The 144,179-nt window shown below is 40.4% G+C and overlaps 1 protein-coding gene across 1 annotated transcript; it reads left to right on the forward strand.

Moving 5' to 3' along the window:
• Positions 1-4,338: 4,338 nt before the first annotated feature.
• Positions 4,339-77,607, forward strand: LOC136883245 (lysozyme 2). The gene is made up of 5 exons (XM_068229764.1): positions 4,339-4,589; positions 46,424-46,600; positions 60,708-60,781; positions 64,423-64,561; positions 77,354-77,607. Exons 1-5 carry the CDS (start codon positions 4,523-4,525, stop codon positions 77,404-77,406), a joined length of 510 nt encoding a protein of 169 aa, XP_068085865.1. The 5' UTR covers positions 4,339-4,522; the 3' UTR covers positions 77,407-77,607.
• The last annotated feature ends 66,572 nt before the right edge of the window (positions 77,608-144,179 follow it).

Below are 144,179 nucleotides of genomic sequence, written 5' to 3' on the forward strand. Positions count from 1 at the left end.
AATACAGTAAGAAAGCAATGTATTCCGCGCTACGAATTTGCTTACTCGGATTGCGTCCTTGCGCATGTGCGAACCGAAAATATTAACTAAAATACGAAAACCTAATTAAAAGTTTCATTCACGAAAGTTAAAGGTATTTTGTTTATCAACATGGTCGAAAAGATAACGAACACGCTATTTAGTTTATTAACAATAAAAAATGTTCATGAATATTGTGGGTGAACAGTGTTTATTACCAAAAGTTAACGAAAATATGTCGGTGTGGACGCACGTTGATACAATATCATCTCTGAGGCCTATTTCTTGAAGATCTTTTCCAACTTCGAGCAGCCAATTTGTTTATTGATAGGGTATGTATGTATGTATGTTTAGTCCTCAGCCCGAAGTCTGGTTGGATCCTCAACACCTCCGCCATCAGTTGTCATAGATGGCCTAGGTATCACTGAAGAGGCGTACTAGGAAAATGAGGAGTGAGTTAGTTGCCCGTTGCTTTCCTCACCGAGCCAGAAGTTGCTATTACATATCAGTCTTCTAAGCCCACTGGAATGCATGCACCAACCGACCCTATGAGCAACATTTTCACACCATTCATAGCAGGAACTGGCTGTATAAGGAATGGCATTACTAAGACATCACTCATACCTCAATCACTTTCATTTCGTCAAAGGCAAGGATAAAGCTGAGACAGATCAATGAAAGTAACAAAATTGCTCTAGCCAATACCAGAAGACATAGTGCAGTAAACACTAGGTTCCGCCAGCAAACACAGATTGATAGGCTAAGATTCATCGTCCTTTTGGCTCAATCTCTGATTACTCATACTATACTGCTAATAATAAGAGTTGGTGTCTGACATTTCTTAGAAGGAGGTCCGTTTACTGCCTGCCGAGGCGGGATAAAGGGAGTGGCTGTGTGGTTGCCATGGAAACGAGGGTGGGGCTACTGCGGTTGCCATGGAGATAAAACTCCAGGGCAGTCGTCTTGCTGGGAGTTGCCAAACCTGTCAGTGTCTCTGATAAGAACCTGATTGTTTGTATAAGAGTGATCGCAAATGGGACGACACCGCCTGGGCAGGTAGTCTACAACAGATCACAGCGGTCAGAATGAAGGAGGGAACAAGTGAGCCGGAAGCGAGGGGTAAGAGCATGTAGAAAGGAATGCTGGAATGTGGCAACATCGTGAAATGGTACGTGCAGTGCTCCTCCCTCCAACCTTACCTGTCATACACCAACTTTAGTTAAGTCTAGTAAAAGAATATGTCAGTAAAATTTCGAACGTCTTTTCCTAAAGGTGCCTGAGATTTTCTTTGACAGTTGGTAGAAGTCATGAGATTTCCTTATCATTCCGATGATGATGATAATGATGATTATTAGTTAAATGTCGGATTATTTTGTGTTCCTCTTTTATTTAACTAAATGTTTTATTTATTTACACATTTTTGTCCATATCACTATTAACTCATTGCGGACCGTGGACGGCGTAAGACTTAAGTACGTAGGCCTATTCTGGCGTATTTATATATGAGAAAATATTTCCTATATTCGGCGTTATGCTGTTCTTATTAGACGTCTTGCCCACATTTTTGATCCTTGTCAATTCTGTTTCGTCAGTGCACCCTTGTCTCTGTATTCTATTTCAAGACAGGAATTCCCCGGTCATTAACAGGACAACAGGGAATCTGACGACTCCAGGTTTTACTATGCATATTTCAATGAGTACACAAACTGCACAAGGTGGTGGTCTATCGCAGCCTGTCGTTACACGTTGCCGGACGCAGAGTGGATCTCGGTCCACGAGTGGCCACGTCTGGTCCGTAGTCCAACAGCTCTGTTCTCCGACCGACCAACCGAGCAGAGAAGGGCGTGGCAACGGCTGTACCGAGGCTCTACGCCTCTGTATTCGGGAGACGGAGAGGGACTCTTCCCCACCGTCGGTTGTCCTGAGAAAGGTTTTCCGTGCTTTTCCATTCTCCTGCCGGGACAGTTCCTAGCATAGGCCATGGCCATGAACCCCGTCACCTTCTCCGTACACCTCCTTCGCCGTATCAAATCTCCCGGCCTGTGAGACGGCGTTACTGTTTAGGAGGCCCGCCGTCCCCTTCAGGGAAAGAATGAAAACATTTCAGTAGGAGGAGAAGTGTCGTTCCATAAAAATGAAGTGTTCGGGATAAACTAGTCATAGTTTGGTTCTGACTCAGAGATAGAACAAAACAGTCAAGTGGAAAACACACAACTACTGGAAGTCCACACTATCAGAAGTGCAGAAGAATATTTTAAAAAATAGGCCTATAGTACAGAAATACATTTTTTTTGCTAGGGGCTTTACGTCGCACCGACACAGATAGGTCTTATGGCGACGATGGGATAGGAAAGGGCTAGGAGTTGGAAGGAAGCGGCCGTGGCCTTAATTAAGGTACAGCCCCAGCATTTGCCTGGTGTGAAAATGGGAAACCACGGAAAACCATCTTCAGGGCTGCCGATAGTGGGATTCGAACCTACAGAAATACAACAAATAAAACAGGAAAAAAATGGATAAACCAGCAGCAGGAAGGAATTAGTGATGATAATGATGATGTAGACAGTCCGACTCGTTGGCTGAATGGTCAGCGTCCTGGCCTTCGGTTCTCAGGGTCCCGGGTTCGATTCCCGGCCGGGTCGGGGATTTTAATCGCTTGTGATTAATTCTTCTGGCTCGGGGACTGGGTGTATGTGTCCGTCCCAACACTCTCGTCATCATATTCAGACAACATACTACACTACCAACCACCACAGAAACACGCAATAGCGATTACATCCCTCCATACAGGGTTGGCGTCAGGAAGAGCATCCGGCCGTAAAACAGGGCGAAATCCACATGTGCGACGCAGTTCGCACCCGCGACCCAACAGGTGTGGGAAAAAGCGGTAGAAAAAGAAGAATGATGATGTAGACACATCTGACGTCAACCAGAGGTGAGGGATGTTGGCCTATTTGTTGCTCACATTAGGTCAGATGTGATTTCTGTGTAAAAACAAACCACACCCCATGGCGTAATAGTCCTGAAGGGCCTTGGCCTACCAAGCGACCGCTGCTCAGCCCGAAGGCCTGCAGATTACGAGATGTCGTGTGGTCGGCCGTTATTCTTGGCTCTTTCCGTGTAATGAAACTGAAAATATTACAGAAAATTCGGTATTTTTTACTCCGTGATATATTTTTTGTGTAGGAATGTTCAAATCGGTCCGCTTTTGTGGTGCAGTGGTTAGTGTGATTAACTGCTACCCCTCGGAGGCTCGGGTTCGATTCCCGGCTCTGACACCAAATTTGAAAAGTGGTATGAGGGCTGGAACGGGGTCCACTCAGCCTCGGAAGGTCAACTGAGTAGAGGTGGGTTCAGTTCCCACCTCAGCCATCCTGGAAGTGGTTTTCCGTGGTTTCCCACTTCCCCTCCAGGCAAATGCCGGGACGGTACCTAACTTAAGGCCAGGGCCGCTTCCTTCTCTCTTCCTTGTCTACCCCTTCCTAACTTCACATCACCCACCCAGATTTTGAAGCTCTAGGACACTGCTCTTGAGGCGGTAGAGGTGGGATCCCTCGCCGAGTCCGAGGAAAAAACCAACCCTGGAGGGTAAGCAGATTAAGAGAAAAAGAAAAATGTTCAAAAAGATTTAATTGTAAGTTCAGAATTATATTTTACTATTTTTAAACTATTTGATAAAAATTGGTTCAAATATTTTTCCCCATAAATTCAAATTATATGATGTTAAATCAGAAGTATCATCTACCTTCAGGGACTACATAACACATGGATTGAGGGTAAAGTGGTTACCACGCAGGCATATAGAGAAATCTTGACGGCAGAAAAGTTGAACTAACATTAAAAGAGGAAGAAAATTTCTTTCAACGAGAAAGCAAAATTTCTATACCAACTGTAGCATTGTTTTCCTTAAGGTGACCAGTCTCCCCTTCGTTCCTCCACCTAGCGTTGGTTCAGGAGCGTAAAATTAAGCTTAATGCACGTCAGTACCTATCGCAGATAGCCAGGGGAAAAGTCGAGAAATAGTTATTATTATTAGTACTAGTGCGGATTTGCCAGCAGGAGACAGCCACCCAGATTGTAGCTATGATATGAGGGTCTTTCGTTTAGCACTACGTCACCGTCTGTCGTTCACCTTGTTGTCACCCATGGTCACTGCACATTGCATGTTAAACAGCATTCCAACGAGGATAGGTCAAGCTCATCCTAGGCTAATCGTCAGTCTTAAATGCTGACCAGGGGTGGTAAAACATTCAGAGTACACGAGAATAGACGCCAGAACAAGTTCCCAAAAAGTACTAACAATACTGCCAATAATACTGACTTCTAGAGGAAAACACAAATTCAGCTAGAATCGGTCATTGCGCTTGGGGCCTGTGTCTGGATGTTGCCTTGGCAGACCAGTCTGAGGAAAAACTCAAGTAGAACTGCTCTTGTCCAGTCCGCGCGCGAGGAGAGAGACCGCAGGCAGCTACTAGTTAACCTTCCTCAGGAGTAAACACTACACGTCATGGAGACGCCCAGAACAATTCTTGCCTCAGCGATCGGCTTGGCATTAGTCGCTGTCATCAGCTCCGGTAAGTGTTGTTTCATAATAATTACAAATTATTATTTCATATTGTTATTTTCTTCTTCGTCGTAAAATTAATGTCCCAGTCTGAGGTTTAACGAACGATTCCAACTGGCCCAGGTTCTATTGTGATTCTATCAGGCCGGATAAGTGGCTCACAAGGGAACTATGTTATTTGAAACTTGATGGGATGATCAATTAAGACATCAGAACATTCGCTATTAACATTTTATATTAATAGAAAGCACGTCTATAAGTTGTAGATACCAATATTACATACTAGTGGGTTAGTGCTTGTATAAGTGCAACAGTAGTCTCATCTACGGAGAAGAGTGGTAGCACACCTCATCTAACAAGAATAGTCTGTTATCGTTGATAAGTATTAGGGACTTAGGACACTGAAGGTCACTTTGTTTCTTCAGCCCGGGCTGAGTGGCACAGACGGTTGAAGCGCTGGCCTTCTGAGCCCAACTTGGCAGGTTCGATCCCGGCTCAGTCCGGTGGTATTTGAAGGTGCTCAAATACGTACGTCTCGCGTCGGTAGATTTTCTGGCACGTAAAAGAATTCCTGCGGGATTAAATTTCGCCACCTCCGAGTCTCCAAAAACCGTCAACAGTAGTTAGTGGAACGTAAAAACAATAAGATTATTATTTGTTTCTTCAGGCCCGGCGACATTAGAGCAGACGAGGTCTAGGCTTCTAACACCCTATTTTATCATTTCGTTTCCCTTCATTCTTTGAGAGATCGTTCGTGTTTCTCTTCTAATTTTGATAGCCATCTTCGTTATCTTCCTCATAATAATAATAATAATAATAATAATAATAATAATAATAATAATAATAATAATAATAATAATAATGTCGTGTGGTCTCTGGATAGGCCTGGTGTAGGTCTTTCGAGTTGACACCCTGTGAAGATGGGGACCTAGCAAAGATGAATTCTAATGATGAGGACGGCACACGCACCCAGCCTGCGAGCCGTCAGAATGAATCAGTGTGAAGTAAAATTCTCGATCTGGGCTGGAATCAAAGCCGGAACCACTTGAACCAAAGTCCAGTATTTAGGCAAGGAGCCGATCTTGCTCATTACTAGTGGCTAATGATCATGTTGATTTGCAGTTTATTATGACAATCACAGCAAGAATCATCACAAGTATTAGCTAATCTATATATATAAAATAAGATCTTTCTGTACCTTGCTCAAATTTTAAAAAAGGATGGTATTTCTGTATCAGTCGTGTCCACAGTAACAAGGAATACACTTTTTAATTTTCCGCAATGTCTGTCTGTATGCATGTACACGCATCACGATAAAACGGCTGAAGAGAATTTAATAAAAATCGGTATACAAAGGTCCCTACAATATAGACTATAAATAATTTTTTCCACGCCGAGTGATTCGGTGAAATGGCGTACGGCTTTAAGTGCCGGGAGTGTCCGAGGACAAGTTCGGCTCGCCAGATGCAGGTCTTTTGATTTGACTCCCGTAGGCGACCTGCGCGTCGTGATGAGGATGAAATGATGATGAAGACGACACATATACCCAGCCCCCGTGTCAGCGAACTTAACCAATTAAGGTTAAAATTCCCGACCCTGCCGGGAATCGAACCCGGGACTCCTGTGACCAAAGGCCAGCACGCTAACCATTTAGCCATGGAGCCGGACAGTGAATCGATAGTTTAGGGGAAAGCTTAAAATTTAATTCTCAAATATTTATTGTTAGTAATCTTATCTTAATGAAAATCGGTATGCAAAGTCGGGCAATAAGTCGCTATAATATAGGCCATAAATAATTGTATTCACGCTGAGTGAAATGGTAGTATAGGGAAAGGCCTAACACTTTATTCACCGGGCGAGTTGGCCATGTGTTTAGGTGTGCGCAGCTGTGAGCTCGCATCCGGGAGACAGTGGGTTCGAACCCCACTGTCGGCAGCCCTGAAGATGGTTTTCCCTGGTTTCCCATTTTCACACCAGGCAAATGCTGGGGATGTACCTTAATTAAGGCCACGGCCGCCTCCTTCCCATTCCTAGGGCTTTCCTGTCCCATCGTCACCATAAAACCTATCAGAGTCGGTGCGACGTAAAGCAACAGTAGCCAAAACAAAAAGAAACTCAAATATTTATGTTATTATTGGTCGTATCTTAATGGAAGTCGGTAGGCAAAGACGGGAAGTAATATACCCGCTCAAAGCCTGAGTCCCAACCAGCATTTATCTCAGGGGGTGTTACGGTCCGAATCTAGCGCAACTAATAAACAATAAAAAAATTATAAAGATATAAGATCTCCAAATAAATGTATGGGCGCCATCCAATTTGTACTACAGGGTTGAACGGGACACTCTAATCACTAACTTTAAGGCTCATCATGAAAAACACACAAAAATATATTAAATCAGATCAAAGGGAAAAATATGAAGGCTCCGTCCTAGGAATGGGGACGGATATTTAAACGGTCACCAAGGGTTTACTATGCTACAAGAACAAGAACCTGGAACTGTTTCCTTGCGAATGCTAAAGGAGCATTTTATTTAAGTTGAAAAATTTTACACGCAACAAAATTCGTCGACCCTTAATTTGCCGGTTATTTGGCAAACCATTCCTGAAAATATTATGTATAATATTTTACACTTTTGACCACCCATCCATTTGGGTGGTGGAACCGTTGATTTCTGAAGGTGTCCGTTCGACCCTTTTTAACACAATGACCATTGATGGTCATGAACCAATTACCTGTTGGCCAAGTGGCACGATCACATGAATCATGTCATCGTCTCCACTTTTATTGAGATGAGACCAACCCGGGATACTACAAAACTCTCCCCGGGTTCCTAACCAAGATATGCTAATCGTTAACTGAAGGAAACGACAAAGCGACTCTAAACTAATGGTCCAGATGTAGGGATTTGTCACCACATTACAAATATCAACTTAACTTATTATTTACAACATCTTGACATTATTACGTTATTTCGCCAGATGACTTCCGTAGTATCATTCAACATAATCATCCGAAATAATAATAAAAAATATTTTAATTTCATTATTATTATTATTATTATTATTATTATTATTATTATTAGTTTGAAACTTCTATATTTCATTTTCAATTACCACGACTATTATTATTATTATTATTATTATTATTATTATTATTATTATTATTATTTCGAAATTTTATATTTTAATTTCAATCTTTAGAACTTAGTCACATATGTTAACTCCCAAACATGAACCACCAAGATCCGATTTCATATCGCTCGGAACATAATAACGGTATTCGAACCCGCAACCTTATTTTCGTACTGTCGTTAATTTATGGGAACACCATGTCCTCCCAAGACAAATCTCAAGTCCCATGGCACCTCGCAGTTCGGCATCCAATCTCTACAAGTGCTAAATTATTCCTTCCATTTCATTTTGAAGTCCATTTATTCCACTGGAACTCTTCAATCATTTAATTCATTCATTAATCTTCGGTGCGTGGACTCCTGCCATTCATGACACCGAATCGGCATATTATATCGACGTAGGCATCGAGATTTATGTATTTCATCATCAGAAACAGTACCGTTCAATTCTCACCTCATGCCGGATTTTCGTCCCGCACGACTTCCATCTCAAAAATGGACTCAAACCACTCTGGCTTTCAACATCGCGTGACCATCATATACAAGTGCCTCTATCGCTTCTAAACAAGTATTTATGATTATTATGGAGTCCAAAAGGTTAAATCAACAATTAAGGTTAAAATCAAATTTACCGCCCTGAATTAAAGTCATCCACACCATATGTTATCTCGACATTGAAATTACTTTAACTTGAAATCATTCCATCAACTTAGGCCCGTGCCCTTATTCACAAAGCATTACTATAAACACGCATTTACACACTACCCATGTTCATTTATCACTCCGATACTTCTACTGATTATTATATTTCTGACCACTGGCGAAACTTCGCGGCACAAATAATCATCGATATTTACAGCCAATTCAATGGACTTCATTCCGTCCCACAACAATTAAAATCACTTGGCAACCCTTTACCTCTGGATAATCTTACAACATGCCTTAATATCTGTAAAGTTTCCGATAACTGAAAACCACATTTGAGCACTTCTAAAATGAATATTAATCTTATATTTACGTGAAACGTGCTCCATATAATTTCTAACAAATCAAGCACTTGAATAAACAAACCAACCCTACTGTACTCTATTAAATAATCAAAATTATGACGAGTGCTTGATCTAATTATGTACATATTAATTTGTCCTTTTGTCTATCTATCTCTGAATTTATACGAACCGGAAACGGGTCGTTTCACAATCAAGTTACCATTATGAAAGAATATGATTTCCTCCCACTAACGATAGCAATCTACAAATATATATTAAGGGGTACTCATCTCAGCCTGTAGTTTGCTAAACCGGACGAGGAGCCTAGCCCCATCCGGGTTTTAGCACTGCATCCTACTGGTATTCATGCCAGATTGAAGAGGTAATCCTTGACACTTTTAATTCTTACACATTTTAAATCTTATAAAAACAAAAGAAATAATCTTTGCACTTGTAATAATTTGCACTCTAACTTTCACATATAAATTTAACACTCTTGGCTTTTTATCTAACCCACTTAATGTAAATATACATTATTCGTTCTGTTCCCGGACACTAGGAACATGTAATACCTCGGCATTACTTTCAGCGGCCCGGCGCGCACTCGAATTTTCCCGTCTCACGTTCGCGTAGTTGACCAGGTATCAGTTATTAATTGACTGTTTACTTGGTGAAATTCCGTCGAACACCCACAACCGTTCTCACGTAACGTACTTCCTATTCTTGATATTGAACCTCACACTCTTATCCGTAGGTTCTGATTTAATGAGTTCTGTATATATTCGAACTCCTGCTGGTATACTGTTCAAGACTGTAATATGGACTACTTCACGTCATGGTTCACCGTGCTACGTAACATTATAACAGCTCAAACAATATTCCACGAGTGACTACACACACGTACTGGCGTAGTAACAGCATGAACAATTTATCACAAGTAAGATCCTTCCGTCTCCACGACCATATATTTATATCCGACTCCCCTCTCCTCCGAGTTCACGAGAGGTCATCTTAGGGCACGCAGTTCCAATATCCTCATACTACTATTTGCGGCCCAGCCAGTGGCTTAAACTTGGGATCCACTGATGTAATTATGTTATATTAGCCTCTATGCCAAGTCTCAAATAATATCGTTCGCTGGTAATTGATATAATCGTGAATTTAGCTCCGGTATCCCAGGCTGGGATTTCGCGCTTTTTTGTAGCGTCTCTTGCCCGCAGCCAATCAACGGATAGCGTCCATGAATTCTCAGAATTACGCCAGTCAATCTCCCTCAATGAATAACTTTTAATAACTTTTATAATATGGTTAGGCTTCTAAATTTCACATTATCTCGAATTTATAAATCACTCCTAGAAATTTAATCCGTGGAGTTAACGCTGATAGTGCCTCTTACAATACGAAGTTGTCGTACCTGGTCTGCGAATTTTACGATTGGTCCAAGCTCACGCGGGACTGAGAAGTTACATATTTTTTCTGTAAGTACCAACTTTACGTTCAGCCCTCGCTAGTACCTTGGAGATCACCTGACGTCATTTATAGGAATTCTGCACCCGACCCCATCCTGTGTGTCGCACTATAATTTTGCCCGCGGGTCTGAAACCTTTCCACTGACTTGGCAATAACTCTTGCCTGTCTCTTCCCCCTCGTCACAATTTCTGAGAATTCTAATTCTGCTGGTCATTGTATTTCTTAATCTTAGAGGCGACAGCAGTCTGTGGCAGGTTTCACAATACTATCTCGGCCTGGCCTGTACTTACAATATATAAAGTAAGATATTCATGCTTCTGAAAATTAAATATATATTCCTCAATAATTAATTACAATTGAATGACGCCTACCACACCCCCACCAGGGCGCAGTAAGTCGCTAGAATCTAGGCCATAAATAATTGTATCCATGCTGAGACAAACGGTAATTTAAGGGAAGGCCTAAACTTGATTATCAAATATTTATGTTATTTGTGGTCGTATCGATAAATACTACATAACTTAAGTTATATATTATTACATTTCCGATCATATATCTCTTATACATTGTTACCATACCGGCTATGATCACAGAGACATTCATGAATTTAGATTTTGGTTACTAAGTCCTAAGCGCCGAGTCACGAGAAAATGGGTAAACAGAATTTAATGGAAATCGGTATGTAAAGTCGGAGAATAAGGAACTGTAGTCTAGGCTATACATAATTTCATAAGACTCCCTAATATCACAGAGTCGAAAGAAAACTAAGTGTGAAGGCCTGTAATATAGAAAGCTCATAAAATTGGTCAACAATAACATTACATTGACCATTGTTTGCTGTGATGTGCTTTGTGTCTTCTGTTGCCACTCATCTCCGATAGATGGGATTCCTGCTGCGTACCGAGTATTTTTAAAATTTGCTTTACGTCGCACCGAAACAGATAGGTCTTATGGCGACAATGGGATAGGTAAGGGCTAGGAGTGTGAAGGAAGCGGCCTTGGCCTTATTTAGGGTAAAATCCTGCATTTGCCTGGCGTGAAAATGGGAAACAACGGAATACCATCTTCAGGACTGCCGACAGTGGGGTTCGAATCCACTATCTCCCGGATGCAAACTCACAGCTGCGCACCCCTAACCACATGGCCAAGTCGCCCGGTCGTACCGAGTGTAACAGCCTGCCTGAATATTGGCGGGAAGTAGCTGGGGAGTTAGGTAACTTTCTTGTTTAGCATGATAATCCTCTGGTTCATAAATTTGCTTATACTATTGGTACGTAACAAACGGGTTCATCATAGCATTCGAGCTATTCAATCCCTACTCTGAGGCAGTGTGCATATTTAACGGAATAATGGCAGAGGAGTATTCACGGCTGTCTACGGCCTGGTCATTCCAGCTCTGTAACTTTGGACTGTTAGATCGGCACTGTAGTACTGTTCGTTAAAAGTGAGAAAACGTGCGGTTTATCATTTGATCAAATATTTTGTATGATAACATTGCATTTAATCGCTACATTCTCACTGACGTTTTTATAGTGAAACATGTTGACTTCAGTTTGGTAAACCACAAGGTCAGTCTTTCTGAGAAGCCCCTAGCGAAGCACGGATACATCAACTAGTTCACTATAAAGCCGACTGAATCCCCATCGGCGATGCTCGCTTTGGTGGAATTAACAATAAAAGCTTTCTTTCTTTAATAAAAATGATATTGCTTTTACATCTTACTAACTACATTTACGGTTTTAGGAGACACCGAGGAGTTCTTTTACGTGCGGGTAAATCTATCCACACAAGGCTGACGTATTTCAGCACCTTCAAATACCACTTGATTGAGCCAGGATCGAACCTGCAAAGTTTGGGTCAGAAGGGCAGGACCTCAACCGTCTGAGCCACCTAGCCCGTTCACACTTCAGGGTGCGTCTTCCCCTCACTCACCTCTACAGCCTCAAGGGCAGTGTCCTGGAGCGTGGGACTTTTGGTCAGGGATACAGCAGGGGAGGAGGACCAGGTCGCCTCAACTTCTACGCTGAACAGGGGCCTTGTAGGAGACGAAGATTAGAAGGAATAGATAAGGAAGAGAGAACGAAGTGGCCGTAGTCTTATGTTAGGGATCATTCCGGCATTTGCTTGCAGGAGAAGTGGAAACCACGGAAAACGACTCGGGAATCCAACCCCGCTACTACTCAGTTGACCTCCCGAGGCCGAGTAGATCCCGTTCCTGTCCTCGTAACACTTATCAAATTTCGTTGTAGAACCGGCAGTCGAACCCGGGCCTCGAGGAGGTGGCAGCTAATCACGCTAACCACTACACTAAAGAGGAGGACCAGTATGATAATTATCATTAATTGATGCCTTACCAAAGTTTCATTGAAATCTATCCGTTCCAACCCAAAACAGTTCTATTGGCAGACAGCAGAAGCACTGACTTTCTGAGCCCAATTTGCCGGGTTTGATCCTGGCTCAGTTCAGTGGTATTGAAACTTTCTCAAAGATATTCGTGTCAGTAGATTTACTGGTAAGTGCAAGAACCCATGCGGCATAAATACAAGACCGTCAGCGTCTCTGAAAACGGTAAAAGTAGTTAGCTTGGACGAAAAATTACACAAGCATACATACATACAGGGCGGTAGCAGCCTTTCGGTAGTTGCAAGGGCGGCAGTCTGCATGATTGACTGATACGGCCTTGTAATAATACTCAACATGGCTTAGCTGTGTTGATACTGCTACACGGCTGAAAGCAACGGGAAACTACAGCCGTAACTAACTCCCGAGGACATGCAGCTCTCTCTGTATGAATGATTTACTGATGATGGCTTCCTCCCGGGTAAAATATTCCGGAGGTAAACTAGTCCCCCATTCGGATCTCCGGCTGGGGACTACACGAGAGGGGGCGATCATCAGGAAGATGGATACTGACATTCTGCGAGTCGGAGCGTGGAATGTTAGAAGTTTGAATCGTTGTGGTAGGTTAGAGAATCTGAAAAGGGAGATGGATAGGCTAAAGTTAGATGTAGTTGGCATAAGTGAAGTACGTTGGCAGGAAGAACAAGATTTTTGGTCAGGCGACTACCGAATTATCAACACAAAATCAAACAGAGGAAATGCAGGAGTTGGTTTAATAATGAATAAGAAAATAGGGCAGCGGGTAAGCTACTACGACCAGCATAGTGAAAGAATTATTGTCGTCAAGATAGACACCAAACCAATGCCCACCACAATAGTGCAGGTCTATATGCCTACTAGTTCAGCGGATGATGAAGAAATCGAAAGAATATATGAGGAGATAGAAGATTTAATACAATATGTAAAAGGTGACGAGAATCTAATTGTGATGGGAGACTGGAATGCAGTGGTAGGCCAAGGAAGAGAAGGTATTACAGTAGGAGAATTTGGATTGGGACAAAGAAACGAAAGAGGAAGTCGTCTGGTTGAATTATGCACTGATCATAATTTAGTCCTTGCCAATACTTGGTTCAAACACCACAAACGACGGCTGTATACGTGGACGAGACCTGGAGACACTGGAAGGTATTAAATAGACTTCATTATGATTAGGCAGAGATTCAGAAACCAGGTGTTGGATTGCAAAACTTTCCCAGGAGCAGACATGGACTCTGACCACAACTTGTTGGTCATGAAATGCCATCTGAAGTTGAAGAAATTGAAGAAAGGAAAGAATGCAAAAAGATGGGATCTAGACAAGTTGAAAGAAAAGAATGTGAGGGATTGTTTCAAGGAACATGTTGCACAAGGACTAAATGAAAAGGCTGAAGGAAACACTATAGAGGAAGAGTGGAGAGTCATGAAAAATGAAGTCAGTAGGGCTGCTGAAGAAATGTTAGGAAGGAAGAAAGGATCAACTAAGAATCAGTGGATAACTCAGGAGATACTAGACCTGATTGATGAACGACGAAAATACAAGAATGCTAGAAATGAAGAGGGCAGAAAAGAATACAGGCGATTAAAGAATGAAGTGGATAGAAAGTGCAAGGTAGCTAAGGAGGAATGGCTGAAAGGAGAAATGCAAGGATGTCGAAGGCTGTATGGTCCTGGGAAAGGTAGATGCTGCATACAGGAAAATCAAGGAAACCTTTGGAGAAAGGAAATCTAGGTGTATGAATATTAAGAGCTCAGATGGAAAACCACTTCTAGGGAAAGAAGACAAGGCAGAAAGATGGCAGGAGCATATCCAACAGTTGTATCAAGGTAAAGATGTAGATAATTTGGTTCTGGAACATGAAGAGGCTGTTGATGCTGATGAAATGGGAGACCCAATTTTGAGGTCAGAATTTGACAGAGCTGTGAGTGACCTCAATAGGAACAAGGCACCTGGAATTGATGACATTCCCTCTGAATTACTGACTGCCTTAGGAGAAACCAGCATGGCAAGGTTATTTCATTTAGTGTGCAAGATGTATGAGACAGGAGAAGTCCCATCCGATTTTCGGAAGAATGTTGTTATACCTATTCCCAAGAAAGCCGGTGCTGACAGGTGTGAAAACTACCGCACCATTAGTTTAGTATCTCATGCCTGCAAAATTTTAACACGTATTATTTACAGAAGAATGGAAAAACAAGTTGAAGCTGAGTTGGGAGAAGATCAATTTGGCTTCAGAAGAAATGTAGGAACACGTGAAGCTATCCTGACTTTACGTCTGATCTTAGAGGATCGAATCAAGAAGGACAAGCCCACGTACATGACATTCGTAGATCTAGAAAAGGCATTCGATAATGTTGATTGGACCAAGCTATTTATGATTCTGAAGATGATAGGGATCAGATACCGAGAACGAAGAATTATCTACAATCTGTATAAAAATCAGTCTGCAGATATAAGAATCGAGGGCTTTGAAAAAGAAGCAGCAATGCAGAAAGGAGTGAGGCAAGGCTGCAGTTTGTCCCCTCTCCTTTTCAATGTTTACATAGAACAGGCAGTAAAGGAAATCAAAGAGAAATTTGGAAAGGGAATCACAGTCCAAGGAGAGGAAATCAAAACCTTGAGATTTGCCGATGATATTGTTATTTTATCTGAGACTGCAGAAGATCTTGAGAAGTTGCTGAATGGTATGGATGAAGTCTTGGTTAAGGAGTACAAGATGAAAATAAATAAGTCCAAAACAAAAGTAATGGAGTGCAGTCGAACGAAGGCAGGTGATGCAGGAAATATTAGATTAGGAAATGAAGTCTTAAAGGAAGTAGATGTATATTGTTACTTGGGTAGTAAAATAACTAACGATGGCAGAAGTAAGGAGGACATAAAATGCAGACTAGCACAAGCAAGGAAGAGCTTTCTTAAGAAAAGAAATTTGCTCACTTCAAACATTGATATCGGAATTAGAAAGATGTTTTTGAAGACTTTCGGGTGGAGCGTGGCATTGTATGGAAGTGAAACATGGACGATAACTAGCTCAGAAAGAAAGAGAATAGAAGCTTTTGAAATGTGGTGTTACAGAAGAATGCTGAAGGTGAGATGGATAGATCGAATCACGAATGAAGAGATCCTGAATCGAATTGGTGAGAGGAGATCGATTTTGATAAATTTGACGAGAAGAAGTGATAGAATGACAGGACACATCTTAAGACACCCAGGACTTGTTCAGTTGATTTTTGAAGGAAGTGTAGGGGGTAAGAACGGTAGGGGTAGACCAAGGTATGAATATGACAAACAGATTAGAGCAGATGTAGGATGCAATAGTTACGTAGAAATGAAAAGGTTAGCACAGGATAGGGTGGCATGGAGAGCTGCATCAAACCAGTCTATGGACTGATGACTCAAACAACAACAACATACATCATCATTATAGACCGTTATGCCCTTCAGCGTTCAGTCTGCAAGCCTCTGTGAATTCACTAAATGTCGCCAAAATCCTTTGCTGTATTTGCAACTAGTGCTGTGGCCTCACTAAGGTCTATACCTCTTATCTTTAAATCGTTAGAAACTGAGTCTAACCATCGTCGTCTTGGTCTCGTCTACTTCTCTTCCCCTCCGTAATAGAGACCATTATTCTCCTATGTAGCCTATCCTCCCCCATTCGCCTCACATGACCCCACCACCGAAGCCGGTTTATATGTACAGATTCACCCATCCAGTTAATTCCTAACTTAGCCTTTATATCCTCATTCCGCGTACCCTCCTGCCATTGTTCACACCTGTTTGTACCAGCAATCATTCGTGCTAATTTCATGTCTATTACTTCTAACTTATGAATAAGGTACGCTGAGTCCACCCAGCTTTCGCTCCCGTAAAGCAAATTTGGGCTGAAAACAGACCGATGTAAAGATACTTTCGTCCGGTAACTGACTTCCTTCTTACAGAATACTGTTGATCGCAACTGCGAACTCAGTGCATTAGCTTTACTACACCTTGATTCAATATCACTAACTATATTACCATCCTAAGAGAACACACATCACGTACATGGCATTTCTACTTTTAGGAGAGGCTTTTGATAATGATGATTGGACGAAACTACATACATACATACATACATACATACATACATACATACATACATACATACATACATACATACATACATACATACATACATACATATCTGTATTGCCCACCCTAGTGTACACCATCGGCTTACAGGCAATAAAGACAGACAGAGCGAAACAAAGGAAAACAAGCAATAATAGCAACTACATCTCTCTTAAAACTACTTAACTACATTTACTACCTCTACATCTACTCAGTATCATCCCACACGTACGCGGATAGCCAGCACACATGCAGGACGATACCGCACTACTAACTACCCAAAGCCCAACCCCTGACTACCACCTAAAAAAATAATATTAAAAAAAATTAATTAGACTGGTCGCTGCAACAGCCCTGGCATGGAACACACGCCCCCCAACCCGTCTACAGCAGCCACCAGCCTTGCCACGTGAGAACTGGTATCGTATCTCACCGACCCTCGCTGACAAACACTGTGTTCCTTTCCTTATCATGTGTTACAAGCCACCCTGGCTGAAACCAGACCCAACAGGTGGCCTGCAACACACTTCCGCTATGTACGTCACACATACTCTTGACCATTGTCAGCACACTACCTTCCCTATCCTTTTCATTTCCGTGCAGACATGCTCAAGTCTAACTTCTTTGGAGTGGGGTCAAGTCCCCACCCCTCCCTCTTCCCTTGATACGACACCCTCACCTCTCACGCACTACTCCCGCTCTCTACATCTCACCTTATAAAACTTAAGACTTAAACATCAGCTAACAACCATTTAAAATCCCTCATCAACGCACCTAAAACAATTAACACTTTTTTTTTACACAGACAAGCTTTTTTCATTCGAAGTCCATTAGTTCACTCAGTCTTCTCCACCTACCGCACCACACTTCATATATCAAACCGACTCACCTTATTAAGCTTCAGACTTAAACATCAACTAACAATCATTTTATATCGCACTTAAAACAATTTGACTTTTTTTTAACATTTCACTTACACACAAACAAACAGTTTCCATTCAAAATCCATTAGTTCACTCCGTCTTCTCAGTCTACAACACCTCAATTACATCAAACTGTTAGATCCCATTTCTTCCATCCTATTAAACTTAATACATAAACATCAAGAATCCCTCAATTTTACACCCCTCATCAAGGCATCTACACCATTTAAATTTTTTAAATTTTTTTTATGACCTACTTTCATAATTTCCATACTGCCAACATTTTCTCCTTAACTACATTCCCACTTAATCTATCACAATTCTATCACATATACCTTCTTTATACTCCCTCCTCACACAAATACACTTAAACAATCCATTTTTTTTTCACTCCTCATTTACATACCAACAGACAGTACTCCATTCCAAGTCCATTAGTTCACTCAGTTAACTCGCTTTTTTTTTTACTTCCACCTAAGCTTTACACTACCCTCAAACCTACTCAACCTCCCCTTTTCTCAACGCTTACCTAATTTTCTCAGGCTTTCCCTTTGCCCCAGGCGGATCACCTTTCCACAGGGCAAGGTGTTCTCCCCCTTTACCCTAACACTACAGCCCCTTCATTTGATATCATGATTACCATGATACCCTTCCCGCATTTGCTCAGGGCGGATATCCATTCCTCTGAGCAGAATGCCTTCCCCCTTTCTCCCTCAGCACGAACCACATTATCTGCACAACCCCTGTCACTCCCTCAATTTCTTTATAAATATAGCTCTGGCCACATTTAAGAATTTCGCTATATTCGTTCCTTTCTCCCACTCTCTACATAACCAAGATGTTATCTTATAGCTTTCCCCTACCATATGCAGCTCCTTCTTACTTAGTAGTTTGATCTTTACCTACCTACCTACCTACCCACCCCCTATTCCTCGGTACACCCAATACCCACCAATACAAACCTCTCTTATCCCTTCTACCCTCAAACTCCGTTTTCGGGTTTATTACTTCCACCAATTTATTTAATACTGATAAAGAGACTCTCTCTCTACATTCCCCTATTAAGCTCTGTCTTTCAATATCTAGTAGTCTTCCCTTTATCCTTTCCCATACCCTACCATCCCCCCAGACCTCTCCATATACCCTAATCCAATCTTTTGTAACCATTTTTTGCACTTATTCACCCAGTAACCTTCATTCGTCATACCTTTCTGAAAATTTAACGTTTCTTGTACTAACGCCCCACCCTTCCCTTCCTCCAATCTAATCCAGTACTTGAACACCCTCTTAGCTATTTCAACCTCTATCGATTGTTTACAGACTAATCTGGCCCCGGCATTGGCTGTACAATTCGGTAGGTCCATCATGATCTTGCTAAATTTCGCCACCGCCTGGTTTAGTTCACTTCTGTCTTCCTCCATTCCCCATACTTCAACCCCAAATAGCATTTTGCCCATTACCAGTGATTTAAACACCGTTTTCTGAATTTTGTATTTAACGTCTGGAAATTTCTTTTCTAATACTCCTACTACCGCAAGCGCTCCTCTTCCTTTAAGTTTTGCCTTCTTACACTGATTTTTCCAAGAAACATTCTTACTAATGATTACACCTAGGTACTCAATTTATCCCCCTGGTTTAATTTCTTCCTGCTCCAGCCTCCAGACTTCCTTATTCTTTCTCCCACCCCTTTTCCTACACACCATTATCTGAGTCTTTCTTACATTTACTCTGAGAGACCATTTCCTAGTATATTCAACTACCTTGTCCAACCCTTTTTGCAACCCATTTTCCGTCAAAGCCAAAATCAATAGGTCATCCGCGAATAGCAACCCCGGAACCTCCATTTTCCCTACCCAAGGGCATTGCCATGCGTCTCCACCATGACCCTCTAAAATATTATTTATAAATAATATAAATAATATTGGGGATAGCTTACATCCCTGTCTCACCCCGCTTTTTGATTCAAAACACTTACTCAACCTTCTATCCTGCAATTTAATCATCACAAACACTTCCTCATAAATAGTTTCAATTGCCACCCTCATTTTTTTCGACATTCCAACCTCCCCTAATCTCAAAAATAGCGCCTCCCTACTGACCGTATCAAAGGCTTTTTCTAAGTCAATCGCTGCTATAAATAATTTACGCCCTGCTATCCTCACATACTTTGTAATCAAAGTGTCCAGAATCCAAACATTATCAACTGTCTTACGTCCTTTCCTAAATCCGTTTTGGAACTCAGATATCCTACCGTACTGTTCCGCCCAATTTGTTATCCTATTCGCCAAAACTCCTGTGTACACCTTTGACAGCGAGTCTAGGAGAGTAATTCCTCTATAGTTGTTTGGATCACTACTAGCTCCTTTATTTTTATAAATAGGGCATAATACCCCCTTCCTCCATTCTCTAGGAAATTTCCCCGTTTCCAGCAACCTATTAAATAATTTCACAATCCCTCTCAACATCGGTTCATTTGCCCCTACCTCTTTCCATACACTATTGGAAATACCATTCACACCTCCTGCAGCCTTGAGTCTAGCATTTTTTAATACTGTAATTACCTCCTGCCTTGTTATCTCCCCATCCAATATTGTAATGCCTACTTCCAGTTCCCTTCCAATTTGTGACTTGTCTATTTCTCTACCCAATTTCCTCTCCCCTTCTAAAAGCCTTTTAAAATGCCTAACCCACTCGTTTTCTCCTATTTTATCCCCCTTCCCCTCCGGTTTCGTTCTTCTGATCTTGTTCATTGACTCCCAAATCCTCTCAAATTTCTTCTCTCTACAATATATATTTATTTTTTCAGCTTCCGCCTCCTTCCATCCCCTTTTCTTCTCATTCAATACCTCCTTATATTCCCTTCTCAATTTACAACATTCCTTCCTTTTTTCTTGCACACCCTCCTTCCTAAACTCCGCTAGGGCTCTCATTACAACCTCACGTTTTCTCCTACAGTCTTCATCAATCCATCCATTCATTTTATTCTTTTTTCCCTCTACCCTTCTCCTCACTTTCTTCTCCACCCTCCATACAGGGAGTTCAATTAATTTTAGCACGTTATCCATATCATTCCCTTCTACCGCCCTTTCAATTCCTACCCTTAATATATCTCCCTCCTCTTTCAAATGCCGTCTTAATTTCTCTTTAGTATTATCATCCCATACATACTTCCATCCTCCATTCCTATACCTCTCCTTACTTTCCTCCATCTTTCCCTTCTCATCAGCGACCAACGTTCTCAATTTTATTTTGATAGGCATATGTTCTGTCAACCCATATTCTAACACCTCAAAACTTATTATTCTCCTTAACGCTATCTCAGAGCTTATTCCTATGTCCACCACACTCCCTCCATTTGTTGTAATATACGTCAAATCTCCCACACTATCCGCCTTCATCCACCCATTTAAAATAAATAAATGTTCTAGAGCACATAACTCTAATACCTTTCTCCATAACTATTTACAACATTATCCTTACTCTTCCTTTGCAGTACCCCGTCTACTTCTACTTCTTTCCCGTATACCGGTACTCTATTGCTCACTCTCGCATTCCAATCCCCCAATAAAATAATCCCATCTTCTACATACATTCCTTTAATTGTGTTTATTTCTTCAATCAGTTCGTCAAAAAAATGTTTATTTGCATACACTGAATCGCTCGGATGGTTATAAAGCAGTGCCAGACAAATTGCTTCCGCTGCCCCCTTCCCCATTTTTACTCTCAACCACACTACCCCTTCTACCCTAGTCTGTAACGTCTCCACCCATTCAGCTATCTCATTTCTTATTAACACTACTATGCCCCCTGGGTTTCGGCCCCTCTTCCCTATTTTTTTCCTTAACACGTTAACTACTCTATAACCGTCCCATGTAATTTCAACCCCCTTCCCTAACCACGTCTCTACTAGAGCAATAATCTCAAAATCTTTCACTAAATCCACAATTTCCTTATTCCCTAACTTCCCCATCAACCCCTCAATATTCAGCATCCCTATCACCATATCTAGTTATTTATTTCCTCCCCCTCCCTCCCTATACTTCTGCATTTCACCACTTCCCCCCTTACTTCTCGTGATTCTTCCTTTTGGCTCCACCCCATCCCTCTCTTTCTTCTCACCCCCATCCTTCCCCTTTTCCGTGCCAGAGCCTTTTTTCCCACCCCATAGATCTTTTAAACTTAAGGATCTCGCCTTATTTAACGCCTGCTTTCTCTCCAGGTTTATTTCTGCATTATTCCTATTCGGGGAGGTTGAGTTACTACCCTGACTCCTTTCCCTTCCCGTCACCTCTTCACTACCTGTATCCACTTCACTCCGGTCTAGTGTCCTACTTGTTGATTCACTCCTTCCTGGGCTGTTCTGACTCACCAAGGACTCTGCTGTCTTCGCTACCTGCCCGCTGACACCGCAGTCCCCTCTTCTCTCTTCCTTCTCCGTACTGATGTCGCCCTGCTCTCGATTTCTGCAACTCATTTCCTCCTCACCTTTTTTCCATCCTCAGCAGTTCCTCCTGTGTCCACGATCGCGACCAATTTCTGCCTGAAGTAACCAGACACCTCCCCACTATCTTGACTCGCAATCCCTGCGCTCTAGCACGCCACATATGCCGCTTATAGACATCCGACCACATCCTGTCTTCTTTCTTTATCTCAGCCTTCAAATAAATGTTCGATCCTTTCAAATTTCCAGCATTCCTCAGAAGTATATCAGCCATCAGGGTTGATATTAATCTTAACTTCACCGGCCTATGTCCCTTGTTCCTTCCCACTCTATATATATCATCTATATCAACTTCAGAAAAGTTTATCTTCATTTTGTTCGAAACTATGTCCACCACTTTCAATACTAATTCCACTTTTGATTCTGTTCCTTCCTCAGGTACACCATACACAAACACATTTTTTCTTGCTGATTCGTTCCTCGCTAACCTCACTTCTCTCTTCATTGCTGTTAATTCCTCTTCCAGTACCACCACCTTCTTTTTCAAGCTCCCTACCTCATCTTCTATCTCCGCTAACTTGTCATTTACACCTCCAATTTCTTCTTTTATAAAACTTTTTAAGTCCTTCACCTCCTTCATTTGAGTTGCCTGGTGTTCTTGCATCATTTCCTTAATTTCTTCTCCTTTGCTTGCTTCCTTCACCACTCTCTTGATCTCTTCAAGCTCCTCCCAGCCGAACGGTCCCTGGTTTGGACCCGGATTTTTTTCTATACCTCCTACCACCAGCAGCGTCGCAATAACCGTCGCACACAACATAATCTCCAACAGTCCTTTATAACCACTAATTTCTCTTCCTCTCTCAACTCCACCTTCCTTCCAACACTGCCTTGCACCATGCCATCTTCCAATTCTTAGCCTGTATTGCTGTATCGTTATTCCCATATTGCGCACCTCAGCTCATTCACACGTCCGCACTTCCCGATGTCTCGCTCGTGACTACGAAACTATATGAGATTGTGAACGTGATCGGGATAACATGCCGAGAAAGAAGGATGATCTACATTTTGTACAAGAATCAGTCTGCAGTGATAAGAATCGAAGGGTATGAAAAAGCAGCAGCAATTCAGAAAGAAGTGAGGCAAGACTACTGTTTGTACCCTCTCCTTTACAATGTTTACATAGAGTAGGAGATAAAGGAAATCAAAGAGGAATTTGGAAAGAGAAGCACAATCCAAGGAGAGGAAATAAAAATTCTGAGATTTGCCAATGATATTGTTATTCTATCTGAGACTATGGAAGATCTGAAAAAAATACTCATTGGTATGGACACAGCTTTGGAGAAGCAGTCCAAGATGAAAAGATACAAATCCAAAAGAAGGGTAATGGAGTGCAGTCGAACGAAGTCAGGTGTTGCAGGAAATATTACATTAGGAAATGAAGTCTTAAAGGAAGTAAATGAATATTGTTGCTTGGGTGGTAAATAACTAGCGATGGCAGAAGTAAGGAGGGCATAACATTCAGACTAGCACATGCAAGAAAGGCCTTTTTAAGGAAATAAATTTGCTCACTTCGAACATTGATATAGGAATTAGAAATATGTTTTTGAAGACTTTCGTCTGGAGCGTTGCATTGTATGGACGTGAAACATGGACGATAACTAGTTCAGCAAGAAAGAGAATGGAAGCTTTTGAAATGTGGTGTTACATAAGAATTCTGAGGGTGAGATCGATAGATCGAACCACGAATGAACAGATACTGAGTCAAACTCTTGAGAGGAGATCGATTTGGCTAAATTTGATCCAAAGAAGAGACACATCTTAAGACACTCAGGATTTATTCAATTGGTTTTTAAGGCCTCTATAGGTGGTAATGGCAGTAGAGGTAGACCAAGGTATGAATATGACAAGCAGATTAGAGAAGATGTAGGATGCAGCAGTTACGTAGAAATGAAAAGGTTAGCACAGGATAGGGTGGCATGGAATGCTGCATCAAACCAATCTATAACCCAAACAACAACACAAGCAAAAGAAAATGAATCTTATCGTACCGTACTGCAGGGATGTATGTTCTGCGTGTCGTATTTGAGCACTCCTACGGTGTACTACATTAAGCCTCATTTTCCTTTACACCGTCACGTAGGTAAATCAACACAACGAAAATAGTTCTGATGGACTGCATGTCCATAAGTGGCTCGGAGGCGTGACCAGTCTTAAGGGAAGTAATGGATAGGAAGGAGTATTGTGACGTACGAGGAATTATTTCTTCACCGAGGACTTCTGCTGCTTCAATGCGGCTCTTCTCCTGTTTCCTTAGTGTCCAGCGTTCATACAAATAAGTAAATAAATAGATAAATATAGCACGAAATTTTTCCTGCTGTTTGACCTAATGTTTCCAGGCTATTTACGAAGTCCTCCTCAAGTTTGATTTCCAACTCTTACAGTAATTCAGTTGTTCGATTCCTTTCCTCTGTGTAATTCACCTTTTCACGTTATTCCTTTTTATAAAATGGTGTTTACTTCTCTCTTTCATGCCGTTACATACTCCCCTGCCTCCCTTATTCCATCAGAATGTCTTTTATTGCAGGCTTCACACACCGTTTTTTAAAATAAAACTTGCTTCTAGGCTAAATCTTATATTGTCTTCCTGTTTGCCATTCATTCTATTCATAGCCTAATTCTCTCGATAACATGAAGATTCATGCAAGACTTTTAGTTAGAGTCACCGTGGGAAAACTGCTCCCTGGCCGTTGAATCTTGCTACTTCCAGTGAAGTACCCAACAATATAACAAATACACATCTGGGAAAAGGCCATAGTTTGTGTTGATATGATTGTAACCTGTGCTTTCCTAGCCAACATGACTTTCCTTTGGAAATGCAGCCTTTGGAATGTTAAATCTTGCTACGACATGTCGCGGCATGGGTATAGTGTAACTTGCTAACATTGTCTATACACGACAGAATTTACTTTGATAGGTCCCCGGTATACTTTTATAAATAAAAATCTGACTAAATAAAGTATATAAGTGAAATGTCCGTGATATGGGTGCTAGAGTTCACCTCGAATTTTAACAGAGCATCATAATCCTGTCTCCCAGGGGGTGTACTTAAGGCTGCGTACTGGTACATCTGCTTCGGGCCTTACCTAACCCTCTGAATAAGACTAACGAGGTAGGAACTGCAATACGTTCTCCAACAACTTGTCCAGTAGTTGAAATTAAACTATTTATATTCTGAACTAACCATAATCTGTAAATTAGCCCTTCATCAACAAATGACAAATACAAAATAGAAACACACTGCTAGAAACTCCCCACATGCATTCAATAATCATTGAATTAAAAAAATTAGAAATGACAGCGAGGACTGTACTACCATTTATAGTGAGTCCGATGTCCATTAGTTACAATATATAGCCTTCACTGGTTCTGTGTATCAACACAAACTGCCGTCACTCACCATCATCACTTTGATACTGTGCCTCTTTAAACAATGACACGAACACTTGGTTTTAGAAAGACATCCACTTGCATAAACACACGCTGTTGGTCTATGCCTTGAAACCGGACCATAGATTACCGAAAGCTTCCATGAGATAAGGAAAACCAAGTCCATGTGCTAGATCAGTACCTCAGCACAAGAAACAAGTAAACAATAATCAACCGTATTCTTGTTAATGTTCACAGTGATGGTCCTTCGTAACTTGTTCGCTTGGCTTGCGTCCTCCTACCGTATAAATAGACTTCCACCTCCCCAGTCCATCTCGATCTCCTCAAGCTTTTGCCGGCCTGTCTATCCAGTCAAGAGCGAGAGATATCCCACGCTACTGTAAGATGTGGCTATCTCACGACGACCTACGGGTTCGTCGCTATTTACGGGGCTGACTTCGGATATCCATGTGTCATGACGTGGACTCACCGTATGACTCACCAAACTTTCCCTTGGATGTTTTTCCAAACTTGGAAATAGCTGTGAATTTCCCAAAGCTTGTACAAACTAAATGACTAATATCTGACATGAAATGCCTTTGCTGGCGAGATGTAATGTTTACAGTGCACTATGTCTTCTGGTATGGGCTATATCAAATTTGTTACTTTCATTGACCTGTCTCAGTCTCATCCTTGGCTTTGACAACATGAAAGTGACTAAGGTATGAGTGATGCTGGTAATACCATTGCTTATGCAGCCAGTCCCTGTTATGAATGGTGTGAAAATATCGCTCATAGGGTCGGTTGGTGCATGCATTTCAGTGGGCTTGGCAGACTGATATGTAATAGCAGCGGCTGGCTCGGCGAGGAAAGCAACGGGAAACTACCTCACTCCTCATTTCTACAGTACGCCTCTTCAGTGACGCCTAGGCTATTTATGACAGCTGTTGGCGGAGTTCCAGAGGATTAAACCAGCCTTCGGGCTGAATACCCAACATCTGACATGAAGACCTTCCAACTTCAAATATTCTTACTTTAATACACCAATGAAATACTACTACTACTACTACTACTACTACTACTACTACTACTACTACTACTACTAATAATAATAATAATAATAATAAAGATAATTATCACAACAATAATATTAAATACAGTACGGGGGTGTGATATATGCACCATCACACTGGTCAAAATCCGTGATAAATATCATGGTTTCTTCTTCTAACAGAACGAATTGGCCGTGCCGTTAGGGGCGCGCAGCTGTGAGCTTGAATCCGGGAGACAATGGGTTTGAACCCCACTTACGGCAGCCCTGAAGGTGGTTTCCAGCGGTTTTCCATTTTCATACCAGAAAAATGCTGGGGATGTAGAGTTGCTATAGTAGCCTCAATTTATAAAGGTAAGGGTGATAGACATAAAGCTGAAAATTACGGGCCAGTCAGTTTGACATGCATTGTATGTAAGCTTTGGGAAGGCATTCTTTCTGATTATATTAGACATGTTTGAGAATTAATAACTGGTTCGATAGAAGGCAGTTCGGTTTTCGGAAAGGTTATTCCACTGAAGCTCAACTTACAGGATTCCAGCAAGGTATAGCAGATATCTTGATTCAGGAGGTCAAATGGACTGTATCGCGATTGATCTATCTAAAGCATTTGATAGGGTGGATCATTGGAGACTACTGGCAAAAATGAGTGCAATTTTAATACTAGACAAAGGAGTGACTGAATGGGTTGCTATATTTCTAGAAAACAGATATCAGAGAATTAGAGTAGGCGAAGCTTTATCTGACCCTGTAATAATTAAGAGGAGAATTACTCAAGCCAGTATTATTGGACCTTTATGTTTTCTTATATCTAAAAATTAAATGAGTAACGATGTGGAATCAGAGATACCGGTAAGGTTTTTTGTGGATGATATTGTTCTGTAAAGAGTAATAAATAAGTTACAAGATTGTGAGCAACTGCAAAATGACCTCGATAATGTTGTGAGGTGGACAGTTGGCAATGGTATGATGATAAACGGGGTTAAAAGTCAGGTTGTGAGTTTCACAAATAGGAAGAGTCCTCTCACTTTTAATTATGCGTTGATGGGGTTAGAGTTCCCTATGGGTATCACTGTATCTATGTGTTAATAAAAGAATGATGTGCCTTGGGATTATGACATAAATGGGTTTGTAAATAAAGGATACAGATCTCTGCACATGGTTAATGAGGGCATTTAGGGGTTGTTGTAAGGATGTAAAGGAAAGAGCACAAAGTCTCTAGTAAGACCCCAACTAGAGTATGGTTCTAGTGTATGGGACGCTCACCAGGATTACTTGATTCAAGAACAGGAAAAAATCCAAGAAAAGCAGCTCGATTTGTTCTGGGTGATTTCCGACAAAAGAGTAGCGTTACAAAAATGTTGCCAAGTTTGGGCCGGGAAGAATTGGGAGAAAGGAGACGAGCTGCTCGACAAAGTGGTATGTTCCGAGCTGTCAGTGGAGAGATGGCGTGGAATGACGTTAGAAGACGAATAAGTTTATATGGTGGCTTTAAAAGTAGAAAGGATCACAATATTGAACCCGAGTGACTTAGGCCCATAGTCAGTCATGATTTGATTGATAAAATAATATATGGTACATTTATTGAAATACAGAAGTATAGTTGAAAATATTTCGTTTATGTAATGTCGAAATAGGAGCGAAGGAAGGACGACAGACTGGAGCCTGACGGATTAGCTCGACACAACAAATTTTAGCTACTTCACAGCAGGGGATCTCATTAGTTGGCGAACAAGGAAATACAGAGTCCACAAATAAGTCTTGGTCAGAAAGAGAAGGGGAGAGTGAACACAAAGGAAGCTCGCTACATGAGTAATACGTTGGGATATTTTTGGCGAACGGAGATTCCGGTGACGTCGTGGAAAATTACAGCGGCTGCCAGTACATTCGCTAGCCTAGGTTCGGGCAGGTGGAGATTTAAATCACGTGACCGCTTGCCGGCCAATCGTAAAAATTTGATGGAAGACTCAGGGATACCATCTTAAGGAATGATGGATGAGATATTCTCGTAACTTCAAAATTAATCAGTAATAAATTATTATGAGTACACGGATCGATGTAATGAATTTATTAGATGTCACGCATGGAAAAATAATCAATAATTATTGGCAAATTAAATAAATTGAAGGCTGGATTTCTTGGAAACCAGACAGCTTGAATGTCATTGGCTGGACGAAGACCACGTTGTGAGGGACGCTTCCAAAGGCGCGAAATGTGAGGAGCTAAATCCACCCGTATCTCCTAAATCTGTGATCACCAGGAGTTCATATTTAATCCAGCAGATATGCTAGCGGAGTGGATTAATTTGATGTAAATTTTAACGTCCAATTCGGAGTGCAAGTACCGATATTAAAAATCCACCCCCTCCCTCAGGGGTATGACGTCAATGAATCCGCGGGAGAAAGCTTCATCCATATATACGGGACAAGGGATCCTCGCCAACACACTTGAACTGAATCTCTGGAGCTGAACTGTCGGTCGCAGCTAACTTCGAATTTTACGGGCATACAGTAACTCAACATTTAATGGCGCGAGCATCCGCCAGTGTTAGTAAAATGTGATCGCGCTCAAGCAACATGAACTGGAAATAGTTAACGTAGGACAGTGTTTGTCAGTTATAAATATCAGTGAAGTAAATTAATTGCACTGCAAGAGAGTAATATAAATTGTACCACAATAAGTACGTACATAACAGACTGTGTGACGAACAGTACTTTAAGGGAATAGTAGCCTGTACTTTGCAATATCGAACCGCTATCATGAACACTTCAAGAGTGCCGTATGAAACGGGCGTATCGCGTCGGACGACATAAATCGCGACGGGCGTAAAAGTTGACACCTCGTCGTACGTGTCCAGGTCCATTGTGCGGTAATTGGACGAAGATTAAAATAGTGTAAATATTAAATTTTTGGGTCTAGGATATTAATTTGTTGTATAAAAGTTAAAGTGTTCAGTGTTAACGTTGTCAATGGTGAAAGTTTTGTGATAATTAAGGTATTAGTGTAAAACGGTAATGTGCCAGGAAATCTTTTGTGAAACTACGCCATCAAGAATGGAGGAGTAAAATGCAGAGAGGGGCCGAAAGGAGCCTCTCATCTGCAAAGCTGTAACGGAATACCGATAACTAAGATGAGTACTAAATTGTAAATAATATTTGGGAAATGTTAGCGTGATGGGAAAAATGGGAATAATTTGATTATACTTGGTTACCTTCTGTAACAAGATGAGTCGCTTAACGACCCCATCCTAAATTTGTAGCACGGACAGTAGTAAATATGACAATGTAAATAATCGGGTCTTTTATGTATTCAGTTTGTTGGAGATGTAAATTTGTATATATAGTGTAGTACGTTAAGTCACGCATGCATTCATATTTCTTTGTAGTCAATAATTGTCTTTCATTTGATTTTGGTTATGATAGTTAAATAAGACCCGATATGTGTTTTTCTGTTTTGTCATTTTAACGAGCTATGTAATGACACTGAAGGAAAATCCAGCTTCGCCATACCAGTTGTGTTTTGTTGTGATTAGTATGTTCATATTTTCAAAGTGAAGTTGTTCAAATTTGTGAGAAGCGATTATAATAATAATATTCCAAGTAAATCATATCTGGAGTTGATTAGTGCCAGAATGAATCGAATTTGTAAAAGGGGTTATGCGTTAAACATATTAAGAGTGGACTACCGTGTAACAAGCGAAAATTAATTTTTTTAAATTAATAATAATAATAATAAAAATAATTAAACTACTTTTTTTGAAGAATTTTTTAAAAATTTAATTTGGAAAAAATAATAATTCATGAGATATTGGAATTTTTAGTGATCAGTGCGTAATAATAAAATTTAAGTGATCAGGTGTTGAGTTTGTCAGAAATCATTTAATGACCGGATGTCGTTTTTAATTCGGAATTAAAGTGTGTGGTAATTTAACTTGATAAATTAATAATATTGAAATGTAGATCGGTGCTAATAATCCGTACATGTTAATGAACGTGTGGTTTAAATTACGGTCCAATATTTTTTTTACGTATAAATGTCGTGTCTTAAAGTTGCAATTCATTAGCCGGAACACGTAGGACTAATATTACGAAACCATGATTGTCAAATTTTGGTAAATATAATTTCAAGATGTTACGATTATTTGTGGAGAATGAACTAAGGCGTAGATCAAAATGAGACAGAAAAATGTTAAAGAATCTGCAGTCAGATAATAAAAGGTCGTACGATGTCAAAAGTGGAATAAATAAGTCAGTTGATAATTCTGTGAGAAATAAATGAATCAAGGAATATTGAGATAGAAAGGAAAATAAATTCCGTACGAGAGACACTTAGGATATTGAAATGAGTGTAAAATGTACGGGCAGTGTCACAGAGAAATACTGAGTTACGTAGCGGGTAGAATTCGAACCCGTGACAGCATGTACGAAATAAATAGACTGCACAGCTATTCGTCGAGATACTACGGATCTAAGGATAATGAGAGTTCAGAGTCCACATAAATGATCGTATATTGTAATCATTGTAATGACGAGCGATGACAATCATGATGTCGTGATAATAATAATAATAAATATTGCAGATAAATGATTGGACCGCCTTAAGTAAATGAGCGTTGATAAAGATGTTAAACGGGAATCTAAATGATAATATGCAACCGATAATAATAATAACAATGTAAGGACGATGTTAAATCATCGCGGTCAGTTTAATAATAATTGTCATAATAATAACAGTAATGATGCCGTTGGTTGATCAGTGAAATAATTATAATTGCGACCGATATCTTAATATATTTGGCGGAAGTGACCGGTTCATTAATAATAATAACCTCTTGAGTGGCGTGAATAATAATAATAAAATCTGGAGTCACCTATTTAATAATAATAATAATAATAATAACCACAAGAGGGATATAATAATAATAATAACATCAATAACCATTTGTGTTTGCATCCCGCATAATAATGACGATATTAATCAAACGTAACAGTGCCAGGAACCGTTGAGTATAATAATAATAATAATAATAATAATAATAATAATAATAATAATAATAATAATAATTTCAAGGATGATAATTAAATGAATTTTCTGACGATAGTGGATTAAATTACTTGGTGACAACATCCCTCGATTCGTATGTTTGAATAATAAGTGTGATAAATATTAGTCATTTGTGACCTCGTTATCGTACGGTTTCCGCACGGTATTTCCCATCGCTTCTCGTTATCTCATCTGTGGCAGTAGTCTACTGAGGCTACTTTGTAACATTTCAGATCATGTGTAAATAAAATGTAAATGCTAATTCATTGGTATGGCATCAGCTGGACATCGTAAGATAGGAACTGTCCGTGGAATCCATTTTTCGTAATTCACGAGAAACATTACCCAGTCCGAGTACCGGTCTCGGAAAAATGTATATAGCCGGAGTACATCATCTTAGTTAAATCGAGAAGCCGACCGTAACATGGGTTATGCTCGGGCTCCCGATAGAAGGAAGCTATATCCTTGAACAACGGTTCGATTCAAATGGAATCGACCCATGAGTTATACTCCACTTGTAATTTCTTTCAGAAGCAACCCAGCAAGATATTGATACCACTTGCGGTATAGCAAGTGATTTGTTTATGTAACATGTGTGGGAATTTAAATATCGTTGCCAAATGTATCAAAGTTTCGTACGTCGGATGGCGTAATAAACTGCTCCTTCTGGCAAATTATTTCAAAGGAAACCATTCTCATAATCTTTTTATTGTAGTTAGATGGTACCCTTTTTAAAGTTAACAGTCACTTCCTAGTCCTATCATGGAGTCCTTAAATTCAAGTTTACAATCGAGTTTTCCCCATTTTAATTTTAAATTGCTCCGTTCATTCCCGTGTTCATTTATGCCGCTATATTTATATTTGATGACTTAAATAATGAACCGACACCCCTGAGATAAATGCTAGTCTGGGACTCGGGAGGTGGACGGGTCCAAAATGGCGCCCAACGTGGGGCTTTAAGAACGGCAGAGAGGGCCTAACAAATGAAGGGAAGAACTACGAGTCATGTTGGTTGACATCAGTAAAATGATGACCAATTGTAGGACATGTTACAGTTGGGCCAGAAGAAATATGGCTGGTTTAAAGTGAGACTTTACTGTGTGCCCACTGGGAAGCTTGAGTGCATTATAAAGAGGCCAATATTATTGCTAATCAATTGTAAATTTTTATACCTTTTTTCAAATTTTATATTTTTAATTTTTGATTTTTATTAATTGATGACCGCATCACGGTCAAGTGTGTGTTCACTTGTAACGTAATATCATGCTAGAGTAAGGTTAGTTTCGAACGGAGCTAGATTTGGCTAGTTTATTAATATAATCCATTGCTAATCTCTTCAAGTTTGGCAATGATTCAAAATTCAATAAGCTCGAAGATTTGATGTTTCTCTTTTTCCCATATGAAATTTAATATTATTTTGGTAATTCAGGACTCCATTTAAATGTCATTGGACATGAGATGAATATTATAAGCAGCTGTGTACTAAGGCTTGAATTGGTAAAAATATTACTGAGCACCAGTTCAAGTTATTATTTAAAAAGTGGTTGAGATGGTATAAATTAAAATTAACGTATTTCAGGGCAGGAGATTTCCAAATTCATCGTTGTTTTTAATGTTGTTGTTGTTGTTGTTATATTGGAGCAGTTTATTGTGAAATCTTAGGCGCAAGCCAGCATTCAAGTTGAATGACCTGCAAATGTAAACAAGTTTAAAAGTCAAAATATTTTTTTCTGTTAAATGAAAGTTAGTGTAGGGGTATAACATCATAGGATAGGGCCTAGACCCAATAGCGTATTCCTTCGTGTGCAGCAAGGTGAGAGGCCGATCGGCCCTTTTGCTTTCTCAAGAAAAGTTATAATGTCTGACGACGGTGGGGAGCGACCCCAGGACATAGTGGTAGATGGACAGGGAGAGGTGAAAGCTCTCACGTTAGAGGACTTAATGCAAGCGTTGGCTGCAAGTATTGGTCCAATTAAACAGGAAATTATTGAACAAATGAAGGCTAATAGTGTTTCAGATAAACAGGAAATTATTTATAAGATAGATCAAGTACAGGCTAATAGTGTTTCACTAGAGAATAAGATAGACCAAGTACAGGCCGCGAGTGTTTCACTAGAGAATAAGATCGACCAAGTACAGGCTGCGTGTGAAGTTAATAAAACAGAACTCAAGGCACAAATAAATGCAGTTCAGGCCGCGGGCGTAGCGATGGGACAAGAACTTAGGGACAAATTAACTCAAGTCCAGGAAGCAGGTCACTTCGCGAAAGATGAATTAAAAGGGCACATGGATTCATACATTACCATCATTAATGAAAGGGTTGACCGCGTTAGAGATGAGGCTCAAATGGAGCGCGCAGAAATTAAGGAGAAATTGAACGCTAGTGTCAAGGAACTCGCCGCTCTACGATTAACTGACAGACAAGACATAGAATCACACATAGAGGAAATTCGGGATGAATGCCGGAAGGAGAATGACATCGTCCGGGGACAAGTAGAAGAAAAGTGCGCGCAGATAGCTGGCACCTTGGACAAGCATGACAAGGGCATGAACGAGATACGTGGGGAAGCTGCACGTACACTTGTAATCGTAGCAGGACTGAAAAACAAAGTCGAGGAGCTAACTGTAAATTTAGAAGACCGTAGCCAGAGAATAACCAAGTGCGAAGACGCAAACTTAGCGTTATTCCAGCGGACGGAAGACCTAATTGAACAGGGCCAATCATTTGCCGACACTGATGTTCGCTTATTAGAACAGTGCAAGGCGTATAATGGGCAAAATTCCGGCACTAAAGAAATGTCAAGTAGTAATCCCGACGGAATGGATGACATCCGAAAAGACTTGGAGATATTGAAGGCTAGGTTGGAACCGTCAGCGTCTAGCCAAGACTTTAACCTCCAATACCGTGAGTACGAACCCCATGATAACCAGGGGATTCATAAGAAAGGGGACCTATCCCAAGCTCACACAAACGGTTTCAAGTTTGAGAACAGAGATGGGTCGTCTACGTCATCGAATGCTATCCCGACATCGGTGGTACACGTCATTAAGATGTCTGATGACAAGCCACCAAGGTTCGATGCCCGTGGGCGTATCACCCCGAAAGGTTTCATCCGGGAAATCGCCGGTTATATAAATGAAAATAAGATACCAGTAGAGCGACAACTGCGAACGGTCGAGAAATTCCTAGACGGAGCACCAGCTGTATGGTTCAGGGCTTTCTTGTATACCTTTGAAGATTTTGAAGGATTTCAGCGGGCTTTTCTCCAAAAGTTCTGGAGCATTCAGGAACAGCAGGAGTTAAGGCTGGAAGTCTACTCCAGACGATATTCAACATCTTCACCCACGAAATTCTCAGATTACTTTGTGGCACAATTTCACAAGCTACGGGAGCTTGATAATCCAATGAGCGAAACAGAATTGATTAGCGCCATTGGAAAACAATTGCCATTCGAGGTCCAACGAATGATGATAGCGTCAAATGTCCAGACGGCTGTCGAAGCGGAGGCTTTGTTACGTCAATTAGACCTCACAACGCATCATTCGAACCCGAGACAAATTAGGAGCAGGGACCAACAGGTGAACAATATCGAACGGACAATCGAACCGAAGACCACTAGTACAAAGAACCAGGGAACTAGTACTGATCCGGAACCTCGTCGAGCATATAATACGGAGTGGAAGCCGCGACAATGGACGAGATCTAGGAATTTTGCGGAAGGCAACCGGCAAACCAACCAAGGTCAATTTCGAGCTGACAGGGGATGCCGTGGATTCCAGAGAAATAATTATAGGCCGTATCCATCTAGAAATCAAGGGAACCCGAGATATTACCAGGGAGGATCTCGTCAGGATAAGGATGACAGATATCAAGAGTCTAGGCGGTACATAGAAGAGCTGAACAAGAGAAAATGGAAGGAGGCGATCCATGGTTGAGGCCGTGATGAGGAAGCGACAGGAGCGGAGAGCTTGCAATTCCAAAGAGCAAGGAAAGGGGGCAGCGACTTGAACCCGAATGCACCGACGTTCGAATCTGAAGAACGGCTCGGGGCGAAAAAAAACGCCGAATTTTAAATGAAGAATGGATCATCGCAGAGGTCGATACATGGGTTGTGACCTCTGATGAATTGATGATCCCGAAATACAAATTTCAAAGGAAATTAAGAGACTACCAGTGATATATACTAGGATCAACCACGTGAGGGTTCGATCACTCATTGATACAGGCGCCAGCGTATCAGTAGTATCCCAAGTTCTGGTAAATGAACTACAATCCAAAGTAAACATCCCGATTATCCCAGTTTCAAATTTGAAGATTCGTGGAATTATCCCGGATAAATCCGTCATATGTAAGAACCAGGCATTATTGGACATCGAAATTGGAAATTCAAAATTTGCTCATACATTTATTATCGTGAATAAAATCAACTATAACTTGATCCTAGGGGCTGATTTTATGACCGAATACCAGGCTGTGATTGATATGGGGGATAACTCTGTCAGATTTAAGCACAGGGAAGGTATCGAGGATACAACCATGAACCCTCAGTCGGAGATAGGAGAGCATGAAGAAATTTGGAATACCGAAGTCATGAATCCGCTTAGGACGGACGAAAGTGTCATGAGTGAGACGGATGATCATGTGACCTCTGATGATTATAAACTATTTTCGGCAGAATTGCAGGAAGGTGAAGTCAACTGTGGGAAAGTTATAGCAGATAAAGTTAATGCAGCTGTAATAGGTCCTGAGGAGAAGGAAAAATTGTTCAAAATTTTAACAAAGCATAGCGACAAGTTTGGCTCAAAACCTGGAAAAATTGAGAACTTTGAATACGAATTAGACGTGAATGATTGGTCCCCGTATAAGAAGAAATTATATTCAATTACCGAGAAATTCTATCCCCAAGTCCGCGAAGCTATTAGAGAAATGGAAGCAAGTGGACTGATATCGAAGTCACCGACGCCATTTTTGAATCCTTTAGTGATAGTAAGGAAACCGGACGGATCAGTACGCATTTGCCTTGATGCACGTGCTATCAACGAGAGTTAGTCCCAGAGTATGAGCAGGCTCCGCCTATTAAAGAGATCCTGAAGAGATTTAAAGATATGGAATATTTTACCACTTTTGACCTGACGTCATCGTTTCATCATATACTGTTGGAAGCTAAATCTAAGTTGTTGACGGGATTCTTATTCGATCAACAGACTTATGTTTTTAAACGTCTCCCGTTCGGTATCAAGAACGCGGGTTCGGTTCTCATTCGGGCTCTTGACCGCAATCTAAGTCCAAAGGTCAAAGAGGCGACTATCATGTATGTGGATGATATCTTGGTAGCTACAAAAACACTTTCGGAACACTTGGAAAATATTGATGAAGTCCTCGCCGATTTAGGAAGGCATAACTTCAAGGTCAACCTATCGAAATCACATTTTTGTCAGAAGGAGGTGTTATTTTTGGGTCACCTTGTAGATGGAGATGGTGTACGACCAAACCCAGTCAAAATTGAGGCCATTAGGATGTTTCCTAAGCCTACTAAAGTAAAACATGTTCGGCAGTTCCTTGGAATGTGTATATTCTTCGCTGATCATTGCCCTGATTACACAACCGTAGTAGCACCATTGCAGGACCTACTTAAGAAAAATAATCGATGGAAGTTGGACCATACTTGTGATGAGGCGTTCGCTCAGACCAAGCAACGATTACTGCATAATGTTAAGCTCGGATACCCTGATTTCAGCCTCAGATTCATAATTCAAACAGACGCCTCAACCATAGGTATAGGAGCCGTATTACTTCAGGAAAACCCCGATGATCCAAGCATAAAGATCTATATTGCCTTAATGAGCCGGAAATTGCGGAAGCATGAGGTAAAGTACACTATCACGGAATTGGAAATGTTGTCTATCGTGAACGCTTTGCAGTATTGGAAGAAGATCGTGTATGGTTTTCAGATTGTTATCCGTACCGATCACAAAGCGCTGACGTTCATTATGAAAACCAATATGGCAAGTGAGAGGGTTAGCCGTTGGGCATTATTTATCCAGCAATTTGATCTAACAGTCGAACATTGCCACGGGAAACTCAATATTTTGGCAGACACATTGAGTCGACATCCAAACCCGAAGGAAGTCGTAATCCACCAAATTGAGTTGATAGAAGAGGATCAGGAGGTCTTAAGGAATCTGAAGGACATAGGAGCGATACAGAAGAGAGATGGGTTCACTAACTTGATGATAGAGTTCGTTAACAAAACATTGCAGCCAGACAATCCACAGTATGACAGAGCTAGTAAATTATCAGCGAGCTACCATTATTTGAATGGGGTTCTTCATAACTTTTTGGATGAGGAACACACGAAACTTCTTATAGTCATACCATCTGAAATGCAAGTACCGGTAGTCAACCATGTACACCGGGTCATTGGACACGGAGGTATAGGGAAGGTTTTGGCAACTATCCAAGAGACATTCGTGTGGGCCAAGATGAACCAAACAGTCCGAAATGTACTACGATCATGCGACGTCTTCCAAAGGATTAAACCTAATCCGTACTTACTTAAGCAATCTCCGCGCCCACTGTTACCTACTGAACCCCGCGAGATATTCGCAATGGACCTGTACGGACCGCTCCCCAATGCCCGTAGGGGAAATCAATTCATCCTTATTAGTTTAGATGTATTCTCTAAATTGGTAGCCTTGTATCCGCTGCAAAAGGCAAATTCTAAAACTGTACTACGAGGAATTACTTCACATATCATTCCACAGATGGGGAAGCCTAAGAAGATCCTTACTGATCATGGTAGTCAGTTCACATCTGCTGCGTTTGCAAATCAATTACGACAACTAGACATTCAGCATGTACTTAGTTCGATTCGCCATCCCGAATCGAATCCATCAGAGAGGATCATGCGAGAGATTGCAAAATTTTGCAGGATCTATTGTTCCGAGGCACATTGGCGGTGGATTGACGTGGTGCCTATTATAACTAAATGTATTAACACCACGATCCACGAAGCAACAGGCCAGATACCGGAAGTGGTTCACTTTAATAGATATCCGGCCAGGCCATGGCATAATGCAGTGGCATGTCCTGCAGATCCACGCGTATCCAGCGAAATTTGTATTAGAAAGACACGCGAACATTTGGAGGCACAAGCAGAACGACGATTGAGAAGGGTAAGGAATAAGCGATTCCACCGTCCGTTGAGGGTTGGCGAGCTCGTTCTAGTGAAGAAGCCTAGTGTATCTAACCCAGAGCAGAAGGTGTACCACAAGTTTTGTAAATTGTTCGTGGGCCCTTTCAAGATTATACAAACTTATGACAACAATGCTTACAAGGTTCAGAGCTTGGATGGAAGTTCAGAGAACATCTATAATGCTGCGAATTTAAAGCTATACCACACGCCAGCAGACCAAAGGGAAGCAGAGGATGAACGAGAGGAAGCAGATGACGAGCCGGAAGAAGATGATGTCGAAGAAGATGATGAAGAAGAAGACGGAAGGGAAGAAGAAGTCCAAGTAATACATACACCAATTGAAGCAAGGCCATGTCCGGAGTGTGGAGAGATAGACAGCGACGTGCAGGAATTTGTCAGTACGATCCATCAAATCGAAAGACAGAACGAGGAGTTAAGGTTCAGGAACCAGATGTTGAGAGATGAAATCAATAGCCGTGGCAGAACAGAGGATCCGATGTCAAATCATGATTGTGATGAGATGGACACCTCATAAAAAATGTCATGATGCTCACTAGATTTTTTTACCTGGGCAAGAGGAAGATGAACCCGAGTGACTTAGGCCCATAGTCAGTCATGATTTGATTGATAAAATAATATATGGTACATTTATTGAAATACAGAAGTATAGTTGAAAATATTTCGTTTATGTAATGTCGAAATAGGAGCGAAGGAAGGACGACAGACTGGAGCCTGACGGATTAGCTCGACACAACAAATTTTAGCTACTTCACAGCAGGGGATCTCATTAGTTGGCGAACAAGGAAATACAGAGTCCACAAATAAGTCTTGGTCAGAAAGAGAAGGGGAGAGTGAACACAAAGGAAGCTCGCTACATGAGTAATACGTTGGGATATTTTTGGCGAACGGAGATTCCGGTGACGTCGTGGAAAATTACAGCGGCTGCCAGTACATTCGCTAGCCTAGGTTCGGGCAGGTGGAGATTTAAATCACGTGACCGCTTGCCGGCCAATCGTAAAAATTTGATGGAAGACTCAGGGATACCATCTTAAGGAATGATGGATGAGATATTCTCGTAACTTCAAAATTAATCAGTAATAAATTATTATGAGTACACGGATCGATGTAATGAATTTATTAGATGTCACGCATGGAAAAATAATCAATAATTATTGGCAAATTAAATAAATTGAAGGCTGGATTTCTTGGAAACCAGACAGCTTGAATGTCATTGGCTGGACGAAGACCACGTTGTGAGGGACGCTTCCAAAGGCGCGAAATGTGAGGAGCTAAATCCACCCGTATCTCCTAAATCTGTGATCACCAGGAGTTCATATTTAATCCAGCAGATATGCTAGCGGAGTGGATTAATTTGATGTAAATTTTAACATCCAATTCGGAGTGCAAGTACCGATATTAAAAATCCACCCCCTCCCTCAGGGGTATGACGTCAATGAATCCGCGGGAGAAAGCTTCATCCATATATACGGGACAAGGGATCCTCGCCAACACACTTGAACTGAATCTCTGGAGCTGAACTGTCGGTCGCAGCTAACTTCGAATTTTACGGGCATACAGTAACTCAACATTTAATGGCGCGAGCATCCGCCAGTGTTAGTAAAATGTGATCGCGCTCAAGCAACATGAACTGGAAATAGTTAACGTAGGACAGTGTTTGTCAGTTATAAATATCAGTGAAGTAAATTAATTGCACTGCAAGAGAGTAATATAAATTGTACCACAATAAGTACGTACATAACAGACTGTGTGACGAACAGTACTTTAAGGGAATAGTAGCCTGTACTTTGCAATATCGAACCGCTATCATGAACACTTCAAGAGTGCCGTATGAAACGGGCGTATCGCGTCGGACGACATAAATCGCGACGGGCGTAAAAGTTGACACCTCGTCGTACGTGTCCAGGTCCATTGTGCGGTAATTGGACGAAGATTAAAATAGTGTAAATATTAAATTTTTGGGTCTAGGATATTAATTTGTTGTATAAAAGTTAAAGTGTTCAGTGTTAACGTTGTCAATGGTGAAAGTTTTGTGATAATTAAGGTATTAGTGTAAAACGGTAATGTGCCAGGAAATCTTTTGTGAAACTACGCCATCAAGAATGGAGGAGTAAAATGCAGAGAGGGGCCGAAAGGAGCCTCTCATCTGCAAAGCTGTAACGGAATACCGATAACTAAGATGAGTACTAAATTGTAAATAATATTTGGGAAATGTTAGCGTGATGGGAAAAATGGGAATAATTTGATTATACTTGGTTACCTTCTGTAACAAGATGAGTCGCTTAACGACCCCATCCTAAATTTGTAGCACGGACAGTAGTAAATATGACAATGTAAATAATCGGGTCTTTTATGTATTCAGTTTGTTGGAGATGTAAATTTGTATATATAGTGTAGTACGTTAAGTCACGCATGCATTCATATTTCTTTGTAGTCAATAATTGTCTTTCATTTGATTTTGGTTATGATAGTTAAATAAGACCCGATATGTGTTTTTCTGTTTTGTCATTTTAACGAGCTATGTAATGACACTGAAGGAAAATCCAGCTTCGCCATACCAGTTGTGTTTTGTTGTGATTAGTATGTTCATATTTTCAAAGTGAAGTTGTTCAAATTTGTGAGAAGCGATTATAATAATAATATTCCAAGTAAATCATATCTGGAGTTGATTAGTGCCAGAATGAATCGAATTTGTAAAAGGGGTTATGCGTTAAACATATTAAGAGTGGACTACCGTGTAACAAGCGAAAATTAATTTTTTTAAATTAATAATAATAATAATAAAAATAATTAAACTACTTTTTTGAAGAATTTTTTTAAAATTTAATTTGGAAAAAATAATAATTCATGAGATATTGGAATTTTTAGTGATCAGTGCGTAATAATAAAATTTAAGTGATCAGGTGTTGAGTTTGTCAGAAATCATTTAATGACGGGATGTCGTTTTTAATTCGGAATTAAAGTGTGTGGTAATTTAACTTGATAAATTAATAATATTGAAATGTAGATCGGTGCTAATAATCCGTACATGTTAATGAACGTGTGGTTTAAATTACGGTCCAATATTTTTTTTACGTATAAATGTCGTGTCTTAAAGTTGCAATTCATTAGCCGGAACACGTAGGACTAATATTACGAAACCATGATTGTCAAATTTTGGTAAATATAATTTCAAGATGTTACGATTATTTGTGGAGAATGAACTAAGGCGTAGATCAAAATGAGATAGAAAAATGTTAAAGAATCTGCAGTCAGATAATAAAAGGTCGTACGATGTCAAAAGTGGAATAAATAAGTCAGTTGATAATTCTGTGAGAAATAAATGAATCAAGGAATATTGAGATAGAAAGGAAAATAAATTCCGTACGAGAGACACTTAGGATATTGAAATGAGTGTAAAATGTACGGGCAGTGTCACAGAGAAATACTGAGTTACGTAGCGGGTAGAATTCGAACCCGTGACAGCATGTACGAAATAAATAGACTGCACAGCTATTCGTCGAGATACTACGGATCTAAGGATAATGAGAGTTCAGAGTCCACATAAATGATCGTATATTGTAATCATTGTAATGACGAGCGATGACAATCATGATGTCGTGATAATAATAATAATAAATATTGCAGATAAATGATTGGACCGCCTTAAGTAAATGAGCGTTGATAAAGATGTTAAACGGGAATCTAAATGATAATATGCAACCGATAATAATAATAACAATGTAAGGACGATGTTAAATCATCGCGGTCAGTTTAATAATAATTGTCATAATAATAACAGTAATGATGCCGTTGGTTGATCAGTGAAATAATTATAATTGCGACCGATATCTTAATATATTTGGCGGAAGTGACCGGTTCATTAATAATAATAACCTCTTGAGTGGCGTGAATAATAATAATAAAATCTGGAGTCACCTATTTAATAATAATAATAATAATAATAACCACAAGAGGGATATAATAATAATAATAACATCAATAACCATTTGTGTTTGCATCCCGCATAATAATGACGATATTAATCAAACGTAACAGTGCCAGGAACCGTTGAGTATAATAATAATAATAATAATAATAATAATAATAATAATAATAATAATAATAATAATAATAATAATAATTTCAAGGATGATAATTAAATGAATTTTCTGACGATAGTGGATTAAATTACTTGGTGACAACATCCCTCGATTCGTATGTTTGAATAATAAGTGTGATAAATATTAGTCATTTGTGACCTCGTTATCGTACGGTTTCCGCACGGTATTTCCCATCGCTTCTCGTTATCTCATCTGTGGCAGTAGTCTACTGAGGCTACTTTGTAACATTTCAGATCATGTGTAAATAAAATGTAAATGCTAATTCATTGGTATGGCATCAGCTGGACATCGTAAGATAGGAACTGTCCGTGGAATCCATTTTTCGTAATTCACGAGAAACATTACCCAGTCCGAGTACCGGTCTCGGAAAAATGTATATAGCCGGAGTACATCATCTTAGTTAAATCGAGAAGCCGACCGTAACATGGGTTATGCTCGGGCTCCCGATAGAAGGAAGCTATATCCTTGAACAACGGTTCGATTCAAATGGAATCGACCCATGAGTTATACTCCACTTGTAATTTCTTTCAGAAGCAACCCAGCAAGATATTGATACCACTTGCGGTATAGCAAGTGATTTGTTTATGTAACATGTGTGGGAATTTAAATATCGTTGCCAAATGTATCAAAGTTTCGTACGTCGGATGGCGTAATAAACTGCTCCTTCTGGCAAATTATTTCAAAGGAAACCATTCTCATAATCTTTTTATTGTAGTTAGATGGTACCCTTTTTAAAGTTAACAGTCACTTCCTAGTCCTATCATGGAGTCCTTAAATTCAAGTTTACAATCGAGTTTTCCCCATTTTAATTTTAAATTGCTCCGTTCATTCCCGTGTTCATTTATGCCGCTATATTTATATTTGATGACTTAAATAATGAACCGACACCCCTGAGATAAATGCTAGTCTGGGACTCGGGAGGTGGACGGGTGCAATATGAATATAAACTTTGTATTCAAGAGGACAAATTGAGGCAAATATTCGTTTATAGGAAGGGGAGTTAGGGATTGGAGCAACTTACCAAGGGAGATGTTCAATTAAATATCCAATTTCTTTGAAGTCATTTAGGAAAAGGCTAGGAAAACAACAGATAGGGAATCTGCCACCTGGGCGACTGCCCTAAATGCATATCAGTGGTGATCGATTTTTTAATTAAGGCCTCGGCCATTTCCTTTCTACTATTGGTCCTTTCCTACGCCAGCGTTGCCATAAGACCTATCTGTGTCAAGTTCTTCAAAAACTAATAAAAGTGGATAACTGTTGACGTATTCATTGTGGTTATTCCAACAACATGGGCCAAGGTGTACCCAACGGAAGGCCGGTTTCTGATACAAGTCTTTAACAAGTTTTATTGTAATAAACTGCATTAGTATATTTCAATGTAAACACCCGGAGCCTGGTTTAGGGTGGGTTTTCATTTGAGATTGACTGGGAGAATAACTTTCGATATCCGCTCTCAGGTGTTTGTCCATTTGAGTGTTAATTTCGGCCCGAATAATTATCGAGAGTACCCGGAGAGTCACTCGCCAAGATAGCTTTCACGAGTTTTCGTTACACTCTGTCCACTTGTGCACCTGCAGAGATTGGAGAGCAATCGAAATGTCATCACACTACTACTGACAAGTCACAGAAGCTGTGATTATTTTCTGTAAAAAAAATCTACTTTGGTAATTGTCATCTGTCCCGCTACCACTCTTTCTGTTTTTCAATTTTTTCAATTCTTGAGATACTTTAAACAATAGAGAGCATCACATTATTAATTAATTTAAATATTGTAAATATGCATTATAGTACATACTTGTTATTATAATAATAATCAGGCTACAATCATTATAATATATTTACTTCCATACAATTTGATGTGATTGTAATAAAATATAAACTAGCAATTTACTTTTAATTAAACTATATTAAATAGACTTACCTGACTCCTTACGTTATGAAGTTTCCTTTGAACTTCAACTCAGGAAACGAAAACTTCACTCCTATTTCCTCTTAAGTGTTATGTTTCTTCACCCTGTCACGGTAATCGGTACCTTTCACATTCCACAAAATCTTTCGACTTTCATACATTTCAAATAACAGTTTTGTTTCCTCCGGTGACCAATTTTTAGTCACCTTTAAATTGAAAATAGAACCAGAAGTCTCGATAGCTTCGCCACAATTCGAGCACAGTTCGCATCTGGAGAGCTAATCTCCGAGAGGGCCGGGGAGCACGTGTCGACTAGCGAGCGAGTTGAGACAAGCTAGCTCTCGGGGAGTTGCGAGGGAATTTCCGTTAGTTGCTCTCGGCACTGTGTCCATTGGCGAGTAACTGCTATCGAGAGGGGCCGGGCATTTTAAGAAAGCCAGAATGAGCTATTGGGAAGGAAGCATTAGACTGGAATCCCCACGGAGCATGAAGACATGGGGGGCGGAGGAAGGCATGGAGGAGATCAGTGGAGGAGGGGAGTGTAGAGGAAGGGAAGAGACTGACAGGCACCATAATGAAATGGAGGAATTTTGCTTCACCCCTGTGCTGCAAAAGGAGTAGCAGGAGATGCGTGAGTGAGTGAGTGAGTGAGTGAGTGAGTGAGTGATATTTCAACGAAACCACCTTGCCGAGATGGTAAAGACGTGCTCGATACTCACCTGTAAGGACGTGGATTCGATTCCCGTCAGAAGTTAGAAACCGGATTTATATGTTCATATTTCGAGGTGCATGATGACATAACCTACAATAAAATTAGTAACAAGGTAGAATGTAGTAATTACCCCTATCCCTGGCCTCTGTGGTCACGATATCAAAAGTCACGTCAAACTACATAGGCTTGCTTACGACTTTACCAATTTCTTGATTTGTAGGAATCTACAAGTAAGTGGAAGCTATATCAGACTTAGGTAGCGCTCTGTGATCGCCAAATCAAGTTATGCATTATGCCTCCCTTGATTTCATCATCCTTCTTCTTTAAAAGTATTCTTTAAGACTCTACTCCCCTTCGGGACTGATAGACTAATAAATTATGCTGTTTTTCCCCTTAAGACAACAATCACCATCCCCACCCGGTTTACTTTATTCAAGAACTGAAAGTCCGAAGAAAAGCAGCTCGATTTGATCTAGGTGATTTCCGACGAAAGAGTAGCGTTACAAAAATGTTGCAAAATTTGGGCTGGGAAGGCTTGAGAGAAATGAGACGAGCTTCTCGTCTAAGTGGTATCTTCAGAGCTTTCAGTGTAGAGATGGCGTGGAATGACATCAGTAGACGAAGGTGGTGTCTTTAAAAGTAGGAAAGATCACAATATGAAGATAAAGCTGGAATTCAGAGGGGCAAATATTCGTTTATAGGAAGAGGAGTTAGGGATTGAAATAACTTACCAAGGGAGATGTTCACTAAATTTCCAATTTCTTTGCATTCATTTAATAAAAGACTATGAAGACAACCGATAGGGAATCTACCACCTGGGCGACTGCCCTGAATGCATATCAGTAGAGATTGTTTACGGCTCTTCTCTTCTGGATCATCCTGGAAGAGGTAGGCTAATATCTTCCCGAATTAATCCTTAATAATTGTCCGTAATATGCTATGTTTCAGTGTATGTATCCAACTTGCACTCAGCCTGCCTGCGATGTCTGTGTGAAGCTGCCTCAGGATGTAACATGACTCTGTACTGCCGCAGCGGCTACTGCGGGCCTTTCTACATCTCTAGAGTGTACTGGGTGTCTGCAGGGAGACCCGTGACTAAGTATGATGATCCAGAACGAGACGCAGGTAAGGTTATTTGATCTGAGACATTAGTGGGCTCAGTGTAATTTAACTACTCTTGAACGTTTTTCAGTTCTAAAATTATTCTTGTACCCACCCGTAAGCGGATTGGTACGCGCTCCGTACTTGTCCGCATCCGTAACCCCATGAAAGTATTGGAAAAGCGGTGGAAAACGGAATTAAAACAAATATGGTTGAGGGCTTACTCTATCTCATATGGCTCCTCTTTATCATCTTTCCTCCTTCTTCTTCTTCTACTTTAGGAAAAACAGTAGAGGAAGTTCTAGAGCAGTTGCTGAGGGCTAACTTGATCAAATATGGTTCATTCTATCCTTCTTATTTTCTTCCTCTTCTTCTTTCCCTTCCTTCCTTCTCCTTTAGGAAAAGTAGTGAAGAAAGAAAGAAAACGAAAATTGCTGATGGCTTAGTCGATCTAATATGGCGTCTTCTTTTCTTCCTTTCATTCTACCTTGTTGTTGTTGTTGTTGTTTTTCTCATTCTTCTTAAGGAAAGCTGTGAAGTAGGAAAAAAATAAAAATAACAGTTGCTGAGGGCTTACTCGATCCTTCCTCCATTCTTCTCCTTTTCCTTCTCTTTTAAGAAAATCGAGGGGAAAGGAAAAGAACAATGGATGAGGGCTTATTGAATGAAATATGAACTATTAGTTTTCCTTGTTCTTCTTCTTCTTCTTCTTCTTCTTTAGGAAGACAGTTTTCTCTTTTTTTTTTTGCTAGTTGCTTTACGTCGCACCGACACAAATAGATCTTATGGCGACGATGGGACAGGAAAGGGCTAGGAGTGGGAAGGGAGCGGCCGTGGCCTTAATTAAGGTACAGCCCCAGCATTTGCCTGTTGTGAAATTAGGAAACCTCGGAAAGCCATTTTCAGGGCTGCCGACAGTGGGGTTCGAACCTACTATCTCCCGAATACTTTATACTGGCCGCACTTAAGCGACTGCAGCTATCGAGCTCTGTAGAAAGACAGAAAGAGAACAGGTGATGAGGACTTACTCGATCAAATATGGCTCCTGTTTTCCTTTCCTTCTTCTTTCTTCTTTAGGAAAAGAAGTGGGAGGAAAGAAAGAAAACAGAAGAGTTATTGAGGGCCAACTCGAACAAATATGGCCCCTTCCTTTTCTTTTCTTCTTTTTTTCATCTTCTGATTACAATACCTCATTCGTTGCAGATAAGGCTATTTCACTTTTGTTCGTGGCATTTCGGAACAGTCCTGTAGAAGGCATTTCGACTCCAGTCTATAACACCAACAGTTGGCGGATTCCTATCAATGTCAGTGAACATGGCAGCTGGGTGTATATGGGTTAAGAAGTTTTAAAGGGAGGAGGAACACTTTTATATATCAAAATATTTTATATTTATTTCTTTTTTTTTTGGAGATGTCACTTCCACTTCGTAGGATATGTTAAATATTTGTCAGTTGGTACGTCCGTCGCACTCAGTTATTTTTCGTATTTTTAAAATTTAAATCAGGACCCGAAAGAGTTGGAAGCTCGCATTGAGGGGAAGAGCACATTAAAGTAATAATTACATCCTAGCATTAATTCTAAGAATGAAATACACTGAATGACAATATTCAGCTATGCAACTGCTAGTAGTAATACAATTTTAACACAAGTTGATAATTTATCAGTAAATAGGTACCCAGTAAATATTCTTTTGTTTTTGTCTTAAAGGCAACCAGAAAGTGGATTTGTACTTAGTCTGATAGATTCTGGTATAAAATTAAAGGTTTAAACATAGGATATGTATTCCGTATTTCGTTGAATTGGATTGTGGGAGTGTCGAGTATCATACTTATGAATCCGTTCGTTAAAATTTACATGAAGATTACAGTGACTTAAGTTAGCTTTTATCTTGTACATGAAAATATTGGATGATTATTTAATGCCGACTTCTAGAGGGCATATGTTTGATACTTTACATATTTTGGAAGTAGGTGTTAATGGATGCACTCAATATATCTGTGGTACTAAGGCAGAACCAGATTATGTCCAAAAACCTGATTTTTCAGGAGACGCATTTTAAAGTTGGCGAGATTATCCAAAATCAGTTTTAATTCCGATTAGCTCGTATTTGTTGTGGCAAGGTCATCAAAGTGTTTTCAACCATTCTGTGTGGGCAGTGTTGTAAAACTTGCAAAGGCAGCGAAGATACTTTCACTCATTGGACATATCGTGTTTTTCCTCCGTAGATTCAATACAAAATGTTTCTTTGTGCTAGCGACATATACATTGTTATCCATACAGAGTTTTGCCATCTTAAGTCTCGTTACTCTATATACATATTGATATTAGAAACACAGATATAAATAATGCGAATGGCTATATTTTGTAAAGTCTGTAATGGTTTCAAACCATATTGTTAGAAATTTTGCATGGCAGTGGATTTTATTTCTATAAGCATCATGCTCCAGGTCCTTTTCTTTGATGCAAGTAATTTAACCAAAATGTATGACCAGTATTGAAAAACAGAAAAACAGGTTCGAAAGGTAGGGATTAAGGTAATATATTTATCGACTGAATATCTTAACGATTCTAGAGCATACACCAATTACTCTGGAGCGCCATTATGTGTAGATTAAGACCAGTTTTACGATCAGATGCGTGTCCTAACGTCAACCCTATGTGAAGAGATGTATTCACTATTCTGTCTTTCTGTGGTTGTTGGTAGTGTGATGTAATGTATACTAAGATGAACAACAACACCCAATCACCGAGTTTGAGGAATTAAACGGACGTGGTTAATTCCTGGCTGGCTCTCTGAACCGGAGGCTACTACGCAAACTATTCACCCAAGGAACCGAGCAATATTTTGTTGATGGATAAATAATTAAATTATTCCAGAAAATATCGCGAAAATATTCTGTGAGTTTTAGCTTTTATAGTGCAGAACATTGTTAACAGCAAATAATTAATATGCGAATTTGTTAAACAATAATAGGAAATTGCTAAACTTCTTAAAAATCTGAACATTATGTCACAAATAGTAATGATGAGCTCTATGGGCGAAACGCTGCAAAGACGCACGGTTTTAATAACCCAAAAGATTATTGCTATGATTTTTAACATGGATATGGTTTTGCGCTCGGGTTTTATCTGGAATTAGCGTAGACAATTAGCGTAAACACCGTAGTAACCAGTGTTCGTCATCTGTCTATACTAAGTTATCGTCTTCTTCGTCTCACGTGTGCGAGAACACTGCCTTCTATACAAATGGCGCAATGTTTCAAGTGAGTTTCCACTTTATTTGACTGGCGTTAGCAAAGCCCCTTACACACGGTTGCGTCACCGAAGGCAGCAGAATTTGTCTCATAAAGTATTGCGAATAATTTTGGCCATAAAATCGTGTGCTAAATTCAGTGGCCATATTCTTGGACGTAGATCACGATGCTACATATTTATCGGAACTCCTTTTATCTACCCTGTGGGTGGAGTGCATGCCGTAAGAGAGGAACGACCAAACAATCTGTACTTGTTCTCTCGACTCCCAAGACCAAAACGCACCCAAGATTCTATACTTTTCCGTGTTGCGGACATATTTACACATATCTTTTCTATCTGTGGCTGTGAAAGTCGTAATTGGCATGGAGAATGCATATTTTGATACTGGAGAAACATTTCTCCTCTAGCAGGTGATGTATTCACAAAGACGCACACAAAATGCTGTCAGTTGTGAACTCTACCTCATTCACAAATTATATGTATATCTTCTACAAGCTGCCATCATAACAAAACACTACACGAAGAATCAGAAGAAGACTGCAACAGATGCAAGTCAACGACCAAGTCAACAAAACCAATTCATATACTGTACCCTGATGAGATAGGCCTAGTTTCATGATTTGGTTTTTTTGAAAATAAATACAGATATATAGGAATATTAAATTGAATACAGTGTCAGTTTTGTGTGGACGGGAGAATTTCAACATAGCCAGCCGTGCGCGCGACAAGCCGTCGCCACAGTTAAGCTTGTCATGATGGGGAGAAGGTTTCCTGGTCAAAAGATAAGGATTAAATCTAGAGCTCACAACAACAGAATAATGACTACGAGGAAGTGAAAGAGTATATATTTCGGACCAAGGGCGAGCAGATGTATCACCAATACCGAGAATATGACGTACCAGTTTTTCCACGCCCCGAGGCATTTGGTGTTGTCACGTTACAAGGAGGAGATTTCAAACTAACCGAAGCGGTGTTGACCAATGGGAAAATTTATCATAGGCCCGCAGATAAACCAACATAAGAAAAACTCAGAGTGAACTCCAGTTAGCTTCTCCGATAACAATAATTAAATTATTCCAACCACATAATTGAATAGAGGGGATTTTTGTGATATCATTCCCGTGTTGATTAATTGTAACCGTAATAAATTAAAGTAATGAATTCGTGGAAATGACCCACGCTATCTCGCCATTGGTCGAGATGAGCACGCCATCAGGGACGCCGAGTTAGCGCGCGAAAGGTGGAGGACAGGAATTAAGTGATATTTCCATGATCACCGAACGATATGAGTTCAGAATACGACACATGAATGTGTATCGCCAGTGTATTAAGTAGGATAAAGCAAGAGATCCAAATCCACCTGCATATGCCGATTTAGTATAACCAACCCCCCTCTCCAGGATATGACCGCGGATGACCCCGGCGGGAAACCATATCGTCCATAAAAGTCCAGTAGTGGGACCTCACATCACCCAGTCGTTTGAAGTCACCAGTTGTGACCGGTCGAACCTCACATCACTTAGTTCTTACCAGTCACCCGTCGTTATCGGTCACCAGTCGTGTCACTCGTATGAAGTAGTTGAGACTCTGACACGATGACTCTGTAAGTCAGTACCTCGGGACACATTCGAAGTCAGTTAGAGCTGAAAGTGCGTGAGTTATTAGGAGAATTAAGACGAACAGTGAGATTATCCATAGTACCGAGTGTAAATAATCAGTACAACTGTATGTTGAATTTAATAAATGTCATGTGATTAAATAATTAACGGAACGCCGATAGTACCTTTGGAAGGCAGTGTGCGGAGCCTGAAGTAAATAGCTCAAGATAGACGGTGAATAACCATCCGAACAGGGAACTATAGGAGTTAGGCGATTATCAAGACGGCTTAGAAATAAACCAGGAAGTGCCGATTGAAGACGCGATACGCGCCGGTTCAAATGAACGACATTTCGTCGTAATGTGTCACGACGTGTGTTTCGGGCGTATATGAAGAGTATATTGTGCGAGTGTCAGGTGTCTAGGAGCACCTATAAGTATTTTCTTGTTATTAGTATTCTTGTATAAAATAGTGTAATAAGGTGGTAATCATGGGTAGTCACCCAGAAGTGTTTTATTGTGTTAAATTTATATTGTGCGGAATGATGGACGAGTAAATCGCCATGGGGCCGTAAGGCCTATATCTCATCCGCTACGAGACAATGGAATTCTACATAGGAATGAGTACACAAATTTGATATTTGGGGGATGTTATCGCGACTAAACGGGGTTCAGTGTAAATTAATTATGGTTACTTAACATGGTCCGCCTCCCGAGTCCATGATTTTATTTTTTTGTTAGACGGACGAACTAATTTATATTAACGTAATAATGGGTTAGATTAATTAATTTGAGTATTTGTTTGTTGTATATAATGTAAATATGGGATATATTTCTTTCAATTAATGCATGCTGTTTGTAATACTTTGACTTAAGTTCATTTCAAGTGTTAAATTTTTTTTTGTGCTAACCCATTTATTTGATTTCATTCACTGCGGTGATCATTTGTATTTTAATTAGGAATAATTTCTATTAGACGGCCAGATTATGAAAGAGCCAGAGTATGCAAAATTTGTGTTGCGTACGGAAGGTCATTAAAATACTAATAATAATAATGTTTGTGAGTTGACAAAGGAAAGTAAATTAATAATAATATTTGTGCGTTTGCGAGTTAAAGTATAATAATAATAATGACAGTGCCTCGTGAGTTAGCCAGTGCAAATATAATAATCAATGTGGAGATGACATGTAGCGTTAAAGACTTTCATTCGCGTAATCAGTTTGATTTTACGTAAATTGTTGATTTCACGTTTTTGGACTTTATTTTAACCATTAAAATTTGTTTAAAAGCGATAGAGGCACGTGAATTAGAATGGTCACGATATGTTAAGAGCCCAGAGTGGTTTGAGCCCATATTTAGAGTTGGAAGTCATGAGGGACGAATATCCGGCGTGAAATAAATTGAGCCGTATTGTTTGTAATGATGAAATAGATGAATCTCAATGCCTAAGATGATATAAAATGCATATGCCGGTGTTATTAGTGGTAGAATCCACGCACCGAGGATTAATTTATGAATTAAATGTTTGAAGAGTTCCGAAAAAAGGAAATGGACTTCAAATTGGAAGGAATAATTTAGCAATCGCCGGCATTGGAGGTATTTGCCCAGCCGCGATGTGCCATAAGTTGTGAGATGTATCTTGGGAGGACGTGTGTCCCCATATAAAATTAACGGCAGTACGAAATTAAAGGTACGGTCCCGAATACCGTGTTGTCCCGACCAATATAAAGCAGATCTCAGTGGTTCATAACGGGATTTAACATATGTGACTAAATTCTAAAGAGTGGAAATTAAAATATCATCTTTCCATTTTTAATAATAATAATAATAATCATACTCCAAGTGAGTCTTGTCGTAAATCAATTGCTTAGTGCCAAAGTAGACTGAAATTGTGAAGGTTTATGCATTTAACCATAAATATCGCTAACGGTAGTGTAAACGTGAAATAATAATAATAATAATAATAATAATAATAAGTTAAATAAATATTTGAAGAAGAAGAATTTACTTTTTATATTTTGGACATAATAATGATGTTGGGAGTAGAAATGAAAAAATTGAGATTTTTAACTAATAATAATAATAAATAAAATATTTGAAGAAGAAGAAGAAGAAGAAGAAGAACCATTGAAGCTACTTTTTTATTTTATTTTTTTGATGAGAATAATAAGAGCGAGAAGTTGAAGTATTATAGCGAGGATGATTCATTGTTACGAATATTATAATAATAATAATAATAATAATAATAATAATAATAATAATAATAATAATAATAATATTTTATGAGGAAGCTGATCATTAAATTGTGCGGATAAATTAGGAGGAAGAACGACCCTTCGTTTGAAACGTCGGCAAGGGTTGGCATACAATCAACCCGGAGACAAATGATTATAATCAAATATAGGATTATAATTGAAATTAATGATAATAATAAATTAATTGATGGTAGTCACAGAATATAATAATGATCAGATAAAGAATGGTAATAATATTATCTAATAATCGTAGGAGGATATGATAGGGACAGTCGTCCTGTGTCGAACTGCTCAGAACCAGATGTTGGGTTTTCCCGGGGAGATTGTTAGCGGTAGATACGAAAATAACCCACGGACGGCACATGTCTTCATTGTCAGAGCATAGTAATGAACCTTTCCGTACGTCTTGTCGTATTGACAAGTGTAAATATTGAAATAGGCTTTGAGTTAATGAGCTCTACCTGGCGTGTTTGTGAATCTGGAAATAATAGGCTAGAATTTGTCCGTACTATAAATTCCCGTTTTTCGAGGCGATAACATTTCCACGGTGGGTGTCCGGCTCACCAGAATGTACATACCGGAAGTGTCTCATGTCCAAACGGAACGAGGAGACGACAGTAAAAAGTTACTGTCGTGCCTTCGTCTCCGAAAGAAGATCTCCAGCGGTGAAACGTCAAATCATACGGATGTGAATTCGATCCCCAGTAACCAATTGGGGCGAATTCACCAAATGTTTTACACTACCAGAGTAGTGAGGTAAAATCCAAGTAGTATGTCATTTATTTTTCAGGATGAAAGTGTCCCAATGTAAAATTGTCATCATGTGTATTTTGCTAAATAAGTGAATAAATTGCTCCTCATTGCAATTTCAATAGGAAACAGTTTCCATATCTTTTCATTGTAGTTAGTCCAGTATGCCCAAGGAATTTAAGTTGTCACTTCCCAGTCCTATTGTGGAGTCAAAAGGTTGTATCCATGAATGAGTCGTTCCCCGTAACCTTAATTTGCATGCCCCGTTCATCCCTGTGTTCATTTGATGCGCCGATATTAATTTGATTTCTTTATATACTAATTTTTTTATCGTTTCCGAACTGATCACCCCTGAGATAAATGCTAGTCTGGGACTCAGGAAGTGAGCGGGTGCAATACTTGACTTCAAACACTCGGTTAACATGACTTCCACACAAGTCTCATTAAAACAACTCCACTCACTCCTCAAGACTGCCTCTTTATATACGTTGCCTGGCCAGGCTTCTAGAAGAATATGACATAACATGCATTGTCGTAAATTCGAGAGTCTCCAATAGCGTATTTAAAATGTGAGGAACTGTGTACATAAATTTAGTCGCGCATTGCTTTGTTCTAGACTTATTCATTGTGTTGCATTAAGTTACATTGGATTGTACATCATATATACAGGTAATAATAAATTTTATAATATTAATTACGTGTTATTACATTAAATAAACTCATATTAATGTATACACACCACATGTTTCATGACATAACCTCACAAATGATACGACGACTATGATTATAAGGTTTGTACACAACTACGTATACATGATACTATGGAGTGGGTATGTGGGAAAATGATAGTGGGATTTCTAGATCCTAATGTGTGGGTAGGAGACAAGGATATGCTCTCAGATGGCCTTCACGTAAACCGCAGTGGTACATATAAGTTAGGAAACCTGTTTAGAAGGGTTATAAGGAGGTACATTCAGGGAAACGGGGTGTTCTAGGGAGCGGTGTTAAGCGAACAGGGGACTGGAAATCAAGTAGGGATGACATAAAAATGTTAGTGCTCAACTGTAGAAGCATTGTAAACAAAGGAATCGATTTAAGTAATTTAATAGATATATACTTACCAGATATTGTAATAGGAGTTGAATCATGGCTGAGAAATGATATAACGGATGCAGAAATATTCTCACGGAAATGGAGTGTGTATCGTAGAGATAGGAATGGTAGGAGGGGCAGTATTCATTGTGGTGAAAGAAGAATTTGCAAGCTAAGAAAAAGTTAAGGACGAAAAACATGACATTCTGGGTGTAAAGTTCATCTCTAAAGATAATAGGCAACTTGATGTCTTTGGAGTGTACAGACCGGGAAAGGGTGGCGCTGACGCTGATTCAGAATTATTTGATAAGACAATCAGCTATGTTGGAAATGATACGGAAAGGAATGTGATAGTAGCAGGTGATCTCAATTCACCAAATGTCAATTGGGAAGGTAATGAGAACGACAGGAAGCATGAACAACAAATGGCAAATAAGTTAATATGGGAAGGACAGCTGATTCAGAAAGTGATGGAACCAACCAGAGGGAAGAATATTTTGGATGTGGTGCTGATAAAACCAGATGAACTCTATAGAGAAACCGAATAGATGGTATTAGTGATCACGAGGCTGTTTTTGTCGTAGTTAAAAAAAATGTGAAAGAAAGGAAGGTATTAAAATTATTACTATTAGGCAGTACCATATGGCTGATAAAACGGGCATGAGGGAGTTTTTAAAAGTATGATCGCTGGAAAATTGTAAAAAAAATATAAACAGACTCTAGGATGAGTTTAAAGCAATTGTTGATGAATGTGAAAATAGGTTTGTTCCTTTAAAAGTGGTAAGGAATGGTAAAGATCCACTATATTATAACAGAGAAGTAAAGAGACTAAGAAGGAGGTGCAGGTTGGAATGAAATAGAGTTAGAAATGGTTATGGAAGTAAGGACAAATTGAAGGAACTTAACTAGGAAATTGAATCTAGCAAAGAAGTCAGCTAAGGATAACATGATGCCAAGCATAATTGGTGGTCATACAAATTTTAGTAAAATATGGAAGGATATGTATAGGAACTTTAAGGCAGAAACAGGTTCAAAGAAGGATATTCCAGGGATCATTAATGAACAAGGGGAGTGTGTATGCGAGGATCTTCAAAAGGCAGAAGTATTCAGTCAGCAGTTTGTAAAGATTGTGGGTTACAAGGATAATGTCCAGATAGGGGAGGTGAGTAATACTAAAGAAGTATTAAAATTTACCTATGATAACAATGCCATTTACAGTAAGATACAAAAGTTGAAAACTAGAAAAGCAGCTGGAATTGATAAGATTTCTGGGGATATACTAAAGGCAATGGGTTGGGATATAGTACCATATCTGAAATACTTATTTGATTATTGTTTGGTTGAAGGAGCTATACCAAATGAATGGAGAGTTGCTATAGTAGCCCCTGTGTATAAAGAAAAGGGCGATAGACATAAAGCTGAAAATTACAGGCCAGTCAGTTTGACATGCATTGCATGTAAGCTTTGGGAAGGCATTCTTTCTGACTATATTAGACATGTTTGCGAAATTAATAACTGGTTTGACAGAAGGCAGTGTGGGTTGAGGAAAGGTTATTCCACTGAATCTTAGCTTGTAGGATTTCAGCAAGATATAGCAGATATCCTGGATTCAGGAGGCCAATTAGACTGTATTGCGATTGACCTATCTAAGGTATTTGATAGGGTAGATCATAGAAGATTACTGGAAAAAATGAGTGCTATTGGACTAGAAAAGAGTGACTGAAAAATATACTAATACTAATAAATTGATGTAAACACTTCATAGCCATACCTCACAAGTAATAATAATAATAATAATAATAATAATAATAATAATAATAATAATAATAATAATAATAATAATAATAATAATAATAATAATAATAATAATAATAATAATAAGTATTTGGATTATTTACCCATGCGTTAAATAATATTGTTTCCAAGTTATGTTTGTCTATTGCACTTGCTATTACACTTGCGTCACAGGTTAGCAATCCTTATTTCCTAACTAGTAGGGAATGTCTAAAAAGTCTGCGTCCGACTCCCTCCCTTATTCCATACCAAGGACCTATGCGACATCTTCCCCCTCCCCAAACTTGACATCTACGTCTCCCTTCCCTTCCCTTCCCTTCCTTTCCCTTCCCTTCCCTTCCCTTCCCTTCCCTTCCCTTCCCTTCCCTTCCCTTCCCTTCCCTTCCAGAGATTCCAACAACCCTGTCACATCCCAATTCCCACATCCACACTACGATCCCCCCTATAGACCCTATCCCCACTTCACTATCACCGCATTCTCACCGAACCCACAGACCGGCCACCTCCACAGGAACAGGCTGCACTGGGATAAAACTTATCCCAAATCCGCCCTCAAGAACACCCTCCCCAACAATGGTCATCAGTGGATAACATTTTTTACTCAGACAACCTGTTGGCTCTCCTCACCGTTGACCTCTCAGTTGTACCATCTGTTATCTCATATTCTCCATATTCAATGTACCTTGTAAACTCAGTTCATCTATCATTGTGTATATATATATATATTGGATATATAATTACGTCCTATTCAAAAGTAGTTTGTAAGCCAGTATTCACGTAAATTCTACCCATCTATTCATTTGTACACATCATTGTTCCAATTCATTCTGTGTTTCTAGCATTGTAAATTTTCTCAAAATTCAGATGCAACTCTTGTTCTATGTTCCACCAGCATAAATATTGTCCAACAGAAAATCCAGTTCACACCCATATCTGTAATAGTGTACTCAAATTCAGATGTAACTAGTAATATGCACTATCGTATATGTATGCGTAAAAAAGGAAGGAAAAAAGAAAGAAAATATGATGACCCCCACCACCAATAGTTAGCAAACAAATAAATAAAATATAGACTACCCTCATATCATGCCCCCTTACCCACAAAACCGATTAAAACAATCTCTAAGGTATCACCATGCCCTTCCAACGCCCTCAGTTACATTTCTCTCCTCCTATAACATGCCCACTCTCCCAACCAGAGGGAGAGTGTTACCCTGTGGTGGCCCGCCTCACCCCTTCACAGTGAGGAATGAAAGCATAAACACATAAAAATAGTTTGTCGGTAGATGCAGAGTGCGTCTCGGCCCTCAACTGGCCACGCCTGGTTCATGGTCCAACAGCTCTGCACTCTGACCGGCCAACCGAGTAGAGGAGGGATGGCCACGGCTCTACCCCTCTGCATTCGCAAGGCGGGATAGGGCTGGACCTCACGATTGGCCCCAACCGTCGGCTGTCTTGAGAATGGTTTTCCGTGGTTTTCTATTCTCCTGCACTAAGACGAATGCCGGGACAGTTCCTAGTATAGGCCACGGCTGCCAAACCCCTCACCTTCACCGAGCATCTCCTTCACCGTAACACATCTCCCGGCCTGAGAGATGGCGTCACCGTCTAAGAGGCCCGCCTTCCCCTTCAGGGGAGGAATGAAAACGTTTTAGTATTAGCAGTAGATAGTTTGCTACTGTTAGGCAGCGCCTTTGGAAAGGCGTGCCACTCCAACTGACAACCCCAATGACACGCTGTGGTTGAATCACTACGCATACACCCGGCCTAATAACCCAAACTCTTCTCACGGGTGTGAATTTTTGGTGCTAAATATTGTAGTATCTGTATTTGTTAAGCAACAACAGTTTGAATTATACTCATTTGAAACTTGCGAAAGGTGTATCTGTCCCTACTATTACCGAGAAGAACTGAAAAGTTTGAGAGTATCTTATGTGACTGAAGTTGCTACAAGGAAACTAGAATATCACTGTTAAGTTCCTAAACTGAACCGTTTACTTGTATTTGCTCTTTGCATCCTGAGAATATACGAAATAGCTCATGTGGTAGTTCGTCCATACGGACCTGAAATTCCTTTCTGCTTGTAATTAGAGATGCACCTTGTAGAAATATAAGAAGAGATTGTAAGCGTTGTAAATTTTCGGTGGTGCAACTAAGTGGCATGAAACTGGGGCATAAAAATCCCACAAATTCTTGATATGTCACGTACACAATTCACGGACATTTTACTAAAGGGAAGGACCACGATGTTGGTGAAATGCCTAGGAAAATACCATGCGCTGACCAAGAAACGTCAGATAGGTTAGATGAAAGTGAGGAGCCTAACACAAGTACGTGGAAGCAATGCCAGACTGAACTAGCGGGTGGCCAACCCACGTTTCTGACTTGAGAGCCCCTGGTATCCTCCTTAGTCACCTTTTACGACTACCAGGGGATACCGAGAGTGTATTCTACCGCCCCCACTTACAACGGGACCACGCTGATGAGATCGGTAGATATTTGGTGGTGGTGGTGGTGATTATTGTTTTAAGAGGAAGTGCAACTAAGCAACCATCCTGTATTAACAATTGAAGGGGTCCGGAACCTCGAAAAAATGAAGGTATCGGCCAAAGAAAAACAAAGGCTACGAAGGGCGTGCAAATGATAAACTCTTTAGGCCTGGAATGCTCTCATACCGTCGGAGTCGGAAAAGAATAAGAGTTGACAAAGGGAGGTCGAATAGGATTGATGAAACTGAGGAGCCTAACACAAGTACGTGGAACTAATGCCAGTGCTCAACTAACAATCCCGTTGTCACCAAACCGCGCTCCTCCCTCTACTCAGGGCACCTGAGCCAGGGCTCTTCTTGGTGCAATAGCTGAGAGGATCCCGTTTCAGACCTCGTATCGCTTTTTCAAATTTTGTGGCATAGCCAGAATCAAGCCCGAGTCTCCCGCGGTGGCAGCTAATCACACAGAGGCGAACTAGAAACTCCCTATCAGTAGATTCTCTTGAGATAGGTATGCTGTGTTATTTTCCTTGAAATTTTAGAAATATAATCCATTCCATACCCTTTACAGTCTTAACCTAATATACTGTTACTAGTAGCTGCCCGTGCAAATGATAAAATGATAAACTTTTAATATTAACAATCACTGTATACACCTACAAATATTAAGAAAAGTGGACTAACCTAGTGATATTATAATTGATTCGTATCATACATATTATACTTACATAGGATTGATGGAATTTGATCATTCACGAACATAATGGCTCGTAGATAGATAGCGTTTGAAGAAATATTCCACATTCTCTAAACTAAATAAAATATTTTCAGATATGTTAAGTTTGATTAATGAATAAATTAATGTACCTTTATTTATTTCATGCTTTTCTTTCCACAGCATATAATGACTGCGCTAATGACTACAACTGTGCTAAGACTATTGTGCAGAACTACATGGCGATATACGGAAAGGTAAGATTTATTCGGCCACATTTAAATAGCGTAAATCAGTGAAAATAGGTTCCAATAAGAGCAACATCTTTATTCACATTTTCAAAAGGACAGTTCCTATAATAAATATTGTTAGAAGTGGTAAAAGCCATTTTGGATCAGAGGAGGCGGAAGTGCTATGCTAGAAACGAAAATTGTCTCTGCTTCAGTAGTAAGTTCTTAAAACAATTATGGAGAGGGTAGATTTAAAGTGTTGGTTGTTTGTCATTAATGCACAGGTGTAGATTCACTCAAAAACGAATGAGCATTCAAAACAACTTTCATCATGTCATCATCAGTGTCTAAAGGCAAAGCCTTGTCTATGCAACCATTTTTCTCTGTCCTCAACCCCTCGTTTCATTTAAAAAAAAATCATTTCAATATGGGCACCTTCTTGGTGCAATACGGATTAATTACAATAGCGACTGTATTCACCATGTCATTACAAAATAGAGTGAATATATAATGGAACATTATGTAATAGATAAGTTAGATAGGACAAAGCTTCACGAATACAATTACAATATTACTTTATGAATTTAGTTACATTAAAAATAGATTAAGTTGGTGAATTGTTTATCTTTTTTGGAAGTGAATTATACATAGTAGTAGAAAAATACCATAGGGAATTTTGACTATAAATAGTGGAATGAATCTGACAATACTGAATGTTATAAATAATTCTTGTTTCATAATTATGACGTGTTTGAGGGGACTAATCTATTTTGAAGTTTATAGATCATAATTATAGAAGCATTTATGTGGAGATTTGGAAGTGATAATATATTATAATTCTTATACAAATCTTTAGTCGGTTTCAGAAAGGGTCATTTGAGAATCATTTTTAGTGTGCTCCTCCTAAGAACTTCTACCTTCCCAAATGGTCCTTTACAAAGGGCACTAGGAAAGTTTTGCAATGTAAGTGAACGCTTTAGACTTTTTCAAAATTATTTCCACCACACTCAATACACTTCTCCACACGTCGAAACCAGTCACTGAACCAACTCTGCCGCTTTTCTTCGGTTACGTTTTCACACTCTTGATCATCCCATGCTGTCAGATGCTCCTCATCAGATGCAAAACGCCGCCTTTTCAGCTTCATCTTCACTTCTGGGAAGAGTGCGAAGACACATGTGACAAGATCAGGACTGTATGGAGGGTGATCAAGCACAGTCAACCCCGATCTGGCAAGAAAATCCATTGTAACATTAGCACGATTTGCTGCAAGTCTCACTGTACCACTTTGCAGTAACTGTCCTTTGTGTTTCTAGCACAACCCGAGTCAGGATGCCCCGTTTAGTGAAGAATACTGCAATCATCCTTTTCTTCACTGACCTCGACTTTCGCACAGTCACAGGAGTACCCTCATCTTCAAACAGCCACACCTTGTTCTGGGATTTTGTTGGGACATCGTAATAACAAAACCAAGTTTCGTCCCCTCTAACGATGCTATTGACGTTAAGCGAAGTCCCATTTTCAAACTGTTTTAGCATTTTTCGGCACCATTTCACTCGATGTGCCCTTTGTTCCTCTGAAAGTGAATGGGGCACCCAAAAGGGAACAAACCTTTCTAACATGGAGATAGTCGTGTAGAACTGAATGAATAGCTGGTGCAGGGATGTAGACGGTCTCTTCTATCTGCCGATATGTCAACCGCCTCTCTTGCTGCAACATTTTTCTCACAGCTTCAATGTTTTCCTCAGTCACTTATTCACACGGTTGCCCAAAACGAGGATCGTCTTCGACCCCAAAATTTCCCCTCCAGAACTCTTTGTACCAGCGAGAAATTGTTTTCCGATGTGGACAGTATTTCCCCAGCACAGGAGTCATTTCCTCCAGGCACTGGTCAACAATTAATCCACGAGCAAAATTGTAACGGGTAATTGCGCGATATTCACCTTTAGACCACATTGACATCTTAAGTTGCTTTCAATCCCACTGCTTGGTAACAACTGGTGTGAAGGTCGCGCCTTGCTGTCTTCTAGACTGGTTTTCATCCCTATGTTCATCCCTCACCATAACAGGGGTGTCCAGCCAACCGTTTTTGCGTATAGCAAAACTTTCCTAGTGCTCTTTGTATTACAGCACACCCAGACATGTACCATATATAAGATGTGGCTTTCCATACCGCCCAACAACCTACGAGAGAATTTATCTCAATCTACAGGGATAATTTTATTACAGATAGTCTCAACCTGATTACGCCAACATAGATTTTCATTTCTAATCAGTCCTAAAAATGTAATATTCTGCACTCTCATTACTCTATGATTGAAGAAAAACATATTTATATCCAAATTTAATGCGTATAAAGATTTTCGGAAAATGACGTAGTTTCTTTTTTGTTAGGTTAATAGTTAATCGGTTGAAATTAAGCCTGTTTCAAGTAATAAAGTATCCCGCTGCATATTACTGTATGTTCAAGTTGATGATTGCTAGAGCCATAGGAACAATAATGAAGACTGCGACAAGTGTTGAAGGTATTTTTTCTCGGTCGTCCTCGACATTTCTTGCCTGTGATTTTTCTCCCAGCAGATTGGTAAGAAAGTATTTTGTCGCAAGATGTGGCCAGAGAATTTAGCTCTTCTTCTCTGTATCGTCAACATCAGTTCTCTCTCCCCTTGAATTTCTTGATATTGTATGTTCTCTTTTCAATCCATTTAATCTGTAGCATTCGTCTCCAAACCCACACCTTAAACGCTTTTAGTCGTTTCCAATAGTGGTCTGTGATTGCCCAAGATTCAGAGTTATAGAATAGCACACTCCATACAAAAGAACTCATCAATTTCTTCCCAATTCCAAAATATAAATTAGCATTAATTTCTTTCATGGACCGAAGCTACCTTGCCTCAGGCGACAGCGCGTCGGCCTCCCACCGCTCAGTTCCTTGGTTCAAATCCCGGTCACTCCATGTGAAATTTGTGCTGCACAAAGCGGAGGTGCGACAGGTTTTCATCCGGGTACTCCGGTTTTCCCTGTCATCTTTCATTCCAGCAACACTCTACACAATCATTTCATTTCATCTGTCGGTCATTAATCATGTATGTACTCCACTATCATTGGACATTACTTCACTTCTAAGGCAGGTCCATGTATTCGTTTACTCCATGAAACCGACACGGCAATACCAACTGAAACATGAAGTTCCGCTTCAAGTGGTACCAATCTAGCATCACGTTTACAGACGATAAACGTGTTGTAAACTACAAAAATTCTGCCACTGCATGGCACATTAACGAGAAACGACAGTGGTAATTAAATAACGGTTGTGTAAATGTATTTTTATCCTTGTATCTGCTTCCTATAGCGATTTCGATGTGCAGGACGTATTAATGAAGTGTCCGACTCGTTGGCTGAATGGTCAACATACTGGCCTTCGCTTCAGAGGGTCCCAGGTTGGATTCTCGGCCGGGTCGGGGATTTTAACCTTAATTGGTTAATTCCAATGGGTCGGGGTCTGGGTATGTGTAGCGCATTCAACATTAGAAATCATCCTAGGTAGGGCCCTCATCTTCACAGACATGCAGGTCGCCTAATAGGCTGTCTGCTAGAAAAAGACCTGCACCAGGCCTCTCCGGAGGTCATACGCCAATTCATTAATTAATGAAGTGTGTGCTTTTCAGGACTGCAATGGTGACGGAACGACTGACTGTGACGACTACGCCATGATTCACTACAATGGCGGTCAAAGGTGTGAAACTTCAATCGAGGGAACCAACTTCAACAGGCGCTACATGAAATGTCGTCCACCGCTTTCACAAGGTGAAGGTGAATTCTGCCAAATTATTATGCTACATCGGTTCCTTAGTACTTACGTCTATCGAGATCTCCTGTATTTCAAAGCAACCATCTTCTCAATTCGAATTCCACCGTTAGGTTAATCCTTCCTTGTTATTCTTTTCAGACATAAGCACAGACGATGAGAAACAAATTACAGTCGAACCTCGATATCTCGAACCTCCATTACTCGAATTTTCAGTATCTCGAAGTACCTTAAAATTCACGGCAGTTTGTCGTATTCTTCACGTGTATTTATCTATCTATTACTCGAAATTGGGTAGCTGCCTCTGTGGATCCGTGGTAGAGTGTCGGCCTCCGGATCCCAAGATAGCGGGTTCAAACCCGGCAGAGGTAGTGGGATTTTTGAAGGGCGGAAAAAAGTCCATTCGACACTCCATGTCGTACGATGTCGGCATGTAAAAGATCTCTGGTGATACATTTGGTATTTACCCGACAAAATTAATTAAATCTCAGCCATAGACGCCCAAGGGAGATCCGGTTTACTCTGTCTGCCATCTAGCGGACCTAGAGTAAACCGGAACGTCGAAATTGACGAGCAGACAGCCAGATGGCGTCAATTCGAAATGTCTGCAAACGGTAGCTGAGGCCATACGATTATTATTATTATTATTATTACTCGAAATTGGGTTACAGAAATTTCTCGATTTCTCGAAGCAAACATTTTCTCCCTTGAAGCAAAAAATACTCTGTAACTCGAATTTTGTGCAACATTAACTGTGCAATACGGCATTTGTGGTTTGTGAGGAACAAGTAAAAAAAAAGTTACAGTGATGCTGGGAGCTAATACGGCGGGAACCGAAAAACTAAAACTTCTAGTGATCGGAAAATCGGCGAAGCCTCGCTGTTTCTCGGGGGTGAATTAATTACCGGTTACGTAGGCGTAGAATGGCATTAGTAGACGAATAAGTTTGAGTGGCATCTTCAGAAGTAGGAAAGATCACAATATGAAGATAAAGTGGGAGTTCAAGAGGACAAATTGGGGCAAATATTCATTTATAGGAAGGGGAGTTAGGGATTGGAATAACTTACCAAGGGAGATGTTCAATAAATTTCCAATTTCTTTGCATCATTTAATCCGCGAGTGGTCGCTATATGAGATTTTTCTCTCACATTATTTTTTATTGTGATATTACTTGACAGTGATGAAAGGGAGGTGGCTGTTCGCTCTTCTAGCTGAGTTTATAACTGTCGTAAGTAGAGCGATTCACATTTGAAGGGTAAGCACCCCCTCCCCTAGTCAGAACAAAGGTTCCTATACAGGGTGTTAGGTGTATACCTGCAGATATTTCTTCTAGCAATAGAGAACGATGTGACGAACTACTATATATCAAACTTTTAGTAATCCTCGGAAGTTATTTTCGAGAGCAAAGAGATACGATGTTTTCAGAATAGGTAGTATGCCTTGTTCTTGTGAATGAATAGCTTCCCTTTGAGAACAGGCGAGTCACGCGCCATTCGTGCCAAACTGGTTTCTGTTTATGTTTACGTGCACATGTACTACCGTAACAGTAGAACGCTATCTATGCAATGCACGAGATGTTACGTAACATACTTGTCAAACTGGTTTTATGTTTAAGAGCAACTGAGCTACGATAACAGCTGAAGGTGGCTACTACAGTAGTGTATGCCATATTACGTTACATTCTCACCAGACTGGTTTCGTTGTTGTCAGTATTTAGTTTCCGTCTTAAGGGCTTCAGACAACCCTGGTCATCGGTTTCGGACCCTGAAGATGTAACGAATTCTCAGCGTTAATACTGGTTCATTTACTGTTATGTCCTTTAGGGGATTGGAACATCTGTGGTCATCAGCCCCGTGGTCTAGTGAGTATGGAAATGACCTGAAAACCTGTATCGGTGCGGGACCTGTACGAGCGTGTGATATAATTATTGGTTGGGATAGGCGCGCCGGGACGTGAAATACGGTACGATCCCCGTTGTGCATTGCGTAAAGGTAGAAGAAAGATGACAGTTCCTTACGCCAACGAAAGCAGTCATGGGATGCCCAAATGAGTAGCATCGGAATTGAATTATCGAAACACATCGAACGCTTATTTTCGAAGGAATAATGGACATGTTATACAACTAAATAAATTAAACGTACCTACATTTCGTGCCTCCTTCCGGGCTGAGTGGCTCAGACGGTTGAGGTGCAGGCCTTTTGGCTCCAACTTCACAAGTTCGAACCTGCCCAGTCCGGTGGTATTTGAAAGTGCTCAAATACTGTACGTCAGCCTCGTGTCGGCAGATTTGCTGGTACATAAAAAGAACTCGTGCGGGACTAAATTCGGGCACCTCAGCGCCTCAGAAAACCGTAGAAGTAGTTTGTTTTTGCTATTTTGCTTTACGTCGCACCGACACAGATAGATCTTATGGCGACGATGGAAGAGGAAAGGCCTAGAAAGTGGAAGGAAGCGGCCGTGGCCTTAATTAAGGTACAGCTCCGGCATTTGCCTGGTGTGAAAATGGGAAACCTCGAAAACCATCTTCAGGGCTGCTGACAGTGGTGCTCGAATCCACTATCTCCCGATTACTGGATACTGGCCGAACTTAAGCGACTGCAGCTATCGAGCTCGGTGTAGAAGTAGTTAGTGGGATGTAAAGCACTTAACATTATTATTATTATTATTAATATTATTATTATTATTAGGTCATGAAATGAAATGTCGTATGGCTTTTAGTGCCGGGATATCCCAGGACGGGTTCGGCTCGCCAGGTGCAGGTCTTTCTATTAGACACCCGTAGGTGACCTGCGCGTCGTGATGAGGATGAAATGATGATGAAGACAACACATACACCCAGCCCCCGTGCCATTGGAATTAACCAATTAAGGTTAAAATCCCCGACCAGGCCGGGAATCGAACCCGGGACCCTCTGAACCGAAGGCCAGTACGCTGACCGTTCAGCCAACGAGTTGGACATTAGGTCATTAAAAGCTCAAATACGTGGAAGAAAATAGTAAAATATGCGTGGTTTAAGAGGAAACAAGATGAAATATATGTCACGTGAGTTAGCATTGGTCGCAGTAGTTACCTACAGATTACTATGCGTAAGACGAGAACCAGGTCAAGCTTGTGGGGATGAGTCAGCTGTAATCTCGTATTGTGTATAAACATCAAACATACACATCAACAAATCTAGGAAACATAAACAAGGTTACACGTTAGAGACATGTAGCTATTAATCTGAACGCCAGGCCGACGGTCGCTTTCATGAGTACAGATGAGTTATCAAATTATACACAATCCACACATGTCGAACGTATCTAAGAAGATTCCGCCACAACTATATTACATTTTACTATGATGGTGCTAATAACAAATCGCAGCAGCTATTGGCTTTACGTCGCACCTACACAGATAGGCATTATGGCGACGATGGGACTGGAAAGGGATAGGACAGTGAAAGAAGCGGCCGGGGCATTAATTAAGGTACAGCCCCAGCATTTTCCTGGTGTGAAAATGGGAAACCACGGAAAACCATCTTCTGGGCTGCCGAGGGTGGGGTTCGAACACACTATCTCACAAATAATGGATACTGGCCACACTGAAATGAAATGTCGTATGGCTTTTAGTGCCGGGAGTGTCCGAGGACAAGTTCCGCTCGCCAGAAGCAGGTCTTTCGATTTGACACCCGTAGGCGACCTGCGTGTCGTAATGAGGATGAAATGATGATGAAGACAACACACACACCCAGCCCCCGTGCCGGCAATATTAATCTATGATGGTTAAAATTCGCGACCCTGCTGCGTATCGAACCCGGGACCCCTGTGATCAAGGACCAGCACGTTAACCATTTAGCCATGGAGCCGGCCTGAAAACCGGTGATATTGTGGTACATAAGCACCTGTATCCACGACCTGCGCGTCGTGATGAGGATGAAATAATGATGAAGATGGCACATACACCCAGTTCCCGTGCCAGCAATATTAACCAATTAAGGTTAAATTCCCGACGCTGCCGGGAATCGAACCCGGGACCCCTGTGACCAAAGGCCAGCACGCTAACCATTTAGCCATAGAGCCAGACTTTAGTGACTGCAGCTATCGATCTCGGTAAATCGCAGCAGATTACGCTACTGCGTGTTAAGATGATGTCGGTAGAATACAGTATACCTGTAGGTCGTAGGAACTACAGTCGCATTAGTAATACAATGTTGTAGAAAAATAATGAACTAACATACAGTACGGGCTCCGTAATTCCAGGTGGACGGTAACAAGACTATCTCGAATAGAAAAGTACGGATTTACGAACGTACACGAAAACGCCTGTGAACAAAAAATGTACCTATGTTAAACATTACAGTACAACAGTTTAGAAAACAAAAACATACAGATTGCCTTACACTAAAAGAAATTTTAAACTTTCTTTTGTAAATTAACAAAACACTCTGGGCAACCTTCCTAAGTTAAATGTTAACTTATAGTTCCTATTTCAGTAATGATGAATATAAAGCAATTATTGAATATTTATACGTGATGATGATGATGATGACTGCTGTCTTAATGTCATCGGCCCTTAAAAACGCAAAGTGTTCTCTGTTTTAACTCGTAGTGAATAAGAAACAAAATATAAATTGCTCGAAGCCTTTCCCGATAGATTCATGAAGGGTGACCCGTGTTCTGTTCTGCCACACGATACGCTAGCAGCATATCATGGTATTCGTGTTATTCATACACTGGCATTATTCAAATACTACTACTACGAAGTAACTGGCGTACTACTACGGACGATAATTCGCACCTCTGACAGCTGTTATTCAGGTCAAGGTCAGACAGACCGGTTTCATGTAGGGGCGGGGAACCCGTCCAGCCACATCCCCTGATAAGTCTAGTGCTTTTGTCGAACTGGTTACGTGGAATATTTCCCACAGTGCGATTTCAATATCATGGTCTTTTGGGAGTCCAACTCGCCGTATGCAGAAACATCCCGTGTTGACGTGTACGTAAATAAAGTTTATTACGTCAACGAAAGAATGCATGGGATAGGTTTTCCAAGTGAGTAGTATCGGAATTGAAATGTCAAAACACATCAAACGTTTTACTTCATACTAGTAAGGGACATGTTATGAAAACAAATTAATTAAACGTACCTTCCTTTCGTGCTTCCACCCGAAGAGAATATATTTAAATGTAAATGAAAGCCTTGTAGCTTACTGCTGATTTTGCAGTGCCTATTAAACGTATCAGGCTGAGTGGCTCAGACGGTTCAAGCACTGGTTTCATGAACTTAGCAGGCTCGATCCTGGCTCACTCCGCTGGTATGTGAAGGTGCTCAAATACGTCCGCTTCTGATCGGTAGATTTAGAGGCACGTTAAAGAATACTGTGGGAAAAATTCCGACACCGCGCGTCTCCATTGGCACCTAAAGATTTCTTCTTCTTCTTCTTCTTCTTCTTCTTCTTATTATTATTACTGGGTGAGTTAGCCGTGCGATTAGGAGCGCGCAGCTGTCAGCTTGCATCCGTCGAAAAGCCACTAACAATATTATAAAAACTGTGTTTGTCTATTATTACTAACTATTACGAAAATAAAAGTTAATCGCCCCACTCAGATTTCGGAGCTCGTAATCTGTCAGAAAACACTAGAGAAAATAGTGAACTTTTAACAGGTCCGAATTATTATTAATATTATAATTGCAGACATGTCTCCGAAATTACCGAAGCATGTACTTACAAATTGTTTTACGTCGCACCGTCACAAATAGGTCTTACGGCGACGATGGGAGAGAAAAGGGATACGAGTGGGAAGGAAGCGTTCGAAGTCTGATAAAGGTGCAGTCCCAGCATTTTCCTGATGTGAAAATGGGAAACTACGGAAAACCATCTTCCCGCCTGCCAACAGTGGAGTTCGAACCCACTATCACCAGAATACAAGCTCACAGCTGCGCGCTCCTAACCGCACGATCAACTTAATCTAAGCTCCAATGCCGGTCTAAGTAGCTCGGACGATAGGGCGCTGGTCTTCCGATCCCACCTTGGCAGGTTCGATGGCGGCTCAGTTCGGTGGTATTTGAAGGTGCTGAAATACACCAGTCTCGTGTCTGTAGATTTACTAGCATTTAAAAAAGTACTGCGGTACAAAATTCTGGCACTTCAGCGCCTCCGAAAACCGTGAAAATTAGTTAGTGGAACGTAAAGATATTAGTAGTAGTAACATTATTATCACGGAAGTTTTAATTAAACGGGTCCGTTATATTACCTATCGGCACTTACTGTCCAGAAATTAGCCTTCTGTCCACCTCTGTGGTATAGTGGTTAGTGTGATTAGCTGCCACCCCCCGAAGGACCGTATTCCATTCTCAGCTCCGCCACGAAATTTGAAGAGTGGTACGAGGGCTGGAACGGGGTCCACTAATCCTCAGGAGGTCAAATGAGTAGAGGTGGTTCGATTCCAACCTCAGCCATCCTGAATGTGGTTTCTCGTAGTTTCCCACTTCTCCAGGCAAATGCCGGGATGGTACGTAACTTAAGGCCACGACCGCTTCCTTCCCTCTTCCTTGTCTATCCCTTCTAATCTCCCCATTGCCCCGCAAGTCCCCTGTTCAGCATACAAGGTGAGGCCGCCTGGGCGAGGTACTGGTCATTCTCCCCAGTTGTATTCCCGACCCAATGTCTCACGGTCCAGGACACTGCCCTTGAGGCCGTAGAGGTGGGATCCGTCGGTGAGTCCGAGGGAAAACTAACCCTGGGGCTTAAACAGATTAGGAAAAAGAAGAATAAGCCTTCTATTAGAAATGCCCGGCGGCAATTCCACAGTAGACAGAGCTCGATAGCTGCAGTCGCTTAAGTGCGGCCAGTATCTAGTATTCGGGAGATAGCAGGTTCGAACCTCACTGTTGGCGGCCCTGAAGATGGTTTCCGTGGTTTCCCATTTTCACACCAGGCAAATGCTCGGACTGTACCTTAATTAAGGCCACGGCCGCTTCCTTCCCACTCCTAGCCCTTTCCTGTCCCATCGTTGCCATAAGACCTACCTCTGTCGGTGCGACGTAAAGCAACTAGCAAAAAAAATCCACAGTAGCTATTTTTCCTTCGAGCAATGTTCACGCATGGTTGCAACTACGGTTTTTGAAATCTGTCTCATTAATAACAATTTCACTGAATACTTACAGCCCTTTCTTTCAGTGTCCACCGTCCTGAAAAGTTTATGAATAAGCATAGACAACTCGCATTGTCTATTGTCAGAAATTCATCGTAGACTGTCGCAATAACAGCACATAAATGTTGCGCCCATTTTTCATTTACTTATTAACTATTTCCTTTCATTTTGTCAGCTTGGATCACTGAGTAATGCCATTGACGTCTTATAAATCGCACACAACTACACAATACTTGATTCGCACGTATGTGCTGGTACGGATCTTCGAGGTCACTGTAAGGATTCTGTGTACATTTCACACAGAGTACCCTAGACCGGTTTTCGCGTACAGCAAGTGGCCTGGCACGTGAGTCATCCTCTTCTACTTGCCAAGCCTTTAGGGGAAGTGCACAACAACATGTGTTGGCCTGCGATAAGAAACCGGTTCAACAAGCCCTATACTCTGCTACTGTACTTCCACTAAGCGTGGAGAGAATGACGTAACCGGCATATCCTGCTACGGCCGTTCAAAACACATTCGGTCCTGAAATATTTGGCTCAGTTATGGGCAAACTAATAGGACAAGGTAAAAAGTACATAGCTTATATTATGAGATGTATTTTTCTTTGCCGTCTAGCTTAATATCTGCACGTATACCCCTAACATTCTGTATATCCGTGCGCGCTGTGTGAGAGTTTCTCTCATCGTGCGACCAATGGCGTTGGTGTTATGTTGAAGTGGAGCGGAAAACTTACTCCTGTTGTACGCGTTAGTATTTGTATTATGAGCACTTCTTGTTTTTTATAATGTTGTTGTGTTCAGAACCCTTGCTTTTTACGTAAATGTTACTAGATATAATGCATGTGTGAGATTTTATTTTTTTACAACTCCAAGACGGAAGTTATGTTTATGTACATTGCATATGTTATTTTAAGTAGCTATTTGTGTCTTTAATAAACAGCTAACCATTTCATATTTATGTCCGGCTCCATGGCTAAATGCTTAGCGTGCTGGCCTTTGGTCACAGGGGTCCCGGGTTCGATTCCCGGCAGCGTCGGGAATTTTAACCATAATTGGTTCATTTCACTAGCACGGGGCTGAGTGTATGTGTCGTCTTCAGCATAATTTCATCCTCATCACAATGCGCAGGTCGCCTACGAGAGTCAAATAAAAAAACCTGCACCTGGTGAGCCGAACTTGTCCTCGGACTCTCCCGGAACTAAAAGCCATACGCCATTTCGTTTTCTTTATTTCATTTTTATCTAAAATATATAAGGTAGAACTTGCATTTGATTTCAGTGGTAAATTTCAGGCTTACGCCCCACAAAATTGTGAAAAATATCACATTTATTTTAATGTGAGAGAAAGTCTCACACGCGACCACTCGCGTTACATTTTGGCTAGCGACCACTCGCGGGTTAAGAAAAGGCTTGGAAAACAACATATAGTGAATCTGCCACCTGGGTGACTGCCCTAAATGCAGATCAGTATTGACTGATATTGGACAACCCCCGAAGTCGCGGATGACAAGCTCCATTTACGAATCTCAGCTGCGTGGTATTGACGAGAAGTTTCAACGTGAAGGGAGGAAAGACTAGTGGATTTTTTCCAAAGGTGTTAACGGAGTTATATTTCTTGTTTCACTGCTGTATGCTGTCTCCTGAAAAGTTACTATAGTAAGGGTTATAATTAAAGTGATGCCATAAAATATTGTTTGTATATTTTAAATTCTGTTAAAATTATGCATTCGGTATAGTCCGCGCACCTTTTAGCGATACGGTGGGGTGGAGGAAGGAGGGAGCTCTCACGGTTCCGGTTATAGTGCCAACTGAATGAAAATGAAATCTGAATTGAATCGATAATATGATCGATCGATATGAATTTTCTAAACCTTTATTATCATAAGCCAACAACTGTGTCATACACACTTTATATAACATTATATAACATTTCTCGATGCGAATCTTGTTCCCAGCATGAATTCTATAGTTTGGCTTTGCTGTGTAAACAACAACGGTACTAGTACGTAAAGTGTACGCCAGATGTCACACAGCGATGCATAAGCGATTCATAGTTTGTGTTACAAAGGTTTCCCATACGAATCTCGAAGATACCCGAGGTTGACCTATTCAGCACTAGAATGTCCATGTATCGCTAAAAGGTGCGCGTACGGTATAAGCCCGTAGAGACATATGATTCAATTATGTGCTATACATACTCAAAACCGGTATTCTCTATATGTCGAAATTTCGATAACTCGAAATAAATTTAGCTCCCAAGGTGTATAGAGATATCGAGGTTGCACTGTACTCACTTCCTTTCTTAACACATAACTAGGCTGATCCCGTCAAAATTCGATAATGTTTTCACCATTTCTGTATACTTAAATAAATGATCAGAAGATTATTGACTAATGCAGTGCAATTCACCTTGAACATCACACGCAATGTCTAAATGCGGTCAAAATTTGCATACTATGTGGAGTTAATAATCGGAAGTCGATAAGAAAGGTCACTGTTAATACAGTCCACAAAACCTTCACATGCATGTGTAATGTTTTCGACTACTTACAATTAATAATAATAATAATAATAATAATAATAATAATAATAATAATAATAATAATAATATGCCTTTGCTGGAGGGACCTAGTGTTTACAGTGCACTGTGTCTTCTAGTATACTTTCATTGACTTGTCTCTGTCTTATCCTTGGCTTTGAGAACATGAAAGTGACTGAGGTATGAGCGATGCTAGTAATGTCATTCCTTATGCAGCCAGTCCCTGCGATGAATGGTGTGAAAATGTTGCTCACAGGGTCGGCTGATGCATGCATTTCAGTGGGCTTGGCAGACTGATATGTAATAGGAACTTCTGGGTGGGTGAGGAAAGTAACGGGAAACTATTTCTCTCCTGATTTCCCTAATACTCCTCTCCAGTGATGCCTAGGCCATCTATGACAGCTAATGGCCGAGCTGTTGACGATCAAACCATCCTTAGGGCTGAGGATTGAACATATAATAATAATAATAATAATAATAATAATAATAATAATAATAATAATAATGTAGTAATAATAAAAAATATACTTGTTTGCCGTCCGCTAACTTCTAAAGTTCTTAACAGACTTCAGGACATCGTAAATTCGTCCTGCAGGGATTCTTTATTGTGTTGGAGGCTAAAGGTTGCCGCATTTAAACACACTTTCATGCCATTGACCGCTTTCCCGCTTGACCCATTGAAACAACAATCACCACCAATCAGCCGGGATCGAACCCTCTATCTTCGGAACTGAATGACAGAACCAGGGGCGTACGCAGAAATTATTTTCGGGAGGGGATTAAAATTAAAATCTTGGGTGCATAGTGTGAAATTAGAAACACAAAATTAAAATGTTCAAATAACACGATTATTTAATTAAGACACATCACATCGGCAATAACTATGTTTTTCCGCATAAACTGACATCACTAGTTTACTTCACAAGGCGTAGTGTCTGGTGTCTGACTCCGTCTGAAGTTCTGAATTCGTCACATCACATATTACCAGTTCGTGGCATCCATTGTTCACAAAGCCCTGTGCTCAGTCAATTTCCGCCTTAACTGTAGGCTAACCTTTCTCCACAGGTCCATACTTCATCAAATACAGTAGAGACGATACGCGACACTTAGGGAGATATCGAGGGACAGCTATAAGAGCTCTCTCTAGCGGGTAGACCTAATAACTACTGATTCTGTCATAAGAGCACGTGTATTTGTGTGTGAAGTCTTCGGTGTTATTTATGCGTTTTCAGTGAGTTGACATAATTAAATAGTAGCGTGTGTCATTCCTTGATATCTCCTCTCAACATGAGGGGAAAGGTATGTGCTGTGTTTGGCTGCAGTAACTATGAAGTAGAGAAGAATGCGCGGTCTTTCTTTCACTACCGTTGTGACAAGAAAATGTAATTAATATTTTGTTTGCATATATATTCTTCCAGTGACAAAGAGATTTTTATGGTACTTCATAAACTTCTGACCTGCTCGACCCATATTTTAACTGGCTTAAAATATAATACGCATATTTTATTTTATAGTGCAGGTGTGATGTGTGGGTTTTGAAATGACACAGAAGTGATTTGGATAAGGTGTGCAAGAAAGAAGGGACGTTACGCTTATATAAAAATTATAAGATGTGTTCAGATCATTTCCAGGCCAGCGACTTTAAAAATCCTCGACTATACAGCCAAGCGTATGTCACATTTTTACTCTAATTGTACGTAAATATTCCTCAAAGCATCACTATCGACAACATTTTCATACTTTTCTTTCTTTCATCCCTCTTCTCAGATTAAAGCCGGGGTTTTATAGATTTTCTTTCTGTTAGTAGGCTTTATGTTAAGAGGAAAATTGTCTAGCTTTTGAATGCATCATATGTGTAAGGAATGTACCGATGTTTTTATTGACAAGTGTCTTAATGTGATGATACAATGTTTTTTTTAAATGAGAAGAAAGACTAATCTAACCGTAAAAGTTCAGGCAGGAATGCTAAAGCAAAAAAAGTAATGCATCAATAAAAGATCAACCCATTTCACAGCAGTCATTTTTACATCTTGTTTATATGTCTAATTTCAGTCTTTAAATAATAACCTTTTAAATAATTCTTCATTCCTCAATAATACCTTCTTTCTAGACGTAATTTATTTATCCATTTTCGTATATGCATTTCTATTGATATTTGAATTTAGCGCGACTTTTCAGCTCAAGTCACTAGGAGCGCCACAACAAGGCTAAATCCGTAAGTGTCGCGTATTGTCTCTACTGTATTTGACTTCATCTCACTCAACTGTGGCGGTAAAGATAAGGGTAAAAAAAAAACCTCTTTTAAAATCAAAAGATCGCACCTTTTGCTAATGGCGTATTGAAATTATGGATGCTAGGGGCTTTACGTCGCACCGACACAGACAGGTCTTATGGCGACGATGGGATAGGAAAGGCCTAGGAGTTGGAAGGAAGCGGCCGTGGCCTTAATTAAGGTACAGCCCCAGCATTTGCCTGGTGTGAAAATGGGAAACCACGGAAAACCATATTCAGGGCTGCCGATAGTGGGATTCGAACCTACTATCTCCCGGATGCAAGCTCACAGCCGCGCGCCTCTACGCGCACGGCCAACTCGCCCGGTCGTATTGAAATTACCAGTGAACTGCGATGTCTTAACAACTACAAAATATAACACAGACTGAAGGTGAAATGCCAGTCAATCTCGCTGCAATATTTATGAATGGAAACATTAGCACATTTTTGGCAAATGTGTAGTTCAAATTAAAAGCAAAAACAATGAGCTATCGTACCTAAAATCTTCATTTACATGGTTAATCACTAGTTCTAAACTTCAAAATTACTGTGTATGTGTGTGTGTGTGTGGGGAGGGGGGGCGGATTCCTCCCCCCAATACCTCCTTCTGTGTACGCCCCTGGACAGAACAGCTGCACCGCTAATATCGGTAGGTACATGGATGATCGCTTGATTAGGTCAATAATTTAGTCGATTACGCTGTAAGAATATGAAGTGATCAGTCATCATAATAACCACTTAATTTATTGCACAAAACTCGAATCCGTGGCGGTCAGATAGATGACGTAGTGACAGGTGAGATTTAATTTCATCCTTGTAACACGTATTTCTTCTTTTTGTTTCCAGAGGAAACTTTAGTCCGCACTGCGTCGGCGCAGCGTCGAGGATCTACAAGTTGAACGCGGAGCCGGCAGAGGACAGCACACTATGGCAGTACTTCCCTGGTGACAGACAGTGAAAACACTCGGCTAATGAATGGCGGCAAATCAGCGTAAAATTCTTGAAAAAGAAAAGTACCTATTAAATTATGTTCCACAATACTTTTGCTTTATCACATCACAATAAAATAGTGAATATTCATCATATGACAGACATTCATTCGCTAACGAGTACAATCATGTCCTTGAGTGCAACATGTTCTTCAATTATAGGTTCTTATATGGCTGATGGAATGTCATCAGCCACTACTGATCTGCATTTACGGCAGTTGGCCTGGTGGCAGATTCATTATCTGTTGTTTTCCTAGCCTTTTCTTAATAATTGCAAAGAATTCAGAAATTTATTGAACATCTCCCTTGTTAAATTATTCCAACCCCAACCGGGCGAGTTGGCCGTGCGCGTAGGGGCGCGCGGCTGTGAGCTTGCATCCGGTAGATAGTAGGTTCGAATCCCACTATCGGCAGCCCTGAAGATGGTTTTCCGTGGTTTCCTATTTTCACACCAGGCAAATGCTGGGGCTGTACCTTAATTAAGGCCACGGCCGCTTCCTTCCAACTCTTAGGCCTTTCCCATCCCATCGTCGCCATAAGACCTATCTGTGTCGGTGCGACGTAAAGCCCCGAGCAAAAAATAAATAAAAAATATATTCCAATCCCTAACTCACCTTCCTACAAACAAATATTGCCCCAATTTGTCCTCTTGAATTCCAACTTTATCTTCACATTATAATCTTTTCTATTTTAAAAACACCATTCAAACTTATCCGTCTACTAATGTCGTCCCACGCCATCTCTCCACTGAATTGAAATGAAATGTCGTATGCCTTTTAGTGCCGGGAGAGTCCGAGGACATGTTCGGTTCGCAGGTGCAGTTCTTTGATTTGACACCCGTAGGCGACCTGCGCTTCGTGGTGATGATGATGATGATGATGAAATGATGATGAAGACAATACATATACCCAGCCCCCGTACCAGCGGAATTAACCAATGATGGTTAAAATTCCCGACCCTGCCAAGAGTCGTACCCGGGATGCCTGTGACCAAAGGCCATGGAGACGGGCACTGACAGCCCGGAACATACCACTTAGTCGAGTAGCTCGTCTCCTTTCTCACAAATCTCCACAGCCCCAAACATTTTCGTAACGCTACTATTTTGTCCGAAATCACGCAGGAAAAATCGAGCTTTTCTCTTCTTTGCTTTTCCTTGCTTTTTCTTCTTTCTGCTTTTCTTTTGGATTTTCTCCAGTTCTTGAATCAAGAAATCCTGGTGAGGGTCTCATACACTGGAACTATAGGCCTACTATAGCTGGGGTCTTACCAGAGACTTATATGCCCTCCCCTTTACATCTTTACTGCAACCCCTAAATACCCTCATAATCATGTGGAGAGATATGTACCCTTTATTTACAATTCCATATATGTGATTACCCCAATGAAGATCTTTCGTTATAATAACACCCACCGGTATGTACTTACAATGGTCCCCGTAAGGAACTTACACCCGATGAACGCAGTAACTACCGGGCGAGTTGGCCGTGCGGTCAGAGGCACGCGGCTGTGTGCTTGCATCCGGGAGATAGTGAGTTCTAATCCCACTGTCGGCAGCCCTGAAGATGGTTTTCCGCGCTTTCCCATTTTCACATCAGGCAAATGCTCGGGCTGTACCTTAATTAAGGCCACGGCCACTTCCAACTCCTAGGCCCCTCCTATCCCATCGTCGCCATACGACCTATCTGTGTCGGTGCGACGTAAAGCAACTAGCAACGCAGTAATTAAAACTGAGAGGGCCTTTCCTATTTGTGAAACTCACAAGGAAAACAGAAGCCCCTTGTTAGGTGAGAAACACTGCAATTAGTGCTGCATGGGCATTGAGAAGATACTATTGTCGTTTTCGTCAAGTCTCAGATCACCTACTACAGATAGACTCCGGCAAAAGACATAAAATATCCAGATATAGATCTTGTGTATTGTTTCTTACTTTGCAGCACACAGACGACTAACTAAAGAGGATCTTGTTTGATTTACTTCGCACCGACACAGATACGTCTTATGGTGACAATGAGATAGGAAAGGAATAGTTGAAGGTACAGCCGCAGCATTTTCCTGGCGTAAAATGGGAAAGCACGGAAAACCTTCTTCAGGGCTGCAGACAGTGGGATTCGTCTCCCGAATGCAAGCTGATAGCTGCGTGACCCTAACCGCACGGTAGAGGATCCACTCTCATGTTGGTAACAGATGATAGAATGCATTTTAGAAACCGCTACCGTTTGAAAGAAGATGCTGCTACTCTACCAACAGTGTAATGAACACTGCACGCTTGTAATTTACCGGCTGCGCACATCGTCGAACTTTCGGATTCTACTTAACACTTTAATCAAATTTACCAAACTGAGGAAGACAGCGAACGTTGCACATTGCAAGCGACACTGGAAGTTTTCAAATTTCTTTAGATATAATCCAATTTTATCATGATATGGCGTGTAACATGCATCTGTTAATGCGTACCATGCTACAATTTTGCAACTACTGTATTACTGTCTTCAATAATTTCTCATATAATCATTCGAATGAAACAACTTTTCGAAATGCTTCCTATTCTAAACTAATGAAGTTAGTACAATTATTAAACCATTCTATGATGTGTTATTTCTGTGCAATTGTCCGGCTCCATGGTTAAATGGTTAGCGTGCTGGCCTTTGGTTATAAGGGCCCGGGTTCGATTCCTGGCAGGGTCGGGAATTTTAACCTTAATTGGTTAATTTCTCTGGCACTGGGGCTGGGTGTATGTGTCGTCTTCATCATCATTTCATCCTCATCACGACGCGCAGGTCGCCTACGGGAGTCAAATCAAAAGACCTGCACCTGGCGAGCCGAACTTGTCCTCGGTCACTCCCGGCACTAAAAGCCATACGTCACTTCACTTCTGTGCAATTTAATCTAATAATAATAATGTTATTAGTTTTACGTCCCACTAACTACTCACGACCATTTCTGGAGACACCGAATTGCCGGAAATTTGTCCCGTGGGAGTTCTTTTCCGTACCAGTAAATGTACCGACACGAGGTTGACGTATTTCAGCACCTTGAAATACCACTGAACTGAGCCAGGATCGAACCTGCCAAGTTGGGGTCGAAGGCCAGCGCCTCAACCGTCTGAGCCACGGAGCCCAGCACAAGCAAGTAAATCGACCGTGATCCTTTTTTTTTAAGTGTCTACGATCACTTAATGACTTTATATTTTCTACTACAATATTATCTTTCAAATGCATATCCTATCCTTTTGAAGTTTGAATTTTTTTTTCTGAGCAATTCAATTGTGCAATAATGCTTGAATTTCTAGAATATGCAACGGAGAACATGAAGTTAAAATTACAACACAGTTGCTTTACAAATGGTACGAATGGAACAAATTTCATCTCAAAAATGGGAGTTGAAGAAAAAATGTATTTTTTCTAAAAGCAAGCTTTTTTTAACCCTGTTTTACCTTACATATATAGATAAACTAGAACTGATCTGCACTGCAAGAAAAATGCTCCTTCTTCACTTTCCGAATATTTATCTTGCGAAGAGCCGCTTTTCTCCTCTGCGAAGCTGACCGGAGAGTTTTATGAAATTTGCGACTGTTACGTCTCTTCACAATTGCATGTGTCACGTGAAGGACTTTTGTAGATGATATGAGTCTAGTAGCAGCACTGCAACCCATATTGCATTCTTCTTTCTTAATCTGTTTACCCTCCTGGGTTGGTTTTACCTCTACCGCCTTAAGGGCAGTGTCTTGGAGCTTGAGACTTTGAGTCGGTGTGATACAACTGAGGAGGAGGACCAATACCTCGCTCAGGCAGCCTCACCTGCTATGCTGGACAGGATCCTTGTGGCAGGGGGGAAGATCGGAATGGATAGAGATTGTCCTCCCGAGGCTAAGTGGACCCCGTTCCAACCCTCATACCACTTTTCAAATTTCGTGGCAGAGCCTGGAATCGAACCCGGGCCTCTAGGGATGGCAGCTAATCACACTAACCACTACACCACAGAGGTGGACATTCTTCTATCACAAACAGAAGTACTCAGTCTATTCTGTGATAAGAAAATTTTTTCGGGACATTTTCACCGGATTAGAGCATTCGAAAACTCATTCTGGTTTTTGGTCAGCATTTGGCAGCCTTTCGTACACTGTCATTTATGTTTTTAGCACTGATTGTTCTGAAAGCTTGCTAGACATCTGCGGCTTTATACAGTACGTCCTGCCATATTTTTTATAAGTTATAAGAGCCCCTGGAATCGGAGCTGTTGGAACATTTGCCATGCTGAGGTTGCACGCCCATTGACATGTAGTAACTGAGGGAGGCACATAGCCGTTATTTCCACATTCCGATTGCCCTCCGGCCATTGTTCCCACCTGTTTGTACCAGCAAACATTCTCGCTACTTTCATGTCTGTTACTTCTTGCTTAAGAATAAGATATCCTGAGTCCAGCCAGCTTTCAATCCCGTTGGTCTGAAAACAGACCGATGTAAAGATAGCTTCGTCAGAGGAGCGCGCAGCTGTGAGCTCGCATCCGGGAGATAGTGGGTTCGAACCCCACTGTCGGCAGCCCTGAAGATGGTTTTCCGTCGTTTCCCATTTTCACACCAGGAAAATGCTGGGGCTGTACCTTAATTAAGGCCACGGCCGCTTCCTTTCCATTCCTAGACCTTTCCTGTCCCATCGTCACCATAAGACCTATCTGTGTCGGTGTGACGTAAAGCAAAATTAAAAAAAAAAAAAAAAAAAAGCTTCGTCATAGGCTGAATTCCTTCTTACAGAATACTGTTGACTGCAACTAAGAGCTCACTGCATTAGCTTTACTGCACCTTGATTCAATCTCACTATATTACCATCCTGGGTGAAAACATACTCTAATTACTTGAAATTATCCACCTGTTCCAGCTTTCAGTTCCCAATATGACATTCAGTTCTCTTGGATTTCGGTCCTACTGACATCAATTTAGTCTTAGAAAAGCTAATATTCATACCATACTCATTGCACCTATTTTCAAATTCGAAGATATTCTGCAGGCTTTCGGCACAATCTGCCATTAAGACCAGGTCGTCAGCATAGGCCAGGCTGCTTACTACATTTTCACCTAACTGAATCCCTCCCTGCCACTTAAGACCTTTCAGCAGATGATTCATGTGAACTATGAACAATAAAGATGAAATATTACAGCCTTGTCTAACTCCTGTACTTGAACCAAGAACTCATTATGCTGTCAATTCTCACTGCAGCCCAATTGTCAACGTAAATACCTTTGATTGATTGTAATAACCTACATATAATCTCATAGTCCCCCAGTACGGCGAACATCTTTTCCCTCGATACTCTCTCATACGCCTTCACCGAGCTCGATAGCTGCAGTCGCTTAAGTGCGGCCAGTATCCAGTAATCGGGAGATAGTGGGTTCGAGCCCCACTGTCGGCAGCCCTGAAGATGGTTTTCCATGGTTTCCCATTTTCACACCAGGCAAATGCCGGGGCTGTACCTTAATTAAGGCCACGGCCGCTTCCTTCCACTTCCTAGGCCTTTCCTATCCCATCGTCGCCATAAGACCTATCTGTGTCGGTGCGACGTAAAACAAATAGCAACTCATGCGCCTTCTTCAGATCTACGAAACATAACTGCCTATTCTTCTCGTAGCAGTATTCAATTACCTGTCGCATACTGAAAAGCTGAACCTGACAGCCTCTCAGTGGTCTGAAAGCACACTGATTTTCATTCAACTTCCTCTCAACTTCTGGTCACACCCTCCCTTCCAAGATGCCAGTGTACACTTTGCCTGGTATACTGATTAATGAGATACCTAGATAGTTGATGTATTCCTTCCTGTTCCCTTGCTTATAGACAGGTGCAATTAATGCTTTTGTCCAATCTGAAGGTATCTTACTAGCACTCCATGCTAAACTTATTACTCTATGAAGCCATTTTATCCCTGCTTTTCCACTATACTTCACCATTTCAGATCGAATTTCGTCTATTCCTGCTGCTTTGTGACTTCATCAAGTGTAATTTCACCAACATCATTGTCGTCCTCCAGACGAGCTCAGTTGTTTGCGATTTCACAAGGAAGATACCCACTTACGTTGAGAAGATTTTCAAAATATTTCCTCCACCTGTCCAGTGATTCCCTATGATCTATTATGAGTTCACCTGAATTACCTAAAACACTGTTCATTTCCCTTTTCCCCACTGTCCAGACACGTTTCCCTGCTGTTTGACCTAGCCTTTCCGGGTTATTACCAATATCTTCCCACGACTTCTTTTTGGATTCAGCAACTATTTGCTTCGCCCTGTTGCTTTCCTCTGCATACAATTCCCTGTCTGCATTAGTCCTTGTTTGGAACCATTTTTGATACGCCTTGTTTTCATTTTTACAAGGTGCTCTCACTTTTCATTCCACCAAGATGTTCGCTTTTTCCCATTCTTACGCACAACTGATCCTAGACATTCCCTTGCTGTTTCTACTGCAGAATCCCTGTGTACCACCCATTTCCTTTGTATATCCTGAAGCTGCTTACTGTCCACTATTTGGAACTTTTCATTACCCTTATTCGTCTACAAACAGATTTCATATCCTCTATCCCAGGTCTAGAGATTCTTAGTTGACTACATATCAGATAGTGGTCTGTATTATCACAAAATCCACGGAATACTCTCACATTCCTGACAGATTTCCTGAATTCGAAGTCGGTTAAGATATAGTCTATAATGGAGCTGGTGACCCTACCCTTCCAAGTGTAACGGTGATAGCCTTATACTTAAGAATATATTCGTAACTGCTAATCCCATACTAGCCCAGAAGTCCAGCAAACGCTTCCCATTCCTATTAGCTTCCATATCTTCCGCACATTTCCTGCATTGAAATCGTCCATTAGCACTCTTTTATCTTTGCTGGTGATCCTGACTACGATGTCACTCAATGCTTCATAAAAGTTGTCAACTTCATCCTCATCTGCATCCTCACATGGTGAATACATTGCGACAATTTTCATTCTAATTCCTCCAACTGCCAAATCTACCCATATCATTTGCTCATTTATGTGCTTAACAGAAACTCTGTTGCGTGCAATAGTATTCCTGATGAACAGTTTTAACCCTTACTTTATCCTTCCAGTTTTAACACCTGCCAAGTGCACTTCATAATCTCCTATCTCTTCCTCGTTATCTCCCCTTATCCGGATATCATTGACTCCTAACACATCCAGACGCATCCTCTTTGCATTAATATTGATAGCTCCCCATCGAATTCCATTTCGTTCTTCAAGAAGACCCTCGCCTGTCAAATGGGAGTGGGACTACGTTTCTCCTATAGGCCCAAGGCTTGCTTAAAACGTTCTGAGCGTGCTTGATGAAAAAGTACGTGAAGCAGGATGCTATCCTATATACACATAGTCCAATTGAGGATCACTGTCCTGACAGATTAGGGACCACCGATTGATTGTATAGTCCTAGCCGCCTGAGCACAAGGAGGGCCACGACTCAGAATATGTCCGAGTTGACCACTCCCATTCCATAGCAACTGGTATCCTGACACTCAGGACCACTTACTAGGCCACTCAGCCGTTGCCCATGGTTCACGAACTAGGTCGTGACTTCAGTAACCAACGCCATGAACGAATTCGTCCTTACAGATGTATTCTTAAATCAAGGGCAATATTATCGCAGTTTACAACAAAATTTTATGGTAGTCTACCTTTGTGTTATAGATATTACTGAGCTCGGTGGCTGCAGTCGCTAGTGCGGCCAGTATCCAGTATTCGGGAGATAGTGGGTTCGAACCCCTCTGCCGGCGGCCCAGAAAATGATTTTTAGTGGTTTCCCATTTTTACACCAGGCTAATTTTGGAGCAGTACCACAACTATGGCCACGACCGCTTCCTTCCCACTCCTAGCCCTTTCCTACCCCATCGTCGCCATAAGAACTATCTGTCAAAAAAGTTATAGATATCTGATAGTTTTCCTCGCTTGTCTTTTACGTCAAATGGTATTGGAAACGAATTAAGAAAATAACCCAATAATGTCGTGATTCACTATAACTTTTTCACTCCGTGCATCCATCACTGCCGTCTTTAGCTACAGCAATGTGACCATCATTAATACATTCTGGGCTCTCATCCAGCTGTGTGTAGAACCTTCTGGCTTCTGAAGGTATGCCCACAATCCTTTCAAGTCCTTCCACTTTGCTTGTGGAAGCGGAATCGGACCTCCATACACTGGGGTTAGTTATACACTGTGAGAAACCACGGTTTTTCTGCGGACGTTACACTTGTCCCAGTGGCTATAAAACAAAGGACAGTCATCTGCTATGACAGTCAGGGATAGTCTTGGGCTCGGATTATTCAACTTCAGTTAACATTTAACTGCCTGTTAAAATAATTTAACAGTGAACTTACCCACATTAGCATTTAATCAACATTGTTTAAGACTTAGAATCTGTTAAACTCTCAGTTAACTTAACTACCCAGGTACAAGCAGTTAAATTATCTGTTAGCTCAAAGTACGGCAGGTGCGTTTGATGCAGAACTTCTGTATCTTGAATATTTGCAATATGATAGATCTTTTACAGAAATAAATTAGAAGCAGGAGAGCTGGTTTCCACATAGTTGTTTCAGTTGCTTGATCGTACGCTGGCTAACGTCAGTATGCACATTGAATTCACTAGAAATTTTCTGCTAAGCGTCACTTTTACTTTTGAACAAGGATCCAGTAGTTTGCTTACTTTCTATAATAAGTAATTCAGTGTTCTCCCCAGAAATTTTCGCCAGCCGTGTGGCAGGAATTAGCAGCCGGGTGGAAAATACAACGTGTGTGGTGTAGTGGTAAGTGTGATTAGCTGCCACCCCCGGAGGCCCGGGTTCGACTCCTGGTGCTGCGACGAAATTTGGAATGTGGTACGAGGGCTGGAACGGGGTCCACTCAGCCTCGGGAGCTCAGCTGAGTAGAGGTGGGTTCGAGTCCCACCTCAGCCATCCTGGAAGTGGTTTTCCGTGGTTTTCACTTCTCCTCCAGGCAAATGCCGGGGTGGTACCTAACTTAAGGCCACGGCCGCCTCCTTCCCTCTTCCTTGTCTATCCCTTACAATTTTCCCATTCCCCTGCAAGGCCCCTGTTCAGCATAGCAGGTAAGGCTGCCTGGGCGATGTACTGTCCTCCTCCCCAGTTGTATCCCTCGACCCAGAATGTGAAGCTCCAGGACACTGCCCTTGAGGCAGTATATGTGGGATTCCTCGCTGAATCTTAGGGGAAAAAACCAACCCTGGAGGGTAAACAGATAAAGAAGAAGAAGAAAAAATTAATATAATCAAATTTCAGTTTATTCCTCTCAAGGCCGGTTTCATCAATGTGGGTTAAACCTTATCTCCGAGTGACACCATGTGCTCCGGAATGGTTGTCAAATTTGGATATTTTCATTTGATTATTTGTAAACTTTTGTGTACTTGTACAACCATACGATATATATACTATCTGCGCACTTTTTAGCGATAGATTTGTGTATGGGTTTGAGGAGTTCCGGTTCCGTTAGCACTGCCAACTGAATGGAAATGAAATCTGAATTGAATCGATATTATGATCGATCAATATGAATTTTCTGAACCTTTGTTATTTTAAGCCATCAACTGTATCACACACACATTATATAACATTTCTCGATGCGAATCTTATTCCTAGAATGAATTCTATAGTTTGGCTTTGCTGTGTAAATAACAACAGTACTAGTACGTAAAGTGTACGCCAGATGTCACAGTGATTCATAGTTTGTGTTTCAAAGATTGCCAGTACGAATCTCGAAGATTGCCGAGGTCGACCGCTTCAGCACTAGGGTGTAAATCTATCGCTAAAAAGTGCGCAGATAGTATATATAACTCTGAATATGACTATTCATTCTGTTTCATAGACCCAATAATATCAGGCAGGTAAGCATTAAGTGAAATATTCAACTATTTTAATGTTATTGTCATGAACAAGACATAGCAGTATTTTGAACTTGTTGTGTTCTGCTGCTTGTTCCGGAACTTACCGCTCGGTTGCTGTGGAATGCCGTGAGGAATCTAATGCTCGCATGCGGTTCCATGCTAATCCAGACACTGCTCGCGCACGATACGACGTGATGAAGATTTGAACTCGGATGTAATTGATGCAATTATGCTGACAACAGTGATTTATCATTTAAATAAAGCAGTTTTACAGTATTTACATTTTAATTTGGAACACCCAATGACTCAAATGTGTATTCAAGTTATGAAACTAACACACATGTAGGTTATGTTAGCCGGGCGGTCTGTAAAGACGGCAGGTGCGCCTTTTAAGAAGCTCATAGGGTGAACACTGGGAATATACTTGGAAATAATTTCCAGAAGAAGAGATATTTCAACCACGCATTCTATACTCGTTTTTTCCATATTGATCTATAGAGCAACAGAAAATTCACGGTCAAGACAAAAAATTCGAATAAATATTGACTTCCCGCGCCTTGATTTACAGCTGTATTGAAACCACAAGACGTACCGAAGCGAGCTCGCAAACTGCATGGTTCTGCCACAGCCTTCTGGATTCTCACTGATCGTGACTCTTGTGAGAGTTAACACCGTGTTAACTAACAGTTTCCAGGAAATTTTGGATAAACGCAAGAATCTTAACATGATGCTACATTTTTAACGCTAAGTAAACAAACAGTGGGTTAGTGTTCTTTTAACTGAGATTGCCCTGGGTCAAAACAACATCAACTGGAGATGCTCTGCTGCAGCAACTACTTATCATTTCATTCAAGTCATTTGGTACTTTTGGCAAAAAGGTTCTCTTTTTCTTCTCGATCAAGGCAATATCAGCAAGAACTGAAAACCCAAACATAAGATGGCGGAAAGTTTTATGGCCTGCAAACAAAAACGAGCAATAGCTTTTGACTATGGTTATCCTTGCTGGAACCCAACTAACATTGATTGATTTACAGAACTGCCACTATTCCATGCCCTTGTAACTCGGTGACTGTGCCTGATTTGTGCATACTATCTGTACCTGAGAGCTAGATTAACGTAGGTCCATTTTCCGCTGAAACTGAGAAAACTCTGAAACCAAAGTTGCGTTACAACTTAATTTTATTAAGTCCAAAAGTTCATTTAAAACGTAAATAGGCAAGTTTAGAATGATGTAAGTCCTAAAGCATCTCCGGGCTAAACAAACATAAGTCACGTTACTTCAAAATGGTTCTAACATAAATATTTTATGGAGCCCTAAATCCAAATGTATTGTTTTAGCTCTAAGCAAACAATAATATAATTGGCTTAAAACCTTGTTGTGGGTCACAATGTGCATATCATGCTCTTGAAAATGGCATTGTTGGCGATTCTTTTAAAGAATGAGGCTGTAAAGTGAACTGAAGACGGTATTTTTCAAAATACTTTCAGTGGTATGTTTGCAAGAAAGAAAAGATGCGCATGGGATTCTATTTCACGGAAGAATTTCAGTCTGTTGATATGCGGTGAAATATTCGGAAGACGGTATATTTGCCATTCAATACTGAACTGAGACAAAGTATGAAAAGATCAGCTGGATGAAATATAAACATTCGATGACACTTCTGCAGTGGAATCTAGAGAATTATACACGGAGTTTTCAAACGTCATGGGAAGACACTGAATGCGGTGTTAATAACGAAATATCCCCCAAGGACCCTCAATACGCAATACGGCGAGACATCAACTCGACAAGTTGTTGGAATCGTTCTGGAGGAATCTGGACCCATGCATCTTGCAATGCTACCACAAAAATGGCCTTGTGTAGTTGGTGAACGGTTCATGGAGAGTACACCAGAATCGAAAGCATCCCATACATTCTCGATAGGATTAAATTCGGGGTATCTGGAGGGCCAATCAACGGTCGTAACTTCACTGGAGTGCTCCTCCAACCTTCTGCGCCCCACCACAGAGCGGTGCCATGGTGCATCGTCCTGTTGAAACATGGTCTCCATCAGGGTTCTCTAGGGCCAGAAAGGCACGCAGATAATCTGAAAGGATGTCCACATAACTAGAACCTGTCAGCGCTCCCTGCAGCCGGACAATGGACCCTAATTGTGACCATGAGAACGCCGCCCAGACCAGAACTGAGCCACCTTCCGCGTGGACACGACCTTGTTGACACGCAGGATCCGTAGCTTCATGGGGCATACGCCAGACTCTCACGCGCCCATCAGCTCGACACAACTGGAACCGCGATTCATCGGACCATACCACACGCTTTCACTGTTCCATGGTCTTTCGCCGATGCTCGTGGGCTCTTACACGTCGTTGAGCTCTGTGTCGAGATGTCCGCAAAGGGACTCGAGTTGGTCGTCGGCTGTTGAAACCTATGCGGTGCAGTTGCCTCTTCGAAGTCCTGGTGGAAATGGGTTCCTGACTCCTAACATTCAACTGGGCGGTGATCTGACTCACAGTAGCCCGTCGAGGGCCCAGTATTGTTATGCGGAATCGACGTGATGTCCGTTCGTTCAACACATGTGGTCTTTCCTTGCGGCGGTTTACGCGGGTGATAATATACTCTCTGCGATATTGAAGATTCTCCCTCGACACTGTTGACCTCGGGAACCCAAATTCTGGTGTAATCTTTGCAATGCTATGTCGCAAGCGCCATGCGCTGGGGATCATCTCACCTTCATAGTCGGTTAACTCGCGACGTGTTGCCATCTTCACGACACTGGTGTCTGTGACAGACTACTCAGCTATACCGCAGCTAGCCGCAACGCTCAGAGGTCATACACGGCACATTTTTAATGAGACACCCCTTCCCGTGGTGTTTGACCACTCGATATAATTCCTACTACAGAAATCTACCTCACGATGATGAAGTTGCAGATGGTGTTTGGGGAGTCCTGTTCATCACAATGAAAATGAAAATCCGCAGCCTGTTTCAACCAGGTCAGGAATTAACGCATGAAGACCCCATCTAGCGATGAGGATAGGAACTGTGCAGGCAGCCGAAGACTCGTCTGGGGTATTGGTTAATGACTGACAGATGAAATGAAATGATATTGGAGAGATTTGCTGGTATGAAAGATGACAGGGAAAAATACTTTCTCGTCACCACTTTGTCCAGCACAAATCTCACATGCAGTGACCAGGACTTGAACCATCTACCCCAGCGGTGAGAGGCCGGCGCACTGCCGCCTGAGGCACGGAGGCACCTGTTCGATACAATGTTAAACATTATTAAGTATTAATGCTTGGATGTGGTTATTCGAGATTGTTCGACTATGAAGGTGAGATGATCACCAGCGCATGGCGCTTGCGTCATAATACTGGAAGTCCGGAGTATCGAAATAAACTTAGAAGCCATGCAAACATAAGTCCACTGTCATTTTCTTTTTATGACAAAGAAATCTTTCTTTCTCTTTCTTTCTTTCTTTCTTTCTTTCTTTCTTACTTACTTACTTACTTTCTTTGTTCATCTGTTTATCTTCGAGTGTTGGTTTTTCCCACGGACTCAGCGAGGGATCCCACCTCTACCAACTTAAGGGCAGTGTCCTGAAGCGTGATACTTTTGCTCGGGGATACAACTGGGGAGGATGACCAATACCTCGCAAAGGTGGCCTCACCTGTTATGCTGAACAGGGACCTTGTGGGGAGATGGGAAGATCGGAAGGGATAGACAAGGAGGAGGGAAGGAAGCGGCCGTGGCCTTAAGTTAGGTATCATCGCGGCATTTGCCTGGAGGAGACACAAGAAACCGCCGGAAACCACTTCGCGGATGGCTGAGGTGGGAATCGAACCCACCTCTACTCAGTTGACACCTCGAGGCTGACCGAACCCCGTTCCAGCCCTCGTACCACTTTTCAAATCTTGTGGCAGAGCCGGGAAACAAACCCGGGCCTCCGGAGATAGCAATCTAATCACACTAACGATTACACCACAGAGGCGCACCAAGTCACAAAGCAGCAAACATTCTCTACAACTGATCTTTTCCCCCTCTCCTGTAAAATTAATAAAATGTGACTTACGTTGGTTTAGTTCTCGTGTATAGATATATCGGCGCCGCTGTGCCCAAACCGTGAATGTGACAGTGCTCTTCATACCAGTGGCATTTCGTGCATTAAGGGCTTTTGGGCGCCGCCCCGCTGCCTTTTCAAAAACATTTAACGTTATTTCACTGTGTAATTGATTACATAAGGAGATGGACAAATGTAGCGAAGTCGAACTTATGTGGTGTGATATTCAGTTATATAATGTTATCTGTATTACTTCGGCTGTAAATATTTTGCTTTTCTATTTTCAAGGAAATGGCAAAGGCTTTCAGTTCGTGGCTGTTGTCCAGCAAGCACGATGTATTCTCTTTAGTCTTGGGATGTTCGGAGTGTGGCAGCAGAGCCCTGAGTAGGTCCCCATAGCAAGTGTGCGGGGTGTGGGAGGAGCCTGGAAGGATGATATAGGCTTGTCAGGGGAAGGAAGAGTACAGGCGGGTGTATAGTCTCTCTGGCAGAGCCCTCAGTAGGTCGCAAGCACACTAGCCAACGTGGTTCCCAGAATTAGCAAGTGTGCGGGGTGCAAGAGGAGCCTGGAAGGACGATATAGGCTTGTCAGTGGAAGGAAGAGGGATAGGCGGGTGTATGGTCTGTCCGGCAGAGCCCGCAGTAAGATCGGAAATCACTTTACAATGTACCTAGGCCTCGCACCCCCCCCTCCCCGCCACCACGTCTTACATTAATTCTTGTTAGAGATTAATTCCAAAACATTTTACAAAACAACGAATTCCATTATACTGACTATTTAAACAATTCAGTTCTATAAAGAAACTAAAATAAAGATTTAAAATGTAACTATAACGTGACGGCGCTGTTTGTGGCGTGGTTAAATGGTGAAATACATTTTCATGCTTTGAAATTTGAGCAAGGAGAGAGATTTTCGGCCTATTTGTTTTCATGAATATCGTTATTACCCTTATGATTGCGATCTGTGAAACAGTGCAGTGCCATAGTAGTCGTGATTGCATTAGCTGTTAGCCTGTTAATTAATTAATGTTGTAGTGCAAGCAGATTTCTATTCAGCCAATGTCATCGGATTACTATTATTATTATTATTATTATTATTATTATTATTATTATTATTATTATTATTATTATTATTATTATTATTATTATTTTTATTTTTATTTTTTCGTTTATTCACATAATTTTTGCCCTTATGGGCAGTGTTTGAACTCGAATATCTCATGATGACACAATTTTCTCTTCTTTCCTTCTTCCTGTTCTCTTCCCAATATCTTCATCCTTTGGCTGTGCTCCTGTTTCCTGTGTTCTGACCACAATGTTCCTGTCTTATTCTTGTCATTTACTATAAATTTTGTATAAATTTTGTTTCTGAATTCTTTTCTGTCTCCTATCACTTGCCTCTTGATCACCACCTGCCTTAAGTCCTCCTGTATTTCATGATACCAATTTCTCTTCTTGCTTGAACTGTTTACTACTGTACCCGCTCAAAGCCTGAGTCCCAACCAGCATTTATCTCAGGGAGTGTTACGGTCCGAATCCATCGCAACTAATACTCAATAAAAAAAAAAAATTGAGATATAAGATCTCAAACTAAATGTAAGGGCGCCATCCAATCAGTACTACAGGGTTGAACGGGACACTCTAATCTTTAACTTTAAGGCTCATCATAAAACACACAAATTATATATATTCAGATCAAAGGGAAATTATGAAGGCTCCGTCTTAGGAATGGGGACGGATATTTAAACGGTCACCAAGGTTTACTATTCTACAAGAACAAGAACCTGGAACTGTCTCCTTGCAAATGCTAAAGGAGCATTTATTTAAGTAAACAAATGAAATTTTACACACAATCAAAATCTGTTGACCCTTGATTTGCCGGTAATTTGGCAAATTATTCCTGAAAATGATTACATAATATTTGTCACTTTTGACCACCCTTTCATTTTGGTGGTAGAACCGTTGATGTCTGAAGGTATCAGATTTACCTTCGTTAACACCATGACCACATTTGATCATGGACCAAATACCTGTTGGCTAAGTAGGCGCGATCACATGGACCATGTTATTGCCTCCACTTTGATTGAGATGAGACCAACCCGGGAAACTACAAACTCTCCCCGGGTTCCTAACCAAGATGTGCTAATCGTTAGTTGAAGGACTACGACAAAGGGACTCTAACCTAATGGTCCAGATGTAGTGATTTGCCTTCATTGTACACATATTAACTTAACTTATTATTTACAACCAATTGACATCATTACGTTAATTCGCCAGCTGACTTCCCTAGTATCATCCATCATCAGCATCCGAAATAATAAGAAAAGTAAATAAAATAAAAAAATATTTTATTAATTATTATTATTATTATTATTATTATTATTATTATTATTATGTTTTGTGGAGATCATGATTATCGTAACCCATAATCATCCTCGGACAAATATTTCAACTTTTCGCGATTTTATTTTTATTTTCATCTGAAATAAATAAAAGTACCTTCTTTGATTATTCTTCTTCTCCTTCTTCAAATATTCTCATTTTTATTATTATTAGTTAAAAATCTCAAATTTTTCATTTCAACTCCCAACATCATTATTATGTCCAAAATCTAAAAAAAAGTATATTCTTCTTAAAAAAACTATTTTTTTATATTTATTATTATTATTAATTTGAAAAAAATTAATTTCGCCTGTTACACGGTAGTCCACTCTTAATATGTTTAACGCATAACCCCTTTTACAATTCCGATTTATTTTGGCACTAATCAATCCAGATATGATTTACTTGGAATATTATTATTATTATTACTTCTTTCGAGAATCTTTATTTTTATTCCCCATCTTTATAATTTGGTCACATACGTTCTCTCCCAAACAGAAATCACCAAGATCCGAATTCACATCGGTCGGGACATACTAGTGTTCGAATCCGCCACCTTATTTTCGTACTGCCGTTAATTCATGGTGACCATATGCTCCTAACACAATTCTCAAATCCCATACACCTCGCAGTTGGGCAAATACCTCCAATCTCTGCAAGTATTAAATTATTCCTTCCTTTTCCATTTTGAAGTCCATTTATCCATTGGAACTCTTCAAAACATTTTCACAAATTAACCCTCGGTGTGTGGACTCTATTCTGCCACTCAATACACCGGTATATAAATACAACCTCTATGTGGGCCTTAAGATCCATCTATTTCTTCATCAACATCAGTACAATTCACTTTCATTTCGGGCCGGATTTCTGTCCCACAAAACTCCAAATCTCAACTTTTGGCTCAAATCCCTCTGGACCTCAAACATAGCGTGACCATATTATAAAAGTGCCTATCTCGTTTCTACCAAATTTATTTATGATTATTATGGAGTCCAAAAACGTTAAATCAACAATTAGTGTTAAAACCGGATTCAATGCACAAATTATAATTATTCACGGCACATGCGATCTCCACATTTAAATTACTTTAATTTGCAATCATGCTGTCCAACTAGGCCCGTGCCTTTATTCTCAAAGATTATTATTATTTTCTCCACTGGCGAACTTCGCGATATTTACAAACAAATCAATGGACTTCATTCCGTCCCACAACAATTTAAATCACTTGGCAATCCTACCTCTGGATTATCTTAACAACATGCCTTAATATCTATAAAAGTCCCGATAACGGAAAAACACTTTGGAAGCACTTCTAAATGAATATTAACATTATTTCTACGTGAAACGTGCTCCATATCATATCAAAACTCAAGCACTTGAATGAACAACTCAACCCTACTATACTCTATTTAATAATCAAAATTATGATGAGTGCTCGATCTAATCTACATATTAATTTGTCCCTTTGTCTATCTATCTTTGAATTTATACGAGCCGTAACGGCTCGTTTCACAATCAAGTTACCATGATAAATTAATATGATTTCCTCCCCCTAACGATAGCAATCTATAAATATATTAAAAGGTACTCAACTCTGCCATTGTAGTCTGCTAAAACCGGACGAGAAGCCATAGCCCCTCCGGTTTTTAGCAATGCATTCCACTGGTATTCATGCCAGCTTGAAGAATTAATCCTTGACCCTTTTCAACTTTACACATTTTGAATAAAAACAAATAAATTAGCTGTTGCACTTTGGAATAATTTCCACCCTAAATTCTATTCACAAATTTTACACTCTCGGCCTTGTATCTAGCCCACTTAATGTAGATTTACATTCTTCATTCCTTTCCCGGACACTAGGAACATGGGATACCTCGGGTTTCCCTTTACAACGGCCCGTGCGCGCACTTGAATTTCCCGTTTCACGTTCGTGTAGCTGACCAGGTATCAGTTTAGAATCGACTGTTTACTAGGTGACATAAACACTCGTGACCGTTCTCATGTAACGCACTTCCTAATCTGTTGGTATAATCTCACACTCCGTAAGTTAGGCTTTACTGAGTCCTGTCTATTTGCAACACTTCATATTAGTAGACTGCTCAGGATTGTAATATGAGCTACATCACGTCATGAATCCCTGTACTATGTAACAATATAATACTTCGAATCCTACTCCACGAGTAAGTACACACTCGCACCCCTGGCGTAGTCACGGCTCGAACGCTTTGTCAAAAGTAGTTACGCACCACTGGCGTGGTGACCGCCCGAACACTTTATCAGAAGTACTTTTGCGCCACTAGCGTGGTGACTGCTCGAACACAATATCAGAAGTACTTGTTAGTCCTTGTCTACGACCTCATATTTATACTTGTATCCCCTCTCTTCCGAGTTCAACGGAGGTCATCTTGGGGCGCACAGTCCCGATATCTTCATACGACAGTTTGCGGTTTGGCCCGTGGCTTTAATATATGATCCAATGATGTAATTATGTTCTCAAATGCTCTATACCAATTCTCAACTATTATCGTTCGCTGGTAATGGATATATTCGCGAATTTAGCTGCCGTATCCCGGCTCGGGGTTTCGCGCTCTGTTGTGGCGTCCTTTGCCTTCAGCCAATCAACGAATAGCGTCCATGAATTCTCAGAATTACACCATGCAATCTCCCGCAATTATTAACTTTATATGAGTTTTATGGTATAGTAAGGCTCCTAAATTCCACTTTATTCTGAATCGATATTTCACTTCTTTCTATCAGTTTAATCCACGGAGTTACCCTCGCTAGTGCTTCTTACAATACGAAGTTGTCGCCTTGCTTTGGTCAAGTGAATTTTTCCATTGGTCCACCTTAACCACGTGACCGGGAAGGCTCATATTTTTTTCTTCCAGTGCCAACCCCGTGTTCCACTCCCGCTAGTTACATGGAGATACCTCGCCATCATTTCTCAGAAATTTGTACCCGGCTCCCTGCGCTGTTGCTACTACCAAGACTGCCCGGGGCTATGAAAACTTTGGCAACAAGTTCTCCTCTCTCTTTCCCCGTTGCCACAAGTTCTGAGAAACCTAATTCTGTCCCTCATTGTGTTTGTTAATCTCATTGGAGACAACATTCTGTGGTATGGTGAAACCTGCCATCTCGGCCTGGCCTGTTCTTACTGTATGTACAGCAAGATACTATTTATTCTGAACATGAAATATATATTCCTCAATAATTCATCATAATTACAATTGCATGACGCTTATCACACCCCCACCAGGGTGCACTACATCAAATATTTTCTTTGCAAGTCTGTTTTTTCCGTTTTCTGTATGTGGCCATAGACAGTTAGTCTGCGTTTCCTGATCATGTCTGTGAGTCTGTCAGTGTGCTGGTACAGCTCTTCGGTAGGTCGTTTCATCCATATGCCATCTCTGTGTATTGGTCCAAATATTTTTCTGAGAATTTTATGTTCTATTTTTTCTGTCTCTGTGATGCCTGATGCTCCAATTGTGGCCGTTTCTGACGCATACAATGCTTCTGGGAATACGACTGTTTTGTAGTGTCTAAGTTTGACCTGTCTTGATATGCTTACCTTATTATAATATGACCATGTGAGTTTGTATGCTTTCTGGAGTGTTTACGTTCGAACTATGTTGGACGCCTTGTTTGATCCTACTCTTTTTATGTACTTCCCTTAATATTTAAATTTTCGACTCTTTTTGCGGATCCATGTACAGTATGAATGGTGTGCATATTGTTGTTCTGTCGTTCAGTGTATTGGGTCTTCTCGTAAGATATCTGTAGACCTGCTTTGGCAGCTATTTAATGCAAGCGTTCCAGTGCTTGTTTTGTCTCCTGTGTATTATTGCAGAGTGTGGCTATGTCATCTGCAAATGCCAGACATTTTATCATGGTTTTTGTTTCATGTGTTCTTCCCAGTTGTATTCTTTTAACTTGCTCCTCCCACTGCTTGATAATTTTGTCTAACACCATTTTGAACAAGACTGGTGAGAGCCCGTCTCCTTGTCAGACACCTGTGTGTATCTGAAAGGGTTCCGAAATTTCTCCCATGAACTTGATCTGGAGGTGGTGTCTGTAAGCATTTGTTGTATAAGTGCTCTCGTTTTTCTGTCATTGCCATATTCTTCCAGTAAGTCAAAGAGCATGTGTCTGTCTATGGAGTCGTACGTTTATTCAAAGTCCACAAAGGTTTATCTGACTTCCAGAAGTGTTCTCAAGTTGATCTGTTCGATGTATGATCTCCATTTTCTGAAGCCTGCCTGGTATTCCCGTATTTGTGGGTCTGCTTGTGGTTCTAGCCTGTTTAATAGCACCTTAGAGAAAATTTTGTACGCAACTTGTACTAGCGAAATACCTCTGTCATTATTTGGAACTGACGTATCACGCTTTTTATGTAAATGGATGGATTAATGCACATTTCAGTTCCTCTGACACTTTCTATGTGACCCAAATTTCTGTGATAATCTTATGGATTTTTTGGTGATGTTTTCATCTTGCAGCTTCCAGATCTCGGTGACAGTACCATCCTCACCTGCTGCTCTGTTATTTTACATTTGTTTTATGATTTCCTCTATCTCTTCTATTGTGGGTGGATTAGAATCGGGGTTGGATGTAGATTTTTGGAATGTTAGTTTTTCTCTGGGTTTCTTGAAATTAAGAAGTTTATCAAAGTAATGTTTGAAAATGTTACAGTTTTCTTTCGTGTTTGTTCTTCGAAAGCAGAGGCTTGGAGGTTGATAGGCCTTAATATTTTATTTGAAAGTTTAAGAATTTCTTGTGTTATTTCTCTTGAGATCTTCCTCGATTTCTTTTAGCCTGTAATTGTCGTATGCTCGTTTTTCTCTTCAGATTCCTTCGATGATTTTTTCTGAACTAAGTGAAATTCCTACCATGTTTATGATGTTCTGTTGCTGCTGAACTTCTCCCATGCTTGTTTTCTTCTCTCGATGCCTTGATCACAAATTAAGTTCCACCATCTATATTTTCGTTTGCTAGGAGGTTGTCCTCAGCGCATTGTCTTCTGAACTGTTTTTGCAAGATCTGCCCAAGTGTCTGTTGAATGCTTATGATTTTCTTCAACGGTATTATCCTTGTTTATCTTCAAGTATTCCGTATCAGGTTTGACTATTTTGTTTTGCGCTGTCTTTTTATGTCTTGGGATTGGCCTAATCTTAACTTGTAGTAAATAATGATCAGACTCGAATAATCCTTTACGCGTTCTGTCATTTAAAATTTCATGCGTATTTTTCTGGGAAATGGCCACATAGTTATTCTGGAATTCTCCCCACACTGTGTTGGGGGCTTTCCATGTTGTAATCTTCGTCTTGGCTTTTGGAATTGTGTTGACATAATTTTGAGGTTAAAATTTTGAGAGTATTTTATGAGGTGTTTCCCGTTTTTTGTTTCTGGGAATGTGTGCCGGGTACGGGCCTGTCATATGTCTGTATGTTCTATCCCTACCTAATCAATCAATCAATCACTACTGATCTGCATTTAGGGCAGTCGCCCAGGTGGCAGATTCCCTATCTGTTGTTTTCCTAGCCTTTTCTTAAATGATTGCAAAGAAACTGAAAATTTCTTGAACATCTCCCTTGGTTAGTCATTCCAATCCCTAACTCCCCTTCCTATAAACGAATATTTGTCCCAATTTGTCCTCTTGAATTCCAACTCTATCTTCATATTGTGATCTTTCCTACTTTTAAAGACATCATCCAAACTTATTCGTCTACTGATGTTCACCCACGCCATCTCTCCACTGACAGCTTGGAACGTACCACTTAGTCGAACAGCTCGTCTCCTTTCTCCCAAGTCTTTCCAGCCCAAACTTTGCAACATTTTTGTACCGCTACTCTTTTGTTGGAAATTGCCCAGAACAAATCGAGCTGCTTTTCTTTGGATTTTTTCCAGTTCCTGAATCAAGTAATCCTGGTAAGGGTCCCATACACTGGAACCATACTCTAGTTGGGGTCTCAGTAGAGACAAATATACCCTCTCCTTTACATCCTTACTACAACCCCTCAATACTCTCATAACCATGTGCAGAGATCTGTACCCTTTATTTACAATTCCATTTATGTGATTATCCCAATGAAGATCTTTCCTTCTATTAATACCTAGGTATTTACATTGATCCCCAAAGGGAACTTTTACCACATCAACGCAGTAATTAAAACTAAGAGGACTATTTGTGAAACTCGCAACCTGACTTTTATTGAGGTCTCCCATTAAAATTTTCGCATGTCTTTCTGGTACGTTGTTGGTTACTTCTTCCATGTCAGTCCCAGAAGTCTTGAATTTCTTGTAGCTTCTTTCTGTTGTGGTAATTTGTGGGTGCACGTGCATTGATAATTGTGTATGCTTTATTACCTGATTTGAGGGACAGTGTGGAGATATGTTCTGATATGGAATTGAAGTCTATGACGTTATCCATGACTGATTTGTGTGCTGCAAATCCTGTACCAAACAAAGGATATTATTATTAATCTAAAGGTATCATGGTGCTGGTCGGTGAAAATCGGACCAACTGGGGAAGGGAAAGAGGTGGTGGCACAGCCCTGCCAGAGTAAAATGTCACGAATTGCTACTGCTTCGTACCCTCAGAGTGTTATAACCCCCCTGGAACTTTTACAAAAGGAATATATACAGAAACTGACAGTAAACAATAACCTAAATAAACATTCACACAACACATCTGTAATTTACTTGTACCAGTGTCCTTGTACGTCAGTGCTACACATTATTTACCTTTCACGCCTCCCAGCCACATATTGATATGCAGTCCATCAGAACAAGGTTTGTTGAGATATGATACTGTATAGGATTTTGGGCTTATGCAGTGTCAAGAAAATAAGGTGAAATGTTTCGCAGAGAACTGTGCTCTGCGTCATCAGAAGAAAATCTCGACTGTCCACGAGAAAGACGAAATAACAATAGTGAAGGGACAGGGAAGGGAACTACCTACGTAATTCCTCAATGGGCTGCAACCAGGTATTACTTAATTGATCGATAGCCAGTGTCCCTGTTGAAATTGTTAGGATTTCTACGTATTTTGCACAGATTCCCGTATAATCCTGGACCTGTGGTGTCTAGTGGGCTTGAGCATTTTGGAACATAACATCATGACCCGACGATAGAGCGTGCAGCTATTGCCGATTTGTCTGGCTGCCTGAGACGAATATTACGTTCACATTCCTTGATACGGGTACCAATGGACCGGCATGTTTGGCTGATATATACCTTACCGCAAGTATAGGGAATTTCGTATACACCCAGGATGTAAAATTGGGGACAATTTGTCCTTGGTTTTACTCAGACTATGAGTAATTTTAGTGGCGGTGCCAAACACGGTTTTTATATTGTGTTTGTGGAGGACCTTGGCAATTCGATCTGTGGTGTTGTGAATGTAAGGCAAGTAGGCAGTTCCCTTCACTTCTTCCTTCTGTGAGCTTTGCTTGGTCGTTTCTCTGGGATGTAGGGCTCTATGAATCTGAAAATCGCTGTAACCACTACCCTCGATCGTAACTTTGAGCGTGTCCACCTCCACCAGGATATTCGATGGCTCACAAATTCGTCTCGCCTTCTTGGTGAGTGTCGTGAGAGTGCCTTGTTTTTGTGCTGGTTGTTGGTGAGAATCTGCATGGAAATAGCGATTTGTGTTGGTAGGCCTACGATGGACGGTTATCCTAAGGAGCCGTCCGGTTTCTTTCTTACTAGAACATTCAAGATAGGAAGGCATCCATCCGACTCCATCTCCATAGTGAATTTAATTGAAGGATGTTGCTGATTTAGGTGGTTTGGAAATAGATGCGATTTCTCAGCACCTTATGTCCAGACCACAAATGCATCATCAACATACTTCCACAATATCATAGGTTTGACGGGCTCTGAAGCAATAGCCTCCTCCTCAAAATGCTCCATAATGAAATTAGCCACTACGGGCGAAAGTGGACTTCTCATAGCTACTCCGTCCGTCTGTTCGTAAAAATTCCCACTCCGAAGAAATAGCTGGAAGTCATGCACTGGTAAAAGAGCTCAGTAATGTCCTCAGGGAACATGGTGTTCAATGAGAAACATGGCCGAGTCAATCGGCACTTTAGTGAATAAGGACTCCACATCGAAACTCACCGAAAGTGCATTAGGTTGAAGGGTTATGATTGACAGCTTGTTGACAAATTACCGAGAGCCCCTGACGTATGATTCAGTACGTCTTATGTGTGGTTGAAGTAATTTGCTTAGGTATTTAGACAGAGCATACGTAGGAGAACCTATCGCACTAATAATATGTCTGAGGTGAACATCCTTTTTTGTGGATCATAGGTATTCCATATAATCCAGGGGACACTGCATCCCGCGGGGACAGATGTTTAGCCTTCTCTTTTGGAACTGAAGATTGCCTCAAGAGCTTCACGGTGGCGTTGGACAAACGAGTGGTGGGGTCACGTGAGCTCAGTCTGTAAACAGGCTCTGACAATATAGCCGAGATCTTATTCTTATACTCGTCAGTGCCCACAATCACTGTCGCATTACTCTTATCAGCAGAGAGAATGGTCAGTTCAGAATCATCTCTAAGTTCCTTCAGAGCTCTCCTTCCGCCTCTTGTTAAATTGGGCGCGAGTACAACACCACATTTCTGTCTTAACTCCTCAGCCTCATCCGTAGGTAGTTTGTGGATGGCTGCCTCAACGGAAGTAATTAACTCTTCAGTGGGACAGCGAAATTAAGCCCCTAGTTGTCTAAGCATACCGACAGGGAAGATGTTTCCTTCACCTTCTTCTTATTCTTTATCTGTCTAACCTCCAAGGTCGGGTTTTCCTTCGGAATCAGCGAGGGATCCCTCCTCTACCGCGTCAAGGGCAGTGTCCTGGATCATCAGACTCTGGGTCGGGGATACAACTGGGGAGGATGACCAGTACCTCGCCCAGACAGCCTCACCTGCTATGCTGAACAGGAGCCTTGCGGGGCGATGAGAACATTGGAAGGGATAGACAAGAAAGAGGGAAGGAAGCGGCCGTGGCCTTAAGTTATGTACCATCCCGGCATTTGCCTGGAGGAGAATTGGGAAAACACGGAAAACCACTTCCAGGATGGCTGAGGTGGGAATCGAACCCACCTCTACTCACTTGACATCTCGAAGCTGACTGAACCCCGTCCAGCCCTCGTACCACTTTTCAAATCTTGTGGCAGAGCCGAGAATCGAATCCGGGGCCTCCGGGGTGGTAGCTAATCACACTAACCACTACACCACAGAGGCAGACTAAGATGTTTTCAGAACGGATTTAATATTTTTAGTCGCATACAACCACTGTAGATTGGAAGGGGCAGCTGAATCACACGGTATATGTATTGCAAGCATACATTTCAACAGTACGATACAGTAGAGTTGATATTCACATATCTCGGGGTGGTTCTTCCGACTTCTTATTCTCTTCTCTTTTCACCGAGCAAGTGATCACGCGGCTTGGGTCTCGCACCTATATCAGCTTGCTTTCGGGAGATAGTGGGTTCGAACCCACCCCCACTGTCGCAACTCTAAAGATTGCTTTCAGTGTTTCCCATTTTCATACCAGGCAAATGATAGGACGGTACTTTAATTGTGGCCACAGTCGCTTCCTTCGCCTTCTCGGCAGTTCCTATCCCATCGTTGCCGTAAGACCTATCTGTGTCGGTGCGACGTAAAGCCAATTCTAAAAAATTCTTCTGTTTTCTGCACGTGAATCTATATCTCTCTCCTAATCAGCTTTCATGTTTTCGAGGCAATAAAGATGTAGTTACCAGATTTAATGTACTAAATCAATGAAAATATGATTAGAATTTGCTCATAAAATATTTATTGATAAATGAAATTACGTATTGCGTAAGCGTTTGTTGGAGTGTTCATTAACGTTGACCTTCGATGCAGTTCGGCTCATAAATATTTGTTAATACATCTATCAAATGACGAGTACATTCTGGAACATATAGAATATCTTTTCTGCAAACTTAAGCGGGCGTGGGGAGTTCCACTGGTTCCGTGTTCTGTCCTCAACAATGGAATTGTGTAACTGCAGGCATCCTAGAAATGCTCATTTTTATCCTTCCTCTAAATTCATGTTTTTCAGGTGTTTCTTTATTTGTATCGCCTGTTGAATCTTTATTTCGAGAATCTTATCTTACTCTAATCTCACTGAACGAGCTGGCTGTGAGGTTAGGGTCGCGCAACTGTGAGCTTGCACGTGGGAGATAGTCGGTTCGACCCCCATTGTTTGCAGCACTGAAGATGGTTTGCCGTGGTTTCCACTTTTCATGCCGGGCTACGGCCACTTCCTTCCCTCTCCTAGCCCTTTCCTATCCCATCGCTGCCATAAGACCTATCTGTGTCGGTGCGACGTAAAACAAATTATAATAAACTCTTATATTTTTTAACTGTTTCGAAAATAGTTTAGTTAACCAAGACCGTGACTGAGCACTTCTCCGAAATAACTCATTTCTTTTCTTAAAAAGATATTGAAATAAAAGTTTAAAACAACACTGATTTAGAGGAGGGTTTCAAAATTAGCCTATAATTCAGAAATTATCATTGTGTAGGATAGAACGTGGAAACATAGGAGCCCCCATCCTCAATGACAGAAGAGTCACGGAAAATTCCCATCTGAACGCCGGGCAAGAGCTATATTCCACTTGTTCCAGAGTTATACTTTAATGTCACGCAAGCCTGGAAATGAAATCTATATATATATATATATATATATATATATATAAAATAAGAGTTTTGTCTGTACATTGCTCAAAATTTAAAAAGGTTGCTATTTCTATATCAGTCATGTCCATAGTAACAAGGAAATGCACTTTTTAATTTTCCGTCATTTCTGTCTGTCTGTCTGTCTGTCTGTCTGTCTGTCTGTCTGTCTGTCTGTCTGTCTGTCTGTCTGTCTGTCTGTCTGTCTGTCTGTCTGTCTGTCTGTCTGTCTGTCTGTATGTATTGAGCCCTGACAGCAATCCCTGTGACCATTTTGCACATCTTAATTCTGTATCTCAGTGTTGGGTTACGCCGCGGCAAAGCAAAGCAGTCGGAGATCCATGAAGCCTCCACTCTAGGGACGTGCAAGTCCGACGAGTTGGGTCACAGGTTCATATAGTGGACTGTTATCAGTGTGGTTTAAACGTAGAAAGTAATCGTCATTTTCTGCCTAAAAATTACATGACTATTCCGCAACAGAATGTTTAGAGATCTAGGATATTGGCATATTCATCAAGATACACTGACCATCATTTCATTTTATCCTAAATTAAATAACTATCCTAGTATTCCTACGCTACATCAAATGAGAACTCTGTGAAGTGTTTCATTTATGGAAGGATTTTCCGTTTAATGACTTCAAAATAACTTCGAATGTCAGTTACACAACGAGCAAATTAATAGCAACACAAACGGATATAGAAAGAAAAAAAAGTGAATGTTACGTTAAAAATCAAAATAAACTCCTAACTTCTTGCTCTTGTTACAAAGAAATTATAACATCGTCAATCAAGAGAAAATTGAAAACAAAGAGACAAAGTGTCCCACTGCTGAAGGCTTACAGTGAAAGATCTATTATCCATCACGCATTTCGAAATAAATAACTGGGAATTATTGAATCGTCCACTTCAGAATGCTGTTCCTACTCAAATATCTCATAATATTCCGTCATTTCTCCTTTAAATCACCGCATTATCTATCGGTAAACTATTTACCTAGCAACTTGAAAACACCGTTATTCTAAATTCATAAATCATCATAAAATGCAAGAGAGATGTTTGAAAGACACAGGATCGTAACATAATTTGTCATCCATCAAAATCATGCATTTAAAAGACAGACTCGATCCTCTCGAACATTCATTGAAGACTGCACCTAGATAAAGGACATCAATAGACATTGCAGCATCTACAATAACCTTCTCTAACTACGTTGATTCTGCGCCTCCGGATTCCACTGCGACGTTTGGCCTGAAATAACTACATCAGCACTAGGCGTAAACTCAAATGATCTACAAAATATCCAACTAGCAAAGAAATGATTTACTTACCATTGGAGATCATATTTCCTTTACGACATGACCCAATATCTTTACGTTACCGATTATTTTGCGAAGATCCTAAACATCCCTTTAATATCGTGCGCTCTGGTCAATCTTGTATTTAAATAGGATAAATGTGACGACCATCTATTAGTGTTCGTGAGTGCAAAATCCTATAACATTATTCTAAAATACGGCCTCGTGCCTAAATAAATCATTCATCACAACAACATCAAAATTCACGCATGACCAACACAATTCCTAACGCCAATGCCATCATCAGGACCTTCACATTACATCATCATAAAATACGCAATCCTAATGACACGTCTATAACCATCCTCATCTCATTATCCACATACATATTTTCAAAGATCCTACCGTATCAAACACCTTATCATGTCGCACAAACCGTCATGCACAGCGAATTCACAATACCTAGGAACAATCTATTCAGTCACAATACCTAGGAACAATCTATTCAGGCAATTACGTCAAAACTACTAAATACGTTGCCGCATTAACACCATATCACCACAATAATATCACACTTCCATTATAAAACACCGTATTTCTGCACAAGCACATAATATTTGAAGACCATAGAATCGCACGTCGCAAATACCGAGCTCCTCCGGGGTATTTTGAGCCACGAGTTAAGTTAACGTTCATCACAATAACATCATTACGGTACCAATATCATCGATGCCGAAAACCCATTCCGTAAAACCTTGCTAGCAGACATTAAAAGAAAACTTACACGACCGATCGCATATTATCACAACGTAGATTGACTCACCGCACTAGACGCAACGATCATAAGTAATACAACGCAATGATTAACAAATAACGGTCGCCTTCAAGTTGAAAATTATACATGTCAAATTGACATTAAAAATAAATACTACTCTACATCTAAAATAAGCAACTACATGGCGGAATATATAGACGATATTCAAGTACTCATCCTGGGTTGTTGCTCCACGACGGTGTCACCTTCCATGTTCAGCTCTCACTTATTAACATTATCCGTTAGTGTCCATCACATTCCTGGCCAGATCCTTCGAGGTCCCTCTATTTTAGTTGTTCATGTTAATACGTGCAGTCATCTCATATGTATAACCAATAACTGACGGTTCCATGTTACCTGAAACTCAGAGATATCAATTAGGACAGGGTAATACACCTTGATACAATTTTACAGTTCGATTGACACACTTGCCTTTGCACTTTCGATAACAAGATATCTTGTTTTACAATATAATAAGTGTTTATAATATGCCAATATCACGCTAATATATCTCTTCAACACAATCTTTTACCCACGAATTTTTTTGCTTCCGATCCTTCTAAGATACAGATTGAGAGTCAACTTCCTCAGAGACAAAACAAATTCTACAACAACATAATAATCGCAGACGGTTTGCTTTTTTAGAATTCTTCTATGCTTCTAGCTCCCATATGTTCTTGACAATTGGAAACATTTGACACATAATGCGTAACGATCTCGTATAAATCAGCTGTACTAGCAAAGGAACTTATTTAATAATTGCCGCCTCGTATTTAGGTTAGTAATCGATAGTTTCATTCGTCATCTCGATCGTCAAATCGTGCGAGACTAGATGTACAAGGTATGGCCCTCTCATATAAACCTATTATTCACACATTTCATGGCCCTTAGTAACATTCTGTCATTGATATTCTGCCGTTCATACGCATTTCAGTAACTTTACTTGAAAAATGTGTATTATTCATGTAATCCTGCCCTATGTTCCACGATGTTTAATTGTCTACCAATATTTCCAAGGCACCACGGGGTTTAGAGCTTGTTATCAATCCGCCGATATCTTCAATTCAGCGATGCCGTTCACGTAATTAGACAAGTCAACTGAACTCAAATCCACCTGGAGGTGTGATAACCGGACATAAGATTTCATTGACATTATTTCTCAACATAAACTTCCAATGTGTTCACCAATCTCATCCTGACATACATTGGAAGGTTATATTCCCCCTCTACTCAAAAATGAAATTTCGTATGAAAGGAGAAATTTCATGTTTATGCATGATCTAATCATAATTCTCTTCTTCAATGAAATCGACTTTTATCACGTCTGAAATGATCGAAAATAACTCTGTTCTTGAGATACTGTTATACAATATCCTGCCTTTCCAGTCTTGTTTGAACTTCATCATTCGTCATCTGATCCGTCAGTCAGCGAATAAACATCCCAAGCATCTCCGTTTCCTTCGCCTTCCACAATGATATTAACTTCCTCATCAACGATAGGGAAACTGTACTGCTTAAGACTCGAAGCATTGAAAATAGAAATGTTGTTGGAATCCAAACTCTGTATTTTATATGCATTATTGCCCAACACTTCAATAACCTTGAATGGCCCGATGTACAAATGTGCAAATTTGGAATAGAATTTTTCCGTAGGACAGGATACGGCTGGTTTTCTTACGAGAACATAGGTTCCAACCTCCAAAGGTTCTCGAAATTTCTTATGCCTTAACTTCTTGAGACGTTTTTCGGCCTGCCTTTTCATAAACGCCTGAGCTTGCTTTATGTTCTCTTCGATGCTAGGACTTTCTTCGACTGGTCTAGCAATGATCTCGTTCCAGGGGCGTCTTGGTTGTTCATTCATGTGAAGAATGCTTGGAATATTGCCGATAGACTCGTGCCATGTAAAATTTATACAATCGGCTATTGTCGGTAAACATGAAGTCCATGTCCAATGACGTTCATGGCAGAAAATTCTACAATATTTCGCAATTTCTTTCATGACCCTCTCAGCCGCATTGGATTCAGGGTGTCTTATGGAACTAAACCGGTGTTGAATGTTCATTTTCCTTAAAGCTTCCGCAAATTCGTTTGACGTAAACTGCGTTCCATGGTCCGTTATTATGCATTTCGGTTTACCCATTTTTGGTATCGTTACTCTTTCTAAACTCCTAATAATGGACTTAGAGTTGGCCTTCCTAATGGGTTGAAGCGATACGAATTTTGACATTACGTCGAGGACTACCAATACAAAACGGTTTCCACGTTTACCTACGGGTAAACTCCCATACAAGTCCATGGCGTATACTTCCCTAGGACAGTCTGGTATTACAGCTATCGGTGGTTGATACAATAATACGGAGTTGTATTTCACCCTCTGACATATATCACAGGTTTTTACTATTCTACCTATGGTCCTCCGGAACCCAGTCCATGTGAACGTCTCTCCTATTGTAGCCGCTAATTTATCTAGTCCACCATGACCAATCATCCTATGGATGTACCATATGAGCTTACATCTTAATTTGCGTGGTACCACCACTCTTAATTTCTTCCGATCTTTATCTATGTATTTATACAAGATGTTATTCGCCAGCACATAATCATTTATTTAATCTTCGGGCCCATCATTAGCTGATCTCCTCTGACAATACTCAATAATCTCTTTTAGAGATGAATCCTCAAGTTGCAACTCCGGCAATCGTTTTAAGTTCTCTAAACATTCCTCATCCTCTTGAGTTACTTCGATCATATTGACTTCCAGAGGCTCTTCTGTTGGATTTCGGCTTAGACTGTCTGCCAACACATTATTTTTACCCGGGCAGAACTCAATTCTTAAATTAAACTGCTGCGCATAAAGTGCCCATCGTGATACTCTCTCGCTGGATAATGTGGTTTTTAACACAAACGTTAGTGCCTTGTGGTCCGTCCTAATGACTACCGGATACCCATACACTATTTTCCTCCACTGTTGTAATGCGTAAACAATGGCCAACATCTCAAGTTCAGTAGTCGTGTACTTAAGCTCATGGCTCCTCAATTTTCTACTAACGAAGGCCAAATAGTTTATATTATTCTCCCCATTATTCTCCTGATACAGTACAGCTCCAACTCCAACTGCTGAACCATCGGATTGAATAATAAACTCACGATCAAGGTCCGGATATCCAAGTTTTATACTGTTAGCTAGTAATTCCTTCGCGTTAGCAAAAGCTCGATCGTGACTCTCATTCCACCGCCAGCGATTATTGGTCTTCAGTAAATCTTGCAGGGGAGCTAATATCTCTGTATATCTTGGACAGTGGCTAGCGAAAAATCTCGTCATTCCCAAGAACTGTCGGATATGCTTAATCCTTCTGGGCTTCGGAAAGTTACATATGGCCTGTATCTTAACTGGGTTTGGTCTTATACCAGTTCCGTCAATTACATGTCCAACAAACAAGATTTCGGATTGGCAGAATTTCGACTTGGACCGATTGATTTTGAATCCAGACTCATCCAAATTACTTAGCAGCTGTTCCAACTTGACTACATGCTCCTCGAAAGTTGCTGTCGCCAGTACGATGTCATCAACATAAATGGTTATAAATTCTTTTACTTCCGGCTTCAAGTTCCTGTCTAGAGCTCGTATAAGTGCGGCCGCGGAGTTAGAAATGCCAAATGGGAGTCTTTCAAAGATATACGTTTGATTATCAAACATGAAACCAGTAAATAGTCTGGATTTACTCTCCAAGACTATGTGGAAGTATGAGGAAGTCAAATCTAGTATCGTGAAAAATCTCTTGTTCCGAAATCTTCTTATTATCTCCTTTATTACTGGAGCTTTGTCATACTCAGGAATTAACTTGGCGTTGACCTGTCTCGCATCAATACACACACGAATCGACCCGTTACTTTTTCTTACCACTACCAGAGGGCTAACGAATGGTGAATGTGCTTTAGATATTATGCCATTATCAATCATCTCCTGTATTACCTTCCTAGCCTCGGGCATGAATTTATCTGGTATCGGGTACGGTTTGATCGTAAACGGCCTCCAATCCTTCACTAGCAACTTGTACTCAAAGTTCTTTATTGCTCCAGGCTGGTTCTTAAAAGCATTGCTATACCTTTTCAGCAGATTATCAATTATCCCTTGCTGCTCAGGACTTCCTCCTATTCCACTGTCGACTGTGTGTCCACATATAGCATCTTCTGTGTCATATCTTTCCATTATCCTCTCGGCAACATATGTAGCTTCATTTATTGAAATGTTCATGGTTTTCTGTAGCTCAGTCGTTTCCTTGTTCTCTATTCTAGCTGTAATATCCTGTCCTCCTTCACCGTCACATCTGATCCTTATTTCTTCTTTATTTAAATCAATTATTATGTTGTTTTCCCTGATGAAGTCGGATCCAATAATTAAGTTGTATTGGATTTTATCCATGACTACAAATGGGTGTTCCATTAAATTTCCTCCAATCTTTATTGACAAATAAGTTTGTACCTTGCATTTCGTAACCTTGTCTGGGATTATGCCCTTAATTTTCATATTGGCTATCGGAATTACAGGTAAGTTGTTTTGTCTTGTAATTCTGAGAATAATAGCTTGGAGATGATACTAATACTCGCTCCAGTGTCCAATAATGACAACACTCGAATACCCAATATTGTGACATAAATAACGGGTAGTCCTCTCTTTAATTTCGTTCCTTCAGGTTGACCGTCTTCGTGCAGCAATTCCTCGGGTTCAAATTCCCACGATTCGATTCCAGCTATAACCCATTCGTGTTGCTTATAATTTGGATTTAATTTATTAATTCTATCATCTATTGCTGATTCCAAAATGAAGTTTTTTTTCACCCCGTCATTGCCTTGATTATTCTTGTCAAATGGTGTGGCTGCGGGATTTAACGTTTTATCGGCGCTTTCTTTTCTTTGCTCCTGCTGATACAACAGACTAGTCGCGCCCACGCAATCAGCATTCATATCTTGATTTAATATTGCTCGTTCCCATTGTTTGCCTTCCTGCTGTTTTCTTAATTCGCTAAGGTACCTTTCCCTTTCTTTGTTTATCTCCTCGTCCTGTCGAATATCTGACTGTCTCGAATTTTCTCGATACCTGTTTCTGCGATACGGCCATTTGTCTCTGTTCCGATTCCACCTTGTATTTCTGTAGTACCTAGGATATCTTCGCTCTTCGTTTCGAAACGGTGTCCACTTCTGGCGCGTCTTATCACTCTTCTCATCCCTATGTTCCATTCTTCTGTAGCCTTCATTCGCCACAGGTCTATCTCCTTGACCATGACTGTTGTATCTCTCGTTCCTTTCTACACCTTCATCTCCTGCTGGTGTTACAACATTTACCGTCGGATCGACGTGTCTTACTATGCGGCTATTAGTATGCGTTGTCGTGTTGTCAATTTGTCGAAGTATTGACTCCGCTTGCACGGCTGATTGAATGTTTGCCGCCGTCAGTAATCTCTGTATATCCGCGGGGAATTGTTTGACTGTTGCCCGTACCATTTCTGTCTCTGTAGGTGGAGAATCAAGCTCTTTCAACCGATGAAATTGCAACGTGAAGTACTCTGCAAATCTACTCGGCCCCGATAGAGAATATTTCTTTGAGTATAGTTCGAGTCTGATTCCTTGTTGAACGTCGACTCCCCAGAATTTGTCCAAGAAAGCTTGTTTGAAGCATGCATAGTCCTCAAAAACGTAGCGGAAAGCCTTAAACCAAATAAGTGGTGCTCCTTCTAGGTGTTTCTCCACTGTCTTTAACTGACGCTCCGTGGATACCTTCGCTTCCCTAAAGTACTCTTCTATCTCTCTGAGAAAACCACGAGGAGTCATACTGGATCCTATGTCTCCGTTAAATTTCTTAGGTCTATCCTCATAAGTACGTATAATGTTAACAATCTGGGTTCCACTTCCTGTATGAACTGTCCCGTTGTCGTTAATATCAACGCTAAGCTGCGGTATCTCAAATTGACTGTTTACTTCAGTCTTCCTTCCATCCTCAATTATTGTCTGTCGGTCGGTCAAAGATGATACCAAATTTCTGTTTGTTTCACTTTCAATCCTCAAGTTCTGTACGTCCTTTTGGATAGCGTTCAGATCGTCTTTTAATCCTTTTATTTGCTGATTCATCAAAGCTTTATTCTCGTCGGATTCTTCCGTTATCAAATTGAATCTGTCATTGATTTGTTCTCTTGCTTGGGCTATCTCCTTCCGTATATTCTCATTGGTGATATTGACTTCATCCGTTACTTTCTTGAGTTTTCCGTCCCAATTATTATCAGACTCTTTCATCTTCTCCTGCATCACATCTACTTCTTCTTTGAGCTCTTTAAGGTCATGGTCAACTTGGACTTGCAACTCTTGGATGCTCGACTTAAAATCAACCTTCAATTCTTCGAATTTTTCTTGAAAATTTCTCTTATTCTCATTCATTGCCGCATTCACTTCTTGTTTTAAATTTAATACTTCTCCTTGTACTTCAGCGACTTTCGATCCTAACGATACAATTTCTTCTTGCATTACCTTCATGTTTTCTTGTACCATATCAGTGATTCTGTCAAAAGTTCCTTGCATTTTCTCGTGTGATTCGTGGATTTCTGCTCTAGTAGTATCCTGTGATTCCTGGATTTTCTTCTCCGTATTTTCTTGTGCTTCCTGAATCTTTCTCTCAGTATTTTCTTGCGAATCACGTACTTCCTGAATCCTTTTCTCAGTACTTTCTTGCGATTCTCGTACTTCTTGAATTCTCTTTTCTGTACTTTCTTGCGATTCTTGCATTTTATTCATTTTCCCAGCGAGCTCCTCCAATAATAACTTTACTTGTGCAAGAGACGCCATCCTAACTTCCTATATCGTTCCTTATTAAGAATATATAACTCTCAATCTCTCTATACAGTCCTTAGCTAGTGTTCCCACAACACCTATACTTGCCTAACAACCTCACAAATAAAATTCAATAAATTGAACGTATGGGTCTCTCCGGATCTGACCCGAAATATGACGGACATCCAACAATAAGTGACACGGTACAACATATCGAGCTATCCAAGTTAAATGACTCACTATCCCGATTAACAAGAGCTGAAGTTTTACGGAATATCCTTCCATAATGTCATAAAATAAAATTAAGTAAAATCGTAGTACTGTTTAACGGATAAATCCTTCCAATATTATTCATAAAATAAACGATTAAATAAATATTTCAAACATCCTTCACCAACGACGTTATAAATTCAATGTTCTCTCTGATTACCAATGTCGTCTCGAGTTTTATTTTTTTTAGTAAAATAATCTCTACTCTCTTCTCTTCATCTTGAATTCCACCAATAGGCATTAAGCGATGATGTATAAAGCTCAAGTCCACTGCCAAGCGATAAATAATTCGACTCTAGCCGTTGGGTAATAAAATAATTCAACTCTAGCCCCACAGTTGGGTGCCAAATAAAATTATACCCTATATGAGCCCTGACAGCAATCCCTGTGACCATTTTGCACATCTTAATTCTGTATCTCAGTGTTGGGTTACGCCGCGGCAAAGCAAAGCAGTCGGAGATCCATGAAGCCTCCACTCTAGGGACGTGCAAGTCCGACGAGTTGGGTCACAGGTTCATATAGTGGACTGTTATCAGTGTGGTTTAAACGTAGAAAGTAATCGTCATTTTCTGCCTAAAAATTACATGACTATTCCGCAACAGAATGTTTAGAGATCTAGGATATTGGCATATTCATCAAGATACACTAACCATCATTTCATTTTATCCTAAATTAAATAACTATCCTAGTATTCCTACGCTACATCAAATGAGAACTCTGTGAAGTGTTTCATTTATGGAAGGATTTTCCGTTTAATGACTTCAAAATAACTTCGAATGTCAGTTACACAACGAGCAAATTAATAGCAACACAAACGGATATAGAAAGAAAAAAAGTTAATGTTACGTTAAAAATCAAAATAAACTCCTAACTTCTTGCTCTTGTTACAAAGAAATTATAACATCGTCAATCAAGAGAAAATTGAAAACAAAGAGACAAAGTGTCCCACTGCTGAAGGCTTACAGTGAAAGATCTATTATCCATCACGCATTTCGAAATAAATAACTGGGAATTATTGAATCGTCCACTTCAGAATGCTGTTCCTACTCAAATATCTCATAATATTCCGTCATTTCTCCTTTAAATCACCGCATTATCTATCGGTAAACTATTTACCTAGCAACTTGAAAACACCGTTATTCTAAATTCATAAATCATCATAAAATGCAAGAGAGATGTTTGAAAGACACAGGATCGTAACATAATTTGTCATCCATCAAAATCATGCATTTAAAAGACAGACTCGATCCTCTCGAACATTCATTGAAGACTGCACCTAGATAAAGGACATCAATAGACATTGCAGCATCTACAATAACCTTCTCTAACTACGTTGATTCTGCGCCTCCGGATTCCACTGCGACGTTTGGCCTGAAATAACTACATCAGCACTAGGCGTAAACTCAAATGATCTACAAAATATCCAACTAGCAAAGAAATGATTTACTTACCATTGGAGATCATATTTCCTTTACGACATGACCCAATATCTTTACGTTACCGATTATTTTGCGAAGATCCTAAACATCTAATATCGTGCGCTCTGGTCAATCTTGTATTTAAATAAGATAAATGTGACGACCATCTATTAGTGTTCGTGAGTGCAAAATCCTATAACATTATTCTAAAATACGGCCTCGTGCCCAAATAAATCATTCATCACAACAACATCAAAATTCACGCATGACCAACACAATTCCTAACGCCAATGCCATCATCAGGACCTTCACATTACATCATAAAATACGCAATCCTAATGACACGTCTATAACCATCCTCATCTCATTATCCACATACATATTTTCAAAGATCCTACCGTATCAAACACCTTATCACGTCGCACAAACCGTCATGCACAGCGAATTCACAATACCTAGGAACAATCTATTCAGGCAATTACGTCAAAACTACTAAATACGTTGCCGCATTAACACCATATCACCACAATAATATCACACTTCCATTATAAAACACCGTATTTCTGCACAAGCACATAATATTTGAAGACCATAGAATCGCACGTCGCAAATACCGAGCTCCTCCGGGGTATTTTGAGCCACGAGTTAAGTTAACGTTCATCACAATAACATCATTACGGTACCAATATCATCGATGCCGAAAACCCATTCCGTAAAACCTTGCTAGCAGACATTAAAAGAAAACTTACACGACCGATCGCATATTATCACAACGTAGATTGACTCACCGCACTAGACGCAACGATCATAAGTAATACAACGCAATGATTAACAAATAACGGTCGCCTTCAAGTTGAAAATTATACATGTCAAATTGACATTAAAAATAAATACTACTCTACATCTAAAATAAGCAACTACATGGCGGAATATATAGACGATATTCAAGTACTCATCCTGGGTTGTTGCTCCACGACGGTGTCACCTTCCATGTTCAGCTCTCACTTATTAACATTACCCGTTAGTGTCCATCACATTCCTGGCCAGATCCTTCGAGGTCCCTCTATTTTAGTTGTTCATGTTAATACGTGCAGTCATCTCATATGTATAACCAATAACTGACGGTTCCATGTTACCTGAAACTCAGAGATATCAATTAGGACAGGGTAATACACCTTGATACAATTTTACAGTTCGATTGACACACTTGCCTTTGCACTTTCGATAACAAGATATCTTGTTTTACAATATAATAAGTGTTTATAATATGCCAATATCACGCTAATATATCTCTTCAACACAATCTTTTACCCACGAATTTTTTTGCTTCCGATCCTTCTAAGATACAGATTGAGAGTCAACTTCCTCAGAGACAAAACAAATTCTACAACAACATAATAATCGCAGACGGTTTGCTTTTTTAGAATTCTTCTATGCTTCTAGCTCCCATATGTTCTTGACAATTGGAAACATTTGACACATAATGCGTAACGATCTCGTATAAATCAGCTGTACTAGCAAAGGAACTTATTTAATAATTGCCGCCTCGTATTTAGGTTAGTAATCGATAGTTTCATTCGTCATCTTGATCGTCAAATCGTGCGAGACTAGATGTACAAGGTATGGCCCTCTCATATAAACCTATTATTCACACATTTCATGGCCCTTAGTAACATTCTGTCATTGATATTCTGCCGTTCATACGCATTTCAGTAACTTTACTTGAAAAATGTGTATTATTCATTTAATCCTGCCCTATGTTCCACGATGTTTAATTGTCTACCAATATTTCCAAGGCACCACGGGGGTTAGAGCTTGTTATCAATCCGCCGATATCTTCAATTCAGCGATGCCGTTCACGTAATTAGACAAGTCAACTGAACTCAAATCCACCTGGAGGTGTGATAACCGGACATAAGATTTCATTGACATTATTTCTCAACATAAACTTCCAATGTGTTCACCAATCTCATCCTGACATACATTGGAAGGTTATAGTATGTATGTATGTATGTATGTATGTATGTATGTATGTATGTATGTATGTATGTATGTATGTATGTATGTATGTATGTATGTATGTATGTATGTATGTATGTACACGCATCACGAGAAAACAGCTGAAGAGAATTTAATGAAAATCGGTATGTAAAGTCCAGGAATAAGTCGCTACAATCCAGGCCATAAATAATGTTTTTCACGCTGAGAGAAATGGTAGTTTAGGGGAAGGCCTAAAATGTAATTCTCAAATATTTATATTATTAGAGGTCCTATCTTAATGAAAATCGGTATGTAAAGTTCTAGAATAATTCGCTACAATATAAACTATAAATAATCTTATTCACTCTGAAAGAAATGGTAGTTTAGGGGAAGGCCTAACATTTTATTCGAAAATATTTGTGTCAATAGCGGTCCTATCTCAATTAAAATACAGTAGGTATGCAAAGTCGGCGAATAAGTCACTGCAATCTACTCCATAAATAATCTTATCCACGCTGAGAGAAATGGTAGTTTAGGGTAAGGCCTAAAATTTAATTCTCAAATATTTTTCTTAGTTGTCTTATCGTAAATAAAATCGGTATGCAAAGTCGGGGAATAAGTCGCTACAATCTAGGCCATAAATAACTGTATTCACGCTCAGCGAAATGGTAGTTTAAGGCAAGGCCCAAATTTTAATTCTCGAATATTTGTGTTATTAGTGGTCTTATTGACAAATACTATATAAATAAAGTCACATAGTATTAAATTTCCGATCATTTATGTCTTATACATTTTGACCGTACCGACTATGATAACGGAGATATTTATGAATATGAGTTTTTGTTGCTAAGATCATATCGGCGCCGTCACGAGAAAATGGGTAAACAGAATTTTATGAAAATCGGTATGTAAAGCCGGGGAATAAGGAACTACAGTCTACGCTATAATTAATTTTCTAAAACGGCCTAATATTACAGAGTCGAAAGAAAACTGAATGTGAAGACCTACAATACAGAAAGCTCGTAACATTGACCAACAATAACATTACATTGACCATTGTTTGTTATGATTTGCTTTGTGTCTCTGTTGCCATTCATCTCCGATAGATGGGATTACTGCTGTATACCGAGTTTTTTTAAAATTACTCTACGTCGCGCCGACACAGATAGGACTCATGGCGACGATGGGATACGAAAGGGCTAGGAGTGGGAAGGAAACAACCCTGACGTTAATTACGTAACAGTCCCAATATTTTCCTGGTGTGAAAATGGGAGACCACGGAAAACCTTCTTCAGGGCTGTCGACAGAGGAGTTCGAACCGTTACCTCCCGGATCCAAGCTCACAGCTATGCGCCCCTAACCGCACAGCCAACTCACCCGGTCGTACCGAGTATAACAGCTTGCCTCAAAACTGGCGGGAAGTAGCTGGGGAGTTAGATAAATTTCTGATACTGCTGATACGTAACAAACTGGTTCATCATAGCATTCGAGCTATTCAGTTCCTACTCTGAGGCACTGATTGGAATGAGCAGTGTGCATATGTACTGTAACGGAATATCAGAGAAGTGTTCACGGCTGTCTGCGGTCTGGTCATTGCAGCACTGGAACTTTGGACTGTTAGATCGGCACCGTAGTATTTTTCGTTAAAAGTGAGAAAATGTGCGGTTTATTAATTTGATAGATTATTTTATATAACATTGCTTTCAATCACTACATTCCTTCTGACGACTTCAGGTAGGAAATCCACAGACAGTCTTTCTGAGAATCCCGTAGCGAAGCACGGGTACATCAGCTAGTTACAATATATGGTAGGTTTAGAGATCAGTTTTGCAGACTATTCTAGCTACTTTGTGAGACACGTGAGACCCAGTTCTATCGTCGACTTATTGACAAAAGTCGCAAAGCCGCGAGTATTGTGGCCTGTCAACCTATTGGTTTTGAGAGCCTTGTCGTAGTAGTGATTTCCCGTTCTTTAATGAGTGGCTGGAGATTTGGGTCAGGGTATGGTTGTAGTCAGTAGTTGGCCTGGCGCATGTGTGCACGTGCGCTTTTAAGCATCCGTTAGTTACGCAAAGCGAGTGAAGCAACAGTGTGGTTGTAAGTCCATCCATCCAGTATGTGACCACGCTCAATGTTGCTTAACTGCCTATAACAGCTTTGAGTCTGTTCCAGTGCTTTAATAGAAGAAGAAGGCTTAGATGTCAGATTGGAGGTGAGAGCTGTAGGAAGTGTGGGATTTTGCATGACGGGGTGGGTGAGGGGTTGTGTTTCTTGGCGGGGTCTTTGTTTTACATGGTGGGGTGTGGTGGGTTTAATTTAGGATGAGCTGTCTGCTTGGCATAGCTGGGGGAGGGAGCGGGTTTTGGGCCGAGAGTAACTTGAACAGGAGTATGTTCAGGAGGGTGGAAGTGTCACGGCTGGGCTGGTTGATGTGTTCATAGCTGAGGGGTCCGGGGTTCGAGGGTGGCGGGACTTTGAGGCTTATTAGTAGGGGCGGTGCAGTATGTGCGTGTAAGTGTTGTGCGCTTTAATTGCCTGTTTTCGGAAAGCCCAGCCAGGGAATGAGGCGGCATGGCTGCCATGGCTACTTTGTGAGATTACCAGGGCTAGGGGTTTATATTCTGGAACCTTCAAGTACAGGACGATAGACACCACCACAATAAGACGCGCATTGGCTAGATAGAGAGGAAGTATTCACTATGTGTCCCGTCTTCCACGCATAGGAGAAGGAAATGTCAACACATGCATGATCAGCATTTAGGACTGCCACCCAGGTGGTAGATTTCCTATCTGATATTTTTCCTTCTTTCTGAATCTATTTACCCACCAGGGTTGGTTTTCCCTCGGACTCAGCGAGGGATCCCACCTGTACCGCCTCAAGGGCAGTGTCCTGGAGCGTGAGACACTTGGTGGGGGAATAAAATGGGGAGGAGGACCAGTACGTCGCTCAGGCGGCCTCACCTGTTATGCTGAACAGGCACCTCGTAGAGGGATGGGAAGATTGGAAGGGTTAGGCAAGCAAGACGGAAGGAAGCGGCCGTGGCGTTAAGTTGGGTACCATCCCAGCATTTGCCAGAAGGAGAAGTGGAAAACCAGGGAAAACAACTTCGTGGATGGCTGAGGTGGAAATCGAACTCATCTCTATTCAGTTGACCTCCCTAGGCTGAGTGGATCCCGTTCCGGCCCTCGTAGAATTTTCCAAATTTCGTGGCAGAGCCGGGAGTCGATCCTGGGCCTTCGGGGGTGGCAGCCAATCACGCTGGCCACTACACCACAGAGGCGGACATCTGATATTTACCTAGATTTTGTTGAATTATTTCAAGGACCTTGGGCATTTATTGAACATTTCCTTTGATAAATTATTCCAAACCCTAATTCGCTTTCCTATAACAAAATATTTGCCCTGATCTGTCCTCTTGAATTCCATTTTATCTTCATATAAGATCTTTCCTACCTTTGAAAGCTCCACCCGTGCTCATACGCCTATCAATGTCATTCCACGCCATCTCTCCACTGACAGCTTGGAACATACCACTTAGTCGAGCAGCTCCCTTTTTTGTAACGCTACTCTTCTGTCGGAAATTACCCAGAACAAATCGAGCTGCTTTTCTTCGTATATTTTCCAGTTCTCGTATCAAGCAATCCTGGTGAGGATCCCATACACTGGAACCACAATCAATCAATCAATCAATCAATCAATCAATCAATCAATCAATCAATCAATCAATCAATCAATCAATCAATCAATCAATCAATCAATCAATCAATCAATCAATCAATCAATCAATCAATCAATCAATCAATCAATCAATCAATCAATCAATCAATCAATCAATCAATCAATCGACCGACCAAACCAACCAATCAATCAATCAACCAACCAATCAATCAATCAATCAATCAATCAATCAATCAATCAATCAATCAAAGATCTGCATTAGGGCTGCCACTCAAGTGGCAAATTCCCTATTAATTATTTGCCTAATCTTTTCTTAAACATTTTCAAAGAACTTAGAAGTTTATAGAACATTTCCCTTGATAATAATTTATTGCAGTCACTTATTCCTAGTCCTATACATGAATCCTCAACTGTGGAGAAAGACTAATCAAGTCGCAATCCATTGCTTCAATAACAAACTTCTACAATTTTACCCCTTTGGTATTTTTACCTTCACTTTCCTGCAGCGGATGGGCACAGAAGTACAAATAAATATGGAATGACACGATAAAGTCCCCTAAAGCAGTAAAAGGGAATGTTCGAATTAAGAAATAATGGGGAAACCAGTGGCACACTGTGTGTTCAAGAAGTTCAAACATTTAAATACAGATTGTTAATTTGTTTCTCCATTATTATTGAGAATTAGAATTGAACTTTTTAGCAGAAATATGGACTATTTGGATTTTGATGACTAAGAATATGGAACATACTGTGTGTGATGTTGTTTGAGTCATCAGTCCATAGACTGGTTTGACATAGCTCTCCATGCCACCCTATCCTGTGCTAACCTTTTCATTTTTACATAACTACTACATCGTACATCTGATCGAACCTGTTTGTTATATTCGTATCTTGGTCTATCTCTACCGTTCTTACCACCTACACTTCACTCAAAAACAACTGTACAACACTTGAGTGCCTTAAGATGTGCCCTATCAAACACTTCTTCTGGTCAAATTTAGCCAAATCGGTCTTCTCTCACCAAATCGATTGAGTATTTCCTCATTCGTGATTCTGTCTACCGCTGCAGTACGGTATTCTACATTGTATTCAGATTTCTCCGTAAATTACTGTAAAGGCAGTGAGGAAGATTATATTAAATTGCATGTCTCTTAGCGCTAACCGAGAAACAAAACGGGGAGGACACCATACATTGGTTCTGATGTAAGGCAGGCAATGGGGACATTTTGTTGATAATGGCAGAGCTCATTTGCTATTGCCAACCACAATCGAGTTCAGGAGTTTCTACTATAACGGCAGGCTCACTTGGCAACTGCCATTCAGAATAGAGATGTAGAGTTTTCATTATAGAGACAGGCCTCTTTTCCTAATGCCAGTCACAATCGAGCTGAAAATATTTTATTATAATCGATGAATGGAGCGCTATCAAATACAGTAGAGACAATACGCGACACTCAGCGACATATCGAGGTACAGCTATTAGAGCTCTCTCTAGCGGGTAGACCTGAGAACTACTGATTCTCTCGTAAGAGCACTTGTATTTGTGTGAAGTTTTTGGTGTTATTTATGCGTTTTCAGTGAGTTGACATAATCAACATGAAGGGAAAGGTATGTGCTGTGTTTGGCTGCAGTAACTATGAAGTAGAGAAGAATGCGCGGTCTTTCTTTCGCTACCCTCGTGACAAGAAAATGTAAGTAATATTGTGTTTGCATATACACTGACTGACAGAGCAAATTCAACACCAAGAAGGAGTGGTTCGAAAGGGATGAAAGTTGGGGAAGAAACAGAGACGGCACGGACGAATAATTGATGTTTATTTCAAACCGATATGCAGGTTACACAATGCGCACGGCATCGACTCAGTAGGATGTAGGACCACCGCGAGCGGCGATGCACGCAGAAACACGTCGAGGTACAGAGTCAATAAGAGTGCGGATGGTGTCCTGAGGGATGGTTCTCTATTCTCTGTCAACCATTTGCCACAGTTGGTCGTCCGTACGAGGCTGGGGCAGAGTTTGCAAACGGCGTCCAATGAGATCCCACACGTGTTCGATTGGTGAGAGATCCGGAGAGTACGCTGGCCACGGAAGCATCTGTACACCTCGTAGAGCCTGTTGGGAGATGCGAGCAGTGTGTGGGCGGGCATTATCCTGCTGAAACAGAGCATTGGGCAGCCCCTGAAGGTACGGGAGTGCCACCGGCCGCAGCACATGCTGCACGTAGCGGTGGGCATTTAACGTGCCTTGAATACGCACTAGAGGTGACGTGGAATCATACGCAATAGCGCCCCAAACCATGATGCCGCGTTGTCTAGTGGTAGGGTGCTCCACAGTTACTGCCGGATTTGACCTTTCTCCACGCCGACGCCACACGCGTCTGCGGTGACTATCACTGACAGAACAGAAGCGTGACTCATCGGAGAACACGACGTTCCGCCATTCCCTCATCCAAGTCGCTCTAGCCCGGCACCATGCCAGGCGTGCACGTCTATGCTGTGGAGTCAATGGTAGTCTTCTGAGCGGACGCCGGGAGTGCAGGCCTCCTTCAACCAATCGACGGGAAATTGTTCTGGTCGATATTGGAACAGCCAGGGTGTCTTGCACATGCTGAAGAATGACGGTTGACGTGGCGTGCGGGGCTGCCACCGCTTGGCGGCGGATGCGCCGATCCTCGCGTGCTGACGTCACTCGGGCTGCGCCTGGACCCCTCGCACGTGCCACATGTGCCTGCGCCAACCATCTTCGCCACAGGCGCTGCACCGTGGACACATCCCTATGGGTATCGGCTGCGATTTGACGAAGCGACCAACCTGCCCTTCTCAGCCCGATCACCATACCCCTCGTAAAGTCGTCTGTCTGCTGGAAATACCTCCGTTGACGGCGGCCTGGCATTCTTAGCTATACACGTGTCCTGTGGCACACGACAACACGTTCTACAATGACTGTCGGCTGAGAAATCACGGTACGAAGTGGGCCATTCGCCAACGCCGTGTCCCATTTATCGTTCGCTACGTGCGCAGCACAGCGGCGCATTTCACATCATGAGCATACCTCAGTGACGTCAGTCTACCCTGCAATTGGCATAAAGTTCTGACCACTCCTTCTTGGTGTTGCATTTGCTCTGTCAGTCAGTGTATTTTCTTCCAGTGACAAGGAGATTTTTATAGTACTTCATGATTTTCTGACCTGCTCGACCCATATTTTAACTGGCTTAAATATAATACGCATATTTTATTGTATAGTGCAGCAATTAACCTTCAATACCGATGTGTTGTTGTAGGTATGGTCTGTGGGTTTTGAAATGTCACTTGTGACTTGGGTAAGGTGTACAAGAAAGAAGGGGAGTTACGCTTATATAAGAATTATACGATCTGTTCAGATCATTTCCAGGCCAGCGACTTTAGAAATCCTCGACTATACAGCCAAGGGTATGTTACATTTTTACTCAAATTGTACGTAAATATTCCTCAAAGCATCACTATCGACAACATTTTCATAATTTTCTTTCTTTTATCCCTCTTCTCAGATTAAAGACGTGATTTTATAGTAGGCTTCATGTTAAGAGGAAAATTGTCCAGCTTTTAAATGTTAATTCATTGCATCATGTGTGTAAGGAATGTGCCGATATTTTTTTAACAAGTGTCTTAATGTGATGATACAATGCTTTTTAAATGAGAAGAAAACAAATCTAACCGTAAAAGTTCAGGCAGGAATGCTAAAGCAAAAAAGTAATGCATAAATGAAAGATCAAGCCATTTCACAGCAGTCCATTTCACATCTCGTTTATATGTCTAATTTCAGTCTTTAAATAATAACCTTTTAAATAATTCTTCATTCATTTATCCAGAAATGCTTTAGCAACTTCGAAGTTAATATCTCAATAATATTTTCTTTCTAGACGTAATTTATTTATCCATTTTCGTATATGTATTTCCATTTATATTTGAATTTAGCGCGACTTTTCGGGTCAAGACACTAGGAGCGCCAACGTCGAATTGTCTCCCATTTTAACAAGGCTAAATTCGTAAGTGTCGCGTATTGTCTCTACTGTATTTGGCGCTATCTAACGTATGAACAATCGAGAAACGACAATAATGCATAGCACTAGAGATGGGCACTATCGACTGAAAACCACTATCGACTATTCGGGCGATAGTCCCATCGAACTATCGACTGAATAGTCGAATGTTTTCAGTCGAACAAAAGTATTCATTACTTCCTGTTGAGAAGACTGAACAGTCGAATGATTTCAGTCGAATGAAAGTATTCATATCACGCAAGTAGTCATTTCATGAAAAACATTCGAATGTTTCCAGTCGAAACTCTCCGTATCAAAAGTGGAGAGTCGTACTTTTACAAATTCGACTCAATTTAACGCAATTTACCAATAATTAGAAATCACTTGTATAGACACCCATTAGAAAAAAAACCATGTTATATTGAGTGACTTACAAATTTATTCAAAGGGACCCACGTTCGCAGCCGAGAAGTCCACTGCGCTCCACATTAGGAATAAGAAGCGGATACCAGTTTTCCATGGGGGTTTCTACATTCACTCCTGGCAAATGCCACAATAGTACTGTACCTTGGGCGCATACCCCAATCCCGGATTATATAATCACACTATCGAGGAATTCACAGTTGCGCAGATCAAAATCCGATTTACGCACTCGTCCGTACACGGGGCTAACAAGTAGAGAGATGCCGTTAATACGAACCAACATCATACGAATGGCCTTTCTTGGTGCTAAATGGACAGTGAAACGTAGAAAGCCGACAATGAGGCACTATTCCTGAACACTGCTAACAATAATAATATACAAAACTTGTTACTGTAGTACACAATCAAGATATATATGAGAATAGCCAAACACATTATCGTACTACTGTATTTTCTAGATTATTATTATAGTTATGCCTTATAAATGAATAACGTAATTAATATAAACAAATATGCAACGAAATAAAGAGCACATAAAAGACAAGAGAAAATCGCCATATTAAGTAGGTACCTATAAAGTTAACATATTATATATGACATATCCGAAGTGACCATAAACCGATAGTTCCATTCGCTGTGACGGGAGTGCGACTGAATTCAGTCGACTTGTTTAGTGCTGACTGGAGAGCAAAACGTGGGATATCCGTGACGGAAATGCGACTGAATTCAGTCGACTAGTTTTTTAAAGTAGTCGACTGTTACGATAGTTTCAACTATCGACTAGTTCGATAGTTATCAGTCGATAGTGCCCATCTCTACATAGCACCAAAGTTGTAGATCTCTCCAAATTCAACGGTAAAAAGTGAAAAATTTAAACATCTTAAACATCTTGGAATTTTTCCATCAGTTACAAGCTAAAAGCTCTAATTCCACCAAAATTCAATATTCTAGCTCGTCTGGCAGATTGTGCCGCCATCTTGATTTAGGGGGAGGGGGAAAAATTAGGAATTTCTTGGAAGTTTTCAAGCCCACGGAACCTATAGGCAATTGCTTTGGATGAATACATACGACTGCGTTCTTATGCTGAAGCCAAAATTTGAAGCCCCCCAACGTACCCCCCTAAGGGGATTTTGAGAGTTTTCGAGTTTTCTAAGAACCCTGAGGTCATCAGCTTCTCTAGTACCAAGTTGTAAGTTTCTTGGATGCCTGGAAATGCCTCATTAATTCACGTCTATCTTAATTTTTATACCCTTATATATTGTAATATGATCGCTCCAAACGACTTGCTTTTATATATACCGATACAGATTTTACTTTCCTAAACAGATATGTATTTTCATAAAAATCTGCTCCCGGGTAATGAGTTTAGAATTGAAAGCCACGCTTGCACTCAAGATGGTTTAACTTAAGAAACACACTTTTTGCAATACTAATTCTGGATTTGATTTCTACATTCGGATCCTAACTCTTGTGCTAGCTTGCACGGTAGGTAATCTTATGGGTGGGGGTCGGTAGAATTACATCCACCGTGTCCTCCGCCTGTCGTAAGAGGTGAAGTGGACCAAGGGCATGGAGCGTTCCCCTAGCCGAGTCTCACATTACTTCCCCTTATATGTGTCAAGCTCTTCGCCTTTTATGTCTGACCTCTCTCAGTTAAGTCTTGCTCTCCTCCGACCCCGATGATATTAGGTTCATCAGGCCCTTGTTGCCCGTCCTTTTCCTTCAGCAGTACCTTAATTATTGGAAGTATAGCACCTCTTCCATTTCCCTTCAAATTAGTCTAAACAGAGGATGATTCCCCAGTTGTATTCCTCTTAAAACAATAATCATGACCACAAAACCATTCAATGGGTTTCCGTCCAGGTGGGTAATAGACTGTTTATTTTCTACTTGCTCCTGTAATTATTAAGAAGGGAATTTCTGAAGGCATATACATGACTAGCTGTTACCCGCGACTTCGCACGCGTGATTTTCTTAATCTGGTAAAAGCAATCGTTCCTCAATACTGCAATAAACCATTATCTGAAAATATCTAAATTATAACAATTCAACGAAAAATTGAGTTTCCTTTATCCCAGAACCTTTTTGCAAACCACGTTTGTGGTATTGATTTATGGGGCTGAGATGACCAGGATACTGGCAGAGCTAAATCTGGAACACGCGACAGGTGAGAAACAGTCCTCTCTCAAGTCGGAAACAAAAAGTACGTGTTTCTTTACTCTTAAAGGAGATTCCAAATACCTATTTCCATGTCTGTAATATCTTCAGATTTTGAGACATAAGTATCCTCGAAAAATATTTAAACCCTCCGTAAGTCCTTCCCACCACCCCACCCCCACCTAAGTGGATTTTCCGAAATAAGAAAAAGTGTTTCTTTATTTTTAAAGAAGATTACAAATACCAAATTTTCATGTGTTTAAACTGTTACGTTTTTGAAATATACTATAGATACTCTCATTTAAAACTTCACCCGCCTTTTAAACTCTTTTAACTCCTTTAAGCGGATTTTTCGGAAACAAGAATATTAATTCTTTATTTTCAAACGAGATTCCATGTACCAAATTTTACGTCTGATAACACGTTAAGTTTTTGAGATAAACTCATTTTAAAAATTCACCCCTTTTCACTTCTTTTCACTCCAAGTCAAGTGGATTTTCAGAAAATAAAAAACTACATATTTCTTTACTTTGAAAGATTTCAAATACCTGTTTTTAAGTATCATCATAAAAAGGATTCAACCCTTCACTTAATTTTACCTCCCTTAGGTGGATTATTTGCCTGCTGCCATTTCTTGATGGATACAGTACTTTTGCATCCATCTCTTGGCACAGGCCAGAATAAAGTGTAGCTTTCACCGAAGTCCCAGTCTCATCCATGGCTGTGACAATATGGAAGCTGCTGGGGTATGGGCGGTGCTGAGTATTGGCATTCAGAGCACAACTAGTGCATCTGAGTGTTATGAAAGGTGTTGCTCATAGGGTCAGTTGTGCTGCAATAGCACTTTCTGACCCAGTGAGGAAAGCAATGGCAAACTACCTCACTCCTCGTCTTGCCTAGTACGCCTCATTTTGGTGCTGCCATTGGTTTTTGTGGTTTCCTTATAACCGCATAACCTTTGGTGGAGCTATTTGAGGATCCAACCAGCCTCTGGGCTGATGACCTAACAGACAGACAGACAGGTGGATTATCCGAAAATAAGAACTATATGTTTCCTTACTTTTAAAGGAGATTCCAAATGCCAATTTTCAAGTCTTTAAACTGTTAAGTTTTTGAGATACAGATATACTAATTTTAAAAATCCGTCACCCTTTTTACCCCCCCCCCCTTAGTGACGGAATATCCAAAATTCCTTCCTTAGCGATCACCTACACTGTAATATAGATGTATCTCCACAATTTCAGTACTTAATGTCGGGCAGTTTTGTATCGGCAATGATGAATCAGTCAGTCAGTCAGTCAGTCAGTCAGTCAGTCAGTCAGTCAGTCAGTCAGTCAGTCAGTCAGTCACTCAGTCAGGACATATTATTTTATACATAGACCGATACGAGTAAAGAACTGTTATACAGTACAGAGCAATAAATAACTTACAAGATTGTGATCAATTGAAAAAAGTAAAAAGACCAGGGCAATATCGTGAGATGCACAGCAGGCAATGGCATGATGATAAACGGGATTAAATGTCAGGTTGTGAGTTTCACTAATAGGAAAGGTTCCCTCAGTTTAATTACTGATTTGATAGGGGGAAATTTCCTTCTGTACGTGCCTAGGTGTTAATGTAAGGAAATATCTTCTTTGGAGTAATTACGTAAATGACATACAGACCTCAGCACATGGTTATGAGGGTATTTCGGGGTTGTAGCAAGGATGTAAAGGAGAGGACATATAAGTCTCTGGTAAGACCCCAAATAGAGTATAGTTTCAGTATATGGGACCCTTACCATTCTTACTTGATTAGAGAACTGAAAAAAAACTAAAAATCCATAGAAAAGCTGCTCGATTTGTTCTGGGTGTTTTCCGACAGAAGAATAGAGTTATAAAAGTATTGTAAAGTTAGAGTTGGGAGAAAGTAGACGAACTCATGTACTAAGTGGTATGTTCTGAGCTATCATTGGAGAGCTGGCGTGGAATGACATTAGTAAACGAATAAGTTCGAGTGGTGTTTTCAAAAGTAGGAAAGATCACAATATGAAGATCAAGTTTCAATTCAATAGGAAAAGATGACGCAAATATTCATATGTAGGAAGGGAAGTTAGTGGTTGGAATAACTTATCAAGGGAGATGTTCAATAAATTTCCAAATTATTTGCGTTTATTTAAGGAAAGGCTAGGCAAACAACAGATAGGGAATTTGTCACTTTGGTGATTGCCCTAAATGCAGATCAGCGGCGATTGATTAATTGATTGATTGATTGATTGATTGATTGATTGATTAATTGATTGATTGATTGATTGATTGATTGATTGATTGATTGATTGATTGATTGATTGATTGATTGATTGATTGATTGATTGATTGATTGATTGATTGATTGATTGATAAGTATGCATTTCATTATCAGAACGTTGGTTCTGAGTCCCAAAATACTCGCCTGTTTCCTTGATACAGTTGAAGAGTTATTGAAATTTTTAAAACAGTCAGCTAGATGTAGGATCAAAAATTGAGAAGAGATTATTTATCATTTTCAGTTTATGGAATTTGAAGTTAATGAAGTTTTACTTGTTGGTGTGGGAATATTATATACAAAAATATAATAGTTTATAATGGCGAATAAGATAAGGGTAGTTGAAAATATAAAGAATAAAATTAATCAGTTTATAGGTATTATCGCTTCCATCGAGTTTTCATTCTTCATCAACTTGATCAATGATAATTCGGAATATGACATCTGAGTAAAATTTAAATTATATTTTGCAGAGGATTCATTGTTCCTCCACACATTTTTGTATCTTGATCTTAACAGTAACTTCGCATGTACTGTATTAAGTTATTGGTCACTGAAAATGTTTTCTTTCCCAAATACTGGATTTGGATTGTTGCATCTCTATGTTTATACAAACAATATGGATACTAATCCATTTACTATAGATCAAATTTCCTCCGGCCTACAATATTCATGAATTTAACACCTGTATTATTATGTAAAACATATCTTAGCTTCGTATGAAATGAAAAACGTCCACATGGTTCTTTTGCGAGTTCGCTATAATAATGTGATTATCTTTCTCGTACGTTTAACGAGTGTAATTTCACTGAAGATTAAATGTGACTTTATCGTTGAAGAAAGATTATGAAGATCTGTTTTTGGAACCTCACAATTTAATTTATCAATCAACTTTAATGATTTACATAAAAATATCACAGAAATTTAATGTAAAATATGAGATTACCGTGTGATAAATGGCATTTTGTTTCTTACGTATTTTCATTCGGGTCAGGAGAACGACATATACACTCTATATAAACCACATTAATCGTCTAGAATTCACCGTTGCAGCCATGTCTCGTCTTTTGATCTGCGTTTGTTTCCTGGTGGTGCTAATGATCGTAAGTCATTTTAGTTTCCTTGAAGGGCAATAGCAGTAAATACATATATTTGTAACTAATTTGCATGTGGAGTTAAGATTTCCATAATAATTTAATCTAACAAAGTTAGAATAGAAATACCGTGGAACGAAAATAATAGCCCAAGCTTACCATTGAAATCCTTCTAAGAGGAGGTTGGAGAACTTTTGACGTCATTCATAGCACGTAAATTAGGGGTCTCCACAGAACGAAACACGTAGAGTTGAGCAATTTCCTCAATTGGGACGAAAGTTGAAGGGCGAAAGGGCCAGGAAAGGTTTCAAATTGTGTCTTTTATAGCTCTACCAAACAAAAGAAATAAATTTCGAAAATCTTTTCCGGTGTAAATGAAGTTCCGGAAACAACCCCTAAAATCCCTTGGTTCTTTACTCGTTTTCTCTTTGATTCAAATCCTACACAAATTAGCTTATTTACATAATTCTTTCTGTAATGTGTTCCTTGGGTCAATACCCTCAGGCGGTTTTTTATTTTTTTGGAAAATCTCCACACCGAAAGTAGTTGTAAGGGGTGTGAAACTTTGCATTCACCCACATTAGCGCTCGTAGTGGCAGAAAAAGGCAAACGGATGATCTAATCACGGCCGACTGGATCCCTCCCTGCGCTCCGTTAGGAGCTAGCTAGAGCGACGCATCAAGTCGGCCGTGATCTAATCGACCGGATAAAGATGTTTAAGAAAAGGATTGGCATATTTGGGAATAAATAAAGAATATATTCTCATACTTCATTTACCTAAAATTCTTGGCTGATATCTATAGTACATTTTCAACTTTGTGTCGCTTGCCTGAAGAACTGTGGATTGATTTTCGGTGATAGGGATTGAATAAACGTAAGTACTATCTCATGAAAAGCTGAATACTTTTTAGAGTTCATAGTGCTTATTCTTTGGTATTGAAGTGAATGTTGATGTCCACAATACTACTAAATCATGCTGCGTGTTGGAAAGTCTGTCTTCTTTCTCTTCCTATGCTTCTTATTGGCGTTATGATCCTCCCGAAAGCCAACCGCTCAACCAATTCGGTAGTGATCGTTTCCCGTTTATCTTGACTTCTTTATCAACTTTATTAAAGGGAACATCTTCCCCTTTTTTTGTCTGCTACATTTACTGAGATCTACCTGGACATCACCTGACCATCTTGGTCTTTCACCAATTTTTGCATTTGGGCCAATGACGTAGATATTAGGCCTCTTTAAACAACAAAAATCATCATCATCATCATTATCATCAAACAACAGCAATTGTTGCATTAGATGCAGTCCTGGGTATCCACTCTTCATCAATTTTGACTGCATGGCCCAGCTATTCCAATTTTCACACCTTTATGCCAGTTAGGCCTACTACACCTGGACCTCATTATAAATTATTTAATTCCTAAGTAGTTCTTTTCTACTGGGTTCCTTGATCAAGTGTTGGGCTATATATCTTTATGAGAGATTTCCTTTCACAGGTTGCTAAGTAATAATTCCTCTATTTGACAACATCAAAATTTAACTTTTCGTACACAACTGTGGTCTTGATTATTTTCTTATAAATCCTTATCTTCACTTTCTTCGAAATATATATTTCTCTCATTGTATTATTAAGAGCATGGAGGGAAACCTTATCTAAAGAATTCCTCTGATAATATTATTCTCCATGTCAGTGGTTCACCCCGTTCATCATATTGGTTTTATACTTTGAACAACAATACACCTCCCGGTCCATGTACCTAGCACTGTAATGGCTGTTAATTTCTCGAACCAGATATGAAAGAAAATCTAAGTTCTCGGTGAAGAAATTCAATTTTTCATACCGTAGGAGTATATCATCGGTGAAGAAGCAATACCTCGTACGCTCTTCCTATCCTTAAGACTGGTCACGCCTCGCAGCCACATATGGATATGCAGTCCCTCAGAACAATTTTCGTTGTGTTAATTTTCCTATGCGAAGGTGTAAAGGAAAATGAACCTTAAATACAGTATACTGTAGAAGTCAATAAATACGTCACCCAAACATACATTCCTACAGAGCGGTACAACTGTGCAACACTTTCGGAAATCACCCAGAACAAATCGAGCTGCTTTGCTTTCGATTTTTCCAGTTCTCAAATTAAGTAATCCTGGCGAGGGTCCCATAAACTGGAACCATACTCTAGTTGGGGTCTTACAAGAGACTTATATACTCTCTCTTTTATATCCTTACTTCAACCGATAAATACCCTCACAATTATGTAGAGAGATCTTTACCCTTTATTTACAATTCCATTTATGTGATTACCCAAATGAAGGTCTTTCCTTATATTAACACCTAGGTATTTACAGTGATCCCCATAAGGGACTTTAACCCCATGAACGCAGTAATTAAAATTGAGAGGACTTTTCTTATTAGTGGAACTCATAATCTGACTTTTAAGCCGGTTTATCATCATACGGTACCATTGCCTGCTGTCCATCTGTTGGTTCTTCAACGACGACATACAAATTAGATGTAAGGCTTTCCAGATCTCTTTTAATACGTGAAAAATGAAACATTTGATTCACTATAATTTTAGTCATAGACGTAGTATTTACAGAGATACCTGGAAGTTCATGAATACTTTATTAAGCGTTACTTTATCCGTTGTTATTGCTCGTATGTTAGAAGCACATTAAACATATATGATCAAAAATTATACGTTTCACAATTTTTATCATTTGATCCAGCTGATATTCACCGAGAAATTTGCCACGTCCTCTTTCGATCTCCGTGATACTACTATGCCAATTTATCAAATATAATGCACAAACCGGCAGCCCGAATACCGAGTTTCAAGAAATCCTGTTTGTCATCCAAATATTTGTGAAACGAATTTGTGTCATGTAACATAATGTGTAACGCGATGTTGCCTAGCTACAGCACCTTGAGAGCTGCACACGCCGGAGATCTGTATGTCATGGCCATCCGTCAATACTTCACATCACAGCCTGCACGGTTGCTATGTAACATCGCGTCACACATTTTACTGTACTATATATTTTATTGATCATTTTACTTTTTCAGATGGAAATTTCTTATAACGTTTTTATCTTTCCCGTGATGATGTAACGAACAAACAAACTGATAGACAGACGGACGAACAAGTAGAAAATAATTGAACTGAACTACTTCCCATTTTGTATACCATATCCGAAATAATTAATATTTAATATTAAACACAAAGTGTAAACTTACATATGATTTTAAATGATGGAAATTCACTATCAATACAAGGCTTCATCTTTAGCATGATGAGAAATTTGTTAAGAATGAAACCAAACTCTTCACTGTCGTCTTAGTTAAATGTAACAAAAACGTTTTCGTCTGTCAAAGACACTGTAATTACAATATAAATTATTACAACACTATAAACATATCTGTAAAAATACACACTATTATACCATTATGATATTATTATACTATTATAATAGTGTGTATTTTTACAGTTATGTTTATAGTGTTATAATGTATATTGTAATTGCAGTGTGTTTGGCAAACGGAAAAGTTTTTCTTTGTTACATAATGAGAAAGAGGAAGAGTGTTCTTTGTGCACAGCCGAACAGGTGGTATAGTGGTATGTGAGTCGCATATTTCACAAACACAGTGGCTCGATACCTAGTGAAAATCTTTCTCATTAAAAATACCGTCATGAAAACTGTGAATTGCTTCTCTCGTTTCGAGGTGACGTAGCTCAAAATTGGCTGCTTTCCATTCATCATTGCTTATGGCGGGAGTATTAAAGAATTCTTGGTCTATTTCTGCTGTTTTCTGGAGCCGTTCGTCCAAAAACCTCTTGGTAGCTGGGGTTGGTTGGTGTCAGATTGTAAGTTGTCTTTAGGTCTTCTATGAAGGAAGGTGTTCCTGTTAGCCGCTTTACAAGTCGATTTAGTAAACACTTTGAGGTGCAGAGTGCTCTTTTTATGTATCTGACTTTAGTTCTTTCCAACGTTTTCAGATTTCTGTATAAAAGATACGGCCATATGATCTCAATTGCATACGATGCCACCGGTGCAACTTTCAGCTTGATTAATGACATTGCTGTTTTAGTGAAAGGGATTTGAGGTTGAAAATTTCCATTGAAGCCTTTATCGTAGCCACTGTTCTATCTTCAGTGTGCCTTGTGAAAGTGAAGCCAGTGACTTGTAGAGTCACCCCTAAGTACTTGAAAGATTTGACTATTTCAATTGTTTGGTTTCCACAGGTAAATATATCCGTCAATGACATTTTCCTTCCTTTCCGGAACTTCATGATCTTTGTCTTACTCTGGTTTATATGCCCGCCATTCTTTTGAGACCATTCCAGTCGTCTATTAAACGCTTCCTGTAATGAGGTCTTGCTGTTGCTCAACATATCCATATCATATGTACATCTCCAGTTAGTTTGTACTACGTAATGTGTGGTCATATTAAACATCATGGGGATCAGGGGTTCACCTTGTGGCACGCCATTCCTTTGTATGATGTCTCTTGACTGAAGAAGACCGCCACTGGTGTTTATTACATTCCCTTTCGTGATGATTATTAATTGGAGAAAATCATCTTCAGCTCTTAAAGCTGCTTCGAGTTTCTCTATGAGGATGTTTCGGTTTACCACATCAAACGCCTCCGTATAGTCGATGAATGCAGCGAAAGCGTGCCCTTTTGGTTTTCTTGTTGAATCTCCAATGTACTAGAGTTATATAGTGCACGGCCTGTACTGTAAAACTCCCTGGTATGAGCCCATATTGTTCCACTGGCAAGGTTTCCATCAATAGGTGAAATGTTCTTCTGTAATTATATTGGATAGCATCATAAAGGCTGCATATTCTAGCGCAATTCCTCTGTACGAGTCAGGAGAGCTCTGAGGTCCTTTACCCTTTTGTAACACCTTTGCCATTGATGTCCTCCAGACGTTAGGGATCTTTCGGAGTTCTATACATTTAGTGCTGTCCATATGCTGATCGCGTAGGGGAGGGCCTCCTTGATTAGTTCATCTGTGATACTATCCAGACCGGCAGATATTGCGAGATTTGCTTTTCTGACCATACTTTTGCTTCTGTTACGTTTCAGGCCGATTCCTTGTTGAGGCTATTAAAATCAACAGACCAAAATCTAGATCACAACTCAAAGTATGTTGAAAAAATTCACGTAATCTCGAGTCGCGTTGGGCGAGTTTTGTTTTTCGTAGCAGTTCAGAATAATGAGCCTCCCAGGTTTCCATAGGGATGTGAGGTGGTGATTATTGTTTTTAGAGGAAGTACAACTGGGCAACCATCCTCAGTAGGGATGTGAGCTGCCATGGTGTTGTTCTCTGTAAGTTTTATTTTCTGCTTCTTCAATTAGTCGCTTTTCCATCCTTTGTGCAAATTAATTTTGCTTAATGTGGAGTATCAAAACGCATGTCGTTCTCTCCTGAGTATAAATGTTCTCCAGTTTCCTTAGTTTGATCAGTTCCTGAAAGTATGCAGCACAGGAAGAAACTTTTGTCTTGTTGTGTAGCATTCTCTGTCAATCCAACGTTTGCTTTTACTTCTAGAGGGCGGCTGAACTGCATTAGTAAGAAGGAACTTTCATCCCAATACTACGTTGATGGGGTGAACGTTCCTTATGGGGATCACTGTAAGTAAGTACCTAGGTGTTAATATAAGGAAAAATCTTCGCTGGGGTAATCACATAAATGTGATTGTAAATAAAGGATACAGACCTCTGCACATGTTTATGAGGGTGTTTAGGGGTTGTAATAAGGATGTAAAGGAGAGGACATACAAGTCTCTGGTGAGACCCCAACCAGAGTATAGTTCCAGTGTATGGGACCCTCACCAGGATTACTTGATTCAAGAACTGGAAAAAATCCAAAGGAAAGCAGCTCAATTTGATTTCCCACAAAATAGTAGCGTTAAAAAATATTGCAAGGTTCGGACCGGGAAGACTTGAGGGAAAGGAGACGAGCTGCTCGACTTAGTGGTATGTTACGAGCTGTCAGTGGAGTGATGGCGTGGAATGACATTAGCAGACGAATAAGTTTACGTGTTGTCTTTAAAAGTAGGAAAGATCACAATATGAAGATAAAGTTGGGATTCAATAGGACACATTGGGAAAAATATTCGTTTATAGGAAGGGGAGTTAGGGAATGAAATAATTTACCAAGGGAGATGTTCAATAAATTTCCAATTTCCTTGAAATAATTTAAGAAAAAGCTAGGAAAACAAGAGATAGGGAATCTGCCACCTGGGCAGATCAGTAGTGATTGATTGATTGATTGATTGATTGATTGATTGATTGATTGATTGATTGATTGATTGATTGATTGATTGATTGATTGATTGATTGATTGATTGATTGATTGATTGATTGATTGAAGACACTCTTGTAGTGTGCATAATGCATTATCGATTTGACCGCCCCTTATATGACGTATCACCCGTTCATGATCGAATGTCTGCTTGAAACTCTCAATGTTCAATGCTCTCGGGGTCTTTCTTTGTACTACGTTCGGTTCCTGCTCGGTGCTGTTCCGTACATGGAAAATTACTTTCACTGGGAGATGTTTTCTGATTATTGCCCATGAATTTGTGGTTAGGACAGAAATTGTATGTACAGTCATAATGTGTCTACGGTAGAACAACAGATTGACGGTGCTGCTCCCGTTGTGTATCCTACAAGTGGGGTGATCTGTTTTGCTGACGACTTTGAAGCCTTCTTCTTCCATCAGCTGCATGAGGACTTGGAACCTTAATTTGGCTTATCTAGTCGACAGTTAAAATCGCCCGTCATTATGGTCCGTGTGGCAGGGTCTCCATGCTTAAGGGTATTCATGATACATTCAATTAAATCTGCGACTCTGAACCTATAATTGTGATGTTCTGCAAATGGAATGTAAGTGCGCCTGTCCGAGGTGTGGTTTAGAGAACCACGATACCCCACCAGAGGGTCTACCTTGTTGAGACGGTTTTGCTAAGACATGGAATGCATAGTATCCAGGGATCTGCAGGGGTTCAAGTAGAAACGTTTCACAGAAAATTAAGATATGTTTGTTAAATAATGAGTGGTCTGGTATCTCTTTAGTACAAATTTCATTACCTCAACATTCCAGGTGGTTACCTCGATTGTACTGGTACTGTACATTTTTCGTTAGGATAATATCCAGGGGCGAAGAGTAACACTCTTTGGACGGAAGTCTTCTGTGTCTATCGGGGCCATCACTTCATCTGGTATTCCTATTTTATAGGCTTTCGATCCGCCGCGGATTTGAAGCTCCTTGCAAGCTTTAACAGCCATGATACCTTCGTCTTTCATGTATTATATTATGTCCTTTGTCGTAGTCAGTTCATCCAGTCTACCACTGAACAACCGTTTGAACCGAATGTTCGATTTCACTCAGTCTGTTTTGGTCTGCATCCCTATCTTTGGGCGAGGTTATGTTTTCCTGGGGAAAGCGCTTAGTTGGCGGTTTTTCCGGCGTACGCTGTCGTCTATGTTTATGTCTGTACGGTCATATTCCGTAATTGGATCTATTTTCCTTGCTACATTAACGGTGTTATTTTGTCTCCTGTGAGAAGGTTTGTCTAGTTTGACTTCCTCGGATGATTCTTCTCGTTATTCTCTATGTTTGCAAAATGATTCACATCCCTCCTCTTGACGGCTGAAGTTTGGTGGTTTCTTTTTGTTTCGGCTGGTTTATGGATTAGTTTTTGATTATTTTTTCTTCAGTTAGTGTATCCAGGTCATTTGTTAGCAAGTTCATTACAGTCTTCGGGTAATTTTCTTTTTTTTTTTGGTGGGGGAATGATTAACATGAAGACGAGCACTGAAATGAGGAACAACTATTAGCGCAAACATTCCTAGACAATAACAAACAAACAAACAAACAAACAAACAAACAAACAAACAAACAAACAAACAAACAAACAAACAAACAAACAAACAAACAAACAAACAAACAAACAAACAAAGAAAAAGCAGAACAACAATAGAGCTTGTTTCTCAAATACATTTTGAACGAGTCTTATGCACGGAGTTTTCAATAATTTGCACAAGTAAAGAGTAAAATATAATTTGATTCAAAAATAAATATTTTGAAGGAATGTTTTATGTTCAAAGCTATCAAAAATGACTGAAAGTAAAAAGTAGAACTTGCTTCACGAATATATTTTCTGAATAAATGCACTATTATTGTATATTATTCATTTCATGGTACGAAATGCGAAAAGCTCTAGCAGCAGTTGTACTGCCTGAAGAGTCTCCATTGGGAAATGTCCTCTCAAGGAATACCCGCTTTTTAAAATCTCATTTCTTGATATAAATCCGTCTATCAACTTTTCTAGATTTAACGCCTTAGCAGCCTCCGAAGTCTGCCACGTTTAAATGGGTCTTGACATCCAGGAAAAGGAAAAGAATGTTTTTTGGGGGGAGGGGGTAAAATGGCACTCTGTCCCCTAAGGTAATATGGTAGAGAGGGGGTGGGGGGGGGCAGAAAACGCCTTGTGCTCCTCCCAAAGTCGACGCAGCTGGTTCATTATAGAATCTACACGCTACACGGGTTTACTTCTAAACTGACGCTTTGCAAAACAAATGAGCAACGTGTTACCTCTGTTGCCAGCGCGCAACTGCCGCGAGAACAGTCGATGTAATACGACCGCCATAACATCCCTCGTGAAATGTAATACCGTACTCAGAAAAGCTAACGAATCGCGATCGGAAAAAAATCACAAAAACTACACATACTAACAACATCCGACACTAAAAAAAAAGGAAGTGAGTCCACAAGGTTGTGCAGGTACGTCTCATCCAGGTTAAGCCACTCGCTGAGGATTTGATTGCGCAATTCCACCAAATTCTTGGGATGCAGTCTTCAGCGTTTTACCCGCTGTTCCAACATGTCCCACAGATATTTAATGGGGTTTAAATCATGTGTGAGATGTAATAGGGTGGGGCTAGTGTTCATTAAACCAGTTTTCAGCCCGATGAACTTTGCTGTTATCATCTTCAAAAATAGCATGCAGATGTTGACTGAAAGGCAACACCCGATGATCCATAATGTTTTATGCTGGTCACCTCAGTGAGCGGGCCCAATTCATGATAAGAAACACAACCCCAAAACATCACAGATCCACCTCCGGCTTGAACTTGACCTTGTACACATCCAAGCTGATATGCTTCATTTGACCTTCGGTGCGCTAGACGACGTATGTCATTGGAATACAGGCAAAAATGTAATTCGTCCGACCACGTTACATTCCGCCAGTCAGCTGATGATTCCTAGCCCATTGAAGACGCTCAGCTTTATGGGCCTCTGTGAGCAATGGCTTCTTGCGAGGTGACCAACTCCAACTACAGTTCCCGTCACAACAGGTCGGGATGGACCTTCATGCACTGACTGCAGCAAGTCCTGCCGGATTTGGAAGCGATTCTCATTGACAAGCCGTCAAACCCGTCTCCGGTCCCTCTCAGTCAGAATCTTTTTCCGACCAAAATTCTGAGGTCGTGTTTCATGATCACGTGTTGACACCAGGAGGGGTCTCTTCCTGCATCGCGCTCACTTGTTTCTCTCCCTGGCCTCCTTCTGCGTGACGTCATGTGATATGAGACAGCGCTCGCCCGTCGTGCTGACACGTATTAGCACATTGAACAGTCCGCTGCGAAACACCAACAAATCCATCAGTTTCATGCACAGTATGGCCACTCTGTCACAGTTTTACTTCCACCCATGTTGGTGTACACTGCTCAGTGTGGTTGAGCACGGGACTCGTCCGCCGCGCCATCTGTGCAGACTTAATGATTCATCAGTACGTGCGCACTGGGGTGAAAATTTTTTTGTCTCCTGAGCTTATTTACGTACTTTTAAAAGTCAACCGATTGCGTCGGTGTTCAATTCCATAACTTTCAGGATAGAAGACCAGCTTACTACTTTACGCAGGCAGCCGTTCCTGACTCAACTTATCGTTATAAGCATTACCTCTATTGGTGTGTTAATATTGTTAATTTATGATTGAACTGTTGCAATGTCATCTGCCTGTGTTAGTGGACACACGAGGTTCTAATGAACTGCATTTTATTTTGCTTTCCAGCACGCTTCCTTGGGGGTACCATTGCATGGTAAGTAACCAGGCACATACACATTTGTTAAGAAGGAAGTCATTCTCCTTGAGTGTCGACTCAGTAACTATAACTTAATGTTGAAGAGTGTCTGTTGAAAAGGTGCTATTTCCACCTTAGGAAAGTTGGAGAAAAGCGAAAGAAACGAAAAATAAATAAAAAAGGGTTTGGTACAGCTTTCTAGGGATTACATCCTTCTCGTCTGGATTGCTCATGGCAACCGATAATATTCAAGTACTGTACCACATGTGAACGAAATACTGATTTATTTTTTGGAAGTGGAAATAACACCTTTTGAAGAGACACCCCTCAGTTTTCCATTCTTTCGAAACACGAAATATAACAGGATAGCTTACCCGTAAAAAATTGAAAAAATAATTGTTCATTTTTTGCGGGCATGTTATAGTGTTGCATTTCATGCTTCAACACATTGAAAAGCAATAATATTATACATATCAATACAATCAATAATGAAAACAAAATATGCTGATGATGATTCTGAGAGTGCTGTGCGTTGCATCCTTCGATGCGAATCGGTAGTAAATTTTAAATGTCTCAGAAGCTGTGTTCAGGAATTTTAACCAATTAAATCCCAGATTATGTAGGCCTAACTATTGAAGCTTTGGTGGAATATGTGAAAAGAAGTGGAATCAGAGATAAGGCTTTTCACAGATGATGTTATTCTGTACAGAGTAATAAATAAGTTACAAGATTGTGAGCAACTTCAAAATGACCTCGATAATGTTGTGAGATGGACCGTAGGCAATGGTATGATGATAAACGGGGATAAAAGTCAGGTTGTGAGTTCCTCTTGGTTTTAATTACTGTGTTGATGGCGTGAAAGTTACCTTTGGGGATCATTGTAAATACCTAGGTATTAATATAAGAAAAGATCTTCATTGGGGTAATCACATAAATATGATTGTAAATAAAGGGTACTGATCTCTGCTCATGGTTATGAGGGTATTTAGGGGCTGCAGTAAGAATGTAAATGAGAGAGCATATTTGTCTCTCGTGAAACCTCAACTAGAGTATGGTTCCAGGGTATGGGACCCTCACCAGGATAACTTGATTCAGGAACTGGAAAAAATCCAAAGAAAAGCAGCTCGATTTGTTCTGGGAGTTACAAAAATGTTGCAAAGTTTGGGCTGGGAAGACTTGGGAGAAAGGAGACGAGCTGCTCCGAGCTGTCAGTGGAGAGATGGCGTGGGAGGACATCAGTAGACGAATAAGTTTGGGTTGTGTCTTTGAAAGTAGGAAAGATCACAATATGAAGATAAAGTTGGAATTCAAGAGGACAAATTGGGGCAAATATTCGTTTATAGGAAGGGGAGTTATGGATAGGAATAATTTACCAAGGGAGATGTTCAATAAATTTCCAATTTCTTTGCAATCATTTAAGAAAAGGCTAGGAAAACAACAGATGGGGAATCTGCCACCTGGGCGACTGCCCTAAATGCAGATCAGTATTGATTGATTGATTGATTGATTGATTGATTGATTGATTGATTGATTGAAGTGTTGGACATATGTGCAATGTACTGTTTTGTATTAAGACTACGATTAACTTAAAAGAAGTGGCACGAAAATGTTGGACATATTTGCAAGAGACATGAATTTTAATGGACTCATGTGTAACCACAACATGCTTCAAGACACGCCATTAGGTGTTGGTATTTTCAAGTTACATTTAATTTTCTTTTCCATGTATAATTTAAGGCTGAAGATCCAATACAAGGGTCGAAACTAGTCCCGATGTAATTAATAATATTAACATATTATATACAGTATTGAATAGGTGGACCTTCTCATCCTTGTTGATAGTGATAAATCATCAATAAGGACCAAAATTAAATTCATTTCATATGAAGATAACGGATAGTCGAAACCTTTACTATCTATTCTTCAAAGGCCTTTGTGGTCTGTAGGGAGTAGGCTTTGCGTTTATCTCCAAATGCAGCTTCGTACACGAACTCTATGGCCGATTATTCTTTACGATTCTATAACCTACCAAGGGAGATGTTCAATAAATTTATTTTCAATCATTTAAGAAAAGACTAGGAAAACAACAGGTAGGGAATCAGCCAGCCCGGTGACTGCCATAAGTGCAGATCAGTAGTGACTGATTGATTGATAGAAGTACAACTGTGCTAAAGGGTGCCGTTGGGTTATCGGACGAGACGAGCTAAATGAAGAATTTGGAAAGAAGCAACATTGTCATTACCAGAACGACCATAATAATTAACTGTATGTCCCAAGTGTTACCACCATGTAATCTTTGTTTCAGCACTGGCGCCAGCACCAGTGGCTCCGAGGCTCCTCATGAACCACGCGTGTGGATCTGGTATCTTCGGACCTATTCACGACTTCTTACTCGGTTGCATGGATCACTAAATAAGCAGATTCTCCTTCTTAAATACTGAGAGGATATTATGCTGTGATGTGCCAGAAAAGTGATCACAATTTTCTTGCTTTGGCAACGTGACATGAAGGATAATAAAAATTGGCATTCAATTGTTATATGTTTCGTATCATTTTCTAAATCTAAATATACATCAGGGGTGGTGGGTGGTATTGTTGCAGTGTTGCACAACTCCCAATAATTTAATCTTCATTTGTCCTCTTTTCTTCAAATTTTACGGTTTAATTAACCTATCATATATTCTAAAATATGTTAAAATCAACGATCTTCGGTCGTTCAATGCACTAATGCTTCGTAACGGACCAATAAACGCTGCCGGCTTCAAATCAGACTCAGGGAGTTTGCTTTCCTACGGCAACTCCCAAGCGGTAAGACTACTAAGCCTGTACGTAGCATCAGGTTACACGCTCGCCAGTATCGGTCCTTGGGTGTTGCACGAGACCTGCAAGCCCCTTATCGAGAAACAATTCTAAATGTCCCTGTTAGATTGCACCACTCTGCAGAGATGACTTCATTCCTGCTCTCGTGATGGTAATTTCTTTTCCACGCTACCAGTGTACGCCATATCCGACCATGTTACCAACATTTTGCATCAATCAAAAAAGAGGGCAAATTTTCAATTAAAGTGAGGCAAGAATAACTGCATTTATACTGTATAATTAGCCTCTTACTTCCTGTGTTTTCATTTCCTGGTATATTTCAGTTTTAATATGAATATAGTTCATTACTTAACACTCATACCAAAATGTGACATTGAAAATTTTGGTGCAACACCCAACTTCAGATACCACCAGCCGCTACTGGTATACATTACTAGTCCTAGTTAGAAACCTAAATTATAGTT

Source organism: Anabrus simplex, chromosome 1, assembly GCF_040414725.1.
Source record: "Anabrus simplex isolate iqAnaSimp1 chromosome 1, ASM4041472v1, whole genome shotgun sequence".
Classification (NCBI taxonomy): Eukaryota; Metazoa; Arthropoda; class Insecta; order Orthoptera; family Tettigoniidae; genus Anabrus; species Anabrus simplex.

Bases quoted from the DNA above. Each gene is read 5' to 3' on its own strand.
- LOC136883245 (XM_068229764.1), top strand. From the start codon at position 4,523: ATGGAGACGCCCAGAACAATTCTTGCCTCAGCGATCGGCTTGGCATTA. The intron at 4,590-46,423 runs GTAAGTGTTGTT...GCTATGTTTCAG, and splicing joins AGTCGCTGTCATCAGCTCCG to TGTATGTATCCAACTTGCAC. The intron at 60,782-64,422 runs GTAAGATTTATT...TGTGCTTTTCAG, and splicing joins ACATGGCGATATACGGAAAG to GACTGCAATGGTGACGGAAC.